Source organism: Haliotis rubra, unplaced genomic scaffold (assembly GCF_003918875.1).
Source record: "Haliotis rubra isolate DU_JTF1 unplaced genomic scaffold, ASM391887v1 Scf542, whole genome shotgun sequence".
Taxonomy (NCBI): Eukaryota; Metazoa; Mollusca; class Gastropoda; order Lepetellida; family Haliotidae; genus Haliotis; species Haliotis rubra.
In genome coordinates, this window is record NW_025767238.1 from 635883 (window position 1) to 762568 (window position 126686).

The following is a 126686-nucleotide window of genomic DNA, read 5'->3' on the forward strand; positions in this document are numbered from 1 at the left end:
TCATCAGCATAGAGATGAAATTTAAGTGAGTGCTTTCGGACATTGTCACCAATGGGAAGAATGTTCACACAAAACAGTAACGGTCCGAGGACAGATCTTTGGGGAACGCCATAGTGGAGTGGGGATGCAGTGGAAAGTACACTTTTCCACTTTGACGGACTGAGACCTATCAGATAGGTAAGAACGTATCCAGTCAAGGACAGTTCCATCAGTGCCGACTCTGACCTTCAGAGGCTGCAGAAGAAGTTGGTGATCTTGGTGATCAACAGTATCAAAAGCACTGGAGAGATCCAAAATATCAAGGAGAGTCACCTGACGCTGGTCCATGGCCGTCATCATGTCATTGTGTACTTGGACTAGCGCAGTCTCTGTACTGTGCTTTGATCTGTATGCTGATTGGTAGGGCTCCATCAAGTCATGTTGCTGAAGGTGTTCCACAATTCTGTTTGCAACTATCTTCTCGGGACATTAAGACGGACAGGAGAAATTTACTGACTACAGACAGTTTACAAAAAAACATTGGAAGATTTACAAAATTTACAAATATGACAATTTGACACTGGCCTGTAGTTTACTGAGTACAGACAGTTTACAAGAAAACATTGGAAGATTTACAAAAATGTAAATTGTGTAAAGCGTTTTTCTCTTCACAATCCTGTGATGAACAAGGAACGCATTCTATGCTTATTATATCTTTACTCAATCTGTATCCTTCTTGTTCTGATTCAAAATTGTTACCAGCTATGAGAAAAATGATGTTATATATACCATTAGGTGAAATGTATATTTTAACTGTTATCCCCTAAAGCACAACTCTGTTCAGTGTTTTGCATTCACTTTTCGTATAAATGCAAATTACGTAACGCTACGTTACGTTGATTAAATAAATGCTGTTCCCAGCTGTCTAGCTGCATCCAGCAGCTGCAGAGGAGATTTTCTTCGTGTGACAAGGTGCTGCTTCGGTCTGTGGAGACGACTGTCCAGTTCACGGTAGATTCGTGGACAGCGTCGGACTGCACTTCCATGGTCCGACTGGATACGCTTCACTCGATCAACCTTCTCGATCTTCTGGATCTAGGACACAAAACACATAAATGTTCGCATGAGCTTTCTGGATTCTGTGTTTCATTCTGCTGTGGAAACCCTATAAGTGGTTGTTGGTCCTTGGACCTTCTGTGTCATGTTGGTTCCACATCCTCATCGGGAAAAGTGCATCGTAATCAACCCAGGTGCTGGTGACGTAGTCGTTGTTGAAGTCGGATACTTTCTGGCCTTGTGGCGACTTGTCAATGATGTCCACTCATGCATCTCTCGCTTGGTCAGAGGGAAGGAGGGGCAGAGCAGCAGCTCTTAAACTGAGTCGGTCTTGCATTTTACAGCAAGTCCTTTCTCTGCAACTTGGGGCACTACTGCTTGTAAATAATAGGGAAAAAAACATCCTCTGATGTTTGCATGAGGAAACACTTCCTTGGCAGCACGGATTGCAGCAACGTCATAGTCTGTGTGGATGATGACTGGGGAGGGTTCAGCGCCGCCTCTCTGGGCTGTTACCTCCCTCAGCAAGTTTGATTCTTCCACATTCACTAAGTTGTTGTTTTGGGGCTTTGAATCAAACATAGTGCCGGTGTGTTTCAGCACCCTTGTTTTTCACTGTGTTTGACAATGTTTCATTTCACTCAAACTCAACGAATAATGAATCAGTTGCTTCACTGCATGTTCCATCTTGTCGTTTAAAGTACCCATTAAGCACACGAAAAGTTGCATTTACCTTAGGGTATAAATGACCTCACCACGTTTAAGTTTATATATGACTATCAAATTATAAGGTGTTCCCATACTTTTTATTTTTATAGTATATATAGGTGTCGGATATTTTAAATTTTGTATTACGTTGTGAATACTATGCTGTTTTGTGACTGCTACAGAATGTAGACTGTATGAACGCCCACTGGGGTGAGGTGTATTGAATAATTTTATTCCGTTGTATACTTTTGAATGTGTATTGCGATTAATGTAGTATGTATAACGAAGCTACATGTGGTGTTTATGCAATTTGATAGCTGATTACATTGTTTAAATGTTCTAATAATTAATTATAAACCATACTAGTATTGACTGATTATGTAAAATCATCCTGTGACTGGTGTAATAAACTTCTTGTTTATTTACTCAGGTGTTGTGTTGGTTGGTATGGTCATACCTCTTGCCAAGCGAGCTGATTCCCCATCGTTTCAATAAATACATAAACCACAATATATACAGTCATACAATACATTGTTAGATTTTACTTGTATCGAAGCAAACATTGAAAAAAAATATTTCAAAAGTGTTTAAAAAAAGTCCAGAATAATAATGTTAGAGTTGACAATATGTAACCACAGAACACGTAGCCTTCAGAGAAAGAACGTATCTATCATGATACGGACATAAGGGATTCTTCTGTTCCCGGGATTATTACATCGGGATAGTACTGTTATGTAACAGTACCACAAGGCTGCTCCTCCATCCCCTTCCAAGGCAAGGGTTGCGTATACTTTGCGACCGAAAGGAAGTCGGTTACCATTTTCAGGCGCTGGTTATCTGAATTAATTTGAATTATTATATTATTTTGTATTATTATGTACGTGATATAGCTGGACTTGTTTTGCGATCTTAAACATTAGCAACACAATCACGTCAGATTGGAGGGTGCAGTTCGACATAATGAGTGAGTGAGTTGAGGTTTACGCCGCTTTTAGCAATATTCCAGCAATATCGCGGCGGGGGACGCCAGAAATGGGCTTCACACATTGTACTCAGGTGGGGAATTGAACCCGGGTCATTGGCGTGACGAGACGGCGCTTTAACCACTAGGCTACCCCACCGTCCAGTTCGACATAACATAACGTAATTTGTAATATTGAAGATTAACGAATCAGGCATGAGAGTGACTTTTATGCTACTGTTAGTGAAAGATACTCCAGCAACATCACGGTAGGCCACACCGTAGATGGGCATTACTCACACGCCCAATGTCGGGCACCGTTAGAAGGTAGTGAGTGAGTGGGTACATTTCTATGTCGCTCTAACAATATTCTAGCAACATCGCCACAAATATGCTTCACGCATTGTACGCATACGTGGATTGTTTCAACCCCGGAATTCAGCGGGACGAGCGAACGCATCAACTTCTAGGCTACCTTATTTCTCAGGGACGCGGTAGAGTGATGGTAGAGCTTCAACTGTCGTAAGCCTATGTTCTAGTACTGGGGTTTGGGATCGTCTTCATGAGCGCAGTGTGGAAAGCGTTTATGCTGTAAGACTTCTGTTATAATGAAGCCTAATGGTCCATTAATCGCTTAATCATTATTTAGTTAATGGAGGCAATATAATGAGTTGTGCAAACATTAACTAATGATATTTTGAATCCAACATTTTCATTAACGTGTCAATAAGTTAAGCCATTCCACCATAATTTCCCCACAATTCCCTTTCATGAAACAATCACTTTCTACTTTGTGGCGTCGATTTGGCGTCGAAAGTTTGGTGGTAACCGCAAAACGTTTAACTCGTTTAAGAGGTTTTAATGCCAAATACGAATTATAATTAATGGTTCACCTGTACTGTATCAAGGAGTGAAGCTTGTTCGGTCTATTGACTGTTGCTACCACAAACCTTATGTCCAGGTAATACACAGATGCTGTCATTATTAGTTCCATGCACCGGAACCGTATGACACATGGAAGTCGGTTAATATACTGAGGGAAACAAATAAGGGAACATCACTTCATGGCAGTGTTCCTTTATTTATTCCCAGATTTCCTCCCACAGCACTATTCAAAGCTGGTGATGCAAACTTGAAATAGTAAAGGAACGGTTAAATCTTCCTGTGTTCCTTATTTGTTTCTCTCAGTATACATCATTAAACTCATACACAACCTGGTCCAGAAGGCGGTATTTCCGGACTGACCGAGCTGTCTGTAAATGCAGATGGCTAAACCAAAAGAATAAAACTATAGCTGTCTTGGCGTCCCTCGGGTACCCTGAAGATGACTGACGAGCGTTGGACAAAGTTAACATTTGTCATTTATATCAAGTACTCAAACGGATATATACATCAACGAAACAATACTGGATTGTATTTGTCTATGTTGATAGCAGGATTCAATACTGTACCCTGGAAAGAAGCTATGGCTTCTCAAGCTTACCCTACACATTCGGGCTGTAACGATGCATCGAACTATCGATAGATTGCAATAGTTGGTCGCAGTAGTATGTTTCAATAGACTATCACTATTGCAATAGTTGTTTCCCCCTCAGTAGTCACCCCTATTAAACATATATATGATATGAACGCCTGGATTGATGTTCAGATGTATTTATACATGAGTTTTATGTTATGAATACATGGAGGTTCATGGCAAGATGGGTGATCATAACGGAACTCATCCGCAAATTGACGGCAGATGAAGAGAAAAAGTCTTTGACAAAGTTATTAATGACATCTATAGTATGACCAGAAATTATTGAGAATTTTAGCAATATGTTTAATTGAATTTCTAGTATAAACAACCTTGACCAGCTATCAAGTGCTTGGTTTCATTCAAGAGAGACAACTCCGGTAATTCTTTTTCATTAGTTTGTGAAGAGATATCCCCCTTTGTTTACTTGCTAGCAGACGACATTTTCAGTCATCCTCAGCATGGATGATTTAGATAAGAGGAAGTTGATTTTAGAGTATTATAACAAGGACATCAGATCAGCTAAAGTGATTTCAAGTAGAACAGGCATCCCTTTGTCCACTGTTTATTGTGTTTTGAAAAATATTGCAAATGGAGATGGCATTGAGCACCAGGGAGGCGCGGGTAGGCCCAGGAAATTGACTGTCGGTGACTGGAGGCGGCTTGGTATTCATGTTTCTAAAAACAAACGAAGGAGTTTAGAAACTTAAGGCTGGATATGACTGATAGAGGAACTGTGGCTGTCTGTAAGGAGACAATTAGAACTGAGGTGCATGCAATGGGTTGGCAGAAAAGTCGAGGAATTCTATCAGCGATCATGAAACCTGAACAAAAGGAGCGAAGGTTGAACTGGTGCTTACAGCATAGACATTTTAACTGGGACAATGTGATTTTCTCAGATGAAGGTTCTGTGTGGCTATTTCTAATACACTGAAATTCTGGACCAAACAAACTGAAAAAACTTTGTATCAACGCCCAAAGTACAGTCCGAAATTTAACGTGTGGGGTGGCATATCTGTGTTAGGGGCAACGCCCCTCTGTGTATTTGAAGGGAATATGAACAGTGAGCGGTACACAGATATTCTCGAGGGACATTTACTTCCATCTGCTCACGTGTTCTATGGAAATGTTTGGATTTTCCAGCAGGACAAAGACCCAAAACATCGTTCAAAGCATTCACAGGTCTGGTTTCGGACCCAAAACATGACATTATTAGATTGGCCAAGCTATAGCCCTGACCTAAATCCAATAGAAAATGTTTGGAGACTTATGAAGGAAAGTGTCAATTAGAAAAATCTGACAAATATTGCTGAAATTAAAGAAGAGGTGGTCAGATATTGGGACAGCATGGACCACGACTTTCTAACTTCTTTGATCAGTAGTATGCCCCACCGCATTGAAGCCTGCATTGCTGCCCATGGTGACTTGAAAAAATACTAACTGTTCACATTTTTTTTAATCTGGAGCTATGTTCTGCTAATATTCACTTTCAATACGTGAGTAAAATGAGTGAAATAAAACAAAATTACAAATTTTTAAATTCTTAATAATTGCTGGTTGTACTGTATAAGAGTGAGTGGGTGAGTTAAGTTTTACGTCAGACTTAGCACTATTCCAGCTGTATGGCAGCGGTCTCTGAATAATCGAGTCTGTACCAGACAACCAAGTGATCAACAGCATGAGCATCAATCTACATTGATAAGATGACATGTCAACCAAGTCAGCAAACCTGAGCACCTGATCCTGTTAGTCGCCTCTTACGACAAGCATGGGTTACTGAAGGTTCATATAAGAGTGGATCATTGTAACAAATTAAAAATGTACTGTTTCCTTGTTGGCTCTAGATATTGCTAAATATCAACAAATGCTTCATCACACACTCTAAACAAATTACCTCTTGCAGTTAGGCCCTATATACCATCCATACATGTGCTGACTATGAACTTGTTTATAAACAGTGATGATTTGATTTACCACTAAGTTACCATCAACCAATGTTCATCCTGTGTTTTAAAAATCAGTCGAGTGCACGTTTTTGTTATTAGAAATTTACCTATGACCCCGCCTAATTCTTCTTTTTTTTGGTGTGGTGGGGGTGGGGGGTGGGGGTTGCTGCAGAACTCCTGTTTGAAATCAATGGCCATAACACATTCTTTAAATAAAACAAGTATTTGAAACAATCCAGCTTGGCCATATAACCTTGGGTACTTTGATAAGAAAGGTTACTGTCATAAATACATTAGCCCTCTCAATTACAATGAAAAGATTAAAGACTGAAGAGGGACTGGGTATGGTTTATATAAAAACATTTATTTAAGCTCTAAAATTATACACTCTTAGACATTAATTACTGTAAAAAATCATCCGACAATAATCCTCTTAATATACCTTATAATGATATCTTCAAGTATGGAGCAAATATTCACAAAATACTCAACATTGAAAACCCTTATTGGAAAGATGTTTTAAAAGCATTGAACAATTATTTCAAAAAAGGTTAATGCTAATTCTGACAATACTGATCACATTCTTGCACAACCATTATGGCTCAGTCATAAAAAACACTTACATTAGACACTGGGCGGTTTATTGACAGTAAAAGATGTATGTGATGAACATGGATTTATGCCTTTTGATAAGTTAAAGATACAATACAAAATAAGAGGGACACTATTAGACTATAACTATCTACTTCACATCAGACCTGATAGTTGGACAAATGTTATTTAAAATACAGTTATCATTCCTTCCTACAATTCATACATCAATGTTTACCAAGAATTATATTAAAGCTCTCAAAGGGTTCAAGATTACTTTATGGCTTATTTCTGAAAATGACAAACTTGAGATTTGTACTGAATGGGAAATGATATTCAATGATTTATTTTCTTTATTATACTTCTTTATTTTCAATACACATTTTTGCAAAGATTAACTGATACTAAAATAGAATTATTCAAAATGAACCTGACTGACAATGATTTGTGTACCGTTAGTTTGCAATGATGTTTCAGAGAGCATTTGGCGTGCTTATTAGGACTGACTGACTGACTGAGTTTGGTTTTACGCCGGTTTTAGCAATATTCCAGCAACATCACGGCGGGGGACACCAGAAATGGGCTTCACACATTGTACCCATGTGGGGATTCGAACCCGGGTCTTCGGCGTGACGGCTTATTAGGACTGTTGTGAAAGCATAAAATTCTGGAATGATCTAGAACTCTGGATTAATAACTATTTACCATGACAAATAAACATTACAAAATATTTGATTTGGTTTGGTACATTGCATAATGATGTATTACTTAATCAAATCATTATCTCGGCCAAGAAACATATCAATTTCTGTAATATATAAAAATCAATTCCAAAATTCATTCATTATAAAATGGCATTAAAAGAGATATTTTCTGTTCAAAACTTCATTTTAAAGGGAAACAATGAAATTCATAAATTAAGTCTTAAATGGAATTCACTCATCCACTTTGATGTTGACTTTGTAACTATGGGAACAAATAAAAATATACATAAAAAACCATGGGAATGTTAAGATACAATATGAATACACTTTGTCAAACTGCTTTTCAATCTTAGCTTTTGCTAAAAAATTAACAAGAGGGCACAGAATTCTACATCCTTTTCCCTTTTCAATGGTGCATAAAATCACCAGAAGTGTAAATATAAGAGAACATACTGTTAATCTAAAGCATATGAGCACAAGTTACATAATAATGACTACACCGGAACCTTTCACTCACTCCCTACTCTTAAAGCTTTCAATACCTTGTAATGCCATGAATTAGAAATGGTACCCTGGTACTTTTCAGTGACTGAGTTTTGCATTTTACAGCAAAGACCGAAATCATAAATTCATAATCATAATAATCATAATAATGTAGCATTCATCAGTCCTTTAATGTTTGTATGATGCTGTACCTTTCTGTTTAATTGACTCTGCATTATAATTAACATCCCAGACTACTCCAGTTGTACTATAAACTTGGTCACCAAGATTGACTACCTCCTGGTCACCTGACTCTTTCACCTATAGATCCAGCACTGTTGTTTGACATGGGATAACATATGTGCCCACTTGCCCAACCAAATGCTAAATCTATTTCTTTTTCCTGAACAGCATCCATTCCAACCTGGGGACAAAGATTCAGAAGTGTTTTCATCACTTGAGGGATTCACATGCTTCATGTCTGACAGCACTACATCAATGAACATAGTCAAAGAACTGCGACAAGAAATGTTAGTGGCCGCAAGTTGATGCAGAACCTTCTTCCCAGGATGCTCTGCTACAACACACACAAGCAGGAGCTTGTACCAAACCAGCATATGGCTTACCTGTTTACTTCCCAGACAGAAACCATCAGAGCCAGATTTGTTTGGTTGGACAAGGGACGACAACGCTTGGCAACGGTGTGGATGACACTGCCAGAAGCTTCACGGACTTGTCGAGAACTTATCAAATGTGGCTGCAAGCCTCAACCTCTATGCTCAAAGAAGTGCATTTGTAAATCTTTTGAACTTTTATGCACATCGCTCTGTAACTGCAATGGGAACTGTTAAAGGAGACTTCAGAATCACAGAGATCGTTGTTTGACAAAATGATGTCACGTGACTGATCAAAACAGTAACTTTTTCATTAATTGGATGATGAATTATATGTTACAACTAAAAATATACCTTGTTTGTTAGATTTCTTGAAAGTATTAGAAATAGCCCTTTGAACAGTGAATATATTTCACATATTGCTATAAATGAAGATTTTTTATAGTCGGCGACCATTCTGGGTGGACTTCAGCACTCTTTGATTTCTGGCGGCCGTCTTGGATTTTTTGGAAAATAGGCCAACAGAATCGGGCACATCCCAATAATATATTTTATCATGATGTTCCCTAGCACTGTACAAGGCTTTCTGCTTTAATCCAGCAGGGAAAAGTCACGTAGTGTAAGAATTGGAATCCTTGATTTTAGGTGGCCATCTTGGACGCCATCTTGAATTTTCGGAAAATGGGCCCAAACAATCGGGAAACACCCCCAATCTCTTTTATCATGATGTTCCCTAGCAATGTGCAATGTTTTCTTCTTTAATCCAGTGGGAAAAGTCACGTAGGGTTAGAACTGGAAATCCTTGAATTTTGGCGGCCATCGAGGATTTTTCGGAAATGGCCCCCACCCCCACCCCCAAAAAAAAATCGGTCCCCTCTAAAAATATGTTTTATCATGATATTCCTGAGCACTTTGCAAAGTTTCATGCTTTAGTCCGCCAAGTATCTATTTTCACCCTACGCCACTGCACTATTCAATCTCTGACCCCTCGTGTGTTGCTAATCTTGCCCCTCAGAAAACAAGTGTTTGCCACTGATGTGGCAATGTCCCCCGCCGCTAAAGAATGGAATATCTATATTTACTACTTTTTATTTTTGGGTCACATACAAGATGCCTGAAATGACTGGTGTCTGCATAATCACCCAATGTAGGCTGTCAACATACTTGAAAACATTGGGTGCAATGTTTTATGAGATATCGCCTTTAAGAAGCGGTAAAAGTATCTTGGTGACCTTGAAGATAAGGTCAAGGTCACCCAAATAAACTGGTGTCTGTGTAATACCCCAATGTAAACTGTCACCAAATTTGATGACATATACCTGAAATGACTGGTGTCTGCATAATCACCCAATTTAGGCTATCAACATACTTGAAAACGTTGGGTGCAACAGTCGATGAGATGCTGTGTTAAGAAGAGTTTATAAAGTGTTCAAAGTGTCGTGGTGACCTTGAAAATAAGGTCATGGTCACCTAAATACAGTGGTGTCTGCGTAATCCCCCAATGTAGGCTGTCACCAAATTGAAGACACTGGGTACAACAGTGCATGAGATATCACGTTAACAACAGTTTCAAAAGTGGTCAGTGTCGTGGTGACCTTGAAAATAAGGTCAAGGCCACCCAAATCCCCCAATGTAGGCTGTCACCAAATTTCAAGACATTGGGTGCAACAGTTCATGAGAAATCGCGTTAACAAGAGTTAAAAGTGTGAAAAGTGTCATGGTGACCTTGAAAATAAGGTCAAGGTCACCTAAATACAATGGTGTCTGCGTAATCCCCCCAATGTAGGCTGTCACCAAATTTGAAGACACTTGGTACAACAGTGCATGAGATATCACGTTAACAACAGTTTGAAAAGTGGTCAAAGTGTTGTGGTGACCTTGAAAATAAGGTCAAAGTCATCCAAATCGACTGGTGTCTGCGTAATCACCCAATGTAGGATGTCATTAACAAGACTTGGGACGTACGTACGGACGCCGCTGAATACATAGTCCCCCGTTCCGCGTTGCGGCGGGGGGCAAACAGATCCTGGATGGGTACCAGGTCAGATAAAACAGGTTCGCGATCCACCCCAGCTGGACTAGAATTTCTAGCACCTTGTCCATAGAGTCTAGACTAAGTTTAGAGTTAGTGCCTGCAGCACCAGTCCTTGCGACCTCGCTATTTGGGCTGTGACCAACATGAGCCTGGTGAACACCCTTGGAGCAGTGGATATGCCGAAGGGGAGCACCCAAATTGAAAAACCCCATCTTAAGAGAACCAAAGACAACTCTTGAACGACGGGTGTATCTTGGTTACAAGGAAGTAAGTGGTGTAGAGACCCAGGTGTTCCTCGCCCAACTGTATACGCCCTAAAGTGGACGTGTCCAGCAGTGCCTGGATTTCGTGCTGAAGAACTCAGGGCAGGATGGCACCGTAGTGGACCTGATCCGGAGAGTACTGGTGGGCCTTGCTTCTGTGGTAAATGACCTACCCTGAGGATTGGTTGTCGCCTTTACTTTGCAATAAACAGAGATAGGCGAACGCCCACAGGAACGTCGGTTACGTCCCAAACACAGGGCAGAGTTGACACCACCTGAGCCCTCTGCAGACCTAGGCCGATCCCCTAACCGCTGGGAAAAGGTGGCTGAGCAACACCCATATCATATCCTTTCTTCTTACCCTTGGCACGGCTCTTCCTCCTACTTTTACCCAGGGGTCAGAACCAGCTGGGAAAGTCACACATATACTAAGGAAGAACCAGCCATGGGAGAGAGACTGACTGACCGAGTTGGGTTTTACGCCGCTTTTAGCAATATTCCAGCAATATCATGGCGGGGGACACCAGAAATGGGATTCACTCATTGTACCCATGTGGGGATTCGAACCCAGGTCTTTGGCGTGACGAGCCAACGCTTTAACCACTAGACTACCGCACCGCCCGCATGGGAGAGAGAGCGAGAGCTAGCAGTGGCTGCTCCAACAAGGCCTTAGAGTTCTCCAAGGAGCCCTCCGCCTTCTCAACCTCCATTGACTAGTGCTCCGAGTCAGAGCCTGTATCAACAGGAGACTGCTTCGAGGCTGTCAGGGGAAGGAAGGGCTCCAGGAGACGCTCCTCTCCGAAGACCAAGCAGGGAACAGAACCCTGGTCCCGAGACTCAGGAGCCAGTCAAGCTGGGGATAGACAGTGACCCTCTGACTAAAACGCCGAGAGGGACTTGGCGCGAACCCTCCCCTTTCGACGGGAGCCGAAGCTACCGAACCCGTACAATGGCTGCACTCAAGGCACACTGTACACTGTGGCAGTCTGAGCCCTACCACCCTTAGAGTTTTTAGCCACGCTGGGATCACCCAGAGTATTACGGATATTAAACGCAGGTGTTTTTTTGTACATAATTTTATTTAAACATTGTTATGACTGTCAGAGGTCAGTTTTAGCTGTAGAAAATGCATAATGTACCCTAAGGAAGACCTCTTCTGAAAAAAAATGATATGAACAGGGGCGGATCCAGCATTAGGGAGAAGGGGTGTGCTGTCAACGCATAGATACGTGTCGACTGGGGAACTAGCTCATAATTAAGATGAAGCGTACGTTGATGAAGACGATCGAATACGTTGAGTTCAAACTTCTTTAATACATGACAAACAAATATACAGACATAAATGAGGTGAGCGGAGTTCCTGCTAAACCCCAGGGCATCTCCTACAAGTGGCATTATCCTGCTCGTGGTCATCCCAACACAGACAGTCGGACTACCGGATTCTTCCTCTTTCACAATGTATATGAGAGACCCCAAGCTTAAATAAATTGATCCCCATCTGATAGGAGTGAAGCTATATAAATACCAACAGTGCGAATCACTAAATAATCACTAAGGAACAATTCTTGATGTCGTTCACATCCCGTGCAGCAAATATATCTATGCAATAACGGCATGACAGTTATTATCTTCACAGTCTGACTTATCAGAAAAATAATCAAACGATCGTTGTAATGTACATTTCACATCCAGGTATTTACCACATTGGACAGATTCAATAAACATTTTAGGAAAAGATCTTCGAAATCAGGAGTCAGGCTTTGCGAAGAGACTCAGTACCAAATAATAATTAGCGTCATAAAAAGTACACATTAAACATTTCAGCAAATATTTCGCATTAAGAAATTTGAAACCAGGAGTCTAACTTTACCACGCTACTCAGACGGTACTTGTGGGTACAGCACTCAGCAACATTCGAAAAAGATGATGTCATGGACTGAGTGGTCAAGCTTGGTTACACCCGTGAAGATCCGGGTTAGAACTGATCTTCAGCAACCCATGCTTGTCTCCACCGATGAAGATCCGGGTTACAATTGGTCTTCAGCAACCCATGCTTGTCTCCACCCGTCAAGATCCGGGTTACAATTGATCTTCAGCAACCCTTGCTTGTCTCCACCCGTCAAGATCCGGGTTACAATTGGTCTTCAGCAACCCTTGCTCGTCTCAACCCGTGAAGATCCGGGTTACAATTGGTCTTCAGCAACCCATGCTTGTCTCCACCTGTGAAGATCCGGGTTAGAACTGATCTTCAGCAACCCATGCTTGTCTCCACCCGTGAAGATCCGGGTTACAATTGCTCTTCTGCAACCCATGCATGTCTCCACCCGTGAAGATCTGGGTTAGAACTGATCTTCAGCAACCCATGCTTGTCTCCACCCGTGAAGATCCGGGTTACAATTGATCTGCAGCAACCCATGCTTGTCTCCACCCGTGAAGATCCAGGTTACAATTGATCTTAAGTAACCTATGCTTGGCGTAGGCAGCGACTAACAGGATTGGGTGGTCAGGCTCGCTGACTTGTTTGCTTGTGTGCTCGTATCCTAGTTGTGTAGATCGATGCTCATGCTGTTGATCACTGCACTATCTGGTCCAGAATAATTTCCTTACAGACTGCTGTCATATAGTTGGAGTATCGCGTATATCAGCGTTAAAGCAAAACCTTACAAGCAACGCCTTTGTCCAACCTGACTCTCAATAAATACATCCTCAGTGAACTGTAAGTGTTTGCCCAAAACACAAGATGTAGCCACAACACATTCTTTCCATAACTTTACTGGAGATCTGAACAATCTGTCCCTTTAACTAAAATACCAAATGAAGTTTACAATTCATTCTTTCTTATCCCATTTACCAAACTCTTTTTAAAAATGTACTAAAAATTCAACGGTTTCATCAGATTTTTATTTGACCACAGTTTTTACTCAAGGTTTGGAGAAATGAATCTGTTAAAGATCAGAAAAAAGGAAAGACCAGATACTCTAGATAAAAACATATCTATGATCATTTTGTTATTGATTTATGTGCGCAAAAAAGTACAGCAAAAGCTTGGACATGAGTCAATTTCCAAATTCGTGCATATTTATGTTATATGTTTGTACCTGACAAACTTAAATCAAAATCAGTAATTTGTTTAAGGTAACCAATTTATCACAGTTTATTCCACACTTTACAGTAACAAACTTGGGGAAAAAAATACTTTTATATTTATTTTAAACCCCCCAAATCACCCAATTTTACTCAATTTTCATGTGTCACAACTCCAGTGGTCGCTGTGCAAATTGATTTTGGGGGGTCTTTTCCAAGTTTTTCAAAAGAAATTTTTTAACATATCATAATTAATGTTACAGCTACATGCTTGGCATGGTTTGGCCTTTTTTGTATGGAAAATTATTTTCTAAAACGATGTCAAACTTTGTCACAAGGTTTGATGTCACTACCGTAACATCCCCCCCTCAAATTGCAATAAAGATTACTCCCTGTACTGTCTTCTAATTCTACTTCATATTTGCAAGCAGTGGCAGTGAGGAAACATGTCTGTCAAACACTGACATAAAACATTCATTTTTCTGAATTTTATCGCAAAAAATGTGTGTACAAAATGATATCTGAGATTTTTGCATGTCCTAACCGTTACGGTGGTTACCCCTGAAACCAGTAAATTTTGTGGAGCCAAACAATACCAAGTACCTTAGACAGTAGTTGAAATCATTTGAAACCATGTGCTCAGTAAACTTTGGGGACCAGTTATTGTTTTAAAACTGACATTGTTAGTGGCTGTCACTACCGTTACGGTCACTGTCGTTATCATGGGTTTTGTTACGGTAAGGACAGATTTTGTGACGGCAGTGACATTTTTCTAGTTTAATGTTTTTTGTATATATATAGTGTAATGGCTGTGACATAGAAGAACACAGCTTAGATAGGGCCGTTACGGTATTGACATTATATACCGTCACAATGTCACTGCCGTAACATGCAGTCTTTACCTGTTTTTTTTACATGACAGGGACATCCATAAGTGAATCTTTTGCCTATTACATATTCTTCAAACATTCTAAAATATCTGACTGACAAATTTAATCAAAATATCATTTAAAGTAAACATACAAAACTGGCTATTAATAAAAATGTCACTACTGCCATTGTGTCACTACCGTAACAATTAATGCCAATGTCCATGCCATAACATTATCATTTTCCTTATTTAATTCAAATTGATTAAAAAAACAACTTGAGAACTGGCTACATGCTAAAGCACAAATAAACCTCAAAATTGAAAAGAAACATGTAATGCTTGGTTACCCAAATAAAAACAATGATCCAATAAATATCATCTTAATTCTCTTCAAGGAACTAATTTTTCGAAATAAGTTTAACAACATTATGCCATCTTTTCAAGTTTTTCAACATAAACTGTTTGAATATTATATGTTAACAAAGTGTTCATCAATAATTAGTTGCAATGTCAATGCTTTCTACATGTTCTGATCGTCATGTCATGATTTATTCTGCTAAAACTATTTGATTGTTCATCATGTATACTGGAATATCACTGTTATTTGTTTGTATAAAATGTTGAAAACTGCAACAAAATATAAACCTATAAAAAAAAAAAAATTGATTCATCTGTTTCTGTTTAGAACTTGTAGTGCAAGTATGTTTAGTAGTAGAACTCCCAGTAAGCATAATATAATTCATATTCTCATTTTGAATTTCTTGCTACACATTACTTGATATTTGCAAATCAGAAAAGAAAGGAATTGTTTGTCTTGTTGGCCCCTTTTAGCAATAAATATAAATTTTCAAAACTCATTAGCTATGTTATGTTGTAAAACTAGATGTTTTAATATATATGTACATTAGGGAATATCATCTTTGGATATTTTTCTTTTCAAAATGACGTTACAAATTTCATGACGGTAGTGACGCAATTTCGTGAAATTTCTAATAAAAAGGGTAAAATATCAAAAATGAAATGTTGTTAAGCTTGCATAATTTATGGTTTGTATATTCAGAATACTATGAATGTAATCAACAACATGTCAAGGTAAAACAAGAAAATAAAATTGACAATTTTTGCCTACATTAAATATGCACGAACTTTGAGAATGACTAGCATTCAAATTAGTGTTATGATGCAGTTGTTTTCGCAGACCAATAAGGAACAAAAAACGATAAGAAGGCATACTTCTTTTATTCACATCCACTCAAAATCAAACATGGTTAAATAAATAATCCCTCAAGTCCTGTTTTCTTAAACGGAGGGGTGGTGAAGACAAGTGGGTAAAGCGTTCGCTCATCATGCCGAGGACCCGCGTAATTGGTTACAATATGTGAAGCCCATTTCTTGCTAAACAGGCATAAAACTGAACTCACTCAACTGGTGGTTAGTTGAGTTTAATATAGATCCCAGGATTAGGGTGAGTGAGTGAACTGAGTTTTACCCACTTTTAGAAATATTCCAGCAATATTATGGTGAGGAACACCAGATATGGACTTCACACATTGAACCCATGTGGGGAATCGAACCTGGGTCTTCGGCGTGACACTTTAACCATTAGGCTACCCCACTGGCCCCAGGGTTAATATCCACAGCTGAGCATCCTTGTATTGTGGAGTTTTAGGCTTGTGAAACACCTTCTTTATGAGCAACTGTAAAACATTTCACGGACTTACCAAAGACATATTTATTTTAGACATATGTCATTATCAGAGCACTCTGAGTCTGAAGTACTGCGCGAGTGAATACTGTCGTCTGAAAACATATCATTCGATGATACCTCCACATTACTGCCCATCTCCCGTTGTTAGTTTCTTGCTAAAATATCCAGAGTGAGTGTATTAAAATTTACACTGCTTTTAGCAATATTCCAGCAATATCACAGCGGGGAATACTAGAAATGGGCTTCACACATTGTGCCCATGTGGGGAATCGAACCCGGGTCTTAAGCATCACAAGCGAATGTCTTAACCACGAGGCTACCCTACCATCCTAAAAATATCCAGAAAACCGATCAGGTTGGACCATAATATATTTATTACAGTCAAACACCATTGGTCATAGCTGAAGCGACCTACATAAATGATTTGAGTTGTCCAAGGTTCGACACAACTGGAAAATGATGTCCAAATCAGCATTAAGCAGGAATCAAGCTTTTACTTCGCAACAACTGTACATTTCATACATTGAAGTTTGACACAAAAGTGTTTGACTGTATCTGCTTTTTGCATCAAGGTGTTTAACTAAAATCCGACATTAGAAAGGTTCTTCTTCATCTTCATCTGTCATACTTCTTTGTTGTGTCTATGTATTCTCCGTCAACAGGGTCATAATCTTTAATTGGTGGAGTCTCCACTGGTCCTTTCATCTCGAGAGGAAGAAACATCTCATCTACCTGTGGAGCAGAGGCTACAGTCAGTGTATTCAGGGCATTATAGGGAGTGGATTATATATTCCTTGTATCCAGGGCATTATAGGGAGTGGATGATATATGCATTGTATGCAGGGCAGTATAAGGAGTGGATGGTATATTCATTGTATCCAGGGCATCATAAGGAATGGATGGTATATTCATTGTATCCAGGGCACCATAAGGAGTGGATGATATATTCATTGTATCCAGGGCACCATAAGGAGCAGATGATATATTCATTGTATCCAGGGCACCATAAGGAGCAGATGATATATTCATTGTATCCAGGGTATCATAAGGAGTGGAAGAGATAGTCATTGTATCCAGGGCACCATAAGGAGCAGATGATACATTCATTGTATCCAGGGCACCATAAGGAGCAGATGATATATTCATTGTATCCAGGGCATCATAAGGAGCAGATGATATATTCATTGTATCCAGGGCACCATAAGGAGCAGATGATATATTCATTGTATCCAGGGCACCATAAGGAGCAGATGATATATTCATTGTATCCAGGGCACCATAAGGAGCAGATGATATATTCATTGTATCCAGGGCACCATAAGGAGCAGATGATATATTCATTGTATCCAGGGTATCATAAGGAGTGGAAGAGATAGTCATTGTATCCAGGGCACCATAAGGAGCAGATGATACATTCATTGTATCCAGGGCACCATAAGGAGCAGATGATATATTCATTGTATCCAGGGAATCATAAGGAGCAGATGATATATTCATTGTATCCAGGGCATCATAAGGAGTGGATGATACATTAATCAGTTCAGGGCATCATAAGGAGCAGATGATATATTCATTGTATCCAGGGCATCATAAGGAGCAGATGATATATTCATTGTATCCAGGGCATCATAAGGAGTGGAAGAGATAGTCATTGTATCCAGGGCACCATAAAGAGCAGCTGATATATTCATTGTATCCAGGGCATCATAAGGAGCAGATGATATATTCATTGTATCCAGGGCAGTATAAGGAGTGGACGATATATTCATTGTATCCAGGGCCTCATAAGGACAGGATGACATATTCATTGTATCAAGCGAATTATAAGGAATGGATGATACATTAATCAGTTCAGGGCAGTATAAGGAGTGGATGATATATTCATTGTATTCAGGGCATTATAGGGAGTGGATGATATATTCATTGTATCCAGGGAATTATAAGTAGCAGAAAAAAGAGTGCGACACTAAAGTATACCTGGATTGCTTTCTGGTAAAGTTCCTCTGATTCCTCCCGAAGACTATCCAGGGCCCTCTGCTGGGATTTCATCGCTGCCCTGATGGCTGACAATTCATGTTGGTGTCGAGTCATGCAGTAACGGGTCCAGTCTTTTGTCAGTAATGCACGGTACTCACTGTCCTCAAAGGTCAACACTGTCTTCTCACGTTTACGTGACCTGGCGACAGAATGTATGAGTGAGTGATTGAGTGAGTCCACGTATGTGTGTAAACTTGGTTTTGTTGTTATAATATATGGGTGAAATAACGCTGTGACATTAGTGAGTGAGTGAGTGAGTAAGCTTAGTTTAACACCGCTTTTAGAAATATTCCAGCAATATCATGAGGAGGGGACACCAGAAATGGGTTTCACACATTGTAGCCATGTGGGGAATCGAACCCGGGTCTTCAGTGTGACGAGTGGACGCTTTAACCACTAGGCTACCCTAACTAAAAGTATGCACGCACTCATGAACACACACACACACACACACACACACACACACACACACACACACACACACACACACACACACACACACACACACACACACACACACACACACACACACACACACACACACACACACACACACACACACACACACACACACACACACACACACACTACTAACTCTCTCATTCAGTCTTCTGACTTTTCAACCTATCAAAACTACTTGCTGTCAATGTTCATTAATTGAACTGTTATCAATGATGTCACCTGCTACAGTTTTACAGGCTTTCATATTTAAACTTGAGTATGAATTCTTTCAAATAGTATATTAATAGTTAAGTGATAGGTCTAATCTATTTAGAGTCATCCCTCGCCATAATGCGGATATCTTGGGGTCCATGGATGACACCCCACACCGAAAATATAACATCAAAGAATTTCTATTCCATTATCAGAATAATTTATATGTCAAACAGTTATTCAAACAGAGATCTTATATATTGCTATCGTATAAGTATAATGCATGTTTTCTACGAACATATTTAACATAATAATTAGCATTGCTAAGCACTTTGGGTTACCTGGCTTGATACATTTTACGTAGGAGACAGTTTGACAAGTCACTGCTGACTTCCCGCAGTACGTGCCACTTTCATTGTAAAAGCAAAATGTTGGCAATTATTGTCAAATATGACTTCAATGAGTCAATAACGCGGGACTTGGGGTAAATGACAAGTCTGTGATTGTGAGTGATTGCTGAGGAAAATGTGAAATTGGTGCTATCGCGGTAGTCGCGAAAAAAGGAACCTCACGAATGTGGTAAGCGGGTGTTGTATGGAATGAGGTAATGCCATTTCACTCACGTTTTCTCAGTTGTTTTAGTAAACAGTTTTAATGAATGAAACTGGTATTGAATTTCATCAAATAAAATGTGTTTTCTGACATCATACATTCTCGGATGGCAGTGTTCACCCACGCAATTACGCGGTGTGTTGCAACATAGCAAACGTTGTAAGTACTCGGCTGATGACATGTCTTCATGATAAAGTTATTATGAAGTTTCGCTGTTCATCTATTATGATTGAAAAAAACCCTGCATGTTTTAAGCATCTGAAAAACCATGAATATGTATGATAAACACTGTTAATTGCAATCTACACAGAATTCCACTAGTTTACAACGTGATTAACCAGAGCTCAACAGCGGATTTGCTCAACAGCTAATCCTAATCCCTAATAGATGGGATTAATGAACATAGGGCTGGGTGAACTGGAATAACCCACAAGACCTGTGTCTCATTCCACAAAGCGATTGTAGTGCTGAGGTGCTCGCAGCTATGTTGCACCAGTAGTGAAGTAGTAAGGATTTATGGTGCTTTTAAGCAATATTCCAGCAATATCATGGCGGGGGACACCAGATATGGGCTTCAGCCATTGTACCCATATGGGAAATCTTTGGCATGACGAGCATAGATTGCTTCGAACACTTATTCCCATGTGGAATCAAAAGAGGGTCTATGTGAGACAAGAGAACACTTTTACCACTGTGCTACTAATGATTCAACCATCATTATCACAGAACGGATCCTCACTCAACATTATCCTTGATTTGGAGATCCCCGACAATTTCTTCGATTGGTTTCAGCTGCCGGCCATACTTCTCCAGCCTCTTTATCTGACGTTCAAACTTCTTCTTCCTCTTTGTTTCTCGAGCTATGATTGTTGCCGAGTCAGCTTTTTTCTTCTTCTTCATTGGAGCAGCCCTGTTAAGATCCAAGGCAATAATTTATCATTAAGAAATACTTTTACGTTAGCAGTGATTAAAATTTTCCCAAACCTGCAGAGGTTTTCAATTCTTTGAAGAGAGTCGTCCTTGGGGTACATATTATGCATTTTCCGGCTGTAAAATGTCCTGTGACAGTTGTATCAATGTTTTTTGAATAAAAAGATTGTACAATAAATAAACTCTTTTATTTATTATACGACCCCTACCTCACGGAGTTACCTCCCTTAGCGCATGCGCACCAACTGGGTAGGCTCCTAGACCCGTATCATCATTCCTTCTGCTGAATTCTTTATCAGTGAACAGAATTAGCGGGAGGCTGGGAGGCCCTACCCAAGGGCGACTCTCTTCAAAGAATTGAAAACCTCTGCAGGTTTGGGAAATTCTTTTCAGAGAGATCGTCCTTGGGGTACATATTATGCATAAACACAGACTCCCAAAGACCGGAGGCCAGGGAGGAGGAATTCTGTCCAAGCACACACAAAAATATAGCGATCATTATCATGGAAAAAAATTGAACAGACGCCATAACACTCACCTGTCACTTTCGACCCAGTTTAAGCTTCCGCGAGAGGCATTATGGGAGGGGAACTGACAGGGAGGATTTGTGCTCAAAGACGACCTCTAGCATAATGAGACATTGCACGTGGTCACGAATGTCAGTGAAATCCGACCCACTAAGTGGCTTCTTCATGAGAGCACCGTAGGGGAAAACAAAAATACCACTCACTAACGATATAGTAACTCCTTAGAGAATCGAAGGGGGTACAGGTTCTCTGAGTGCTTTCCGTAGCAGACATGTCAATAATGGAATCATTGTACAGTAAGCGTCAACACAAACCAATAAACCAAGACTCACTTGGTCAGGGTGGCAGGACACTGTCCACTGGAAAACGGTGCGACCAAAGCTCGCGACGATTGCGTGAATGTGTATCGAGCTGATAATGGCGTATAAAAGTGCTTGGCGGCTCCAAATAGCGGCAGAGCAGATCTCTTCAATGGGGAGTGCAGCTGCAAAAGCTTTTGATGCGGCTACTGCCCTGACCGAGTGAGCCTTCAACCCCTCAGGGGAGGCTTGCCCTTAGCCTGATAAAGCGGCACAAATACGAAACAAGCCAGCGAGACAAAGTTTGCTTGCTGCGGCTGGCAGACCAGCCTTCCGCCACCGTAACAACAGAACAGCTGGGTACCCGTCACGGATCCCCTGCGTTAGTTTGATATAGACTTTGAGCGTCTTCACGGACATCCAGCGGGTGAGTGCTCGTAGGAGTGGTCCCCGATGTGGAAGGCTGGGTAAGAGTAGGAAGTTCGATAGGAGCTGTCACATGGAAAGCGTGATCGACCTTCGATTCGGTAAAGTATCTGGGAGGCAAATGCTGACACGATCTGTGTGAAACACAGTCAGCGCCGGTCGGACGACATAGCATGTATATCGCCGACTCTTGACCAGATGTTACCGCCACCAGAAAAACAGCTTTCCAGGTCAACAACTGAATGGAAATAGCCGATAGGTGTGAGAAAGTGGGACCGGACAGCCAATGGAGCATGATCGACAAATCCCAAAGGTGGACTGGTTAAGCCTGAGAGCAGGTCGAATCCGTTCAGCGCCAGCCAGCTAAGCTATGCGAGAGGGTGCTGCCCCAGAAGAGCACCATCGACAGGGGTGTGAAAAGTGGAAATAGCGGGTGGAGTAGCCGCGAATGGTCGGGCCGCCAGGCCTTCTTCCAAACGAGCTTGCAAAAACTCAATACCGGACTAAATCCGCGAAAAGGGGATCTGCAATCCCCTTATCTGAACACCAGCGCCGCATAGCGGGACCACCTATCCTCGTATTGAGCGTTTGTCCGATCCCGCCCGAAGCCAGAATTGTGTCTGCAACTGCTGCAGGAATTCCAGCGTGCCTCGAGGTTAGACCTGACAGAGGCCAAGCCACCCACTGAATCCGTGGATTTGGGTGGGTCGCCCGCTCCGTTCAGTGAGAATGTCCGGTCGCCGAAGGTAATAGAACAGGAGGCTGAGCCAGAAACCTGAGAATTACCGAAAACCAGCTCTGTGGACGGCCAAAGCGGTGCCAGTAGCACAAGTAGCCGAGCTGGCTGGGTGGACAGCTGTGAAAGGACACGGGGAATGAGTGGTAACGGCGGAACGCCAGAGCACTTTGCCCGTCCAATCCAGCAGGAAGGCGTCGGCAGCCAACGCCCTCTGGTCCGGTATCCGAGAGCAGAACACGGGTGTCTGATGCGTCCCGCCGACGCAAACAGATCCACCTCGAGCGACCCGGCACAACTGGGAGATTACTGTGAATATCTGCCTGTCGAGCATCCACTTTCGTGCGGGGGCCAGGATCCGCGCGAGAGCGCATCTGCTCGCGCGTTCTCCAGCCCGGGAGATAAACAGGGAGTACCTGACAATCGTACTGAATCGCTCCAGAGGAGAAAGTCCCACGCTTCCGGAGGAGCTGGGGACACCGCCTCCCTGCTTCAGGATGTGCGACATGGCCGCCTGGTTGTCTAACTGAAGGCGGACTACCTGGCCACGGACATGCTCTCTGAAGCCGAATACCAACCGCGCTGGCTCTCAGCTCCAACACGTTGATGTGAAGGTGAGCCCGGCTTCGACCAGAGTCCGAAGCCGACAGACTGCCCAGAACGCCCCAGCCCGTGAGGGGGGCGATCTGTCTGAACTGTGAGAGCTGGCGTCGGATTTTCCAAGGGAACCCCTGGTGAGATTCCGACATTTGTCCACCACTGAAGGTGAGGTGTCAACCACTTTCGGGGGACTGTGAGACTGCGCTCCAGATCCTCCGTGTGAGTCCACAGCCGAGCCAAAGCTTGCTGTATGGGGCGCATCCTCAACAGCGCCCGCCACACTACAGAGATCGTCGCCGCCATATGGCCCAGTAGCAGACGGAGCCAAGTCCGTGCTGGTGCCTGGGGCTGGGAGAGGAATGAAGATACCATCTCCCGAACTCTGGTGACCCGGTCGGGCGACAAGGAAACGAGATCCTTGTTCGTTTGGAATCGCGCTCAAGAAAAACCAAGTCCTGGGTGGGTACCAGGTCGGATTTCTTGAGGTTGATGATCCACCCCAGTCGAAGTTAGAATGTCTATCACTGTGTGAGTAGCATCTTGACTCGCTGGCTGTGTTAGTGCTCCGAGCAACCAGTCGTCTAGGTAAGGGTAACAACGCCTTCCTTGCGAGCGAGCTAGGGTAGCTGGGACTAACATGAGCTTGGTGAACACCCTTGGGGCAGTCGATATGCCGAAGGGGAGCACCCTGAATTGGTAATACATCCCGTCGTAAGAGAACCGGAGGTACTGCTTGAACGAGGGATGTATGGGTACATGCAATCGCGATCCTTTAGGTCGATTGGCGTGAGCCAATCGCGGGCTGAACAGATGAGATCACCGGCGCAGTAGTGTCTCCATCTTGAAGGATGGTACTTCGAGCATGCGATTCAACCCCTTGAGGTTGAGAATCGGACGGAACCGCCGTCTTTCTTCGACGAGGAAGTACGTGGAGTAAAATCCGCCTGTTCCTCTCCCCGGTGGAATGCGCTTCGATTGCGGACTTGTCCAGCAGAGCCTGAACTTCGCATTCGCAATATGTCCGCCCTGGCTTGGCATGACGGCACCGAGTGCGTCGTATGCCGGTGAAGTCGGGCGGACCTCCGCTTCCACAGTGGGAGATGGCCTATGCTGACCGTGGCCAGCACCCAAGCGTTGTTGGTAGCCTTCTCCCATTCCGGCAGGAATAGAGAGGCGGCCTCCCACTGGGATATGGGGTAGGAGCGTCGCGCGGACCCTAGTAGTAGCGGAGCTGACTGGGTGTGACACACGGCTTGAGCGGCAGCCTGTTGGGTTAACGGGGAGGTCGGGCAGACCTCCCGCCAGCGCTGCAAGGCTGGGAGCTAGTCGAGGACTGCTCCTTGCCCCTACCCTTGGCGGGACCTACTCCTCCGCCTACCCCTACCAAGCGGCCGGGCCAGCCGGCAGACTTCGGTGTAGGCTGCACCCCGCGAGGAGGAAGGTGGCATCGGAGCGCCCGGGCTGAGACACCCAGGGGTGCTCCAACAAGGCCTTAGAATCCTTGAAGGAGGTAGCTGCAGCGGCAGCCTCCCCGTATGACCTGCTGTGCCCCGGGAAAGAGGGTCGCTCCCCAGACGGAAAGGGAGAGCCAGCAAGGTCTGCTGTGTTGCTGCCGAGTACCTAGACGTCGACAGCCACAGCCGGGCGATCCCCATGACTCGCGCACATCACCGTCGACGCAGCAGACCGCAAAGAGTCGCTGCAGGTGAGCCTGAACTTCCGACAGCTGACGGAGTAGCAGCGACATGCGGCGATATCGCCGCCAGCATGCCCCTCCGCCTCCAGGGCCGACCTCTGAATCGAGGAGAGGTAGGCCTCATGGACCACCACCCGCACCTGCTGCATCAGCGTTCCGTAGACCTCCTCAGAGTCCGCACGCGCGCAGCAGGGATGCTCGCCGAGGGCAAAAGGTGGAGTGAGGCGCCTTGCCGAGCAGCCGGAGCTGCTCCGAGGAAGCCGAGCCTCCCCAGGGTGACGGAAGTGAACACATTATTCGTCAACGATGGGTACATCGAACAGGGAATCCTCCCCAAGCTGGTAACGCCGCACGAGTTCAGGTAAGTCAAACCTAACTCGGGTACCAGACAAGAGGGGATCGACCACGTCCGAGACCAACGAAGGCAGAATGCGGAGCTGCGTCTGCGAGGGTTGCCTAGGGGCAAACGCCTCGCCTGGCAAGCAGAACTCAGTCGAGTCCATGCAACCAGCAGGCACCGCGGCCTGGGGTAGGCCCTCGGCAATTCTCTGCCGGACCTCCCGCAAGGCCGAAGCAAAACGGAAACCTCCGTCGTGCTCCTCTACCTCCCCAAGCTCCATTGCCTCGGCGCCCGAGCCCGAGTCAGAGGCTGGGTCTCCTCCGTAAGAGGACCCGAACCCCGACCCGGTGGACTGCCTAACGCTAGGAACCACAGGGAGGGAAGAAACGACAGACGGCTCAACGTCAGCACCAGCCGCCGCCAGCGGGACTCCGGTCCCGAGGCGCTGGAGGCAAGCCAGGCAGAACTGGTGCCTCCGCTCTCATGGGCTGAGAAGTGTGCGCAAAGGACCGGAATACCAGGAATACTCAGCGGCCCAAGCGCCAAGCTCGAGAGGGGACTGGGAGCACCTCCCTCTCCGGAGCAGCCGAGGCGTCCGGATCCGAAGCCAGAGGCAACGGATCGACAGACGCCTCAAGGCTGAGGGATCTAGCCGAGGCCGGCGATCCCACCCCCGGACTCTCCGCCCCCCGTCCGGAGTGGGCGAGGAACTCCTGGCGGAGACCTCCAACCGACTCCCGAACGAAGGACTTCATTGAGTCCATCTGCTGCTGAAACATCGACTCCATTAGTGACATGTCAAAACCACTCGAAGTGGTAGTAGAGGGGGAAGGGCCACGGGATTTTTTTCCCTTTTTGGACGCCCGTTTAGATTTTGACGGGGGAACCTGCGTCAGGTCCCCTCCCGCCTCACGCATCTCGCGGTAGCCTTCTCCCATTCCGGCAGGAATAGAGAGAGGCGGCCTCCCACTGGGATATGGGGTAGGAGCGCGTGCGTGGACCCTAGTAGCGGAGCTGACTGGGTGTGACACACGGCTTGAGCGGCAGCCTGTTGGGTTAACGGGAGGTCGGGGCAGACCTCCCGCGCCCGCGAAAAGGCTGGGAGCTAGTCGAGGACTGCTCCTTGCCCCTACCCTTGGCGGACCTACTCCTCCGCCTACCCCTACCAAGCGCCGAAGCCAGCCCGGCAGACTTCGGGTGTAGGCTGCACCCCGCCCGGAGGAAGGTGGCACGGAGCTGGGGCGCGTGAGACACCCAGCTGGGTGCTCCAACAAGGCCTTAGAATCCTTGAAGGAGGTAGCTGCAGCGGCAGCCTCCCCGTATGACCTGCTGTGCCCCGGAAAGAGGGTCGCTCCCAGGCGGAAAGGGAGAGCCAGCAAGGTCTGCTGTGTTGCTGCCGAGTACCTAGGCGTCGACAGCCACAGCCGGCGCATCCCCATGACTGCGCACATCACCGTCGGCGCAGCAGACCGCCAAAGAGTCGCTACGAGGTGAGCCTGAACTTCCGACAGCTGGCGGAGTAGCACGACATCGCGGCGATCGTCGCCAGCATGCCCCTCCGCCTCCAGGGCCGACCTCTGAATCGAGGAGAGGTAGGCCTCATGGACCACCACCGCACCTGCTGCATCGGCGTTCCGGTAGACCTCCTCGTAGGTCCGTGCAGCGTGCGCAGGGCGCCAGCGAGGGCAAAAGGTGGAGTGAGGCGCCCTTGCCGAGCAGCCGGAGCTGCTCCGGAGGAAGCCGAGCCTCCCCCCAGGGTGACGGAAGTGAACACACATTCGTCAACGATGGGTACATCGAACAGGGAATCCTCCCCAAGCTGGTAACGCCGCACGAGTTCAGGTAAGTCAAACCTAACTCGGGTACCAGACAAGAGGGGATCGACCACGTCCGAGACCAACGAAGGCAGAATGCGGAGCTGCGTCTGCGAGGGTTGCCTAGGGGCAAACGCCTCGCCTGGCAAGCGGAACTCAGTCGAGTCCATGCAACCAGCAGGCACCGCGGCCTGGGGTAGGCCCTCGGCAATTCTCTGCCGGACCTCCCGCAAGGCCGAAGCAAAACGGAAACCTCCGTCGTGCTCCTCTACCTCCCCAAGCTCCATTGCCTCGGCGCCCGAGCCCGAGTCAGAGGCTGGGTCTCCTCCGTAAGAGGACCCGAACCCCGACCCGGTGGACTGCCTAACGCTAGGAACCACAGGGAGGGAAGAAACGACAGACGGCTCAACGTCAGCACCAGCCGGCGCGCGTGGACTCCGGTCCCGAGACGCTGGAGGCAAGCCAGGCAGAACTGGTGCCTCCGCTCTCATGGGGCCAGTGTGCGCAAGGACCGGAATACCAGGAATACTCAACGGCCCAAGCGCAAGCTCCGAGAGGGGGACTGGGAGCACCTCCCTCTCCGGAGCAGCCGAGGCGTCCGGATCCGAAGCCAGAGGCAACGGATCGACAGACGCCTCAAGGCTGAGGGATCTAGCCGAGGCCGGCGATCCCACCCCCGGACTCTCCGCCCCCCGTCCGAAGTGGGCGAGGAACTCCTGGCGGAGACCTCCAACCGACTCCCGAACGAAGGACTTCATTGAGTCCATCTGCTGCTGAAACATCGACTCCATTAGTGACATGTCAAAACCACTCGAAGTGGTAGTAGAGGGGGAAGGGCCACGGGATTTTTTTCCCTTTTTGGACGCCCGTTTAGATTTTGACGGGGAACCTGGCGCCAGGTCCCCTCCCGCTCCACGATCTCGCGGTAGAACAGGGTGTCGGCCGCCCGCCTCTTCTGTGCCCGGGGGGAAAAGGCCAGACAAATTGAACATGTTTCAGCCACATGGCCCGTCTTCTCTAGACAGGCCACGCATTGGGAGTGACTGTCAGCCCGGGGGATACTTCCCCCACAGACCGAACAACAGGTAAAAGCCTGAAACAAACACGTAAACATGTTAGTTAACTGTGGCCAGCAGCAGATAAACACGTAGAAAACATTGAAAAATACGTGAAGGTTACCACGGAAAGTAATAGTTGGTTTTAAAACGCAATATTACGACCACGCGGCACGCTAAACTTCCCGCCATGGCAGAGCAAACTTTATGTAAACCACGGGAAAGTTTGCGTATTTTTTTGATAGTACTTATACAAAGTCACAATATGAAACAACCACTGTAAGGCTTTACTGTTATTGTTTTAGACAAATAAAACCAAACATACAGGTGGTGTCTCAGACATCTTAAAATACAGCGCCGTACGGCTCATGAAAGGTAATCTCAACGAACGTCTGTTCAGGGCCGTGACAGCAGAAGGAATGATGATACGGGTCTAAGAGCCTACCCAGTTGGTGCGCATGCGCTAAGGGAGGTAACTCCGTGAGGTAGGGGCCGTATAATAAATAAAAGAGTTTATTTATTGTACAATCTTTTTATTCAAAAAACATTGATACAACTGTCACAGGACATTTTACAGCCGGAAAATGCATAATATGTACCCCAAGGACGATCTCTCTGAAAAAGAATGACCATATTGTCATGACAGCCTTTCATGACCCTTAGCATGTCCTTGATGGACACTAAAGCTCGAGGAATGTGATGACATGACATATTTTATAGATAACTTCTACATTCTTTATAACAAAATTTCAGACTAAACAAAATTCAGAAAGACAGATTATCTAATATATTCTATCCTTCATTAATACTCTCTGTTCTTAATTATTGGCTTGGGATCAACACTGTTCATTCAATGGGGACTGATAACCCATCATTCCTTGTAGCTTTTTAGTTATTTATCTGTTAAACTCTGGATGATGAGTATACCCTTGAGTGGGGCATCTCAGTCTTGTGTCTCACCAGACTTGACTGGACGTCATGAAGAGCAGAGGGCAAACCTGAGTGTGGACACATCTTGATGTCTGCAGTCCACCCAAACTTAGTCTGAAATGGGAAGTTAGAGAGTAGGGTACAATTCTTTACTTCATTACTACGTTACTTGAGAATATAGGCAAGGAAGGATACACAATGACATCTAGAAAGAGGATTACACTTTCTCAGTAAAGTAGAGATTTTAGCACTTTTGGGGTTGATTCAGACCCACAACTGTCAGACTCAGGGAGGCACATAATCGCCAGCACACCAATTCATTGATCTAACCTCCTCAGCCACCAGTTTCAACAAATGGCAATGCTTCTTAACTGTATGAATCATCAAACACTCACCAGATGCAAAGTAATTGATCACAGATGCATAAAAATTTAAAACATAAACAAACCCGAGCAGAGGAACTAAACGTGTTAGCTAGGTTGTGCTGAAGGGTCTTTTAGTTATGTTTTCGTATGGATTAGCCGAGAGCGTCGTTGCGGTCCTATACAGTCTTGACTGTATAGGACCGAATCGCCACACGATCAATACTACTATAGTAGTTTACAGGTATGGGGGCTTATACCCCACTTCCGGTCTCGTTGCCAAGGTTTCCTTTGTTAAAAGTGTAGGTGTATTGACCGGTACACCTGTCAAAAGTGTAGGTGTATCAATGATACACCTACACTTTTTCACTAGGGTATACTGAAGCAATAAAGACACAACAAACGGCGAAATATAATTTTATTTCAATGGACTCACATTGAGATTTCGATTGTTTCAAAATCTTCCTTATCATCCAGGTCGAAATGTGACGCTAACTAACTGTCAATTTGAGAAAGAAAATCCTCTGTCCACTCTTCAGCATCCATGACAAACTTAACGCGTGTGATCTTCCAAATGTTTTCTATGCCACATGCGAAGTCAGAGAACGCATGCGCATTGGTCTGCCCATACAAATGTCAATTATCAGCAATATTATGGATATTTGGGGCTACTTGAAGTCATTCTCGCCCCAACTGGTGTTTAAAATTGTGTGAAATCGCGTGCAAGCCCGCATGCACGGTAATCGATTGCTTATAGTCTGTTTGCAGTGAAAACGCATCGATGAATATCACTTTAAAAAAGTAAATCAAATAAAGTGAAACTAAGATTGCAAATCCCCATAATTTGACCTTGCCAATTGAACATTTAAATCTCAGAATTATATTCAGCTTAGGATAAAAGTTGTTTCACAAACGATCATAGTTTCAAAGCGCTGTTATTGGTTTGTATTACAATGGGGTATGTGCATTAAATGAAACACCCAGAACATGCAGGTTTGGTAGAAGTTAACGCTTGTTACGTACTGCACGGGCATTTGTTTCACTGTTCCAACTACTGCTCTTACCCCCCTAAAATTGTAATACAAACCAATATTATTGATTTGAAACTATGATCATTTGTTAAACAAATTTTATTCTAAGTTGAATATAATTCTGAGATGTTCATTTGGCAAGGTCAAATTATGAGATTCGCAATCTTAATTTCACTTATTTGAGTACTTTTTTGTTTAAAGTGAAATTGATCGGTAGGTTTCACTGCAAACAGACTATAGACGCGGGACATTTGAGGGTCTTAACCAGTGGGCTAAAAATAAATGAAACAGATGGAAAAGAAATAATTTTTTTTGTCATAATAAGAACATAAAGTGTTATAATAAACTCTTAACTCGACCAGAAGTGAGGTATAATTCAGATGTACCCACACTTCCTCGGTGTGTCGCCCAATACCCCTAGTGTTTGAGTCGTGTGGTCTCCTCGGCTAACGCCTCGGAGGCCACACGACTCAAACAGTAGGGGTATTGAGCGGCACACCTCGGAAAGTGTGGGTATATCTAATACATATCCTCTACATCGATCGCCTGTGCGCATCGCGGCTCTCGGCTAGGTCAGGATAGGTTATCCCCAATCCTTTCCCCTGGATATAACATGTCGGCGAACGTACTCCATACATTTTGTTAATATTTTGCGAAATTAAGTCAAACTCGAAGAAATATATCAGGAAAACCTTGAAAATGTTGACAGAATGCCAGGCAGTGCTTTACTCATGGGCGCCGCCATGTTGGAAATACCCTATCATGGATTGCGAAACGAAATTAACAAAACCTGATGTCATATCTAATGACTGACAACACATTGCGATAATCACATCATAAATAGTAAATCCATTTGAAGATTTATGGAAATAATGATTCAAAGGAAAGTTATTGTTATATCTCAAATTGATTTAGATTCATAGTTCGCAGTATTTGCCGAATATATCTTTTACAACAGTTAGCCAATGTCAAGGACTGTGTCTATTTCCCGCCAAAGTTGAAGTAAGGAAAGTGTTACGTTCGTAATAAAAGGATATGTAATGAACGTATAGAGACCAACTATCACAAAATGGTACTACAGAACTCTGGCCGGTTCAAGAACGAGAGGGGCCAAGGTTCCGGCGAATCAACTGGGTAGGATCGCACTTTATGATGTTTGTTTATGTGGACCCTAACCCTAACTTAATGTTTGGACTTTAGTCATTTTTGTGAGTTCTCTAGTAATTGTTCTCTTAAGTTTTGTTAATAATTTTAGTATATGTTAATTTATAAGCATTATTTGGGATGGGGGAACGGGAGGAACTCTTACCCAGATAAGGTTCCAGAATCGTTTATTTACACGCCATCGTCATATAGTTGAAATATAACTAAGAGTAGCCTTTTGAGTAGACAAAGTCAAAATATTCATACTGCATGTATCATAGGAACACTATGCTTAAAAAGCCACACAAAATCTTTATTATTTGTCATCTGGAAAATATCACATTAAAGAAATATTACCTGATGTCAAAGTTGTTATGAAACAAAACATACATGTTTCTGTATGCAAAAGTACAGCCCTCTTTTCAGCGATCGATTTGGGGAAACATTACCGCCCGTAACCCCCATAATCGACAAAAAATCATTCTATATACCTACGTTTTTTATAAAACCTAACCCTAACCCTAAACCTAAACCCGCGAAATAATCCTAATAAATAGTATATACATTTCAAGCGGGGGTTGAATCTTATTTGATTTGGTTGAATATTGATTTGACATTTTATTGTCGCATAATATACATGGTTATGATGCTTCCCTGGATATACTGCCATATTTTCTTCTTGACAAATAGTGGCATTATAACCAGGGTATAGTGTACCCACAAACATTCTGACCCAGCTGTTTCATGAAACATAAAGATGAACTGATTATAATAATAATGATGATGTGTTATTACCGATGTTCTTATCAGGTCACATATTCACGATCTTATGGCACATTTGAAAGCAGGTATAACTGCGCTTCACTATGTTTTCCCCAAAGTCTGAGATGCCAACTCATACGATTTTGTCGTATTCGTTACAAAAAAAACCAACACAAAATACATGACTACAATAGCAGTAAAAATATACGAATTTAAAAAAATTACATTGAATTAAATTATGAAATACCTTACATACCATGCACAAAAAATTTCAACCACATTTTATTCAGTATCAAGCTATATGTGAATACTTACTACTGATTTAGGTGTGTACAATGTAAATAACAAGTTTTTAGAATATCTATATATATTTTATTAAATATGAAAATTCTTTAGAAAAGATAATACTAATTTTGGCCCCAAAATACTTATTTTTGCATCAGTTTTTGGCCAAAATACTAACAAGTAGGGTTGGCATCTCTGCAAACTGCATACCTAATGCATTAAATATAGGGTGTAGTGGTAAAAGCGTTCGCTCGTCACGCCAAAGACCTGAGTTCAATTCCAAACATGGGTACAATGTGTGAAGCCCATTTCTGGTGTCCCCAACTGTGATGTTGCTGGAATATTGCTAAAAGCGACATAAAATTATACTCACTCACTGAATATAATGTGTTCCAAGTTTGTTCTGAAAACCTTTAAACCGTTAAAGAAAGAAAAATACATGTTGCGAATTTTGCAAAATATTGACCTGGATGTGGGCTTTGAAAGAGGCCAATTACTGGGAATACCTCACATTTATTACTGTATTGGTTCATCTGTAGATCCAAGGATGTTCAATTAGGATGCCCAACTATGAAAACAAAAAGCAGCTGAAAACATATATCATAAAAATATAAAAAAACCCATGTAAAATAAGTTCAAAACATGAACAAGACATAAGTTTAAATATTTATGGTTAGGAAGGGATACTGGGTAGCCCAATGGTTAAAGTGTCTGCTTGTCACGCTGAAAACCCAGGTTCATTTCCCCACAGTACGCTCTTACCACAGTACAGTACATATTGCTGTACAAGGCCTTCGGTTCAGTCCGTTTCGGTTCAGTATATATATGTGAACTTACTTCCGGGAAAATAGTGGCCATCTAGCAAAGCAGTGCATAGAATTTGACAAAATGATTTGATTTCTAGACATTTATGAACAGTTTGATAAAATGAAGGTACGGAAAACTGAAAATACCGAATGTTTGGATTGCATTATGGTATAAATGAACCGAAGGCGAAATACAACGGTTCTACTAATAACGTGGTATACTCTTGCACCCCTAGTATTTTAACACGTTGACTGCCGCTGAAATTTTATTTTTTTTCGTCCCATGGCCAAACCAAAACTTCATATGCGTTTTGATTCTCTATCAATATGTAATGTTTTGAGATAGGAACAGATAAAAAAATTTCAACTTTGATGGAATAAGCAGGGCTACAGATAAGGGCCGTATTGGCGTATGTACGGATAAAAAATATGCACGATACGGTAGGAAATAATTTAGAAAACGTAGAAGATACGCACAACGGCAATGGTGTATGGTCTTAGAATCATTTACAGACGTATTTTTCTGAAACATTATTGTTTTATTGTTTTTTTACCTTTTTACTTAAGCGTAGCAATGTTGTGGTGCATATATGAAACGAAACACAAGATTACTGATACTCCATTAAATCCATTCAGTACTCTAAATGTACTCTTATTGTTTTCCAGTACTCCTGTATTGAAAGAATATGGAGTACGTACTCCTGATGTTGAAAACTTATCTGGAGACCTAATAAAAACGTCTCGTATTATCTCGTATCTGGCAAAAGGTAATAGTGAGTTGGTTCCTTTTGCCAACCTACGATTCGAAGCTTGGCAAAGTGAAATATTCTTTCTACAATGTTTGCCAACTACGAGTCGTATGAAGGCAGTGTAACAACATCGTTCAATACCCGTTGCCAGATACGAATCATGTGTATATTACATCAGCATCAATTATACTTCTAAAGTTCATTTGAGAGTAACCTCCCTTTGTTATTTCCAAAGATGGCACTTAAATGTATGTCTGCTGATGAGGTAGCTGCCAATTTGTGGTCTGTGCCAGTTCCTTTGTGGTCTGATGTTGCTCAAGACCCTCCAGAATTCCCCTTCAACGAAGTCTCCGGTCTAAAAGCTCAAGTGCATAGCGGTACCCCTGGTGCTGATTTTGATTTCTTCTTGACTCAGGAATTGATCGGGCTCATGGTCTCAGAAACCAACAGACAGGCCAACTCAGAAATAAACAAAGTAAGACCACTGCGAAAAGAGTCGTGACTCAAGGACTGGAAGGATACTGATGCCACAGAAATGAAACCGTTCATTGCCTTGAAGCTTCATATGGGTCACTACAGCCCAGATAGCATTCAGACGTTGGCCCAACATTGGCGATGGTTTTGCCAACATTGCCAATGTTGGGCCAACGTCCGAATGCTATCTGGGAGACTGCCTACCATAGAGCACTATTGGAGTGCCAATGTTATGTACAGATCGCCATTCTTCTCTGGTATCATGAGTTGAAATCGATTCCAATTATTTCTGCTTTTCTGGCACTTTGCTGACAACCACACTCCTAACACTGATCGCCTGTACAAAGTACGCTCTGTTGTCGATCATTTCAATGATGTAATGCACAACACCTATTACCCTGGAAAGGACCTCTCCATCGATGGTCCATGGTACTATGTCGAGGCAGACTGCTATTCCGCCAGTATATCAAGAACAAACGTCATAAGTATGGCATCAAACTTTATGAACTGCGCGAGTCTCAAGGTCTTTGTTAAAAGTCCGAATATACAGTGGAGTTGGTCTGACCGATGATCTTGGCCTGGGTCTGTGTGCTGTTATTGGTCTTAATCTGATGGAGGGCTATCTTGACAAGGGACATGTCTTGTATGCAGACAACTACAACAATTCTGTCAGTCTTGTGAAACAGATTTGTGGGACGCTTCGCCACGACAGAAAAGAAAATGCCAAGGATGTTGCCAAGCACAAACTGATGAAGGGGGAACATGTATGGAAACGGTCAGAATCTGTGGTTGTCTGTAAATGGATTTTTTTGTAAATGGAAAGACAAACTAACATCCTCACGATCAGCAACATGCACGGCATCGAGATGGTTGATGTCACAAATAGGAATAAGAAAGTGTCAAGGAAACCTAACACAGTTTGAGACTACAACTAAGGCATGTCTGGAATAGACAGGTCAGATCAAATGCTGTTCTATTATTCAGCTCTACGGAAGACGATGCGATGGTACAAGAAGATCGCCCTTCACGTCCTAGAGATGTCAGTTCTCAATCTTTATATCATGTACAATGCAAACCGCATGGAGCCAATGAAGTTCCTGCCATTCCGAGAACTAGTGACGATTGGTCTCCTTGGTGAAGCCTTTGAACGGGTTCATGGCCGCACTCCAAGAGTTTGTGAGGTTCAGGAATTCCATCTCCTCGCCGCCCTGCCACCCACAGAGAATAAGCAAGACCAACCAAACCTTGTCGCATATGCACAAAGGCCGGTCTGAGACGTGAGACATGCTACATTTGTGAAGTCAGTCCAGAGAAACCAGCCCTATGTGCGGATAATTGCTTCAAGAAATACCATGTCCCATAGTAAAGTCCTGAAAATGATTCCCGTCTCTCAGGGTGATGTCTGTATAATTGGTTATTAAACAGTTCCTTAACCAGAGTATTGACGTTTTGTAGTTCTTTGTTACGGCCAGGAAACGATTGCTGCTTGTGGCTCTATTGCCAACATGTGAAATTTGTGTTAAAATACCACTGATGTATCTATGAGATAACTCGTAGTGACAAATTCTGTTACATTCGATAATACGTGTATACTTGTAGTAGGTAGTCAACGGGTTAACATACCTATGTAGATGTACTTTCACATGGGAGAGTGTCTGCATTCAATCTAATGTGAACTTTGCCAGCAAGACCAAAGATTTTGAAAACGCAAGTTAATGGTATTTTCCAAAAAGGGACACATGATCCGTACTCATTGGTATTTTAAATTGTATACCAATGACCATACTGCGCATCTCTAACAGTATCAATAGTCATCATCTGTTGTTGTACTCTTACGGGCGGTGGGGTAGCTTAGAGGTTAAGGCGTTCGCTAGTCGTGCTGAAGACCTGGGTTTGATCCCCACATGGGTACAATGTGTGAAGGCCATCTCTAGTGTCCCCCGTCATGATATTGCTGGAATATTGCTAAAGGCGGAGTAAAAGTCAACTCACTCCAGGGATAGAAATATTTTTTTTCTAAGTGTGCCTTAGGGCACCAGGCAAATATTTTAGGTGTGCCTTTCAGAAATCAAATGTGCCCACATGTTTTTAGAATCAATGACTGTAGCAAGGATGATGATCTTTTGAAATTTATTGTCAGAAAACAACAAATGTAACCAGTTTTCTGTTATCACTGATATGTCTTTTGTTTAAGATGGCTTTCTTATGTTACATTTGTTCTGCTTTCCCATCACCTTTAATAGCTAAGAATCGTGTGAGAGGTTCAGTTTTTTCAATATGTCTAACATACACAATTTACTCTTCAAGTCTACAACCCGCCAGCCCCAGTGTCTGACTGTATATTTCACAATGACTTTGACTGAAGTTGTTATATGTGACATGTGACACCTGTTTGCTGTTTATAAATCTTATGTTTGTTAATAATTTCAATGTCAATTATAAGAAATGTTAAATCTGAAATGTGTGTTTAATTTTATTCTATGGGTCCTGTGAATTTTCAATGGGTCAGACAGACATCTGAAACTTACAGGACCCAATGTCCTGTTACATTGAAACACCATTCGTGAACACTGTTCACTAACCGAACTATCAGTACTCACAACACTCTCAATGGAGTGAGTGAGTATGGTTTTACACCGCTTTTAGCAATATTCCAGCAATATCACGGCGGGGGACACCAGAAATGGGCATCACACATTGTACCCATGTGGGGAATCGAAACCCGGGTCATCGGCGTGACGAGCGAACGCTTTAACCACTAGGCTACCCCACTGCCCCCACTCTCAATGGAAAAACAACCAGATTTTTTACATCATCCATCATAATTCCAGTGATTTCCTGGGCGTAAAAGTCAATAAAATTTGCTTGTTTGTCATTTGCTTAAGTGTTTTGTTTGGGGATTAAATGACTATAGGTGTGCTATGTCTCTAAAACATTAGGCGTGCCATAAGGGCACTAAGAACACTTTTTATCTGTGCCATTTTGATATTTACCGTGCCATGGCACGTTAATACATAGGGTATTTCGAACCCTGCACTCACACTGTTGGACTTTTAACAATCATTGTCCATGCTCTGAAAGTGAAGTTTTAATTATTTTTTTCCAGCCGAGAAGACAGCACTGAAAAACGATTGAGCAGAGCGACCTTGAATGATGAAATTGACGTTCGATTCGGGTTTGATAGGTACAAGGATCCCCAGGAGAAAACAGGATGGCTCATCAATATGCATCCAGTAAGTTTCTTGTTTCACATAGTTCTCAGCCTTGTGGATTGTGTAGCGTTTTAGAGCGGAGTTATGTTTAACACATTAACTAGGGAATGGAGTGATTGAAATGTTGTCGAACACATGCTACATTTAGTCCATGTTACAACTTACATAGTCGTTGCTAAGCCTTTTTGGGATTTCAGGCTGAAAAAGGTCCCCGGCAACCCGTATTGCTCGTAAGAGGTGATTAATAATCGGGTGGTCAGTCATTTGGTTGATAGCCAGTCATGGTGATTGGATCATTTGCTATCTTCTGTCATATAGCTAGAATTAGGACTGATGTAGGAGTTCCTCTGCCTGGTATTTAGGAAAAATAGCATGATATTGTCAAAAATTCTATTTTTTATATATATGCATTTATTTTCTTAAGTTCTAAAAAATTGGGAAATTTTGAATTTAGAATGGTAATTATTACACGATTTTCATGGTTATTGAAAGTAAGATGTCAGATTCAATTTTCAGTGAATGGAATCGAATCGTTGCCGCCCTATTTCCTGGGAATATTACTGATTTCGGCTTTAGACATGTCAAACAACAAAACAAACATCGCCATGGTAATCTAATGTCAACAGAGGCAATTACGTAGCCTAGTGGATAAAGCATTTGCTTGTCATGTCAAAGACCTAGGTTTGATTCCCCACAATATTCGCTATGTAAATATTCTGTAATAAGTGTATAATTCTACTCACTCAAACAGATATACAGTTTTACGTAGGGCTGCAAAAATTCACCCAGAGCTCGATTCGATTCGATTTTCAATATTAGACCCTCAGTTGGATAATTTTCGAATCGATTCTGATGTAAAAACATCAGATTTCATTTAACTCTCAGAGTTGGGTTTTTTAGCGTGAAATCCATCGTCAACTTGGGGATGTCTACTAACAACTATTCTCATTTGATAATAAGCCTGGCATCAGCCAATCACGTTTGGCCTTATTTCAGAAATTGCTCGAGTTGGAGTCAAAATTACGTTCTCGCTGTGGGGAAATGATTTAAATAGATATTCAAATATCCAATCGAAATAGTGATAATGGTTATCGAAAATCGAAACCAAGGTGTCAGATTCGATTTTCGATAAATCAAACCGAATTGTTGCAGCCCTAGTATTATGTATACAAAGTATGTTGGCAAGCCATCACCATCTATGTGACAACAACAGGGATTTACCTTGAGTGCTGTATTTGAGGGTCCCTGGGACTCATGCTTATAATTTTCAGGGGTCCCGGACAACAAAATGGGGGTCCCAGACACTTAAATATTATTACTAATACTGTTATTATATTGTGTATCGTGATCATCACATTGTTACAGTAATGAAATTGCAAATGATACCAAAACTTAGCTAGTAGCAAACTCAGTGATCACTTATTGTTACTTGATTGGAATATTTACAAAAGTATTTGGACTTTTTCTGCGTCCCTGTGGATGCGCTAATAAATTTCGTTGCATCCATTGTCAGTTTTTATGTGTATAGGACGCAGGAATTTGCGTCCTGTAAATCCCTGCAACAAACTACGCCTCCTGTCAACAACTACTTATTACTCTATTGATAAAACCTGGTGAACAAGTCTCGTGCTGTAAAGTATTAGCATGTTGGCTTGTCACGCCGAAGACCCGGGTTCGAATCCCCACATGGGTACAATGTGTGAAGCCCATTTCTGGTGTCCCCCGCCATGATGTTGCTGGAATATTGCTAAAAGTGGCGTAAAACCAAACTCAGTCAGTCAGTAAAGTATTAGCATGTAGGGCCCATAAGTAGGTCACAGAACTTTGCGAGACCTTACGTTGTCTAGTACTTCTGGTTTCGAACCATGTTTCATACCTTTTCCAATGGTCTCATGGTTGTCAGTTGACAATAAGGAACTGAAAATCCTTGCAGGAATAATAAAGTTCCAATTTAACCTTGGCCAAATCAGCCAACTGTTACAACTGTCAACAGCTGTGACAGCCAAGCATGGTTGTACACTTGGTCGGGTCTGGTAAAGTCATATTTGGCGGTAGCGCATTGGATCCAGAGCTGGTTGAATAAGCTTGTCACTGGAAGTAAGCTGGGCCCTCTCTCGCATATCTCAAGTTGGAAAGGGAGCCGGGAACCAGCTTTCATAGTACCGGAGTAGTGTCTCACAAGACTTACAGGCCTTATTTGCAGTGTTCACGAATAGCGTCTGACCCTCTGACAAATCCGGCAGATTCACCAACGGTCCCATAGAAGTCTACAACCCGCCAGCCCCAGTGTCTGGCTGTATATTTCACAATGACTTTAAATGAAAGTGTTATATGTGACATGTGACACTTGTTTGTTGTTTATAAATCTTATGTTTGTTAATAATTTCAATGCCAATTATAAGAAATGTTAAATCTGAAATCTGTTTAATTTTATTCTATGTGTCCTGTGAATTTTCAATGGGTCAGACAGACATCTGAAACTTACAGGACCCAATGTCCTGTTACTTTGAAACACCATTCGTGAACGTTGTATTTGTATCAGTAGTCTGACCCCAGTCGGAAAATTATAATTAAACATCATGTGGCCTTACAGATTACTTACCTGTAATCATGTTTTGTTTTAGACTGACGTCCTTGATGAAGATAAGCGTCTGGTCAGTGCTGTTGATTATTATTTTATTCAGGAAGATGGATCACGGTTTAAGGTATGACCCGCCATAAAGCATTGACATTGGAGATTCCTGACTTCTAACGTCAACTGTCCTCTTAGAATAATTTTCAGTACAATTTATTGTTAAATTCTTGTGAATGGAAGACTCCAGTATTTTGGCTCTCAACACTATATAAATCTTCAGCTTTTCAACAGATGTTCCTTTGTCTGTCAACCGTCCATAATAATCAGTTGTTTGTGTAATATTATCTTCCTGCCTAACCCTGAAGGTTTTATATCGTGATGGTAGCCAAAATTCCGGATTTAGGGCAATGATGTAAGTTATATGTAGCATTCGCCTAATTATTACTTACGACAATTTGCTTGATGTGTACAAAATATGCAAAATACGCTATTAAGCAATTAATTTTTAGTTGGTTAGATACAAACACACATAAAACATGCCACATACCCCGCAGAAGCCTTTTCAGTTTGCATAAAAAATTTTTCGATCTTTTTTGGCCAATAAAAGATGGCATGACATCTGTGTAAATTCTGCAGTTGTAAATAATGCACAAATGGTCACCTGAAACATGTCAAGCAATTTGAAAATTTCAATAAAATATTGGTCATTATTGATTAAAAATTCTCTTCAGACAGGAGTAGGGGTGAAATGGTATACTGCAGTATTAGTAGAACTGAGGTATTTTGCCATCAGTTCGATATACCGTATGCAATCCAAAATTTGGTGTATTTTCGGTTTACATACCATCATTTCTATTCAGTCATAAAATGACATTCTTTTTCAGAAGAAGTCCTCCTTGGGGTACATATAAGCATTTAAATGTCCATTTAAAATACCTACAACAGTTGTAACAATATTTCAATAAAATATTTTACAAAACAAAAAACTCGTTTTTGTCTTGTGAGACCCTCATTTAAATTAACTGTCAATACCCAAAGTAAATGATAACATCTGTTTGATTGGCATTTTAGAAGTTTATGAATCATAAGAAAGGCATGATACTTTGTGGGTGAAAACTTCTTGAATATACACTCTTGCTTGACAACGGTATAAAAACCTATACCTAAACGTCGCGTCATAACATTATGAAGAAGTTGTCGTCCATAAAGTATTATATGATAATATGAGTAAATATTTGATGACTCAGACGGAATTTACTGCACTGAAAAAGTTTGAACATGTTGATATTTTTTCTTGCTTTGTGACTGACATTGATTATTTGAAAAGTCCATGATTACTAATAATTCAGCCAATTGTTTGTTGTTTCCTAGGTGACGCTGCCTTTCAAGGCTTACTTCTATGTGGCCACGAAGCAAGACTGTGAGCGAGAGGTCGCCTCTTTCTTGACACGCAAGTTCTCTGGGAAAATAGCCACTATCGAAAGTGTTGTGAAAGAAGATCTTGACCTGGTAAATTGTTGTACTGTTTGTAGAGCGGAGTTGTGCCCGTTCATTGATGCCAAAGAAATACAGTGAGTGAGTTTAGTTTCACGCTGCACTCAGCAATATTCCTGCTATATGGCGGTGTTCTGTAGATAATCGAGTCTGGACCAGACAATCCACTGATCAACATCATGAGCATCGATCTACGCAATTGGGATACGATGACATGTGTCAACCAAGTCCCGAGTTTGACCACCTGATCCTGTTAGTCGCCTCTTATGACAAGCATGGGTTACTGAAGACAAATTCTAACCTGAATTTCCAAAGAAATACAGAGTACATCCACTAGCACATAGAGAATGGGTCTGCATGTTTAGGATTTAATGCTGCTTTGTCATGATTTAGTAACACTGAGGGGGCGGTGGGGTAGTCTAGTTGTTAAAGCGTTGGCTCGTCACGCCGAAGACCCGGGTTCGAATCCCCACATGGGTACAATGTGTGAAGCCCATTTCTGGTGTCCCCCGTCGTGATGTTGCTGGAATATTGCTAAAAGCGGCGTAAAACCCAAACTCAGTCAGTAACACTGAGCATGCTTAAACATAATTTCTTATATAATCATGATAATCATATAGAAAAGCAATACCCATTCTTCTACATGAGGGGGTGTAGGGTAGCCTAGTGATGAAGTGTTCGCTCACCGGGTTCACTTCCCACACGGGTACAATGTGTGAAGCCCATTTCTGGTGTCTCCTTCCCCCCTCCCCCCACCACTATGTTAATTGCTGGAATATTTCTGAAAGCACCGTAAAAGTATACTCACTCACTTCTACAGGTGATGCAGGGCTCCGGATAAGGGCCGTATCAGCGTATGTACGGAACAAATATATGCAACATACGGTCGGGAATAATTTAGAAAACGTAGCAGATACGCACCACAGCAGTGGTGTACGGTCTTAGAATCATTTTGAAAAAGTTTTGTTTTATTGTTTTGCTACCTGTTTACACAAGAGCAGCAATGTTGTGGTGCATATATGAAACGAAACACAAGACTACTGATACGCCATTAAATTCCATTCTGTACTCTAAATGTACTCTTAAGTTTTTCCAGTACTCCTATATTGAAAAAATTAGGAGTACGTACTCCTGATGTTGAAAAATTATCTGGAGCCCTGTAATGGATTCCTTTTATTTGGGGAACACCATGTCATTTCTTGACTAACAGCTCCTGAGGCTGTACAACTTTTCATCTCTTGCAGTAGAGAACCGTAGTCCATCTGTCTTGGACCCTAATTTGTTTATTTTTCCTTATCCTGACTCATGCTCTGTTGCTTGTCTCCTTCCTCTTGCGAACATAGTGGAACACTTGTATCTCCCTAATTGAAGTTCCCTTCAATGTCAAATGACTAATTAGTACACCACGAGTTACCTCCCTTCCACAAGCTCGGGAACGAGGGCGCCACCTCTACCCATGTGCCTCACTCTCTCCTTCTTCGCCCAGTGAGCTGGACGTGAGAGCGCCTGTGTCTCCCGACACACTATATCCTTTGATTATATTTAGTTAGTTACCTCGTGATAGACATCTATAGAGGTTTAGCTAGTATCTTCAACAATTATATATTGATATTTAGTCGCGTGTTTCTACTGTTTATTCACGGACGCCGTGGTTGTTTCAGTGGATTACGCTGATAAAAATTCTGTACTGTTGCACATTACGCTTTTATTCTGCTGCTGATCCGCATTTAATATGTCCTAGCTGTACTTGCGCCATGTTTCATGTTATTCACATTGCAGTTGGCGTACTAATTTATCCAATTCTGCCTTTAATAAATATTACTTTATGCTTTGAGACGCAGCAAATAGGTCGCAGATGCAGAGTCTAGCCGCGACTGATACACCTGAACCCTCGCCAGTCTACTGTTGTTGGTCGACCCTCCCCGCCTGGTGTTCCGTAGAGTGGTGGAGAGGCTTGGGGCGTGTCCGCTTCCAAGAAGCGCCCTGCTTCCCCAGACATCCCATCGCCGCAGCCGAAGACTAGAGGGTTTCTACTGCATCTCAACGCGAATTCTGAGGGGAATCAACGAAGTCTACTTGAACTTTCTCAGCCGAGATTGTTCCTGTCGCGAGATTTGGGCCTGTATGATGATCAGCCGATCATCATACCTGATGTACATCAAAAGAATGACCGATGTCCACAACAGTGATGTCAGCGCGAGATCAACATGCAGCCTGATGTACCAACGCTGATATTCTTCCTGAGGGTCCCGCCGCTACCAACACTCAACGCAGACTTCTCGCACCCCCAGGGCAGCGTGCCACCTGAGGGGAAATCAACGGTCTACTAGGACTTTCTCCGACGATTGTTCCAGCCGCTGAACTGGGCCTCTACGATGATCAGCCGATCTTCATTCCCGACGCATCGCCACAAGAAGCGACCGGAGACAGCTACAGTGACATCAGCAGAGATCGCCATGCAGCCTGAGGTCTCTACACTGACGCCAGACGACTTCCTGAGGGCCCCGCCGCTAACATCGCGAGAGAGGGCACCGACTAATTAAATCGCGAGACCATCCCAGATGAACTGTTGCGGCAAATCATGATCATGATGGAAGGCCACTACAGACTGGAGAAGCAGCCAGCCCAAGGCCTGAGCCTTCGAAGGTTCCAACGCAGACGACACCCCAGAGGCACCCCCATCAGCGCAGCAGCCACACGACGGCCACCTTCGCTAAGGAAGTCGCAGACCACCTCGACGGCGACCCAGATGTACAGCCTTCGGGCGGGATAGGATCATTACCTTCCTTGGCTTCATCCTTAGATGCGGACTCAGACCATCAGACCTCACGGAAGCCTTCGCGAAGGTCAAATCGCCGTTCCCCAGGACCGGACGCAGAGGAAGCTTCGGCAAGGACACCTGACTACACAAGAGCCAAGCGAAGCTATCAACATTCTCCTCACAGGTCTCCGAGAAGGTCAACCCATAGATCGAGATCACCAACACGATCTCCGCGCCGCTTCACCGCTACCAGATCTCCTCATTACATCACCACGCCGATCGCCTCACAGGTCACCACACAAGTCTGCACATAAGTCTACAGTCAGGTCTCCCCGGCGTCACCCGACATAGAGATAGAAATACACAGTCCACCATCAGAAGAGCATCAACCTCTCATCAGCGATGCTGGGATAGAAAATGATGGAGGCATCATTTTCAGACGCTGAGATACGATATTGAATGGTAAACAACCTAGATCTCTTCACCTTCCAAGAGTGGCAACTCGGCGCAGACATACCTGATAAAGGAAGACGGCGAAGGCAGACGCCATCACCTTACCTCCGACGACGACTGATTGCTGCGGTGCCACAGTATGTGGACACAGCCTACCATAAAGCCATAACAGTTCAAACGCCAGAGGCATATGTTCTGGCCTTAATAGATATAGAACGATCAATGAGATTCTTATCACCAGATTTCGTGACACCTACTTCTGAAGATGATAGGATGATCTACTCGGCTCTACTTATGCAGAACCAGCAAGAACCACACCCTGTATGAAGCTAACGGCCATATATTGATCGGGATTCTAGACACTTCGCTAAGGAAGTCCCAGGCCACCTCCGCGAAGGAGCTAGAGCCTCACCAGTTACAAGGGACGCCACGGAGGAGAAGCGCTTCACCGACCCCACATATTGCTGAGTGCGGTAAAACAAAACACTCACTACTCACTCCTGTTGAACACAGAGGTCGTCAAGGGCAAGCAAGCTCATATATATTATATATACTGATCGGCTCTGACTCGATACCTTCGCCGAAGATCGCGAAGGCTAAAATCAACTCCAAGTCTACCTCACACAGAAAATCTAGAATGGATACTTCGAGAGCTTCATGAAGTCTCCGGGCGCCCACCGAGGAAATCTCCTCCAAGTCTCCATATATTAGCCACTCGTCATATATAGCTACTCGCCAGTCCGTTCAAGACATCGCATAAGTTGTCTATCAACTGTATGCCATATGCCGCCTATAAGCCTAATACGCGAAGACAATTGCACAGGCTATTTACAACACAGAACGCCGCTATATTTATTAGTCAACGACGTTTCATAGATCTTCACAGAAATCAACCTTTCGTGATAGATTGCTAGAATATGCAACCCGACTACGATACGACGATTATCTACATGCGACCATTACGCAGATCTGCAGACAATTCAATATCGAAATTGAACAGCAGCCTTGTTACAGCGAGTATAACTCATAATCGCCAAAGTTTCTGAGAAGAAATATGTACAACAAGTTCAGCTTTAATTCTACAATTATGAAGATACATTCATGTATACAGCTCTACAAGCTGACAACTTGCAAGTTTATTGTACCTTTATATAAGGAAGTCGAAATTATATTCAAAACTGAAGTTACTTTCCGCGACAGCCAGGAAAATAACCTACCCAGCATTAATATTACAGAGCCGAGGTATTTCGCCGGAGGTTTCGCTTACCTTTAACCCTCAAAACACGTGGTCACTTGGGTAACTTCGGGAAGCTACGGTGAAGACCGACGATTATGCTAATATCAACGACGGCAAGATTTTATACAAGGTTTTTCCTGCTACACCGTGACATCACAGCCATGAATCAAAAATGCCTTGTTCTGATTGGACCACAGTTGGACAACGACCTCCACGAGGTCGATCTTTAGTTCACAGTTCAAGACTTACGCTTACAAGTGACAACTATATATCAGTGAATCGAGCAAGCCTCCTTTACAGTCCAGTTAATCTGAACCTTCATGATTGGGCTGCTTTTCTTCAGGTTAGAGACCTCCCTGTCAAGTTAGGGACGAGGGCTAACGGCAGTCAGGGCAATTTTACATAAAGTTCAACGAGGACAGACACACCTGGTTAAAATGGCACCTACATCGCCAAAGGACTTCGTGAAATAACCTAGACGACGGGATACAAGTGGATCTAAATCTACAGCTGAATTTCATAATCAAGCTACTAACACAACTAGATGGTTAGTAAACCTACTTAAACTTTCTGATTGGAGAATTAAAACGTAAGTTTCACCCTCCAACTTGGGGATCTGAATATAGTGCTCCAACACCTCACAAGTGAGGTTTATGAACACGCCTGGATGACATGCTTGGACTTCATGATAATGATGATTCTATCACGATGGCCAGCAAAGAGCACTGTAAATTTATCTCCACCGAACCAAACAGAAGGGAATAATGCAACAGATTATTTCCTCTATCATCAACTTACGCAGAATGAAATCTCACGTGCACTATATCTCCGCTTTGGATCAGAACTGTCATACTACGTGCATACAAGACGGATGGACTCAATCCGACCCTCCATGAGCTTTTAATACTCATGATATTAGAGCTAACTTCTACAATTGATCTACACACAATGTTATTTGAAATAATGGAGGGTTTATTTTCGAGATCCGATATGGTGGTTGCCAACCATTATCTGAGAGATATCATCACCGAGGACGCCTCGGTATCCACCAATTGATCCCATGGTCCTCGCGACAACAGTTGACAGTTCCTCGAGAAGATAAGTCAATCTTACAGATTTCTACTTATCTTATAACAGTACTAAATAGCTACATGCTATATATAATTTGCTTAAGTTCTTTTTATCATCACAGTACTATGATTATTACATCATACAATATATAAGTTAACAACTCTACAGAGTTGGTTATTATATATTTACCTTAACTTAATTATATCTTAAGCATAGTACTATACTCAGATTGTGAAAATATAAAAGCTAACAAACTCTACAGAGTTTGGGCTATTATATAGGTAGCTTAAGCTTATTCATATCTTAAGCTCAGTACTATATGTTTATATCATATAAGTATATTAGCTAACAAACTCTAAAGAGTTTTTGCTATTTGGCTTAAGTCTCATCATATCTTAAGCAATATGGTTACATTATAACATGTATTAGCTAACAAACTCTACAGAGTTTTTTGCTATTATATATGTAACTTAAGCTTATTCATATCTTAAGCGCAGTACTATGTTTATATCATATAGGTATATTAGCTATCAAAACTCTAAAAGAGTTTTTGGCTATTATATACAATGTATTTGGCTTAAGTTTCATCATAATTTAAGCTTTATGGTTACATTATAACTTGTATTAGCTAACAAACTCTACGGAGTTTTTGCTATTATATATGTAGCTTAAGTTTTCCTTCAAATCTTAAGCTCAATACTATGTTTATATCATATAAGTATATTAGCTAACAAACTCTACAGAGTTTTTGCACAGGCCCCCACTGCGGGTCAGAAAATCGATAAACTAGGCCCCGGTTTAGTATCAACACCCCCTACTATATAATACATAAAGGTTCATCACGGAAATACGGCGACATGATCGAAAACCGGACAATTACGCACACATCAATCAATATATCCTATTTTAAAGGCCTCACCGGGATCAAAGCTTTTGTCCATATTTCCTATGTGTAGGAGGCATATACACGTGTTTCTCCGTGGGGGTGCATTTGTTGGAGGTTTTTAATTGCCAAAGACCGAAAGTTGCTGTGCCGAAGTGTACAAAACTAGGTCACAGCTAATCAAATTGGTTAATAAAATGACAACAAATGCACGTATAAAATGAGAGGGAAACTCAAACGCCTATCATCCAAGATGTCACTTTCTGATGTTTTATCTTGGTAAGAATAATTTTAAAACGAAAGTACAAATATTTTAAAGAAACACATTCATTCAGTGTAATGTGTTAGCCAATCAGATCGCCGGAGGTAGTGAAGTCGAAGCTAGTTTGGTATACTTCCGCACAGCAACTCGGCTCTTTGGCAATTAAAACCTCCAACAAATGCACCCCCACGGAGAGCACGTGTATATGCCTCCTACACACATAGGAAATATGGACAAAAGCTTTTGATCCCGGTGAGGCCTTTAAAATAGGATATATTGATTGATGTGTGCGTAATTGTCCGGGTTTTCATCATGTCACAGTGATTCGATGAACCTTTATGTATTATATAGTAGGGGGTGTTGATACTAAACCGGGGCCTAGTTTATCGATTTTCTGACCCGCAGTGGGGGCCTGTGAGTTTTTGCTATTATATATGTAGCTTAAGGTTTCCTTCAAAGCTCAATACTATGTTTATATCATATAAGTATATTAGCTAACAAACTCTACGGAGTTTTTGCTATTATATATGTAGCTTAAGGTTTCCTTCATAAACTCAATACTAGGTTTATATCATATAAGTATTTTAGCTAACAAACTCTAAAGGGTTTTTTTGCTATTATACAATTAGCTTAAGTTTCATCATATCTTAAGCAGTATGGTTACATTATAAAATGTATTAGCTAACAAAACTCTACGGAGTTTTGCTATTATATATATAGCTTAAGTTTAATTATATCTTAAGCTCAGTACTATGGTTATAACATAAAAGTATATTAGTTAATAAACTCTAAGGAGTTTTTTTTGCTATATACATTTAGCTTAAGTCTAATCTTATCTTAAGCTTAGTACTATGGTTACATTATTAATCTATAGCTAATAAACTCTACAGAGTTTTTTGGCTATTATATATGTAGCTTAAGTTAATTATATCTTAAGCACAGTACTATACTCATATTGTAAAAATATATTAGCTAACAAACTCTACAGAGTTTTGCTATTATATAGGTAGCTAAAGCTTATTCATATCTTAAGCTCAGCACTATGTCTATATCATATAAGTACATTAACTAACAAACTCTAAAAGAGTTTTGCTTATTATATAATTAGCTTAAGTTTAATAATATCTTAAGCTTAGTACTGTGTTTATATTTTAAAGTAATTTAGCTAACAAACTCTAAGGAGTTTATACTAGCATATTAACAAGCTTAAGTCTATTAGTCTTAAGCATTGTATTAATGTTATATATACTTTATCATAATAGTACATTGTAATAACCTTTATATGGCAGCTGATAAGTTAGCAGCAGGAATTCATCAGTTCAGTGCCTTTATGAAGTTCCCATAGGTTATTACAATCATCACAGTTCAAATCACTAATTATTAAAATCCAAAGTATTATATATTCCCACCTCCAACTGGTAGGATTCTACAAGAAAAGAGCATGAGTCAGGATAAGGAAAATATGTAATTTTTGAGTAAAATTGATATTTTATACTCTATCCTGACTCATGAGGTCAGCCTCCTCCCATCCTCCCCAAATAACACTTTTGGATTTCCCCTGTAAATTCAAAATGTTGGGCCCAGTATATGAGGAGAGAGGAGGCACATGGGTAGAGGGTGGCGCCCTCGTTCCCCCGCTTGGAAGGGAGGTAACTCGTGGTGTACTAATTAGTCATTTGACATTGAAGGGAACTTCAATTAGGGAGATACAAGTGTTCCACTATGTTCGCAAGAGAAAGGAGACAAGCAAAAGAGCATGAGTCAGGATAAGTATAAAATATCAATTTTACTCAAAAAATTACATTATTGGGACTACATTTTGCACCCTGTGGCCGAAGAGGTAGATATCGCCTTGTGTCCCCAGGACCTCCAAAATAGATAAAGCAGACAGATCTCCCCTGAATGTATAATGGATGCTGTTTCAGCACAACCACCTGGTGGGGTTGAAGCACAAGTACCTGAAGTTGTCGTTCCTCAGTGTGGAGGATCTGATGAAGGTGAAGAGGGAGATCTTTCCTGCCGTCAGGAAAAACAAAGAGAGGGAGAAGCAGAACGAGGCCTACACAGCCATGCTGACCAGGTGAGAACTGGACGTAAGGGGCCGGCCATTTCATATTCTTTAGGATGTGGGTGTGTAGCTTAGTGGTTTAGGTGTTTGCTGGTTTGGTTTGCTTGTTATTTAACGCGGCACTCAGCAATATTCCAGCTATATGGCAGTGGTCTGTAAATAATTGAATCTGGACCAGACAATCCAGTGATTAACAGCGTGAGCATCGATCTACGCAATTGGAACCAATGACATGTGTCAACCAAGTCAGTGAGCCTGACCACCCGATCCCGTTAGTGGCCTTTTACAAGCTCCTTCTTACAAGCATGGGTGTTAACTATTGAGTCTCGTACTTACGGAAGTGACTGTCTACACATGCACGAGATCTGGTGACGCATGCACGAGAAAAACGTGCTGAGCGCAGTTGAGAAGTGACGGGATGACAGGACGGACTTCGGACTTGACTGAGTGACGTTCATTGGCAAGAGCCAGGTGAGGCCAGACATGAGGTAAATTGTGAATATATTTGAGTTTACAATGAGTTCTAACCCGGACCTTCATTGGTAAGGTGTTTGCATGTCACATCCAATGCCAGGCTTCGATTCTCCATATGGATACGATGTGTGAAGATTGTTTCTTGTGTTCTCTTCAGTGATATTGTGACAATATTGTTAAAAATGGTGTAAGACCATCTTCACTTGCAAATAGATGGACAGTTATTATTTTATTTTCTTTGGTTTAAGATTATATCCCTCTGAAGTTTGTTCACTGAGTGTGCTAAACAGAAATGTCAAATATTAAACTGGCAGGTTTTCGGTCTCCTTCCAGAGAAATCAGTCGACTGTGTTGAAGAAATGTCACAAATTTTTAACTAATCCTGCACTACTTACTTCCTGCACTTATTGCTTACGGCTCGAAAAGCGTGGCTTGCCAGACGATGTCAAAAAGACGTAGAACTGCAATCACTTCCTGGTCTCGGCTGCTTACTCGTCTGCGCATGCGTCACCGGAAGGTGACGTCAGCCACCTCAGATTATTGCTTTTCGCACGCCTCGTTAGACGTGTTGTTTGCCAGCTCAACTTGTATCCTACGGGATTATATTTTGTGAAGCATTAATAAAGACTGACTTTGTGTGTATTTTGTTTTTGTACCTCTACGAAAGTGTAGGTATTATCTTTCACTTTCTTTTGTCATTCAGTAGTTCCTGTGTAGTGATGTCGCTCGCTTATACACGGTCCCGGCCATCACACTTTCACTTCGCCATTAAAACACTTTGCCGTGATTTGATATACCGTTGTGTGTTTCATTTGGTTCAGGCTTATATACTATACCATATAATAGTGGTATATTTATTGTGCCTGTATTATGGTCTCTTTAAACTTTCAGTTATTTTGAGACTTTTGTTCTCAACTTTGCTGTTATATTCATTACTTGGTATGTGCGCTACTGGGTTTTCTGCTTCATTGCAGATCTATGTACAGCCAGTTGTATACATTGTCGGGTGGGAAGTCTCGTGAAGACCCTCATCCCCGATGTTTGAAATGTACTACTCAATGTACCTCCTGGCCATAAATGTGTAGCTGCGCTTCAAAGTGCTATCACCCAAGAGTTTCTCCGCTTATCTACAGGTTGTTAAGAAGCCTGGGACAACAGAGACGGAAGAGTATGTCTACTACTGACACCGGGTCTTGACGCACTACTACGCCTACCGCCAAGTGTTGCGGGCCAACTGTGTCAACGAATGCGCTCTGTCACCAGCATTCAGATTATGTCTTCGCCGCTATGTCGCCGGGTGTTACAGCGCTTACGCTGCGGCGCTTGCAGCTTCGCCGGCGCTTTGATCGGCGGCGCCTGGCGCCCGGGCGCTTGGCACTCCCTCACCTCCTCCGCTGTTGCCGATGTCATCTCCACAACGACCGATGGGCCAGCAGTTTGCGCCAGATCAGACACCCCAGCCAGTGTTCCGGGGCAGACGCTTTATGCGATCAACCACATACGGGTTTCCAATGCCTCAGGCGCCTATGATGCAAACGCCATACGCCACCAGCAGTTTGATGTATCCACGCCAGCACTCTCTTGACTTTACTATCAGGTCAAGCCGTACATCAGCTTCTATGCCGCTTATGCCACCAGCTACATCGGCGCCTTCTCCCCCTACGGCGCCTTTGCCACCTTTGCCACACCCGACGATTTCGGGCGCTCTGCCCTCCAGCATCGGTGCCTATCTTGTCAACTTTGTTCGCTCCTGTGCCTACGCTTAACGCCTCCCGCTAAGGCCCACGCCTTCGGGTAGGCTTAACATAGGTCGAGACCTCGTGAGTAAGGCGCCTTCTGCTAAGGCGCGCTGCTCGCACGTAGCCGCTCCCTTTGCCGCTTTCGCTCACCGGCCCTCTGAGAGGGACTTTGCCCCAGACTATGAGGAAGACACGGGCTCTAATCACCTTGGCTTTGATCACGGTTTGACTGGATTGCTGGATCGCTTAATAGCCTCAGTCCCTTCACCAGGCCCTGATGTTGCAAAGTCACTTACTATTTGGGACTCACCTTCCTTAATGTTACCAGCACATGAGGCGTCAGAGAGATTCTCTACCCTTGATGAAGATTTCAAGGAATGTCTCTCAACCCAACTATTAAAGCTTAGAGTACGCCGCGATGACTATCCTATTCATGGCTTGACTTTGCCCAGACAGTGACTAAGGTGGATGAGGAAATGAAACGCAGACAGGTTCTTCCTCTGTGTCCTCCTATAAAGTTCAGGATACAAGGGTCGCTGCTTTGGACTTAGAGCTTGCGTATGCTCCTCACCTATATCGGCATTGGCGCCAGCGACTGATGCCATCACTCAGGATCTTAAGGAAATAAACTGATCGACTGGATCATCTTACAACTATGATGCTATGGCAGGGTAAAGTGATCACTGACCTGCGCGGAACACCTTAGGTCGGCGCTACCAACGCTGGGTATGCAATTGGCCGGCAAGGCTTCCTCTCCTTTTCTTCATGGGATTCGGAATTTCAGCGAAATTATTCCACCAACCCTGGTCATCGTCGTCACTGTTTAACGATGCCATTCATGATGTTTATCGGCAGGTGTGTGGATTTTGCCAAAGGGGAGACTGCCTTGAAAGCGCTTTCAAAAGGGACAACGCCCTGCCTCCACGCCATCCAACACCTACCAGCCTCGGGCGACCGCCTGTTCGGGCGTGCCAGAAACTCAGCGCGCCTCGTGGCAGGGGACGTGGTGCCAAGCCTAGATCAGACAGGGTGGATATCAACGCCGCTGCGTTCCGCCCAGGGCCGCGACGGGCGAGGGGCAAGTGAAGTGAGGGACACGCACGACTGGACACTCCCACCTCCAGTCGCCCCAGTTTATCCTACACCGTAGGTGGGAGAATAGGGATCTTTGGGGAAAATTGGTCCATCCTAGAGGATCCATATCGCCACCGATATTGATTGCAGGTAGGTTTCGCCCCACTCCTCTCCGGATCCACCTCTGACAATGTTCCCGCCCGCACAATCACTCTCAGGTTCAACACACAACTTCTAGCGGAGAACATAGCTTATTTTGTTGGAGAAAAGAGCCATCGAACTCCTCCTGTATCCCATCATAACACCAGGGTTTTATTCTCCAATATTCTTAGTGCCGAAAGGGTCCGCGAAAAATGAGGATGATTCACAATCTGTCCTATTTCAACGAGACTTTCCTGGAACGCCCTCCGCGACTTCCTAATGACGCCCCTCAATACCTCAAATCTATGGTATGCGCCAACGACTTTCTCATCAGCCTGACCTACAGGATGCATACCTCCATGTTCTATCATTTCCAGCCACAGGAAGTACCTGGCGCTTTATTTTCAACAATCAACATTTCCAATGGGCTGTCCTCCCATTTGGAATTTCAACGGCCCCGCGTGGTTGTTCACACGTATCACAACTCCTATTTCCGGCATCTACATTTGAGGGGCATCAATTTCGACCTCGCATCTGGACGCATTGCCTTATGCACCTGTTAGACCGCCTACTTTATACAACAACGGGATTTCACCTTTCGCCTGTTGCGCCAACTAGGTGGCTGGTCAACTTGGACAAATCGGAGCTTGTTCCTACTCACACTCTGACGCTCATCGGAGGCCATTTCCAGACGGACAAGAACCTAGTTCAGATTCCCCTCGACAGGTGGGACAAGATTCAGTCTCTGATTCCACGCGCACTTCCCCAACCTCTGTCCCTCAGAGAGTGGCAGTCACTTCTGGGATTGTTGATGTCGGCGCAGGATCTTACCAGCAGAGGGCGCTCTTCAACTTCGGCCCTCTGCAGCGTTTCTTCAACCATACATTCGCCGGGCAGACGCTCATCATCAACGGTTTTGCCTTCCACCTCAGTTACATCGCTATCTTCTTTGGTGGACTCTCCCATTGAACGCCTTAGGAGGAGTCTTTGACAGAGCAGCCTCCGGATTGCCAACTGTTCGTGGGACGCCCCTGCAGGGTTGGGGCGCCACTTCATACACGCACTCAGACAGCCTCCTCGCCTGTGGTCGGGTCAACACATCAACTGGCATATAAACAGTCTGGAGTTGGAGGCCGTGGATCCTCGCTATTCATCATTGGGCACATCGACTCCACGAGGAACTTGTCTTCTAGTGGCTACAGACAACACCACGGTCGTGATGGTACATACAAAGGCAAGGGTCCACACTCACAGTTTCTCCTCGATCAGACATTTCGCTCTTTCAACTGGTCGACGATCTCCACATTCTGTTGAGAGTTCGGGCATATTCCGGGTGCCGCGAATATACTAGCAGACGCTTCTTCGAGACCCGACAGAGTTGCTCCCACTTCGGAGTGGATGCTACACAAGGAGGCCTTTCACTCTTTAAGTCACGCACTGGGTTATCCAAACATAGATCTGTTTGCCACCAGCCAAAACCATCAACTGCCAGTGTATGTGTCCCCAGTCCCAGACCCAGCTGCTTGGGCGGTGGATGCTCTCAGCCTATCATGGAGGGACTTCACGCTGAGCGCTCTCGCCACCAGTTCTATTACCCAAAGTTCTCGCGAAAAGTCAAGGAGACAACTTGCTTACTTAATCAATTTTGGTCAGCGCTCAGTGGCCAGCCAGGAACTGGTTTCCCGCTCTACAAAGTCTAGTGGTAGGAGATCCCTTCCTCTACCCACGGAGGAACGCTCTAGTGCACCTCACAGCCATCTTCCGCATCCGCTCCAGACCGATTCAATCTGCACGCATGGACCATTTGCAGAAAGCACTGAGTGCTAAGGGTTTTTCGCTAGAGCAGCCAAAAGCCATTGCGACGGTGCACAGAACTTCTACTAGACATTTGTATGACGACAAGTGGCAGTCGCTTTTGAACGTTTTGTGTTACCAAGAAGCAGGATCCGCTGACTGTGTCTCCTCAGTTCATAGCAGATTTCTTACTTTATCTCCTAACGCCCAGGCGTCTGAAGGGAGGCACCATTGCCACGTGATTTGGCGGCAATTAGCTCTGTTTTAGCGCATTCCCACTGACAGAAGGATTTCCAAAATCCCAGAATTACAGGCCATGCTTCGCCTCATTCGACTTGAAGACCAGAAGTTGAAGTTTCGGTCACGGCATGGAATCTCAACACTGTTTTAGACCATCTCCTCAGGTGGCAATCGTGATGAACTTCTTGATAACGCTTCCTCGCTGATTTATCCAGGAAGACGCATTTCTGTTGTCATTAGCGACCGCGCTAGAGTGAGTGAGGTTCACTTTGACGCGACTAGGATCAAGTTTGAACGCCGCCGCCATGGTTCTGTGCACTTAGGTATGTGTTGGGATTTCATCGCTAAAACCAACTACCAGGACAACCTGATCGCCAGTTTTCCATCCCGCCATTATCATCTATTGTTGGCTCTGAAGACGAGCGCGGAATTACTGTTATGTCCGATTCGCGGCGCCAAAACTTACATTGATCGCACTAAAGGCGCTGCTCGTGGTACAAGGAAACGCTTATTTCTTCCACTGTCCCCGGCGCCGCAGTCAGATGTCGCCAGTAAAACACTATTGCCTTGGCGGTTAAGAACAACCATTCTTCAGGCATATAAAGCGCTGGGCTGGACCTTCCCTACGCCCTCTCATCCCCACGAGATTCGAGCACTTGCTTCGACTATGGCACTTCACAGTAATTGCACTGTGTCATCCATTATGCAAGGTTGTTTTTGGCGGTCGGATATTACCAGTGTTTGCCAGTCATTACTTCATGCGGACATGGCTGTCAAGGACGCAATGATGTCCACAGCTTCGACCATTGGTGGTTGCTCAGCAACTCGCCATCTCCAAGAAAGTGACCCTCCTGCTTTGTGTGTTTTCCACGGACCACCATGTGGGGAATGAGTTGTTTTTTCTTCACAAACAACTAGGTATGTCCAGTTAAGGAGTTATCCTTGTTTTTCAAGTCCATGCTTTTGCTGCATTCCTTAAGCTTCAGCTTTAAAATTAGTGGGTTCTTTTCATTTAAGACGAAGTCTTATTTGGCGAATTACCGCTACTTGATCGCCCCTCGCTAATTCGCCTTCTGTTATAGGCGCTATTATCAACGCCTTGTTAACGCACGGATTACGGATTGAGCTGGCTGCTATTACGCAGTTTGGTATGCATCCTCAGATGACACGCCCACCTTCCAGCCTTCCGTCGGATAAAGTGCAGGAAGTAAGTAGTGCAGGATGTTAGGAAAATTCTAGGTAAAATCTAAATATTTTTTATATTTGTATAATTATCCCGCACTACTTATGATAAGGGCCCACCCTGTGCTATCAGCTACCTCCCCGCTTAGTTTTGCCATCTGTGGGATTTCTAAGCAATAATCTGAGGTGGCTGACGTCACCTTCCGGTGACGCATGCGCAGACGAGTAAGCAGCCGAGACCAGGAAGTGATTGCAGTTCTACGTCTTTTTGACATCGTCTGGCAAGCCACGCTTTTCGAGCCGTAAGCAATAAGTGCAGGAAGTAAGTAGTGCAGGATAAGTATACAAATATAAAAAATATTTAGATTTTACTAATATTGTTGAAGTCCCAATCACTTCAGTTCAGCTGTATCAACCTATACTCTCTTCTGTAACCCTTGTACATGTAGGTTTAGAGTACCTGTAGAGTGTGGTTTGTGTATTTCCAGCCACCTGACGGGGGAAGATGGAGTCTCCAAGAAGATAGCAGACCAGATGGACAACATCATTGACATCAGGTTAGTTGTATGGCAATATTGTATGACTATGCTAATTTTGCTAAATCTGTCCTTACGATAGAAGCTGTTTGAGTAACATGAGATGATCATCTACTGATTACATTTTCCTGTTAAATGCATGAAAACAGGAATATGGCAATCACTGATAATCCTTATCATTGATCATGCATACCAGTTCCTGAGCACAGATAATAATTACAGGTTATGTAGATTTGGCTTTCTGTATAATTCCCTGTGTTTTGTTTGCAGGGAGTATGATGTCCCCCTACCATGTTCGAGTCTCCATTGACCTGAAGATCTTCGTGGGTCACTGGTACTCTTTAAGGGGGAGAGGAGGTGCCCCGCCCGAGATACGGCAGCGAGAAGATCTAGTTGACAGACCGGTAATTACTGCATGCTCTTGTGAAAGATGACTGAGTTGGGTTTTACGCCACTTTTAACAACATTCCAGCAATATAACGGCGGGGGACACCAGATAGGCTTCACGCATAGTGTCCCAGTGGGGAATCGAACCCAGGCCTTTGGCACGACGAAAGTTGAAGTACCTGCTAGAAATATTAATTTTCAAGTTTTTCTGCCCTGTTGGGGTTATATTTGAACTCCGGCAAACTGTGTTTTGTTTGTTGGTTTCTTTGTTTAATGCCGCACTCAGCAATATTCCGGTTTTATAACGATGGTCCTTAAATTATCAGGTCTGGACCAGACAATCCAGTGATTGACATCATGGGTTTGTTTCTTATTTAATACCACACTCTGCAATTTTCCAGTTTTTTTGACAATGGTCCATAAATAATCAAGTCTGGACCATACAATCCAGTGATGACATCAAGGCCGTTGATTTGTATATGATGGCATGTATTAACCCAGTGCGTGAGTCTGACCACCCTTTCTCCTTAGTCGTCCTTTTCGACAGGCAGGCTATGATTATGACACTCATTGGGTTCAGTCGGCAAAGAAAACGTAAATATGAACCTGGCGTGAGAATTCTGGAGGTGAGAGAAGTGAGGCTAAATTGGAACTGATTGTTCGACATTGGGATTTGGATTCTAGAGCTGAGAGGTTCCTCCACTCAAGCTGAGAGAAGTGAGGATAAGAGGAAACTTTGGGTGGTTAAGTTCTAGGATCTGGTGGTTTCTGTATGTTATAATGTCATTATACCTGCAGTATATATTGTTTTTGCTATCGGGGCGGTGGGGTAGCCTAATGGTTAAAGCGTTGTCTCATCATGCCTAAGACCCAGGTTCGAATCCCCACATGGATACAATGTGTGAAGCCCATTTCTGGTGTCCCCTGCCGTCATGTTGCTGGAATATTGCTAAAAGCGGCGTACAACCAAACTCAGTCAGTCAGTCAGTTTCTGCTATCAACCACTTGTCTTCCTTATCCAGACTGAATTATTGAAATGTTTAGCTGTAATATTGCTGTCTACAGTGTAAGATTATTATGAATTAATCTTGGCAGTATGATTAAGGTAAGTCAGGCCTAAATAAGGATGAAGTATGTAGAGTCTGGTTAGTATAACACAGGAACCTGTGTTTGTTGCATGAGGCTTTGTTTGTTTGTTGGCTGGTTGGTTGTTTAAGGACTCACTCAGCAATATTCCAGCGATATGGCATCAGTCAGTAAATAATTGAGTCTGGACCTGACAATCCAGTGATCAATATGATCGATCTGGGCTATTGGGATACAAGGGCATGTCAGCCAGTCAGCAAGCCTGACCACACGATCCAGATACTTGCCTCTTTCACCAAGCATGGGCTGCTGAAGAGTAATTCTAACCCAGATCTTCGCGGGTTGTGGTAGGAGGTGACTTTGTGGATTGGATGGTCAGACTTGGTTCATTGTGTGTCATCATACCCCAGTTGGTAATCATAGGATTGTCTGGTCTTGATTCGACCATTTACAGGTTGCCATCATCTTAATATAATTCATGATATTATTTGAAATATATTTCAGGATCCAGTGGTGTTGGCGTACGACATTGAAACAACAAAACTACCCTTGAAATTCCCTGACGCCCAGATAGACCAGATAATGATGATATCCTACATGATAGATGGTCAGGTGTGTATGACATCCTATACTATAGTTGGTCAGGTGTGAATGACATCCTATATTACAGATGGCCAGGTGTGTATGACATCCTATATGACAGATGGCCGGGTGTGTATGACATCCTATATGACAGATGGCCAGGTGTGTATGACATCCTGTATGATAGACGGTCAGGTGTGTATAACATCCTATATGACAGATGGCCAGGTGTGTATGACATCCTATATGACAGATGGCCAGGTGTGTATGACATCCTATATGACAGATGTCCAGGTGTGTATGACATCCTATATGACAGATGTCCAGGTGTGTATGACATCCTATATGACAGATGTCCAGGTGTGTATGACATCCTATATGACAGATGTCCAGGTGTGCATGACATCCTGTTTGACAGATGGTCAGGTGTGTATAACATCCTATACTTTTGTTGGTCAGGTGTGTATGACATCCTGTACTTTTGTTGGTCAGGTGTGTATGACATCCTATACTTTTGTTGGTCAGGTGTGTATGACATCCTGTACGACAGATGGCCAGCTGTGTGTATGACATCCTATATGACAGATGGCCAGGTGTGTATGACATCCTATATGACAGATGGCCAGGTGTGTATGACATCCTATATGACAGATGGCCAGGTGTCTATGACATCCTATATGACAGATGGCCAGGTGTGTATGACATCCTGTATGATAGACGGTCAGGTGTGTATAACATCGTATATGACAGATGGCCAGGTGTGTATGACATCCTATATGACAGATGGTCAGGTGTGTATGACATCCTGTATGATAGACGGTCAGGTGTGTATAACATCCTATATGAGAGATGGCCAGGTGTGTATGACATCCTATATGACAGATGGCCAGGTGTGTATGACATTCTGTATGATAGACGGTCAGGTGTGTATAACATCCTATATGACAGATGGCCAGGTGTGTATGACATCCTATATGACAGATGGCCAGGTGTGTATGACATCCTATATGACAGATGGCCAGGTGTGTATGACATCCTATATAACAGATGTCCAGGTGTGCATGACATTCTATATGACAGATGGCCGGGTGTGTATGACATCCTATTTGATAGATGGCCAGGTGTGTATGACATCCTATGTGACACATGGCCAGGTGTGTATGACATCCTATGTGATAAATGGTCAGGTGTGTATGACATCCTATATGATAGATGGTCAGGTGTGTATGACATCCTATTTGACACATGGCCAGGTCTGTATGACATCCTATGTTATAGATGGTCAGGTGTGTATGACATCCTATGTGATAAATGGTCAGGTGTGTATTAGAGCTGTGTATCGGTGCCTAAGTGGCGAGACGATACATCATGATACCAGTTTAATGAGGCGAGACGATATATCATGAAAGTATTGGCAAGGAACCTACGAGACGATTATAATCACGATACAATGGTGGCAATACGATACGTATCCCGATACTTTACAATTCTAAAAACAGGACATATATGACAGATAAAATGACTGAATCTTTATTTGTTATACAGCAGAACATGTGTTACATTCACACACTTAAAAGGCTGTTTATGTAATAAAGTTAAACAAATTCCTATACGGTTCAGTTTGTTTTTTAAAATTTAGAAGTATTTCAAAGAGACTCCCTTCCTAATCCTAATGTAATACTCCTTACAACTTTAAGTAGTAGTATTTAAGTAGTATCGGGATATATCGTCTCTTGTGGCGATACATCGATGTATCATGGACCCTTGCGATATAAATATCCTGATATGTCGCCTGAATGTGTTTTGAATCGATGCACTCGTATCGCGTAGTTGACGATGCAAACATCGATACTATCGATGAATCGTTACACCACTAGTGTGTATGACATCCTATATGACAGATGGCCAGGTGTGTATGACATCCTATTTGATAGATGGCCAGGTGTTGATGACATCCTATTTGATAGATGGCCAGATGTTGATGATATTCTGTATGATAGATAGGCAAGTATGTTCCCAATCTGCGGACTGGCAGATAATATTTTGTGTTGTGTGGGAAGGCAATCTTATGTTGAGCAACTATGCTTGTGTTTCAGGGATATTTGATATGTAACAGGGAGATAGTTTCTCAAGATGTGGAAGACTTCGAGTACACGCCGAGACCAGAGTTTGAGGGGCCCTTCATTGTGTTCAATGAACCAGACGAGGTCAGTTTCACAACTACATGTTGTAATCTTGTATATCACAACTCCAATGATAAAACTTTCCATGTAGGTAGAAAATGTGTGCTAAACTGAAGTAAACTAAATCTGATATTGAAATATGGGTTTTATTGAATGCAAGTTAAAGTATCTGTTAAAGAAGCAGAAAACGAGGTTTAATCCTTGGCTGAGAGGGATGGTGGGGTGGCGTTGTGTTTTAAGTGTTGGCCGAGGACCCAGGTTCGATTCCCCACATGAGTACAATGTGTAAGGCCCATCTCTGGTGTCCCCAGCCGTAATATTGCTGGAATATTGCTAACAGCGGCGTAAAACCATACTCACTCACTCACTCATTCACTCACTCAATCTTTAAGTCAATCGGAAGACTGTTGCTGATCCAACGGAATATCTAAATATCAGGTTGTCGGGCTACGTGATTTGGTTGGTTGGCTGTCGTACCCTGATGATGTCATTATATCAATCACGGAGTTGTGTCCCTTTGTTGTTCCAGGATTTACTTTTGTGGATTTCATCTCAGATTTTCATTTTTACGAAGCAAGGATTGTGAGCACCAGATGATAATGATAATAAGGACATTTGTAATGCACTGAATTCCGCACCACGTAGGGGCTCACTCAAAGCGCTTATATACAATCTGATCATTATTATCCCGGATAACCCAAGCTGCCTGTGAGGCACTAGAAGGTTAATAGTCTCACGACTTATCCCACTGGGTACCCATTTTCTGCTGGGTGAACAGAGGTAATTCTGAACAAACTCACTTGCCTAAGGTGAGACCACATGTATCACATGTGCTTCATTGTGGGGCAGGACTGAAGTCCAATTCTCTCCTCTTACAATAATATGACACAAGGAGATAGAATAGAAATTTTGTTCAAAATAGTATTAACCCAAGCCATTTTATTTAAGAACTACTGTCATATGTATTTCCATGCTTTTCAGGTTTCACTAATCAGGAAATTCTTCGAGCATTTCCAGGAAGTGCGGCCCCAAATCTGTGTAACATACAACGGAGACTTCTTCGATTGGTATGTTGTCATGTTAACTAGATTATGAAAATGTAATAGTTGTACAAGATGCATTCACCATGAAATGTTTTAAGATCAAATCTATGGGGACAAAAAGTGCGACCTTGTTTGCCCAACAGGCCCTTTGTGGAGGCGCGGGCAGCAGCCCATGACATGGACATGTTTCGGGAAATCGGCTTCCAGAAGGACAATCAGGGGGAATACAAGTCCAGGCACTCTATACACATGGACTGCTTCAGGTGAGCTATGCAGTGTGTGTAGTGATGATGGTGATGATGATGATGGTGGTGATGGTGATGATGATGGTGGTGATGGGGTGATGATGATGTGATTATGTTTGGGTGGTGATGTGATGGTGATGATGATATGGTGATGATGGTGGTGGTGATGATGATGGTGGTGATGATGATGATGATGATGATGATGATGTCATCACCTTATTACATGACTCAGAAACCTAATCTCATGACTTGACATAATAATATAACTTGATATAATATTACATGGCCTTACTAAACAACATGATATTACTCATGATAAATGTTATTTCTTCAAACAATATTAGATATTAGACAGAGTGTTATTATTTGACATGTGATGTTATTCAGTAGTTCATCAGACATGCGGATCACAACAGCGTAGATCAATGCTCATGCTGTTGATCACTGGAATGTCTGGTCCAGACTCAATTATTTTAGCTGGAATATTGCGTGTGGCGTAAAACTAAACTCACTCACTCACTCACTCACTCACTCACTCATCTGGACATGATTTTGAGGAACTTAACTAAACTGCTGGTCCTCTGGACCGTGACTAGCAGAAAACATGACGTTAAGTAGTAAATCAGTCATATCTTTGCACTCAGTTCCATATATTGTTTATTACAGATGGGTGAAACGAGACAGCTACCTGCCAGTTGGAAGTCAGAATCTGAAGGCGGTTGCCAAGGTAACCAATCAGTGGATCAGCAATTTTAGAAAATTACAAATTAATTGCGATTATTTGTTTCCATAATAAATTGTTATTGTCTTGAATCTCATTTCATGATCAGCTTTTTTGTTTTAAAAATGTTTGTGATATTCTTAATAAAATAAATAACCAAATTATTTACAATATTAGAAGGAATTAAGATAGTACGAGGGTTATTTTTCATAGAATATTTCTCTAATTGCAATACTCAATCAAGTTTATTTCGTAACAAGGCCTTAGGCCCATGTACAATACAAATAAACATGTGTAATCATAAGATAGTGGCATTTGACAATCAGATTCATATGTATAAAGAACGCAATGACAATGCTTCCTTAATGTAAGAAGAACAATATGTTAGTGTTGAAAACTTGGTACAGGATAATGTGTTCAGAAAGTATTGCTGATCTATGTAATTTTAAAATATTTACAGCAAATCATGATAAACTTTACATTCAAATAGGAAAAGAAATTCATTTTCTACTCTAAAATTCCATGGATTTACAAATATTACGGTCTTTGGTCTGGGAAAAAATAAGCCTCAGAACTCCATCAAATCTACTGGTATTATTATATATTGGAAGTGCACCAATTAAAGTGAACATTGTTATTCGGACTTCGTTGACCCATCTTTAGATTTCAAACGGCGGACCTCGGCAAGTTAATATGGTTCAATGCAAAATACACTTTTGATACTGAATAGACATCAAGCTGGATGAACATTTGTGCATTTCTGAAAATACTGATTGCTTTTGACAATCACCAACTCTTATGAAAATCTTTCAAAAATGCTGTTTCCGCTGTCATGTATGCAATAAAATGCAATAAACAGGATTATCCAATTATTATTTCACTGAGCTCCGCGGCTTGCATCAGGAAAGTAAGGGAGATCAATAATTAAGACAGGGAAATTTGGCATTTCTACAAAGCATACTGGTTCCTGAAATATAGCATTTATGTTGTTAGAAAAGTCTTATTTTGTTCGATACACAACCTGTCCCTCAGCGGGGCGATTCTAAGCGATTTCCAGAAGAAGTTGCTAGCCGCCAGTTAACTAGAATTTTTATATGTTTTCAAAAGTCAGGGGAATTTTATATGTTTTCAAAAGTCAGGGAATTTCAGGGGGACTCGTAAGTCAGGGAAATTTAGGGTTTTGGTCAGGGAAAAATAAGACTCAGAATGTAAATGTGCGTTTAATCAGGTATGGTAGTAGTCAAAGATGCAGCACATGTTACAGACATTTCATGAAATTACAGTTCAGATAAGACATTGCTTTTAAGCATAACAGCATGTTTTACATAAAGCCCTAGATTACACATTACATTTTCATTTCTGGAGGATAGAATGGAAACAAATTAAAGTCACTTGAAGGATATTTTTACAGATATTTATTTGGCATGTATTGTTTTCTTAATTCAGCATAATGTGAATTTCATCTTCTACAGCCGGGTGACATAACAGACATATTCTTCTATGAAGCACAATCGGTTGGATTTGAGAATCAAAACAATATGAAACATATTTTCGAGGTTAAAATTCAAAAATTCTGGGAAACTGACATAAATTTGATAAGAGCCTTCTTATAGCATGTGATTTCAGATTTATGTAATGTTTCAGAACGGGATATAGTCAACGCCTTTGTCCGTCTGTCCGTTGACTCATCGTCCAGAATCATTTTGTTTCCAGAACATAACTCAAAAAATCGGTTCAATATTTTTCAACAAAACTTTGCAGATATATCAAACAGAACCTAAAGTGGTGCCTTTGACTGCTTTACAGATTTTAAATCTTTACCCATGTCATTTTTCTTTTCCTTGGTTGCCATGGAAACATTTTAGACTGAGTCTTAAAAGGGTGTGGTGGGCTTTGTTTCCGGAGCACAACTCGAAAACACTTTAGGGTTGGCATCTCTGCATATGAGACAGCTGAAAGGTGAAACGGTTGATGTCGTGTACTTGTCCCACAATATATGGATTGTTGATTACAGTATCAATCACTCGACGGCCCAGTCCAGTCTTGATTATTTACTAGCGGCAGTCGACCTGTGAAAATTCAGGTCAGCAACCCATGCTTGTCATAAGAAGCGACTAACTGGATCGGCGGGTCAGGTTCACTGACTTGGTTGACACATGTCATCGTATCACAATTGTGTAGATCGATGCTCATGCTGTTGATCACTGGATTGTCTGGCCCGACTCGAATATTTACACCGATTATTTACTATATGACCACTGCCATATAGCTGGAATATTGCTGAGTGTGGTGATAACAACAAACCCGTGGCAGTCATATAGGTGGAATAAATATAGCCGAGTGCACATTCATAAATTAACAACAAATAGTATAGGTTAGATGTCGCTGGTTGGTGTAAAACAATATTCAATCATATACTCACCTCATAGAAACTTGTCGACAGGCCAAGTTGTGCTACGATCCTGTGGAGCTAGATCCGGAAGAGATGTGTCGGATGGCAAGCGAGGAGCCCCAGGTATGTTGTAGCTGTTTGGCGTGCAATTTAGGGATACTGCTGATATATAGAAACCATAGTAACTTCAAACACTTCTATTACTCAAGTTTATTACTCAAAACATAACATTTCCACAACGTAAATTTGCAATGTTGTTATTACGCTTGTAACATAACGCTATAAAATGGTGTAATACTAACGCTGTGATAATGTTGTGTCATGACGCTACTAATCTACAACCCTCCCACAACGCTAAGTGAAAATGTTGTGTGTTAGCTGGGATGTCTCACACCGACGAGGGAGGAGATCAACGTGGCCGCGTCCCCTTCAAGGGTGACAGATGCAGGGGCAAATGAAGTCCAAGATATGGACAAGTGGACACTCTCCTCCAGTCGAATCTCTTTATATTATCCCCGAGAGGCCCAGATAAGCCGAATTTCCAATTCACGCATTGAAAATAATTGTTGCATCCAATTCACGCATTAAAATGTTAGATAATGCCAAAAAGTTTTAAACAACTGCGTAGGGAATATATTTATAAAAATTGCTTAAGACATCGATTGCTATCAAGTTGTACTGTTAGTATAGGACTAGTGTTGTACTGTCAGTATAGGATGAGTGATTTTTTATGAAATCATTTCCATTATATTTAAGTTGGTTTTGATTAGATATGACATAAGGCAAAACATACCTGCTAGTAAACTTACTCAATGACATAATACTTAGGTGAGTAAAATGACTGAATATGTGAAATATGTGAAATACGCACATATTTGAAAGCAGTGGGTAACGGAAAATGAAATACCCTCTCAAAATTCATAATACCCACTCCAAAAAAATACAGTGGGTACAGTACCCACATGAGCTAAATCTTATCTGGAGCTCTGTTATCCAGCACCCGTACATTGGAGAATAGGGCTCTTCTGGCTCAACTGCTTATTCCTTATCCCTCTCCTCATAGACCCGCCTCTGACTATGATGTTCCAAGGTATCCCAGCCACAGGGAGCACCTGTGCTCTTTCTTCAACTGCCCCATGGTTATTCACTCATATCAAAAGCAGCAGTTCGCTAGTCACGCTGAAGACCCGGGTTTGATTCCCCACATGGGTACAATGAGTGAAGTCCATTTCAGGTGTCCCCTGCCGTGTTATTGCTGGAATATTGCTAAAAGCGGCGTAAAACCAAACCAAGTTATTCACTCATATCAAAGCAGCAGTTTCGCTTGCCAGCACGCTGAAGACCCGGTTTGATTCCCCACATGGGTACAATGTTGTGAAGCCTATTTCTCGTGTTCTCCGTCGCGATATTGCTGGAATATTGCTAAAAGTGGCGTAAAACCATACTCACTTGTAATGATGAAGCAGCATGATGATGCTGATGATATGGAGATTTCATGTGCACTTACTGCCGTGTTGCGTAATTCTCGCACGAGCAGCAACAGGATTTCACCATACGTCTTTTATACCACTGGAAAGTCGTAGCACTAAGGGGCCAAATAAGTGGGTACAATGTTCAAGCTTCCATTATTAATTCGTGATGTTGTCTTTTGTACCCCGCGGAACATCCGGGGCAGAATTGGGAGTCTGCAAACGGTAGTGGTCAGACTGACTGATTTGGTTGGTAGATATATTATCATATCCCATAGACTGCATAGACTGGTGCTCACTGTATCAATCACTGGATTGTCTGTTCCAGACTTGAATATTTACAACCTATAGCTGAGTGTGACATTAAACAAGAAACAGAGCTCCAGATAAGATTTAGCTCATGTGGGTACTTGTACGCACTGTATTTTTGGAGTGGTATTATGAATGTATCGTGGGTATTTCATTTTCGCTACCCACAGGCTTTCAAATATGTGTGTATTTCAGTCATTTCACACATCTAAGTATTGTGTCATTGAGTAAGTCTACTAGCAGGTATGTTTTGCCTTAAGTCATATCTAATCAAAACCAACTTAAATATAATGGAAATGATTTCATAAAAAATCACTCATCCTATACTGACAGTACAACACTAGTCCTATACTAACAGTACAACTTGATAGCAATCGATGTCTTTTTCATTATGCAAGCGATTTTTATAAATATATTCCGTACGCATTCGTTTTAAACTTTTTTCGTATCTAACATTTTAAATGAGTAATTGGTACGCAACAATTATTTTTCAATGCGTAATTGGAAATTTTCCATGCATATTTTACCCGGATACGCAGCTTATCTGGGCCTCTGCAAGAAACACCATACAGTTCATGAAGCATGTGGTGAAGTTACTTACATGCTGCAGTCATGTAGCTGAAATATTGCTGAGTGCAGGGTAAGTAAATGTTTTTATTACCTACGTGGGCGTACATATCGCGGTTCATATTTTTCATACGATGCCCTTGGGCAAGATATCACTTTGTCACGTTTCTTTTGTGACTTTGCGTTCTACATTCGGTGACGGCGGGTAGCCAGCCTGTGTTTGAAAGTAGATTTGATATTATTTTCCTCAATTTCACAACTTCGGTAATGAACAGAATATTATATTCGTACTCATATCATACAATGTTTACGACACTCGTGCCTAAATATCGGACCGCCTCCGTGGTGTAGTGGTTAGAGCGTCCGCCCGGAGAGCGGAAGGTCACGGGTTCGATCCCGCCGATGGCATAACAAAAGACGTTATAATATGGTACTTGTTGGTCCCTTCCTGGCGCTCGGCATTAATGGGTACAACAAGGACTGGTCGGCTCGGATCAGTATAATGTGTCTGAGTGGGGTATTTATGCTTCACTGCGGCATGGTATCTCAGTGGGCTAGCACTATAAAACCAGCTTAAGTCTGGACTAGTACAAGCAGCCACACATACACATACACACGCATGTACGTCGTCATATGAGCGAAATATTCTCAAGCACGACGTTAAACCCAATTTCACCTCACCTCACCTAAATATTGGCTCTCGCTCGGGAAAACCAACATTTAGGCACTCGTGTCTTAAACGTAGTATGACATGGGCACTCATATAATATCCTCTATTTAATCTCCATGCCCATGTTCAATTATACAAAAGTAAACAACAGCGAAAACATTACTGTATCGGACAGCAGAAGTTTGAGCACCAGAAAAGCAGTTCGTAGAAGGGTGTCAGCTTATCTACTGGTTACACTTTCATCAAACGTTTTAAAGACTTTCTGTGCTATGTTTGTTGGGTGAGGTAGGTTTCAAAGTTTGACATTTCTTGAATCAAATACTCCATAACACCTGCATATCTGAAATTTTCACATTGACTAAGTTGTTTTATCTCCACAGGTGTTGGCGAACTACTCCGTGTCAGACGCAGTCGCGACGTACTACCTCTACGTCAAATATGTCCACCCCTTCATCTTTGCCCTGTGTACCATCATCCCCATGGAGCCGGATGAGGTATGACATTGAAGTAGACGTGTGCAGTCCAAGATAAGGGTTGGGGCTTGAAAAAGCCTGAAATTTGGACATTTTACCCTAAAAAGGCCCTAAATTCATTTTAGCCTTGAAAATGCCTTGCTCTACTTTTGCCTTTATGGCTTGAAAGCTTCATACACATAGAAAAAGAAATAATAGATGTATGAAAGTTTTGCACTTACATGATTGTTCAAAGTCTTTGGCTGGAGAATGGCATTTAGAAGTCATACATATAAAGGCAAGAGTTTATGGATGTCATCTGTATTTTGAGGAACACAACGTTTTGGAGTATATTGAAGGCGTAAGGATATACCCCAAAACGTTGTGTTCCTCAAAATACAGAAGTTACCCATAGTTTATCTAGGCCTACTCACAAGTCAATATTCAGCCCAAATTGGAATTAATAAAATTCCCCTGATTGTAAGGTCCTGTTTGACAGTGAATCACGACAACCGTATTTATAATAGAGACTCTTCATTCATTATTCTGTGTCTGGACGTCCAGGTATTGCGGAAGAGCTTTGATGCTTTGATGAATCGTGACAACCCTATTTGAAATACAGACTCTTCATTCATTATACTGTGTCTGTGGTCATCCAGGTATTGCGGAAGGGCTCCGGGACTCTGTGTGAGGCTCTCCTGATGGTGCAGGCCTACCACGCTAACATCGTCTTCCCCAACAAGCAGGAGTCGGTGCTGAACAAGCTGACAGAGGATGGACACGTGCTGGACTCGGAGACCTACGTCGGTGGCCACGTCGAGGCGTTGGAATCTGGGGTGTTCCGGTCTGACATTCCATGCAGGTTCAGAATGGTAAGTGTGTAGCTGAACACACCTTTTTGGTCTATGATGCAGCGATTTGCTGTGCAGTTTTACTTCCCTCAGGCGTGCCAGACACCCTATTGTCCTGGGTTTGAAGCCTGATGATGCGTCCTGGTTTGGTGCAGCAACACGTTTTTCTGTGTTTCACCAAAGTGGTAAACAACCACAGGGATTTACAGGACAGGACGCATAAAAATTGACAGTGGATGCAACAAAATTTAATAGCGCGTCCACAGGGACTCAGAAAAAGTCCTAATACTTTTTGTAAAAATTCCAAACAAGTGACAATAAGTTATCACTGAGTTTGTTACTAGCTGGGTTATGGTATTATTTGCAATTTAATTACTGTAACAATGTGATGATCATGCTACACAATAACAGTATTAATAATAATATTTAAGTGTCTGGGACCCCATTTTGTTGTCCTGGACCCCTGAAAATTAAGAGTATGAGTCCCAAGCCTCAAATACAAGACTCCATATCAATCCCTGCACCCCCACACAGCATCACTTCGGGTTTACTGCCTTCATTTAGCTGGACCCGTGAAGGTCCGGGTTAGAATATTGGCCTTCAGTAACTCATGCTTATCGTAAGAGGCGACTAACAGGATCGGGTGGTCAGGCTCGATGACTTGGTTGACACATGTCATCGGTTCCCAATTGCGCAGATCGATGGTCATGCTGTTGATCACTGGATTGTCTGGTCCAGACTCGATTATTTACAGACCACCGCCATATAGCTGGAATATTGCTGAGTGCGGCGTGAAACTAAACTCGCTCATTCAGCTGAAAAACTTGATGCTCATTCACTACTCACTCACTCACTCACTCACTCATATATACATACATGAGTTGTCAACCCCAACTGGCTTAATGTGAGCAGAGCACATTAGTGGTACTAACACTCACCATCTCCCTGTGATTGAATTAGGAGTTTGTTTGATTCATTTTTTAACAATAGCTTCAATTTGAAGTCATATCTATTCATGGCTGATGGAGGAATATAGAATATTCAGATCTATGGCGGCAAGATGATGTGGGATTATTTTCATGTGTTTAGGTGCCGGAAGCTTTCCAGACACTGATTGACAGCGTGGAGCGGACAATGAAGCACGCCATCGAGGTGGAGGAGAAAATACCTCTCAACACAGTCACCAACTTTGACGAGGTAGATCGAACTAGACCATTAGCCTTAAGTTAGAAGTGGTGGACTGTGAGCTATGCCGGTAAAAAAATAGGCCCTAATAGATCACTAGGTCAGGCCCGTTAATTTCTTTGAACCAATAAACCTAATGAGAATTCTAGGTTTAAACTTGTCCCTTGTAAGATGGGACTTAGTAAATCATGTGGTCCCGACTAGGTGACTGTAGAATGGTCAGTGTACCTTGACCACTTGGATTGTTGCCGACAAAACTGATAATTGGTTTGCTGACCCAGAGTTTTAAAAATACAGATAGTGCCAAAACAAGTCCCATCTTGTCTCTTTCCATCTTTTTCTAGACAGGGTAGTGTTATTATAGGGACTGTTATCAGCTGAACTGAAATGTCTGGTGGGGCGGTGGGGGTAGCCTAGTGGTTAAAGCGCTCACTTTCGTCTTGCCGAAGACTTCGAAGTTCGAATCCCTACCTGGGTAAAATGTGTGAAGCCAATTTCTGGTGTCCCCCGTCGTGATATTGCTAGAATATTGCTAAAAAGCGGCGTAAAACCAAGCTCACTCACTAAATGTTTGGACATGATGCATCAGACACTGGCTTTGACTGTTGTTTATGACTTGAAAATCCAAAAATATAAATGCGTTAAGTTAAAGCTTAAAAAAATATAAAAATTAGTTCTCAAGCACCACTGTATCATCCCAAAGTCTGCCGCATGTTTCATTATTATTTCCATTCCATGTTCAATAATGTTGTGGTGAATATTGGAAGTTTACAGTCAGTAGTTTTTATACAAGAATGGCACTCCAGGTTAAATATTTATTTTCTTGCTTTCTATTCTCGGGATTGTTCATGAGCTCTGTCACTTTCGTCCATCGCGAAGCAGTTGTACTACTTGGTATTTCCGTATCCAATGAAGGAGTTTGATTTCAGGTGTGCAGTGACATTGCTGAGAAGTTGGAGATGTTACGAGACTGCCCCAACCGTTTGGAGAACCCCATCATCTACCATCTTGATGTGGACGCCATGTACCCAAACATCATCCTCACTAACAGATTGCAGGTACACCATCTTCCTCTGCACGATATGCCTTGTTTAAGATTTAAAAACAGCACATCTAAGATTTAATTTATATACTGTATGCCTCTTCCACTGTAGGAACACCTTAGTTGAAATAAAAATACTGTACGTTATCTTTCTCCAAGTAGCACCTCACTGTAAATACTGTTCTGTCCACTATCTTTTCCTCTAGAAGACAGCTCATTCTTAATTGAAATACTGTAGACAATCTTTCTATAAAACTCCCTGTTCAGAACCGAAACTAGATGCCATCTTTAGAAGGAAAGTACAAACTAATAACTAATGTATCAATGTGTAATTGTTTTTCAATCAAGCTTGCGGCCATCATGACCACTTTCTCTATCAGAATGGCCGATATCTGTCGGCGTGAGGAAAAAACAATGGTTAATCTAGGTTACGATACTGTCCACAGTCTTTCTCATTTTAATTGAATTAATTGTACACAATCTTTCTATAATACTCCCTGTTTTAAATTGGAATACTGTACGTCATCTTTCTATACTACTCCCTATTTTTATTGAAATACTCTACACCATCTTCTAGGATCCTTCTCAGATTTAATTAGTAATACTCTACACCATTTTCCTGACCACGAAACAAAGATATGTAACCCCAAAGTACTTGCTGAAATCTCCGTGACTAAAAGTAGTGAAATAAAGTAATAATGCTACGTGCACAGATGTGTTGCCCATCAAAATGTGCTTAGTCGACTGATTAAGTGTTGATGGCAGTACATTCAGTTTAAGAAAAGACCCGTGAAGATCTGGGTTAGAATTGATCTTCAGTAACCCATGCTTGTCGTAGAGGTGACTAACTGGATCGGTGGTCAGGCTCGCTGACTTGGTTGACACATGGCATCGTATCCCCATCGCGTAGATCGATGGTCATGTCTGTTACTCACTGGATTGTCTGGTCCAGAATCAATTATTTACAGACTGTCGCCATATAGTTTGAATATTGCTGTGTACGGCGTAAAACTAAACTCAATCAATCAACAGTCAATCAGTTAGGCCTAAAAAAAAAAATGTTGTGGTTCCTTGAATTCTGGTGCCGACCCTATTTTTTTAGTGGACTGAATAAAATAAGCTTTCAGATACCATTGTATTTTCCCTAAGCTGACAGATATCGGTCATTCTGATAGAGAAAGTGGACATGATGGCGCAAGCTTGATTGAAAAAAACAATTACACATTGATACATGTGTTATTAGTTTGTACTTTCCTTCTAAAAAAATATGTAAAAAAATCCTTCCTACCTACCCTAAATTTTAAAGAGGTGTAATCGGAACCACAACATTTTTGTGTTTGGCCATAGAAGCAAATTTTTTGTCCTTGTGTTCAGCCTCCAGCCATTGTTGACCTGTGACCTGTGCTGCCTGTGACTTCAACAAACCGGAAGCCCTCTGTCAGCGGAAGATGCCGTGGATGTGGAGGGAGAGTTCAGTAAGTTCTCGCTCAATCATTTCAGTAAATACTAAACTAAGGCTTGACAAGATTACAAAGCTGTATCAAGTGTTGATGGAGGCAAAGTAAGCAGACAGTCTGTATATGGTAATGGATAGGGCGTCTGCCCCAAGCAGATGGTTGTTGGTTTGAACCCTAGCTATGCCATACCAAAAGACTTTAGTGGATGGTATTTGTTGTTACCCTGGCTTGCTCAGTATCCAAGGACTAGTCGGCTCTGAGTTGGTATGTCTGGAAAAGCATCACCACCATTTCAAACTCACCTACATGATTTTTACACCACATGAAAGCCATATGAAGACTGTGGCATGAATGTCTCTGTAAGTTAAAGGCTAAATGACTGTTGTACCCCATTTCAGGGCTGACTTACAAGATTTTTTACACCCAAACTAAACAAACAACAGTATGAGCAAAGTGAGCTAACATAAACTATGAAACCATGTGAATGTTGTTAAATAGTGAAAGATATGGCCTTCAGTGATCAAGCGAGTGATCAAGTGTAGGTTTACGCAGCTTTTAGTAGTATTCGGAGGGAAGAGGAGGGATCAACATAAATGGGTTTCAAACATTGTACCCAGGTAGGGAATCAAATCCGGTTCTTCAGAATGACAAGCGTCAGTGTCTTGAAACAGCCACTGCCCCGCTAGCCTGTGGCTAGTAAAATACAGTCGGGACCAGTTAATCTCCACAGTCACTGGCCCTACTGGCTAGAGAAATTTTCATGGGGTCAATTTGGAAATATATCACTCTCTCCGACTTGTTAAGTTATAACACACTTTTAAATCATGTAAGATTATGGCCTGGTAAAACATTCATTCATCATATTAGCAAGTTAATGATGAAACTCTGTGTCCACATTCAAATTTTGGGCTAGTGAATTATCTTGTGGGCTTGTAACTTTCAGGCATAGCTAGACCGACTGGCCAGCAAAATTTGGAAACTATTTCGCACACTGACAGAGTACACTTTTACTGCAAGGCTACCCCACGCCCTGGAGATTAAGCGTAGATTCTTAATTTCAGTGCCATCACGGAATGAGTTTCATCGCATTCAACAACAGTTGGAGAAACGAGAAGTTCCCCATACTTCCCAGGGGAACCGAGGGCGCTCCATGAACTGCCGAAAGAGGAACAAGCTGCCATAGAGAAGAAACGTTTGGCAGGTGGGTGTCACGTGACATTTGCATGATTACATGAATGTTTTTCAACTCCTATCATCTTGGATGCTAAGTGTCACCAATAATTTTATAATAAGTGTCACCAATAATTTGTAAGGAATTTCCAGTTTTAATATAAAAATAATCTTTTAAGAAGTCAAATCAAAAGACTAACTTTTCAAAGACACAGGTAAAAGCCAAGCAAACAGAAGCAAAATCTATTTGATTTTTTATTTTGAGTACTAATATAATCTTGCAACTTCCAAAATATAGAGTTTCACCACGTTATTTTTTTATGGCTGGTTTACACCATCATTTCTGAAAGACATGGCTTATCCATACAAAAGGAAGTTTGATTGAAGGAATATTGACAGTGGGAAAAATTAGTGAGGATTATTGATGTGAAAAATGTGTTATGATATCTTACATAAACTATGTGAGTCGATGAAATGTACCCAAACAGACTTATGCGAAGATTGAATGCTGCCTGCAAGTCAAATTCTACAGACTGAATGCACTCCTCTACCTTTCAATTCTCAATCAAAGTTTGTTCTCCGATATTTATGGATAAGTAATTGGTATTTAGCAAACTGTTATTGGTCTCTAATATGTGTATCAATATTTAGCCCTAAATATTTCAGAATCAAAGTTGAAAAGGATCAGAAACCAAATCTTTTATGAAGTCATTATTCGCTTATTCTCCAGAACCAATGCATCCTTTATATATGTATTATGTGGTCAAGATTCGCTCACGGACCTGTTGCGCTTGTCCATACTTCTTTGACACAGAGAGGCACTGTATTGGAGCAAATGTTGTGATTTTAATGAAATGGCACGAAAAGTGCAACAACTTTGTCAGTGAAACTTAAACACAAGTCACAAACCTATTGTCTGCTGATGTTTCCTATGCCTAATCTTCCAACCCTCTCAGCGTTCAGAGTACTGTCGAAAGTACAAGAAGACCAAAATAACCCGAATGGAAGAAAGAACAGCTACCATCTGCCAGCGAGAAAACTCCTTCTCGTGGACACCGCGTATGAAGCTTCCGTGATCGACGGTATGAGTTCAAGGGTCTGACCAAAGTTTGGAAGAAGAAGCTGAGTGAGGCTGAGGCGAAGAAAGATGCAGTAGAGGCGGTTGGAAATAGCGCATGGTGGTGCTGTAACGACTCTCTGCAACTGGCTCACAAGTGCATCCTCAACTCCTTCTATGGCTACGTTGATGAGGAAGGGGTGAGGGCTCTCCAAAATCCTAATTTTATGATAATGAACATGAAAACAAAATGGGATTTGCAGAGATGCCAACCCATACGATTTTATCGTTACAAAAAAACAACACAAAATACTGAACTACTCACGATAACAGTAAAAATATCACGATTTAAAAAAAAAATACATTAAATTAAATTATCAAATAGCATACGCATTCATACACAATAAATTTCAATCACATTTTATTCAGTATGTGGATACTTACTTCTGATTTAGTTGAGTACAACATTAATAATAACAAGGTCTTAGACTATATATATTTAAATTTTTTATTTGATATAAAAATTCTTTTGGAAAAGTTACTACTAATTTTGGCCAACAAATACCAATTTTTTACTCAGTTTTTGCCCAAAATACTAATTGGGCAAAATTAGGATTGGCATCTCTGGATTTGAAATGTTTTGTATAACTGGGGTAAATTGTCTGGGGATACAAATTGGTGGAGGATTTCAAGATTGTTCTAATTAAGGACTTAACTCATGTAAGCAGGGATGGCAATTTTCCGCATTGATCCAGCTGGATTTCCAAGAGATTTTATTTCAAATTGTTCAATTGTGAATCGTCTAAATCCATTGAGAATCCCTCAACTCGATGACACAATATTAAGTTTTCAGCTGAAAATAGATTTTCCTGTTGCCATCCCTGTGTAAGTGTTAATTGGCAGAATATATCTATACAAGATCCAAGTCAATACACAGCTCCTAAATCCCTTGAAGATCCGGGTGAGAACTGGTCTTCAGTAACCCATGCTTGTCATAAGATGCAACCAGCGGGATGGCTGACTTTGTTAACCTGAGTCATCATTATCCCTATTATGCGTGGATCGATGCTCATTGATGTCAATCACTGGATTGTCTGGTCTAGGTTTGATTATTTACAGACCTCCATACATAGATGGTGATTACTGATTGTGGTGTTAAACAACAACAAATAGACAAATCTTGGCTAAGAGCAGCACATGTTTTGCTGTTGAATTGATAGGGTTGGGTATTGCAGAGAATATTCATATGCAGATATTGAATATTCATATGCATTGCAATATATTGCATGAAGTATTTTAAACAGAAAACTACTTATATTCGAGTTACTGCTTGATTTATAGAGCAAAAACACAACCAAATCACTATGTTTGATAAGTTTTAATAACAAATTTTAATCATGATAAAATAAAAATGTGAATAATATTTGGCACAAATGAAACAAGGAAATATCCGAAGATTTCCGAGTGTTACGACGTTTTCGAATGCATGTCAAAATACCGGTTTTCGATCATGTCGTATCGACAAACAACTGGTAAACCGGGTTATATTGCAGCCCTAAGAATTGAATTTATCAAAGGGACATTGTATGTCATTTTGGACAAACAAACAAAACAATGCCTCGTAAGTTCATGGTGCATGTGGTGTTATTATCAGTTATATTGTTGTGTGTTTCCAGAGCTCGCTGGTACAGCATGGAGATGGCGGGTATTGTTTGTTTCACTGGCCAACATCATCAAAAGCCAGGAGATAGTCGAACAAATTGGGTAACAACCCTTATTGTATTTCATTTATCTCTGGCTTTGTCTGTTCATATAATGATTATTAATTATGATTAATTATCGTGACATATTTTCTTCATATCATTAGATTTTACTTTCTGTTCTTGATTCTTCGTTTATTAATACTGAGGTATTCAATACTGATATGTGCACTTTGCCAGCGACAGTGGTTTGTCTGTTGAAAGATTTTGATAAAATGTCTATGGACTTAAGTAGGGTGTTGCGATCGCGAATGTATCGATACATTTTACTGGCGATATATGATACGATACATGCTTGCGTGTATCGATTCCTATTTTAAAACTTTATCGATTCAAATTTTTATGCTATATCCATCTCCTTCAAAGTCTTGATAGTAAAATTATAATGAGACCGCTCGAATAAATAGATGTAGCTAGCTTTACTTAAAAATAGGTTGGAAACTAACAGCTTTTGTGATTGGCTAGACTATTTTGATGGACCAATCAGTGAGCGCCAGTATGTTGCCGTAAGGTAATGCTATGAAAGGGTGCGAAAATTATGTATCGCGATAACGTGATCGTATCGCGTGACCTTTAAAATCGTGATAACGTATCGTGATCGTGAGATTGGTGTATCGTGACACCCCTAGACTTAAGTAGGTTTCCTTGGATGTATTATCATGTGTGTGTTGCACTCCCATATGACAGAGATTTGCTTTTTAATAATGGCTGTACTCAAGAAAATACAGACTTCTGTTACATTGAGGTAAAAGATGTTTTAAAAAACGCTTTCCCCAACCCTCCCATACAAGTCACTTGTTACATGTTCAATCATTGATTGTGAAAGAGTTGATGATGTCTGTGGAACGTTTTCAGATCGCCCATTGGAGTTGGACACAGATGGAATCTGGTGCGTTTTGCCGGCAACGTTCCCTGAGAATTATGTTGTCAAGACAACTAATCCAAAGAAGGCCAAGGTTACTATATCTTACCCTGGCGCCATGCTCAATGTGATGGTCAAGGTAAGATATAAACAGAATTATGTATTGGTGTTACGTTGAGTTTAGATGTGCCATGATGTAACTGAAAGACACCTCAAAGCAGCTAAACTCTCTCCCTATCTCTCATGTTCCAGGACCACTAAACCCTCTCTCCCAATCTCCATATACCAGGACAACTAAAACCTGTATCCATGTTTCAGGACCACTAAACTCCTTCCTAATCTCCATGTTCCAACACCACTAAACTCCTTCCTAATCTCCATGTTCCAGCACCACTAAACTCCTTCCTAATCTCCATGTTCCAGCATCACTAAACTCCTTCCTAATCTCCCATGTTCCAGCACCACTAAACTCCTTCCTAATCTCCATGTTCCAGCTCTTCCTAAACTCCTTCCTAATCTCCTTCCTATGTTCCAGCACCACTAAACTCCTTCCTAATCTCCCATGTTCCAGCACCACTAAACTCCTTCCTAATCTCCATGTTCCAGCACCACTAAACTCCTTCCTAATCTCCATGTTCCAGCACCACTAAACTCCTTCCTAATCTCCATGTTCCAGCACCACTAAACTCCTTCCTAATCTCCATGTTCCAGCTCCACTAAACTCCTTCCTAATCTCCATGTTCCAGCTCCACTAAACTCCTTCCTAATCTCCATGTTCCAGCACCACTAAACTCCTTCTCCATTCCATCTCCACTATGTTCCAGCACCACTAAACTCCCTTCCTAATCTCCACGTTCCAGCACCACTAAACTCCTTCCTTATCTCCATGTTCCAGCACCACTAAACTCCTTCCTAATCTCCATGTTCCAGCACCACTAAACTCCTTCCTAATCTCCACGTTCCAGCATCACTAAACTCCTTCCTAATCTCCATGTTCCAGCACCACTAAACTCCTTCCTAATCTCCACGTTCCAGCACCACTAAACTCCTTCCTTATCTCCACGTTCCAGCACCACTAAACTCCTTCCTTATCTCCATGTTCCAGCACCACTAAACTCCTTCCTAATCTCCATGTTCCAGCACCACTAAACTCCTTCCTAATCTCCATGTTCCAGCACCACTAAACTCCTTCCTAATCTCCATGTTCCAGCACCACTAAACTCCTTCCTAATCTCCATGTTCCAGCACCACTAAACTCCTTCCTAATCTCCATGTTCCAGCACCACTAAACTCCTTCCTAATCTCCTAATCTCCAGCACCACTGTTCCAGCACCACTAAACTCCTTCCTAATCTCCACGTTCCAGCACCACTAAACTCCTTCCTAATCTCCATGTTCCAGCACCACTAAACTCCTTCTCTCCATGTTTCAGGACCACTCTCTCTCCATGTTTCAGGGCCACTAATCTCTTCACACTGTGTCCCCATGTTTCAGGACCACTCTCTCCATGTTTCAGGGCCACTAATCTCTTCACACTGTGTCCCCATGTTTCAGGACCACTCTCTCCATGTTTCAGGACCTCTTCACACTCTCTCCATGTTTCAGGACCACTCTCCCATGTTTCAGAGCCACTAATCTCTTCACACTGTGTACCCATGTTTCAGGACCACTCTCTCCATGTTTCAGAGCCACTAATCTCTTCACACTGTGTCTCCATGTTTCAGGACCACTCTCCTCCATGTTTCAGGTCCACTAATCTCTTCACACTGTGTCTCCATGTTTCAGGACCACTCTCTCCATGTTTCAGGGCCACTAATCTCTTCACACTGTGTCTCCATGTTTCAGGGCCACTCTCTCTGTTTCACACCACTAATCTCATGTTTCAGGACCACTCCCTCCATGTTTCAGGACCACTAATCTCTTCATACTGTGTCTCCATGTTTCAGGGCCACTAATCTCTTCACACTGTGTGTCTCCATGTTTCAGGACCACTCTCTCCATGTTTCAGGTCCACTAATCTCTTCACACTGTGTCTCCATGTTTCAGGACCACTTCTCCATGTTTCAGGTCCACTAATCTCTTCACACTGTGTCTCCATGTTTCAGGACCACTCTCTTCATGTTTCAGGTCCACTAATCTCTTCACACTGTGTCTCCATGTTTCAGGACCACTTCACCAACCACCAGTACCAGGAGTTGGAGGATCACAACTCTCTCAGCTACTCCCCAAGCAGTGAGAACTCCATCTTCTTTGAGGTGGACGGACCGCATCCTGGCCATGATCCTGCCTGCCTCCAAAGAGGAGGGCAAGAAACTGAAGAAGAGATATGCAGTGTTTAACTTTGATGGCTCTCTGGCTGAGCTGAAGGTAACATGCCTCTTCCTTAAGAGTTTACCCAGTCTCCTGAGACTCATTTGGAATCTTTGTTGTAAGTGGTCCCAAACCAACCATGCCAGGTGTATTGAACAGGTTGTCTTGTCTAAATATGTACTGCCAAGATAATCCTTGAGTGACATGTAAGGTTAAAATAAATATTGAAGGTGATTGCTTTAAAGTCTCATGCATGAAGTTTTTATAGCATTTGATTAATTGTCACAAGTAATTACAATCATATGTCAGTGGTTGGTCACTGCAAACAAAGATCTTTTAGAATTGATCATCACCAACCCATGCTTGTCAGAAAAGGCGAGTAACAGGGTCGGGTGGACAGGCTTGTTGACTTGGCTGACATGTCCCAATTATGTAGAACAATGCTCATGATGTTGACCACTGGATTTTGTGTGTGTGTGAGGTGATGATTTTAACGGGTGGGGGGTGTGTCACCGATTTTGTTCTGGGGAGGTAGGAGAGGTCATCAATTTTGTACATAAAAATGTTAAAAAAATTAGGCTTAAAAAATATGGGGAGGGGGATCATTGATTTTGTACATGACATGCAGAGGGGGGTCCCACATACTTTGTACTTAAATTTTAGGTGGGGGAGGTGGTCAGTCACATTGTACATGCTTCTCCATAAAAATCATCATCACCCCACCCCACCCCCACCCCCAATTATGACCGGTCCCTTATTTACAGACCGCAGCCATATAGCTGGAATACTACTGAGTCGCTTGTTAAACAACAAACAAACAAATTATTACAACCTACTGTCACTGATATTGAAGGTCTAACTGCAATCTCTAGGTCATACACTACAGAACTCAAGTATTTTTACTAACAGGATGATATATTTTGGAGTATAGCTGGAATGTTGAAACAGATTGAATTGAACAACTAAGAAACATATGGCTACTTGCAAATTCAATGTTGGCTCTTTAAATACTGTGACAAAAGTAATATCGGGAGGCAAATGGCTCCTGGGGTTAAGAATGAAACTTTGTTGACTGAATGTTCTCTGCCACTGCAGGGATTTGAAGTTAAACGTCGTGGAGAACTGCAGCTCATCAAGATCTTCCAGTCGTCGGTGTTCGAGGCGTTTCTGAAAGGCACTACACTTGAGGAGTGTTATGATGCTGTGGCAAAGATCGCGGACTACTGGCTGGACGTGTTGTACAGCAAGGCTGCAAACATGCCCGACTCCGAACTGTTTGAACTCATCGCTGAAAACCGTAGCATGTCCCGTAAACTGGACGACTACGGCCAGCAGAAGTCAACGTCCATTAGCACAGCTAAGAGACTAGCAGAGGTAGGGTGAATGTACAGATGGTTGGAGAACAAGGTCGCCTTCATTTATTAACATGATGTCCAAAATGTATAGACCTGTCGAGGTCTGGGTTAGAATGAACCTTCAGTAACCCATGCTTGTCATAAGAGGCGACTAATGGGATCGGGTGGTCAGGCTCGCTGACTTGGTTGACACATGTCATCGTATCCCAATTGCGCAGATCAATGCTCATGCTTTTGATCACTGGATTGTCTGGTCAAGACTATTATTTACAGACCGCTGCCATATAGCTGATTGCGGCTTAAAACTAAACTCACTCACTCATTCACTCACTCCAAAATGTATGGATTCTGACTTGTCTCTTCATCAGTTCCTGGGAGATCAGATGGTGAAGGATGCTGGACTGGCTTGTCGATTCATCATTGCCAAGAAACCCGAGGGTGCCCCAGTAACTGAGAGGTACACTATTGGATTTAATAAAATGTTACTATATGTATTATTACATCATGGCTTACAAGAAACACATACTTTAATAACTTTAAAATTGCTAGTGTACTCTGGTACAGTGTCACATGTAAAATCACTTGCCCTGATACCGGACGCTTTCTTTGTTGATTTTTAAAATAAACAGCATAATTAAGATTGGAAAGTCAACTGGACACCGTACAGTGTGATATACAAATTTGCTTGCCCGACAGAAAAAACCACTGGACTCGGACGCCAGGCAATGGGTTATTTCCACCCTGTACAAATATGTATGATGGATGCAGAAAGAATATATATTTGACAGAGGCAGAATGATATTCACTGTGCCAAATTCTTGACAAGGATGGGCAGTGGTTAGCCTATTGAGCCTAGTGGTGAAAGCGTCATTGCGTCAATCAAGACCCGGTTCGTTTCCCCACATGAGTACAATGTGTGAAGCCCATTTCTGGTGTCCACCACCGCGATATTGCTAGAATATTGCTAAAAGCGGTGTAAAACCATACTCTCTCATGCTTGACAAGAAATATACAGCTCCTGTGATCACAGTAAATATTAAAACTTACGGTTCCATACATTACACCATTTTACAGGAATCTAACATAAGGGTACTCTCTGTAAGGGTACTAGAAATTGGTAAGTAGGGGTCCCCAGTGATCTAGTTTTATTGATCAAGGTGAAGCCCCTGATCGTATATCTACTTGTACATGAGCAACTAAATATTAATTGGCAGTATATCCTGTGTAATTTGCAGTTCATCTTGAGTTCATCATTCAAACAGTAAACTGAGGTGTGTTTCTTTCCAGAGCTATTCCTTTAGCTATATTCCAAGCTGAACCTAGCGTCAAAAAACACTTCTTGAGAAAATGGTTGAAGAAAGCTGATATGTCCCACTTTGATATACGAGAGGTGAGTCCAAAAGTAAATCACTTGTCACGGGCGGATACAGCTGTTTGAGAAAGGGGGGGTGCACACTATTGAGAAAAGGGGGGGGTGCACACTTCATTTTCACCCGAGTTTCATTGGTCGTTTGATAAACTTTCAGGACAAAAGGGGGGGTGCGCATCTGTGCATCCCCCTCTGGATCTGCCTATGCTTCTTTGTTGATGGTTCATTATGTTTTGTGTGAGTGAGACCATCTGCCATCATCAAGGTGCCATGCTGTCATGGAACTGACATGCTATTCTATGCAATGTTAAACCAAACATCCATTTATTTGCTGACTGTTTAGTTATAAATGTAAAACAGGGTATGCACAGGCTTGAAAAGTCTGAAATTTGGACAGTTTACCCTAAATTTGCAACTTGCAAAGGACCTAAATTCGTTTTTGCCTTGAAAAGGGCCTCATTGTCAGTGATTTTCCGTTAAAAGACCCTGTGTTCAGCAACATTTGTCAAGTTATGATTTTACAGGAAACATATACAAAATAATAAAAACATGATCATGACTGGGGGTCTTCATTGATCTTCATCACAAACCTTTCCGACCCGTGAAGATCCGGGGTAGAATAGGTCTTCAGCAACCAATGCTTGCCACAAAAGGCTGACTGCTTGTTGTAAGAGGCTTACTAATGGGATCGGGTGGTCAGGCTTGCTGACTTGGTTGACACATGTCATCTGCCAGATTTGTCCGAGTGTCCGACATGATTCGTCCATGTGAACACTTCTATATTACAGTGAATGAGGCGTTTGGTGTAGGGTCTATGATAACGATTTTAGAACCTACACGCGGTGTAATGTCGATTTTAGCCTCACTTCTTTATATAGAAGTTGTTCATCCATATATATTGTCATCCTTCCTTAATGACATCTGGTTTCTAGTGTTGGGAATTTGTTGAAATCTCACAATTGATGATTGCTTCATTACCAACGAACAATCATCGAAAAAATTGGTTAGCGTCATTCAGATTTTCCTATCCAGGTTGTTATTGCAGAAAAGTATAACATGATGCAACTTGTTACTTGTGAAGTAAAGTGATGACTTATATATCATGAACATAAACTTCCTGGAGTCTTAGAGAAATATTCAGTCATGACTTTTCAGTTAGTGAAGTGACTTTTCTAAGAATTAAACATGTTTTCAGGACCTGACAACTTCTAAGATATGTTCCATCGTCAAGTATTTCAAACACTAAAACAGTAGTTCCAAAATTGTTTATGTTCAATTATGAGAAAATGTTATCGATTGCTTGGTCGTTTGGTCACTGCGACCGATCTTCGATTATTTCAATTAATCGGAACACCACTACTGGTTTCAGATCCTCGACTGGGAGTACTACATCGAGAGGCTGGGTGGCACCATCATGAAGATCGTCACAATCCCAGCAGCCCTTCAGCAGGTGAGTCATCTTCCTGCAGTGTCATGTCATCATGACCTAGTGGATAGAGTGACTGCCAGACTACGGAAGGTTTGGGTTTGAATCCTATGTCATACCAAAAGATTGTGAAAACAAATGATACTTGTTATCCTGTCTGGTACGGAAGGTTGGGGATCCAGGGTTTTACACGATGCACAAATGTGCGTCCAGTACTCGCAAATGTAGAGAATGGATGGAGAAAAACAATTCACTGCACCCAGAGGAACACACAGTATTATTCACTGTACCCACAACAAATCTATGTCTTTGCTGAGTATTTGGTTCTTTCGTTCCAAGCAGCTATGTGCATCATGTCATCCATCAGTCTGCATGATCAATGATCCATTCCAGTATATAAAAGAATGATTAAAACACTGTTAATGTCCAGGACACTCATATTGTCTCTAGGGACCCTTAAAACGAATGACCCGTGAAGATCCAGGTTAAAATAGGTCTTCAGCAACCCAGGCTTGCCACAAAAGGCGACTATGCTTGTCGTAAGAGGCAACTAACGGGATCGGGTGGTCAGGGTCACTGACTTGGTTGACACATGTCATCGGTTCCCAGTTGCGCAGATCGATGGTCATGCTGTTGATCACTGGATTGTCTGGTCCAGACTCAATTATTTACAGATCGCCGCCATATAGCTGGAATATTGCTGAGTGCGGCGTAAAACTCAACTCACTCACTCACTTAAAACGAATAATGTTTGTGAGTCGAGACAAAAGTCTGGGGTCGATTCCTATCTGTGTCATACCCAAAAATTAAAAAAATTATAGTTGTGACCCTCAGTGATGTTAAAGCAGCACCACCATGCTACCGATTCCATTGTCAGCTAATACTGAAACACTGTTCAGGCAGACGGTGGACTATTATTCATTAAAATATAATGAAATTAAATTAATTGGTTAGCAATAAAAATATACCAGACAAACTTGCAATTTGATTATTATTTTTTATACAACTGAAAAATATACAAATAAAAACACCCCCCTCTCTTCCCAACAATCAGTTTTGAAAACTATTTTTGAATTGCCTCTATATATTTAAATGTTTCTGATTATATGTAGGTGCCAAATCCTGTGCCTCGTATTCCTCATCCAGTCTGGCTACACAAGAAACTTCTCGAAAGGAATGATGTCTTCAAACAGAAGAAAATCAGTGAGATCTTTGCACCAATGGCAAAAAAGACAACCCAGGTTTGTTAACTTCCTGTAGGAAAAAGTCTTATGAAGGTCAGATGATTGGCCATACGAGATCAAGTTGTTTAAGCCTAATTTCTGTTCTTTTTGAGATTGAATTAGAGATAGGTATTTCATATGATATGAAAAGTTCAGATGTTGTGTTTGACGTGTGAGAAGTGTCGAGGTAACAGAGATGAGTGAAGAGCCCACTGAAAGCAACTTGACACAAACAAATTACTGCATGCCTGGTCTCATGAGGATCTGGTTCAGAATTGGTCTTCAGTAACCCATGCTTGTCGTAAAAGCATGATCAAGGTTGACACATGTTATCGTTTAATAATTGCATAGATTGATGCTTGTGATATCAATCACTGAATTGTCTGGTCTAGACTGGGTTCCTTCCAGACTGCAGTTCATTTATCATTAATATTGGTGAGTGGGTTGTTAAACCTCAAACAGAGAACATTGCCACGTCTGCTTCTAGATGGGGATGGAAGAGGACTCGGAGGACATGGTATCGTCGTCCCAGAATGGCATAGGGGACATAGAGGACATCGGAGGACGTACACCCAGGTCAGGGATGGCTGTGTCCCACAAGAGGAAGCGGGGCAACTCTGACACAGACACGCCAAACACGCAGCTGGACTCGCAGACGTCTGATCTGTCCCAGAGCTGGAGGGATGTACTTGGTGCTCCCCCTCCCATGGGTAATACAAGGGTGAGTTTGTCAGGGTTACCTACCCTTCCATTGGCAGTGTGAAGGTGAGTTTGTCAGTGTTACCTCCCCTTCCATTGGCTGTTCAAAGGTGAGTTTGTCGGGGCTACCTCCCCTCCCATGGGCAGTATAAAGGTGAGGTTGTCAGGGTCACCTCCCCTTCCATGGTAAGTGTGAAGGTGAGTTTGTAAGGGTTACCTCCCCTTCCATTGGCAGTTCAAAGGTGAGTTTTTCTGGGTTACCTCCCCTCCCATGGGCAGTTCAAAGGTGAGTTTGTCAGGGTTACCTCCCCTTCCATTGGCAGTGTGAAGGTGAGTTTGTCAGGGTTATCTCCCCTTCCAAGGGCAATACAAAGGTGAGTTTGTCAGGGTTATCTCCCCTTCCAAGGGCAATACAAAGGTGAGTTTGTCAGGGTTATCTCCCCTTCCAAGGGCAATACAAAGGTGAGTTTGTCAGGGTTATCTCTCCTCCCATCGGCAGTACAAAGGTGAGTGTTGGGGTTACCTCCTCTTCCACTAGCATAAGAGAACTCAAGATTCTTTTCAGCGCATGACAACTTTGTTACCTTAGTATCATTGCTACCCCACTGCTAAGACAAGAGTACAGAAATTCGACCTTTGAACTCTAGATTTAGTGACATGTATATTTCTATATATCCCTTTGGTAATGCCGTAATAGCGACTTAATTAAGAAAAGGTTCCCAAATGACTTCACCTTTTGTTGATTTAATCAGTTTTGTTCGATGTTGAAAACTTACAGAAAAGCGTGCAACTTCCCTTTTGCCATTCCAAAAACATGAAAGTTGAAAGTCAAATTGAAACATCCCATACAGCATACAGAGGTTGGTTTATCTGGAGCTAACACCCTTCTACACAGCATATAGTAAGTAGTTTGTCAGGAGTTAACTCCCTTCCATAGGGCTCACACAGCCTGGTTTATGTAAAGTGACTTAGTACATCGTTTCCCTTCTGTGTTATACAGGAGGAGAGGAATGTATGGCTGGAGTACCACAAGAAGAAGTGGCAGATGCAGGCTAAGGAGAAGCAGGAGAGGAAGAGGCGGAGACTGGACTTCGACACCCCAGTCACTGCTGCCCTGCCAGCTCGGGGTCTGGGTGGATTCCTGCGACGGACGGCTCGTAGTATGATGGACATGCCGTGGCAGATTGTCCAGGTCAGAGACGCACCATGTGTCCACTTCCGTACTGTAATGCAAGAGACGTCATCATTTTGTTTAGTTGTTGTCTCCTATTGTTTTAGAACAACCTCTTTGTAAAACATTAAGTCATGTTGCTCGATGAATGTCTTTACAAGGTACTGTATTTCCTCTAATAAGCCCCCGGGAGCTAAATGGCATTGTGTATTCATAGGATCTTCTTGTTCTGAAGAAATTGTTTCAAAATGTTTTGGCCATGAAAGAGTACATGTCAGATATCTTGGTAGATTTTGGAGCTAAGGGCAAACATTTTGTGACAGCATGTAAAAAACAACATTAACTTGTCCAGACACATTTGTAGAGATACATTGATGTTGTTCGTCCACAGTTAATGGAGACCAGCCTACCTGGCCAGTATAGACTGTGGGCCGTCATCGGCAACGACCTCCACTCCATCAAACTAAACATCCCACGCATCTTCTTTGTGAACCAGAAGAATCCCAAGGATGGGGAGGGACCCAGTAAGTGTGCATAATGTATCACGCTTTTGGTTGTTTTCCTTGTAGAGGTTGTTGCAGGAACTGTTGGCGCGGGAATTCCAGCTTAGAAATGATCGCTATGAATCTATAGTGATTTTGGCATTTTGTTGAAATTACTGGACAACATTGAACATTCAGGGCTCCAGATAATTTTTCAACATCAGGAGTACGTACTCCTTACTTTTTCAATACAGGAGTACTGGAAAACCTTAAGAGTACATTTAGAGTACTGAATGGAATTTAATAGAGTATCAGTAATCTTGTGTTTAGTTTCATATATGCACCACAACATTGCTACGCTTAAGTAAAAAGGTAAAAAAACAATAATGTTTCAGAAAAATACGTCTGTAAATGATTCAAAGACCGTACACCATTGCCGTGGTGCGTATCTTCTACGTTTTCGAAATTATTTCCTACCGTATCATGCATATTTTTTATCCGTACATACATACGCCGATATGGCCCTTATCTGGAGCCCTGAACATTGCTCATGTCAATCACTAGATTGTCTGGTCCAGACTGAGTCTGATCCATTTGCCTGGGATATGTACTTAGTGCGGGGCTGAACAGTCAGACAAAACTTGATCGATTATGTTATCTGTTTGTAGTGTTTCGATAAGAATGCTGTTGTTTTCAGTGTGGCGTAAGGTACAGAAGACCCTGCCGCGATCACACCCCGTGTTCCATCTGTACCAGTACTCTGTTCCAGAACACATTTACCAGGAACATACTAAGTAAGTGTTCAATGTCAGCCTATATTCCCCAGCAGAGCTGGACCAGTTGCTCATTGCACAGGCCCTATTGTCTTTGTGAGGATTAAAGATTTGAAAAAATAATAATTTTGAGATGACCCCCTGACTCGAAATGCTTCACAGTAGAATATATCATTACTAGGGCTGGGACGGGTCCAAATTTTCTACCCGGGTACCCCACCCCCTATTACCGGATACCTGTTATATTAATTCCTGACATCAAATTTGTAAGAAATGGCAATATATTCTTCAGCTGTGAGGCTACAACAACCACATCTATTCCAGGATTGACAGGAAGACCTTGTTTTATTTTTGCATTTGTTGTCAGACTTTTCATTTTCTAAATTGAACATAAAACTGTTGTTCAGAATGAACTGATCTAATCTATCATTTGGGATAACTTCAGTCAGTAGATCCCAAAATCCAACAGTGAGTGAGTTTTCAATATCTTAACCATGTATTATATTCAAAACAGGTGACTGCACAATTATGTCTAAATCTTAAAAGACAATAAAACCTTTTATCATCAAGAATAACATGTTACACTGTTTAATCTATTAGTCACATGATCACAACGGGTCTGGGTATTGAGACGGGTACACCGGGTCCAACTCATTACCCACCCGTGCCGGTTACCCGTCCCAGCCCTAATCATGACAAGGCCAGACACTTCGGTGTACCCCACCCGCATGTTTTGCCGAACGCTAAGCTACCACCACATGTAATCAATTAAAAGTTAATGTAAATATAACCTTGGATGTTTGGCCTATCGATCACCACTCATGTCACCTCCCAATTCTTTATTGTTATTTCGGCAAGTCGATTAAAACCCGATTTTGACAATTATAGGTAATGATATTCGAAATTCCCACGAATTTATAAAGAATGTGCAGATTTACAAAAGTTGACCAATCAGAGGTCTTGTTTTGGCCACATACCCGTTTTGTGTGGACCTATCGTTTCTGTGTTTATTGTTGTACACCCAATAATATCCTTGATATCCTTGCTCCAGTGATATGAACGCTGACCTGTCGTCCCCCGACATTGAAGGTGTGTACGAGACACAGGTTCCCCTTCTCTTCCGTGCCCTGGTCCGACTCGGCTGTGTTGTGACTGTCAACAGAGACTTCTCCAAGGTCATGGCTGGCAGGGTGAGTGAAACAGGAGCTACTTGAGAATGAGAGGGTGGGTGGGCTCGTTGAGCTAGAGTATTGGCATAAAGGACCATCCATTTCATGTCCTTGTTGTAACTCAGGCATTTTGGCGAATTTAGTTACAGGGTGTGCACAAGGCTTGAAAAGGCCTTGAATGTTGGAGATTATGTTGAAAATGGCCTTGGAAGTTGGATTTTGTGTTGACATAGTCATGAATGTTGGAGATTGGTTTGAAAATGGTTTTGAATATTGAAGTTTGTGTTGAAAATGCTGTGGATGTTGGATTTGGTGTTGAAATGGCCTTGAATGTTGGATTTGGTGTTGAAATGGCCTTGAATATTGGAGTTAACATGTTGAAAATGCATTGAATGTTGGATTTTGTGTTGAAATGGACTTGAATATTGGAGTTTGTGTTGAAATGGCCTTGAATGTTGGAGATTGTTGTGAAATTGCCTTGAATGTAAGAGTTTGTCTTGAAATGGTCTTGAATATTTGAGATTGAGTAAACATTGCCTTGAATGTTGGAGTTTGTCTTGAAATTGCCTTGAATGTTGGAAATGGTCTTGAAAAGATTGGCCATGGCCTTGAATGTTGGAGAAATGGCCTTGAATGTTGAATTATGTTGAAAATGGCCTTGAATGTTGGAGTTTGCCTTGAATGTTGGAGATTGTTTTGAAATTGCCTTGAATATTTGAGATTGAGTAAACATGGCCTTGAATGTTGGAGTTTGTCTTGAAATTGCCTTGAATGTTGGAGTATGTCTTGAAATGGTCTTGAATGCCCATCTAAGCCACCAAATGTGTATGACCATGTGTGTGTGATGCTGTTTGGTACCTTTAAAGATATGTATTCTATCAACAGGAAACTGACACATTTGACCTGGACAACTTGGAGTTCCGGACATTGGCCCAGTTCTCCTACCTGGATCCAGGCACCATCAAACACCTGTACATCTACCACCATGTGTGGTGAGTGAACAGCTCACCTGAGTCATCAGGAATCATTTTGATGGATAGACAGCTTCTTTATTGCAATGACCGCCTCCATGGTGAGGTGGTTAGAGCGTCCGCCTGGACGTCATACCAAAAGACATTAAAATGTGGTACTTGTTGGTCCCTGCCTGGCGCTCGGCATTAATGGGTACAAGGACTGGTCGATTCGGAGTCAGTATAATGTGTCTGAGTGGGGTATCCATGCTTAACTGTGGCATGGTATCTCAGTGAGCTAGCACTATAAAACCAGCTTCAGTCTGGGCTAGTACAAGCAGCCGCACATACACATACACACGCATGCACGTCGTCATATGAGCGAAATATTCTCAAGTACGACGTTAAACCCCATTTCACCTCACCTCTTTATTGCAGTGGACTTTTCGGTGTAGATGGTAACACTGTTATCAAGCAACTGAACTACATGAATCAAATCAAAGTAGTTTGCAGATGCTCAGCTGAGAGATACTTGTCAAGACTGAGTGAGAAAATATGTGCCTTATTATTTTTCCCATAGTTATGTCAGTTGCTGTTTTACTTTGTGCTGCTCAGAAGCTACTGAAGCTCTGGGAATGAAGTTGCCATTCTTCTATAAAAGATACTTGTCAGGAACTAGCTCATGTATGCCATCGCTTTCGGATTACCCAAGGGGTTACACACTTCTTCTCCATAATGTCAGGGGTGGAAATAACTTTAAAATTGCTAGTGTACTCCGAAAAGTGGCCCATGTAAAATCACTTGCCTTGATAAAATTTCCACTATGCCGGCCGTTTTTTGTTGATTTTTTAAATAAACAACATAATTAACATTGGAATATCAACTGGACACCGGTACAGTGTGATATACAAATTTGCTTGCCCGACAGAAAAAAACACTGGACTCGGGCGTCGGGCAATGGGTTATTTCCACCCCTGAATGTATATTCCCAACTATATGAACAAACCCATTTTTAATGTACCCTGTTCCGGGGGATAGTAATAATTCTGTTGTCTTGTGTATTTGCAATGGGTTATGTATAAAATATAGACTTATGGGCAAGGTGTCAGTATACAAATTGTGAGTGGTTTCTGTAGATCTGTGGCGTGGTATTACAGTGGGTCAGCCATATGAAACTGACACATGTCTTTTGTTGGTTGTTGCGGTCCGGAAATAACTGGGTTGACATCAACAGCATGAACATCGTTCTACGCAATTGGGATACGATGACGTGTGTCACCCAAATCAGCAAGCCCGACCACCTGATCCCGTTAGTCAGATCTTACGACAAGCATGGGCTGCTGAAAACCAGTTCTATCCCGGATCTTCACATGCTCAAGCAACATACACATACACTTTTATGCTTGTCATTATATCTGTTCAGTAATCTTGATTGCCACATTAACCACCATTTCACCTAACCCTGCTGACTTTGTCTTGTTGACAGTGGGAACAAGATGATGTTTGGCTTGTTCTTACCGGGGTCGAAGAAGGGGACGATCTTCGTGGTGGACACGGTGCGTAGTGACCAGATGCCAAACGTAGGAGCGCTCTACAACGCTGAGAGAAACACCAAGTGAGCCCATACCTTTATCAACCATGCACTGCAATTTCTTATGATCAGGCACAGGTGACCTGTCATGTAAAGCATCAAATTTTGCTCTACAGCGTTGCATCCCTTGGACTCAACAGGAACCTGTGGTCTTTGATTCAAATCCTGGATCGTCTCCTTTGTTTCTCGGCACCATACCTCAGGATTCTCAGCTCCATGCTTTACTCTACCCCTCTCCAGTCCCCCCTCACATTTCCCCTTCTCCATGCCCCTTCCCTAGTCATGCTGAAACACCCTGATATGACGGGAATATTCAGTGTTAAACCCAACTCCCTCACTCAGCCATAAAACCCATTCAATAAGAATTAAATCACTCAGACAAATTACCACCCACTCTCTCATTCATCCCACTCCTTTTTTCACTCACTCATAAACACACTCATACGTACTCTTTCACTTGGTCACTCATAAGCCCCCCCTCTCTCTCTCTCTCTCTCTCTCTCTCTCTCTCTCACACACACACACACCCTCTCTCTCTTCTCTCTAATCTAACACTTGTTTAAACAGAATTAGTCTCTCTCTCTCTCTCTCTCATTAACTCACTCAACCGTTATCTCATCTCCCTACCCAACTCGGCCACTCATCCCGTTTCAGAGTGACAAAAGGTGCTGATGAGACAGCACTACCTGAAGCTGGCTACACATTCGAGGTGAAGCTGGAGAAAGATGTCCGCCAGGCCCACAGAGCCATCCAGAGGATGTTGTCCGCATACAAGGATGAGAAAAGGGGGCCAACATTCATCGCCGTCCAGTCTCCTCAAGGTTAGTCAATCACTGAGATGGGGATAAGTTATTTTGGGGTGTTACAGACCTTACCTCCCCCATCCTAATTCACACCCAAACCCACGAAGATCCTCCCCCATCCTAATTCACACCCAAACCCACCAAGATCCTCCCCCATCCTAATTCACACCCAAACCCACGAAGATCCTCCCCCATCCTAATTCACACCCAAACCCACCAAGATCCTCCCCCATCCTAATTCACACCCAAACCCACCAAGATCCTCCCCATCCTAATTCACACCCAAACCCACCAAGATCCTCCCCATCCTAATTCACACCCAAACCCACTTAAGATCCCCCATCCTAATTCACACCCAAACCCACTTAAGATCCTCCCCATCCTAATTCACACCCAAACCCACTTAAGATCCTCCCCATCCTAATTCACACCCAAACCCACCAAGATTCTCCCCATCCTAATTCACACCCAAACCCATGAAGATCCTCCCTCCCCATCCTAATTCACACCCAAACCCACCAAGATCCTCCCCCATCCTAATTCACACCCAAACCCACCAAGATCCTCCCCCCATCCTAATTCACACCCAAACCCACCAAGATCCTCCCCCATCCTAATTCACACCCAAACCCACCAAGATCCTCCCCCATCCTAATTCACACCCAAACCCACCAAGATCCTCCCCCATCCTAATTCACACCCAAACCCACCAAGATCCTCCCCCATCCTAATTCACACCCAAACCCACGAAGATCCCCCATCCTAATTCACACCCCAAACCCAAAGATCCTCCCCCATCCTAATTCACACCCAAACCCACCAAGATCCTCCCCCATCCTAATTCACACCCAAACCCACCAAGATCCTCCCCCATCCTAATTCACACCATAACCCACTTAAGATCCCCCATCCTAATTCACACCCAAACCCACGAAGATCCTCCCCCCATCCTAATTCACACCCAAACCCACTTTAAGATCCTCCCCCATCCTAATTCACACCCAAACCCACGAAGATCCCCCCATCCTAATTCACACCCAAACCCACTGAAGATTCTCCCCCATCCTAATTCACACCCAAACCCATGAAGATCCTCCCCCATCCTAATTCACACCCAAACCCATGAAGATCCAGGCTGGAAATGAAATTCAATTACCCATGCCTGTCCTAAGAGGCAACTGATGGGATCAAGTGGTCAGTCTGGTAGACTTTGTTGATGTCATTGTATCCAAACTGCACAGATCAATGCTCATGTTGTCAATTTCTCTATTATCTGGTCAAGACTCAATTATTTACAGACACCCTTTTATGGCAAGCTTGCTGGCAGATCAACTCCGACCCAGATCTTCATGGGGCGAATCCAAATGTGTACCAATGCGTCATCACATGCTGACCTATTTCAGCTACAGAACAAGTTCCTGATAAGCTTGAATGACATACAGTGTACTCTGTCAATACCGGCATCACAGGCCGGTTGCAAGTTCGCTTATGACGCTGGCGCACACGGGAAATCAAGAAACTGATTAACACTCCCGTATCTGAATAATCTCGGGAGTAACCTCGAATTGTGTTGTTACAGCATTTGGACCTAATTGCATCAAAGGGTTGCACCGTCCTTCATGTGCTGTTTTTTACCGATTCGTTTTCATAACAACTTGTTCGTTGGGACTGAAAAACAATGCCGATATCCTTAGTAGACAGATGCCGATGTTTATAGATGTTTCTAAATGATAATTAAGTGCATTTCTGCCGGGACTGAAACTTTGTGCTGATGTAGACAGAGTGCCGGTGTTTACAGAGGCCGATATTGCCCGAGTGCATTGTACATAGAGACAGCAACCAGGTTAAAGCGTTTGTTTGTCACGCTGAAGACCCGGGTTCGTTTCCCACATGGGTGCAATGTGTGAAGCCTATTTCTGGTGCCCCGCCTAATATTGCTGAAATACTTCTAAAAGCAGCGTAAAACTCACTCACTCACTCACTCACTCACTCACTCACTCACTCACTCACTCACTCACTCACTCACTCACTCACTCACTCACTCACACTAAATAGAGCTCAAAGAAATTCTTCATATTTGGTTCAGTCAATAATGTGAAAAATCAAGGAACTTTTCTTTTCCTTCAGATTTTGCCCATTCATAAATAAAAGGCAAAATAATTCTTCTTATTTGCTTTGATTGATCATCTGATGAATCCATGATCTGTTGTTTTTCCTCCAGACTTCTCCCACCTGACCTCCGTGATGCCAGGCTTGTGTGACTTCCCCTTGGTGCCGATCCACATCACAGACAGGTCGGTCTCATGACTTCCTCCTTATTGAGGGGTGGTGGGGTAGCCTGGTGGTTTAAGTGTTTGCTCATCACACCAAAGACATGGATTTGATTCCCACATGGGGACAAAGCGTGATGCCCATTTCTGGTGTGCCCCGCCCTGATATTGCAGGAATATTGCTAAAAGCAGCTTAAAATAGTACTCGCTCACTCTTCTATGTTGACACTTACCAACCCTACAGTAATGGGTAGAAACTGAGCAATTTTTTATTCCACTGTAAGCAAACTTACATGTCTTATTAGTTATATAAAGAGATTGATAAGCAAAGTTTGTACTGTTAAACTGCATCTACATTTTTGGAAGAACAAACATACGAAGAAATCTGAAATGACATGTTTGTCTTTTTCCTATCCAGCATCGCGGATGTTTCATGAAACATGTTCTTTGGCCATGTATCTGAATGCAACCTGCATGAATACATCACACATTTTATGGATAACAACTTCTTTTATTCATATATATAACATTGTTTCAGATCAAATTCCTGCTCCTTCATGTCCTTAAAGATAACAATAAAAAGAACTTGTTATCCATAAAACATGTCAGGTATTCATATTGTCCAAATTCTAAATGCCTTTTCAGGGCTCGATTAAAGAGATGTTATACTACTTGCACCAGGTGCGACCTGAGATATAGAAACCTAATTGCACCAGCCAAATTCCAGCTGCACTGCTCTTATTGCAGTATGTAATGAAAGAAATATGATATCAGCGATAGAAATACATTTTGTTTTAAGTGTGCCTTTGGGCACCATGAAAATATTTAAAATGTGCCTTTCAGAAATCAAGTGTGCCCACATGTTTTTAGAATAAACGACTGTAGCAATGATGATGATCTCTTGAAATGTATTGTTAGTACACAACAAATGTAACCAGTTTTCTGTTATCACTGATATGTCTTCTGTCTAAGATGGCTTTCTTGTGTTACATTTGTTCTGCTTCCCCAACACTTTCAAAAGCTAAGAAGTTGTGAAAGGTTCACATGTTAAATATGTCTAACATGCTTAATTTCCTTTTCAATAACCAAACTATCAGTACTCCCAACACTCTAAATGGAAAAAGAACCAGATTTCTTTACATCATTAGTCATAATTCCAGTGATTTCCTGGGTGATAAAGTCAATAAATGTTTTGTTTGTTTGTCATTTGCACAAGTGTTTTGTTTGGGGGATTAAATGACTAAAGGTCAGTTATGTCTAAAAAATCAGGCGTGCATAAGGGCACCGGGAACATATTTACCCGTGCCATTGCAATATTTATCGTGCCATGGCACGCTTATATATGGGGTATTTCGAACCCGGGATATTGAATTATTCAACGTTTAGAAGAAAAATGAACTAACATAGTTATGCTTATAGTGTTAAATTCATTGTGGATTTATTTCTCAAAAGTTGACTTGCACCTGGTGCAAGTTAGACAAATAACTAGGTTGCACTTTGTAATATTAGGTTGCACCAGTGCAAGTAACAAAGCACTAATCGAGCCCTGCTTTTGAACTTGTTTCTCCTGTGAGAACCTGTACAATGTCTTGTTTCTCCAGTGAGAACCTGTACAATGTCTTGGACTGGCAGAGAGTTGGAAGTCGTCGGATGCTGCAGCACTACATGAATTGTGAGATCATCCTCCAGGTACAGATAGAGCTTGTCTGGTGTCTATGGTATTTCAGATATGTGATGGTGGCAGTGTTCGCGTTAACCCCAAACATGCTTGTTTCGCGCAAAAATATTTACGTTTCACGCACAATATTTTCTACCTGCGTGTTCTGCACGCATAGCATTTTGTGTTCTGGGTAGTTACATTTCTAAATACCATCCTTGATTCTCATGATACTGAAATGTAACATCGTCCGATTTGACATTGTGATGTTACCGAAACTTGGAATTCTCCATGTAATACACAGCAACCTCGCCAGATGGCGTGCAAAACTCTGAACTGTGAATGACTGTATATGACCACACTTCCTCAAATTCTTTATGAAGCTGTAAAACTCGTTGAATGTGTGAAAGTTAAGTTGATCCTACTTTAAAATAATGACGTTGACTTGTGGACATGTGAACCAATGGTTCGTGACAGGTAACTGAAAAACATATTTTCCCCAAGGAAACAACAAAATATGATAAAAATTTCTCTCAGCTAATTTGCCTTGCGAATGATGATAAAATACTCTGAAATGCAAGTAAAATTTCAAAATTTTACGGGGGGCTATGTCCCAGAAACATGTGAGACCTCACGTTGTACCTCGGGCATGCACCTGGGATGCATGCACATGAAAGATTCCAAAGGTTATGCGTTTTAGGAACGCAAAGCTTTTTTTCTTACACTGGGTGGTCTGCAGAATGTTCTGTCTGGACCAGACAATCCACTGCTTGACTCAATCAATTAGAACACCACCAGTATACATGCCCTTGCAATCTACACAGAGTTCGTGTAATCTTCCTGAACTCTGGTTAACTTGCAGCATTTTTTAACATTCCTGTTTACAGACTGTTGTCACGCAGCAGGAATATTAATGACTCTTGAGTTAAACAACAAACCAAACTAACCTAATGTATTGAAATGTATTTCCTGAACTGAACACAAATCCTTGATCACATAAGAATCATTTTCAGGCAACAGAGCATGTAAAATGGATGGCTGTCATAGTGAACAAGATCGATCTAACCATGCAGCCACTCAGTTATCCACCCAATCACCCATACGATCATCCACCCAATCACCTACCCAATCATCCACCCAATCACCCACCCAATCACCTACCCAATCACTACCCAATCATCCACCCAATCACCCACCCAATCATCCACCCAATCACCTACCCAATCATCCAACCAATCACCCACCCAATCATCCACCCAATCACCCACCCAATCACCTACCCAATCATCCACCCAATCACCCACCCAATCAGCTTCTCAGGCATGCAACTACTCCCTTGCTAGCCCACTCACCAAGATTCTCATTGCCTGTAACCACCACCCAATCATCCACCCAATCAGCTATTACATGCAATCAAACACTCACATGGAATCACCCACCCAATCACACACCTATCAAACACCTACCCACACTTTCAGAGACTTAAATGGTGATGCATCTCATAGCTTGTAAATACAGATCTAGGAAATGAGGATGTTCATATTCTTAACAGTGGAACATGATCAATTTGTAAGACCCCAGTATTGTTCACACAGGCAATGATGGAACAGTGCCGCTACCTCCATATCCCTATAGGAAACATGCCAAGGGACATAACTCTGTTTGGCTGTGATCTGTTCTTCGCCCGGCATCTCCACAAACACAATCATCTGCTGTGGTGCTCGCCGACCGAGAGGCCCGACCTTGGCGGCAAGGAAGCAGACGACAACAGGTGAACACAGAGAATCACTATTGATTTCCTTTTGAGGTCAAATATATCATCGCGATTTAAAAGAAATATTAGAATTTTGTTGCTTGAATGTTGATTTATTTGATGTTAATGGACTCAAGGATGAGATTTTATTTTTATTTTCAACTTCATTTTGAAACCAATGAGCAGTGTATAATGTGTAAAATGCTCAGTGTATTGTATTTTCTTTAGAACAATTTAAATTTTCATAGACACAGCTGTATCTATGTGGGTACATGCTATAATATTTTCTTCCACAATACACAGACATTTCCTGTTAACTTGAAACGGCAATATCATTTTATATCTGAAATGAAATTCGAAGTTTATCATGTAATACACTATCTGGTTATAGAAAGTGTTCATTTACGTTCACGAACCACATATAATCTAAATGACTGCTGCATTAGAGTAACCTCCCTTTAATTTATTTGTGTAGACTCTGTATGGAGCTTGAGGAGAGCTCTTCTGTGGAAGTTAACAACATCGGTTGCTACCCCACGGTGTGTGTGGAGCTTGACATAGCCAGTCTTGCCGTCAACACTATCATTGAGGTGAGCTTACAAAATTCAGTGCTATTTATGTTCTTAAAGAACTTAACCTGATGATACATTCTGCAACCCATGAAGATCTGATTGGTCTTCAGTAACCCATGTTTGTTGAAAAAGGCGACTAATGGGTATCGGGTGTTCAGACTCACTGACTTGGTTGACACACGTCATCGTATCCCAATTGTGCAGATTGATGCTCATGCTGTTGATCACTGGATTGTCTTGTCCAGACTTGATTATTTACAGACTGCCGCCATATAGCTGATTGCGCATGCTCAACGGGAGGTAACTCCGTGAGGTAGGGGTCGTATAATAAATAAAAGAGTTTATTTATTGTTCAATTTTTTTATTCAAAAAACATTGATACAACTGTCACAGGACATTTTTCAGCCGGAAAATGCATAATATATACCCCAAGGACGATCTCTATGAAGAAGAATAAGGATGATACAAGCATCTTAATGAGTTTTGTTGTTGACAGAAGTGCATTGATAATCATGTAACCACTAAGCAAAGCCATCTAAATATTTGAGTCAAAATGTCAAATGAGAGATAGATTATGCATGATCAAATGAATCAGAAACTAGCAGACACCACCTATGAAAGAATTAGTTACATTTACATCAACATTATTTATACTGAAACAGGCCCGTGAAGGTCTAGGTTAGAATGTTGGCCTTCAGTAATCAATGCTTGTCGTAAGAGGCGACTAATGGGATCGGGTGGTCAGGCTCGCTGACTTGGTTGACACAGGTCATCGGTTCCCAATCACACAGATCGATGCTCATGCTGTTGATTACTGGATTGTCTGGTCCAGACTTGATTATTTACAGACTGCCGCCATATAGGTGGAATATTGCTGAGTGTGGCGTTAAACAACAAACAAACACAATATTCAGTGTTCTTTACGTTCTTAGAGCTATGAACCTGATAATGCAATAAGAATAGTGGGTTGGTTGTAGAAAAAATTAAATGATAGGACAACAATTATAACAATGAAAAACTTCAGGATTATTGAATCAAGATAAACATGACAGAATGATGACTTGAATGATAGGCCAGTAACTCAATGAGAGGTCCTTATCTTTGAGAATTTCTTCACAATGAGAGGCCCTTGTCTGTGAGAGATTCTTAACAATGAGAGGTCATTGTCAGTGAGAGATTTTTCATAACATTGAAAGATTCCTATCAAGGAGATATTCCTAATGTTGAGAGATTCTTAACTTTGAAAGATCCTTATCATTGAAATAGCCTTCACAGAGAGATTCTTAAAAATGAGTGATTCTTGGCAATGAGCAATCATTAACCCTTATCCCACCAAGCTTTCTTCCTATCCATTACGACCAAGTGGGCCTGTGAGGCCCGGTCACCCCCTTTTGATTTATATCAAAGGACCTGACAGGATATTACGTTCTTCTTCACTATTAGAACAGTCACTGCTGTCTCTAACACTTTCTTCAAAGGGAGGTTCGAACTCAGAATCTGATCCACTGTCAGAAGGTTCTGCATGAGCACCACTACCATCATCTGCAGCTGCAGGTTGGAGCAAAACGTCGCAAAATTTGGTTCTCAAACTTCCTTAAGTGGTATTTAGAAGCTGGTATGATGAAGAGGAACACTTTTTGTGGATAGACAGCTTCTCTATTGCAGTGGATGCGATGTTTCGGTGTAGATCCTAACACCATTATCAAGCAAATGATACACAACATATGTACAAGGAGAAATATATACATGGCGGGTATTTGAGTTTAGAAGAGGTTGAAGAGTTACAATAGAAGAGGTTGATGTACAGTGTATTGACATGAGGCTTGTTGTGATACAGAAATGATTGAAGCCAGATAGACAAAGGGTGGGTTATTTTTTATTAACCTTGATTAGTTGATCGTAAGCTGTAGGGATGTAATAACGTTGATCTCTGTTGATTTCGGGTTGAGTCGTTTGATGTTGATCGCCTCTTAGAGTTTTCTAATCCCATGGCCTACCTATGGGATCACATCTCTCCCCCATCATCAGCGAGATCTACATGACAGAACTCGAAGACAAGGCCCTCCTCACCTCACCCGTCAACACAACTGTTGATATGAGTTCAGTAACAACATTTCCTGTTTCCAGTCTGCCCATGTCAACGACCAGGAAGGAGCAAGTGCGGTCAGTTTCGACACAATGCCGCAGACTTCTCTGGAGGACATGATGCAGGGCCAGGGTGCAGCCACCATGCTGGCTAGCTATGACGAGACAGCTCTGTGCTCCTCAACGTTCAGGTAAACACACATACTCAATTCTTTCTAGGTACAATGCGACAATGCCTTGTGATTCCCTTTGTTTTCACAGTAAATGCTGTTCAGGTATAACAATGATGAGAATATTTATAACATGCCTTTTCCAGGATAGATATCCTGTTCAAAGTGCACAATCTGATCATTATTACCCTGGATAATCCAAGCTGCCTGTTAGACACTAGAAGGTTAATAGTTTCACGACTTATTTCACCTGGTACCCATTTTCTGCTGGGTGAACAGAGGCAAGTTTGAACAAACTCACTTGCCTAAGGTGAGACCACAAACCTCCATGATACAAACTAAGGCGAGACCACACACCTCCATGATACAAACTAAGGTGAGACCACACACCTCCATGATACAAACTAAGGCGAGACCACACACCTCCATGATACACACTAAGGCGAGACCACACACCTCCATGATACACACTAAGGGGTTTGTTGACTGTTGTAGGATTCTTAAGAGCATGGTCCACAGCTGGGTGAGGGAAGTGACAGCTTATGGCAACGTGTTTGCAGACAACCAGATCATTCACTTCTACAGGTGAGTGGTTAAATAATGCGTACTTGCTGTTAGAGCCTTGAAGATCTCAATCTCACTATGGAACTGATAATTTTTGGCTGTAAGAAAAATATTTTTACTGACTGTTTTTGACTTGTTCATATTATTGGGAAAATATTATTGGTACAAATGCAAGCTCAATTCTGTTTTACCAAATATTGCTCAGTTCAGAAGTGAGTTGAGTTTGAGATATAGTATTGAAAAATGTATTTTCTTTAACAAAATCTGTAAAGTCGAATTTTATTGGAAATGGCTCTTATATAATGGCTTATTCAAAGACGACTGAATTAATTATGTTATTAATATGTTTGACAGTTAAAAATAATCTTGTACTTGTGTGAATGGTGAGTGAATGGATTGTCTTTTCTCGTAAAAAATTCCACCTGTATCCCATTAAATTACTGTATATCTTCGGAGATGTCCCCTGCCTGCTTAGTTTTGACTGTAACAGGGATTCAGAAATAGAATTTAAATTACAAAAAAAGGTCAGGGTTTGCATGTGTCCTCAGCAATCCATGTTTGTTGATGAAAGGCAACTTCCAAGATCAGATGGTAAGGCTGACAGATTTGATGTATGTCATGGGGTACCACTTGCATAAATCGATGCTCTCAATATCGATCACTTGATTGGTCATCAAGACTGCATTATATACAGGCTTCTGTAAATTGGTTGAATATTGTAAAGTGTGGTTTAAACAACAAAGAAACAGAATAATTTACTTATTAGTAGGGGTGGGTATTGCAGAGAATTTTCATATTGCGATGCGAAAGTATATATTGCGATATGTATTGCAATATATTGCATGAAGTATTTTTAAACAAAAAACTACTTATAATCGAGTTAATGCTTGATTTATAGAGAAAAACACAACAAAATCACTATGCTTGATTAAGCTTTAATACCAACTCTTAATCATGATAAAATAAAAATGGGAATAATATTTGGCACATATGAAACAAGGAAATATCCGAAGATTTCCGAGTGTTACGTGTTTTCCGATTGCAAGTCAAAATACCGGTTTTCTATCAGCGAATAGCAATACGTATCGTTTTCATGTCTGAACCGGTAAATACCGATACGCCTGTTATATTACGCAGCCCTTCTTATTAGTAGTGGTGTTCCGATTAGTTGAAATAATCAAAGATCGGTCGAAGTGACCAAACCACCAAGCAATCGATCACATTTTCTCATAATTGAACACAAACAATTTTGGAACTGCTGTTTTAGTCTTTGAAACACTTGACGATGGAACATATCTTCAAAGTTGTCAGGGCCTGAAAACTTGTTTAATTCTGAGAAAACTCGCTCACTAACTGAAAAGTCATGACTGAATATTTCTTGAAAACTCCAAGAAGTTTATGTTCATGATATATTAGTCATCACTTTAAAGTAACAAGTTGCATCATGTAATACATATCTACTATAATAACCTGGATAGGAAAATCTGAAAAATGACGCTAACCAATTTTTTCGATGATTGTGCGTTCGTAATGAAGCAATCATCAATTGTGAGATTTCAACCAATTCCCAACACTACTTATTAGTGGGATTCATTTTTGTGTTCCATGCTCGCAGTAACTTTAACTGATGACATCCTGACAGTGTGGACTGATGCCCAGAATATCAATCACTGGATTGTGTGGTTCAGATTTAACCATCTACAGGCCTTTGTCGTAAAACTGGATTGTTCTGAGTATGATGTTAAACAATATACAAACATCAGTGTTGTAACGGCAAGTTTCTTAGCGGTTGACAGTTTGATACATGGGAGTTAGCTCCCTTGTGTACGGATGCTTGAAGCAAGCGGAAAATATGAGTGCGAAATACAAATTGACTGGAATCTGGCCTCTCCTGTTGTTCTTCGATCTTGGAAACATTACAAGTGTTTTTAATATGTATCTTCCACGTAGATGGTTACGATCCCCGAACGGTTTGCTGTACGACCCTGCACTGAGACGAACGCTGCACAACATGATGAAGAAAGTCTTCATGCAGGTAATATGTCTGGCTATTTGTGTGGCTCCAATCTTTGCAATATTTCATATTTTGCCATATTACAAAACAATTATACTATCCGGCCAAAAGTATAACAACAAACGTTAGTTATGTGGGAAGTATGTTTAATTAAAGAATAACTAGACTATGCACCAAAGTATAAATCATGAAATTTGTTCATTCATATCTCAGAACTGTCGCATTTAAGAGTGTGTCATGTTATTGTCTTCTGTTCAGCTGATCGCAGAGTTCAAGCGACTGGGGTCACAGATCGTCTACGCCAACTTCAATCGCCTGCTACTATGTACAAAGAAGCGCCGCCTGGTGGATGCTTTGGCGTACGTTGAGTACATCACAAACAGCATCAAGTCTCGCGAGCTCTTCCACCTTGTTGATATCACTTATGAACAGTGTTGGGAATTTCTCATGTGGCTTGATCCGGTAAGGAGGATTACTGATCGTTTTTTTCTGTCTGCCTCTCACAGGGACAGGTAGGATAAGACTGTGCTTGCCTTTACTAAATTACTAAATTTAGTTTCAAGTGACCTTTCATGTTTTCATGGCAGTGTTTGACAATGAAAGGGATTCCTGGTGTTTTTTGGATTTTCTGGGTTCCCTGTATCTTTAACTTGTATTGTGAAAGTAGTCAAAATATGTTTATTTGTATGTAAGGCCACCGGCCCATATACAGCGGTTACAAAGAAGGTTCTCATTTAGGAGGATAACAATTGTTTTCTTAACATAATAGCATGATGGATATACAGTGATAATCTTTTTAAAATGGAGACATTGCATGAGGAAACAATTTTGTAAAATGCTGCATTATTACTTCTGATTGTAATACAGTTACGGAGATAATCAGAATGGATTTTATCATAGGCTGGACATTCAACAAGAAAATGTAATTCGTCTTCAATGCCTTTTTTACAAAATGGACATGATCTATAATTTCTATCAATGGATAGTCTTCTTCCTTCATTTACTTTTAAATCTAATAGCCCCAATCTAAACTTTACAAGTAGCAGTCTCAGATTCTTTGTAGTCACGAGGGATAAATATCTTCCGGGTTCTAAAAGGGACTTAAACTGTCTGTAACAATCAAAACGGGAGCTTTCTTCTAACCTCGAGTGCCATTCTTGTTGAAAAATACATATACAGCGATCTCTAAACTGGTTCAGGAAAACATTGACATTACCTACGCCTTGGAGAAGATCTTATATGTTTTTGGGAATTCGTGGGTTCCCTGTATCTTTAACTTGTATTGTGAAAGTAAGGAGAAGTTTTGTTTACTTTCAAACTGTTTGTGTGAGCTATGATGGGACCAACACCTATCAGGTCTGGCCCGATAAATTCTGATTTGAAGCGATGAGAACTAGCTACTATTCAGCTAGGACTATTTTCGTAGGAATTTTATTTGTCCCCAATTTTCGTGATGAGAAGTAGTTCAGAATTGTAGAGTTTGAAGGCCAGACACGGCACCTTATATTGATATTTTAGCTTCAATATGTCAAAATCGAGATGGCAACCAGTGGCAACATCACCTGGAAAAGACTCTTTATCAATTGTTAAATGTACACTTGTTGAAACTAATTAAAACTAACAAATACTTGTGAAGCATTTTGTCATTGGTTAGGTGTATCTGGCCTCAATGGTTCTAGTCAGTGAGGGCTACTTTCATAGGATTTGTACTTGTCCCTAAGTTTAGTCATGAGAACAAGCACAGAATTATAACCCTTTCATGCTTCTAGCCAGTGAGGACTTCCATCATAGGATTTCCACTTGTCCTCAGCAAATTTAGTAGTCGCAGGGCAGCAGGCTAGCGTGAATTTCAAAGGATGGTTTGTCTTGTAGGCCAATCATGGGGGAGTGCGAGGCAAGCTGCCATCCCTCCCAGGGGGCAACAAGACACAGAAGGCTGGGGGAGAGGAGCGACAGTGATGAGGACGTGGCTGTTGAGGACGACGATGGAGAGGAGCTAAACAAGTCTGACACTGAGGACGAGGTACAGATATGGGAGTATTATAATGGATACATTTACTACTCTGTTACGTTGAACTCGTCTGGCTCTGATTTCTCGAAAAAACTTAAGATTTTACTCAAATTTCAAACTGAGTTTGACAATTTGAAACAGCTGATTTTTTAACTCAACTGCATTTTTATAAATAAAAAAGTCCAAACAACTTAAGTAGCCTATCTACCCAACTCAAACTGTCAACTATGTTTGAGTGTAATATCGATTTCAGTTCATTCTGGGAAATGCATTTTCCTGCTTTTTCTCAAATTTGAGTAAAAACTCTTACTTAAGTCAAAACTCAGACTTAAGTTTGTTTCGAGAAATCGGGGCCAGGTGAATCAAACCATATCCCATCATGAATTTAGTTCATTATTCACGGTTACCAGAAGCAAATATTTATAAATATTGTTCACCTCACAGGGGATATGTTGCAGCACTATTTACTATCATAATGAAATCAGTTCGCGGTTAACTTACATGGGTTCCTTGAACAGGTTGGGCGGTGGGGTAGCCTAGTGGTTAAAGCGTTCGCTCGTCAAGCCGAAGACCCGGGTTCGATTCCCCACATGGGTACAATGTGTGAAGCCCATTTCTGGTGTCCCCCGCCGTTATATTGCTGGAATATTGCTAAACGTGGCGTAAAGCCATACTCACTCACTCACTTGAACAGGTTATTATGTAATTAAAAAAATTAAAGCCTGCCACCAACATTCACCCAACCGTAGATTTGAATGGAATTAATTTATGAACCCTGTTTTGTAAGCCATGTCCTAATATGTCAGACTTGTTGGTGGCATTGCAGGGCTCGATTTAGTGCTTTGTTACTTGCACTGGTGCAACCCAATGTTACAAAATACAACCTAGCTATGAGTCTATCTTGCACAAGGTGCAAGTGAATTGTTGAGAAATAAATCAACAATAAATCTAACATATGCATAAATATGCCAGCCCATTTTTCTTCTAAACTTTGAATAGCTATGGCAATGAAACATTGCTATTCATAAACACGTCTCGGCTATGACAGCTCTTGTACACAGGGATCAGCTGTGTCTCAGTGTTGCTATGGTTTCATGGGTACTACATCACTGATTAAGGTTTATGTGCACCGAAACATTTTAACACACTACGTTGCAACTGGAATTTGTCTGGTGCAACTAGGTCTTTATCTTAGGTTGCACCTGGTGCAAGTAGGTTAACATCTCTTAAATCGAGCCCTGCATTGGTTCTAGTCAGGTCTTTGAATGGCATTTAGAAGTGATACAGATAAGGGCGAGAGTTTTATGGTTTTCAACTTCAAGGATTTACACCGAAACGTTGTTCCTCATAATAAAGAGTGAGTGAGTGAGTTTAGTTGTATGCCGCTTGTAGCAATATTCCAGCAATGTCACGGCATTGGACCAGGGCTCCAGATAAGGGCCGTATCTGCGTATGTATGGATAAATGATATGCACGATATGGTAGGAAACAATTTATGAAACGTAGCAGATGCGCACCACAGCAATGGTGTACGGTCTTAGAATCATTTACAGACGTATTTATCTGAAAAAAGTATTGTTTTATTGTTTATTGACCTGTTTACACAAGAGTAGCGATGTTGTGGTGCATATATGAAACGAAACACAAGACTACTGATACTCCATTAAATTCCATTCAGTACCCTAAATGTACTCTTAAGATTTTCCAGTACTCCCATATTGAACAAATAAGCAGTACATACTCCTGATGTTGAAAAATTATCTGGAGCCCTGTTGGACATTGTACCCATGTGCCTCATAATGAAGAAGTTGACATCCATAAAACTCTCTTCGTTATAGGTTACGATGTTCACACAAAGGCATGAAAAAGAAGGTTGCACAAATAACTGTTTGGAAATTTAGCATCACTGGCTTGTGTGATATAAATACATATCACCTGTGTCATGGTTGTGTTTGTGGGGGCTTCTGACCTTTATAATATCGCATTGAGGTAGTGATTTCTAAAGCTCAACTGATATCAGAGGTCAGTGAAGGCGATAATATTCAGTAGTCAGACAGATTTGAGACACTCTGGACTCACACACGCACTTCGTCTTTTGAAGCACTGTACATGATGATTTATTGGATTTCAGCCAGAAATAGAGATGAACTGGAATATTGTCCACTTCCTCCCTGAAGCTGCAGCATGTCAGACAAATTTCAGCGTGAGTACTACAACCCATCCTCCAGCTTCAGCCCATGTTTGTAGGCTAGATCAACAGAAGACACAGTACCAGAAGCACATCCAGCAGTCTTTGATAACTTGTGCACACTTCCCCAGGATTTTCAACAGATTTGAATCCAATTTTCAAGATGGCCGTCATGGCAGACATATTGAGAAATTTATTGATGTTTGTTATTTTTGCAGTTGTTTTCACCATTTTGCCGTATTTTCATTTCAGAGAAAGGAAAATGCAAGTTATTATATGTAACAAAAACAGTTATTGAAGTCAATGACGCACACGACTTCATGGATAACAACTTCTTGTTTATTGCATAGAGTGACATTTCAGTGTAGGTTCTTACACCGTTGTTAAGCTAAGAACCTACACCAAAACATCACTCTATGCACTGAACAAGCTGTTGTTATCCATAGCGTCATATGCTTTATTATTGACCCACCAACTTCTAGAAAACTGATCAAACAATTAGTTATTGAAGTCTTTCTCAATACAAGCCGTGAAGATCCGGGTTAGAATATTGATCTTCAGTAACCCATGCTTATCGTAAGAGGCGACTAACGAGACCGGGTGGTCAGGCTCGCCGACTTGGTTGACACATGTCATCGGTTCCGAAATTGCGCAGATCGATGCTCATGCTGTTGATCACTGGATTTTCTGGTCCAGACTCGATTATTTACAGACCACCACCATATAGCTGGAATATTGCTGAGTGTGGCGTAAAACTAAACCCTCTTACTCACTTTCTCACTACAAGCATATTTTTAAGATGCAATACATGTCAAGCAGAGGGTCTTCGCTAAACTTCCTATTTGGATGAGACCCACGAAGATCGGGGGAAGAATTGGCCTTCAGCACTCAATGCTTGTCCTAAGAGGCAATTAACAGTTTTGGATGGTCACACCAGCTGACTTATATTTCCATTCTTGTTGTAATTTGGTATTGATTATTATCAATCATTACACATTGTTGAGACATGCTGATTTGACTAATTCATGTTGTCATATCCAAACTGTGTAGATTGATCAGAGCTCCAGATAAGATTTAGCTAATGTGGGTACTGTACCCACTGTATTTTTTTTGAGTGGGTATTATGAATGTTGAGTAGGTATTTCATTTTCCGTTAACCACTGCTTTCAAATATGTACGTATTTCAGTCATTTTACACACCTAAGTATTGTGTCATTGAGTAAGTTTACTAAGCAGGTATGTTCTGCCTTATGTCATACCTAATCAAAACCAACTTAAATAAAAGGGAAATGATTTCATAAAAAATAACTCATCCTATACTGACAGTACAACACTTGTCCTATACTAACAGTACAGCTTGATAGCAATCGATGTCTTTTTCATTACGCGAGCGATTTTTATAAATATATTCCGTACGCATTTGTTTTAAACTCTTTGCGTATCTAACATTTTAAATGTGTAATTGGTACGCAACAATTATTTTTCAATGCGTAATTGGAAATGTTCTATGCGTATTTTACCTGGATACGCAGCTTATCTGGGCCTCTGTTGATCCTCATATTGTCAATGGCTGGTTTGTCCGGTTGAGACACCATTCTTTACAGGACACTGTCAGATGCCTGTATTGTTTCTGAGTGCGGTATTAAACAAACAACCAACTCTGTTACAGATGATAGTGGCTGGCTACATCCTATCCGTGTACAACCAGATCGATGAGGAACAGCGTCGCCTCACGCCGGGAAAACACACCTGTCAGACGACGAGGCAGCAGCCAGACACAGGTATCTTCAGTTGGCCCTCGATATTGTTGTTTTCAGGAACCTTTTCAGGGATCACCCGCGACCTTCCGCTCTCCGGTGGGGGATATTGCTGACCATGTCTTCTTGTTACTATTATTAATAATATATTCATTACCTGACAGAAACACCTGGATCCTTCAGCCATGCCCTCAACTGTGTCGTTTGCTCAGGATCTTGTCCAGGGGGAACTTGCACAGCAGATGTTTGCGTACGTATATGCTCAAGGCAATACTGATTACCATTTAAAGGTTCTGTCCCTTTATATCAATTAAAAGGTACTACAAAATCATGACATTTTCAGTGTTTTTTTTTATGCCTGCATATTGACTCGATAAATGTGAATATGAGGAGACATTGATTTTTAGACTCGGAGAAATTTCAAGAACACCCAATTCTCATAACTTGCATTAAGACAATAAACAGTGTTTTGGTAGAGGTCTGAGATTTTTATTAGATTCATATAGTGTTTTTCATACTACTCAAAAGTGTTTCATGAACACCAAACTCTCATGCCATGCATGATTAGCTAGAATACTGTCGAGCACTGTTGTGTCAAACTCTGATAGCTCGATATCTCGGTTGTCTCGATATAACATCTCGGTCCCGGCAAAATCCTTCACAATTTATCATTATTCAAGCTCTTTTTAACTCGATACAGATGTCTTGATATTTCGGATATTTCGATATGATTTCATCGTCCCAAGAAGCAAAATTACCCTTTTTACTCGATATTTGCAAAGAAACTTGATGTTCACCTACCTTTCATGGGCAAGTATCCATCTGAACTGAGGTTGTTTACACATGGTGCGGCATGAATCAAAGGGATGCAGTAGTGTAAACTAATTAGGGCTAATTGAGTTGAAGGTGTCACTTGTTTGTTATTTAGTTAGGATTAATTAAGAAGGAATTAAGTAGGAAGTACTCACTGTTACGACAAAACACTACTGATAACGGATTATAGGTTTCAAATCAAAACATACTGAGAACCACTTTGTTTTCTTTCATAGTGACATGTAATGATATGCCCTGGTCAGATGTCTCGAAGTTCGGATAACTCGATATTTTTTCTTGGTCCCATGAATATCGAGACAACGGTGCTCGACTGTATTATGATAGACTAACACATTCTTTACAAGGACATCCTACATGTCAAGTATAATGCAATTAGATTATATTTGTCTACAGAATTACCCAAAAGATTCAGAAAAAGCTTGCAGGAAGTAAGAGTAACCAAGGCAACCTAGCTGCCGAGTTCCCCCAGCTGCCTGGCTCCCATCTCCCCCTCAACAACCCTTCCCTGGAATTTGTCAAGGCCGTTTGCAAGGTGAGTTGTGATCTGTTACTCTGAGGATGTCCAACAGAAGGTCACTTACGTTCGTGAACTTTCTGACGAACCAATCAGGTTTAGGATTATATTCCAGTCTTGACTGCCACTATTCTGCCATGCTGAACAGAAACTGATCTGGAAAAACTTGATGAGATATGGCTGCTTCTTGGACAAATATTTGCCCCTGAGGATAAGTCAGTGCAGATCAACTGATTTAGACTAGGTTTTTGTTATCTCCCTTTTTCCTTTCGTTTGGGCAGCATGAAGAAGATTGTTGCCTCCCTTTATTCCAAGTGTTGGCCTTTAACAAGAGCATGATGATCCTGATAACACCTGTAGAAGAGCCATCACATTCATTTTAGTTATCACCCATCTTTTTTGTATTGCCCAGATGTAGAGTTATCTCCCTTGTATTGTCATCCAGATTTAGAGTTCTCTCCCCTTGGTTTATTGTCCAGTAGTAGGGCTGCGCAATATAACCGGTTTACCGGTATGTACCGGTTCAGACATGAAAACGATACGTATTGCGATACGCTGATCGAAAACCGGTATTTTGACTTGCATTCGGAAAACTTCGTAACACTCGGAAATCTTCGGATATTTCCTTTTTTCATTTGTGCCAAATATTATTCACATTTTTATTTTTAATCATGAATAAAAGTTGTTATTAAAGCTTAATCAAGCATAGTGATTTTGCTGTGTATTTGCTCTATAAATCAAGCATTACCTCGACTATAAGTAGTTTTTTTGTGTAAAAATTCTTCACGCAATATATTGCAATACATATCGCAATACATGCTTTCGCATCGCAATATATCGCAATATGAAAATTCTCTGCAATACCCACCCCCTATCCAGTAGTAGTGTTATCTCCTCTTGCTTGTCGTCCAGATTAAGAGTGACCTCCACTTATAGAGTTATCTGCCCTTGTTTGCCATCCAGATTTAGAGTTATCTTCCCCTGTTTGTGTTTCAGGTGTTGGCCCTGGACAGCAATGTGACAATCCAGGTGACGAAGCTGAAGCGGGACCTGCTAAAGCTGATCGGGGTCGGGGAGTTTTCTCCGGCAGCTCAGTTTGCCGACCCGTGTCTCTCATACGTGCTACCAGAGGTGAGTCAGAAAATCATCGTTAGTCCGGTCTGGACCATTTTTTACATTACAGTTTTAGGAGTCTGTAAACTGCATGAGTTGTTTAGGTTTCGATTTGGGGCAGTCTGATGGTTAAAGAGTGCACTCATCACGCCGCAGACCTGGCTTTGATTCCCCTTATGTATGTAATGAGTGAAGCCTATTCTGGTGTCCCCCGCCATCATATTACTGGAATATAAAACTAAACTGACTCACTCAGTTATTTTGAGGCCAAAAAACACTCACACACTTCACTGCTTATTGTCAATGAAGTAATTATTCGTTCTTATTTTTCAGGTGATTTGTAAATCATGCAACCACATCCGTGACCTTGACCTATGTCGTGACCCATACCTCAGTCAAGATGGTTCAGGGTAGGCATTGATATTGAAAGAGAACTAACGCAAACTTTTGTTTTCAGATAAAACACGGAGTCGATTTGACATATTTCTTGTATTGGTATCCTCAAATATGTAAGGCAGACAATGTTCCACAAACAGGGAGTCCGTTGCGACAAGTGATCCGGGGTGGTGGGGTAGCCTAGTGGTTCGTCTCGCAGAAGACCCAGGTTCGATTCCCCACATGGGCATTATGTGTGAAGCCCATTTCTGGTGTTCCTGGGGCGGTGGGGTAGCCTAGTGGTTAAAGCGTTCGTTCGTCCCGCCGAAGGCACGGGTTCGATTCCCCACATGGGTACAATTTGTGAAGCCTATTTCTGGTGTCCCCCGCCGTGATATTGCTGGAATATTGCTAAAAGTGGCATAAAACAATACTCACGAACAAACGAATGACAATCATATGCTTGACTTGCTCACACCCAGAATTTAGAGATTTAATGTTGGTTGGTTCAATGATTGTATGTAACCTATGACAGATTTTGTTGGTTCAAAGCAAAAAATGCAACTGTTAAATATACACATCATATCTTTTCTCTTTATAGCGCCATTGAGCAATATCTTTTGGAAATAGGCGCTCTATAAATCAATTATTATTATTATTATTATTTAGTATGCCATTATTTGTTACCATTAGGGGGGCGGTGGGGTAGCCTAATGGTTAAAGCGTTCGCTCGTCGTCCCGAAGACTCGGATTCTCACAATGTGTGAAGCACATTTCTGGTGTCCCCCGCCGTAATATTGTTGGAATATTGCTAAAAGTGGTGCAAAACCATACTCACTCACTGTTACCATTAGGAACTGCCTGCTTAGATTCATTTTGTTGATACCTACGTATGATATGCTTGACTTGCTCACACACAGAATTTAGAGATTTCATGCTGGCTGGTTGTTAAGAAATTTGCGTAACCTCCGATGGATTTTATTGGTTTACAACTGTAAAATATAAACACATCATTTATCACCATTAGGAACTGCCTGGTTACATTCGGTTTACAGATACATATGCATGATGGACTCACACTGACAAATTGTTGGATTTTGGCAGTTTTGTTTTAACAATCTCATGAAAATGAAGTTGATAATGTATACTGGACTAAAATAGTTAGGGATATATGTAAATTTTGAAATTATGAATAATGATCTATGTACTAATATCCCTAACTTATTTTGTCCAGTATGTAAGATTTTAGCTAATTTTACCGGTGTTTGTGTGTCAGGAGTGTCTGGTCCTGTGTGCAGTGCCGGGCTGAGTACGATGTGGACGAGATTGAGCAGAGCCTAGTAGACGCGGTACATCGGAAGTCCATGGCCTATATTCTACAGGACCTCAAATGCACCAAGTGTAAAGGGGTGAGCTTGTAGGAGTACCATCATAAAACATATTGATTGATGTGGGGTTTTTATACAAACTTATGCATATTGACACTAAATTAATAATTCACAGGAATTCAGTCGTAAATATTGTGATGCTGATCAAAATGTTTCTGGTTTAATAATGCAGTGTTTTATTTGTTAAATCCTCAAAACGCTTTGCTATTGACATGTCATTGTTTAAGGAAATGACATTTGTGTTTGTGATATATCTGTTAATGTGAAGTGTGACACTCGTGTGACATCTGTGATCCGGTGACACTGTGACATGTGGTCGTGCGACACTTGTGTGGCCATGTGACATCAGTGACACTGTGACTTGTGGTCGTGCGACACTTGTGTGGCCATGTGACGTCAGTGACACTGTGACTTGGGGTCGTGCGACACTTGTGTGACCATGTGACATCAGTGACACTGTGACTTGTGGTCGTGCGACACTTGTGTGGCCATGTGACGTCAGTGACACTGTGACTTGGGGTCGTGCGACACTTGTGTGACCATGTGACATGTGGTCGTGCGACACTTGTGTGACATCAGTGATCCAGTGACACTATGACATGTGGTCGTGCGACACTTGTGTGACCATGTGACATGTGGTCGTGCGACACTTGTGTGACATCAGTGATCCAGTGACACTATGACGTGGTTGTGCGACACTTGTGTGACATCAGTGATCCAGTGACACTATGACATGTAGTCGTGCGACACTTGTGTGACCATGTGACATCTGTGATCCGGTGACATGTGTTTGTGTGACTATGTGACATCTATGATCTGGTGACATGTGTTTGTGACATTTTGTGTGACCATGTGTGACATTTGAGTTCTGTGGCATGTGTTTTGTGTGACCATGTGTGATATCAGTGGTCCAGTGACATTGTGACATGTTTTTGTGACATCTGTGATCCTTGTACTTGTGTTTGTGTGACACTGTGACGTGTTTGTGTGGCCATATGTGACATGTTTTGTGTGATACTTGTGTGTGACTATGCGACCTGTGCTCAGGTGACACTGAGACATCTGTTCATGTGACGTGTTCATGTGATACATGGTCGTGTGACTGTGTGACCGAATATCCGTGTTTGTGTGTTACTGTGACATCTGTTCATGTGACCATGTCTGACATCTGTGTTCGTGTTTTATTGCGATACCTGTTCAGGTGACAAAATGTTCATGTGATATCTGTTCATGTGACCATGTGTGACGGATGTGATATCTGTGTTCATGTGTTACTGCGACATGTGGCAGTGTGACATGTTCGTGTGACACATGTGTGACAAATATGTGACATCTGTTCAGGTGAAGGAGAACAACATGAAGCGGTACTGCTCCTGTGCTGGGGACTACACAAACACTGTGTCCCTGTCCGACTTTGGCAAACAGCTCAAGACTTTCTCAGGAATAGCCAGGTATTGCCAAACCCACAATAGTAAACATTTCATATCAACAGACCAGTAGTTCTTGTATTAAGTTATATTGAATTAATTATTTGGTATCTTATTTTCAGAACTGTGTAGTAGAGCCATTAGAATATCATGTGTTTCCTATTCTAATTTTTCAAATTTGCATGAAAGAAGATTGCTTGATAGAACTGTGCTCAAGTTAATTATTCAAACAGATGAGCACAGTACTATCAGAACAAAAGACTACCAGCTGTACTGTACACAACAATAAGTTGAGGTTTGTGGTCTTGTGCACAGAACCCATGGCTTAGATTTTTGAAACTTTTGTAGCCCTAAGAATTCTTAACATAGATGGTAGCCAATATGTTAAGAATGGGCTTAAAAAGTTTGTAAGGCTACGAACATTTCGAAAATCTAGGCCCGGTCACAAATCAGTTGAAATTTAGCAATGTTGGTCACGGAGAGTCCTTGAATGGGTGATTGTGTTTGGCCCCTTTGCTCCTGAGAGTTTCAAAGACTTCAGTCCTGCCCCACAACGAAGCACACGTGACACATGTGGCCTCACTTCAGGCAAGTGAGTTTGTTCCAACTTGTCTCTGTTCACCCAGCACAAAATGGGTACCCGGTGGGATAAGTCATATGACCATTCACCTTCTAGCGCCTCACAGGCAGCTTGGGTTACCCATGGTAATAATGTCCATTAAGCGGTATGTTCATAGAGCATGCCGTTGCGAGTTCAACGCTATATAAGTGGCCTTATTATTAATAAGTACCGTACTGTTCACTTGTAGAATCGTCCGGTCCTGGTATAATATTGCGTCATCATCATTAAAACACGTGTGTGGATTTTGGTGCCAAACTCACTCAACCGTAACTGAGACGAGGGCTGTTGCGTGCAGTGTAAGCCAAAGTCAGTTCAGAAATGGGATTATGTCTGTTTGCTACTGACTCAGTAGTTTTATGCCACTTTTAGCAATATTCCAGCAATATCACTGCGGGGGACACCAAAAATGGGCTTCACACATTGTACCCATGTGGGAAATCGAACCTGAATCTTCGGCATGACGGGCGAACGCTTTAACCACAAGGCTACCCCACCGCCTCTATGTTCAAATGAATTCTTGTCCACTCATTGACCCATCCATCATCTGTTGCAGCCACTACAAGATGACATTGCTGACCGAAACGGTGGAGTGGCTGCTGTCCATGAATCCAAAATTATCAGTCTCTCAAGTCACCAGCTAGTTGCCAGGCAACAAAACATAACCTGTGCCTTTTCAAGATGTGAATGTGATGTCTCTCAAGTCACCAGCTAGTTGCCAGGCAACAAAACATAACCTGTGCCTTTTCAAGATGTGAATGTGATGTCTCTCAAGTCACCAGCTAGTTGCCAGGCAACAAAACATAACCTGTGCCTTTTCAAGATGTGAATGTGATGTCTCTCAAGTCACCAGCTAGTTGCCAGGCAACAAAACATAACCTGTGCCTTTTTAAGATGTGAATGTAATAGCTACCGCTGATTTCAAACTTTTTCTTCAATTTGTGAAATGAAATTCAGTTATTCAACGTTCTATATCTTTGGCAGGTAACAGATGCAGGCAAACCATATTTATTGAAAATGAAAATTACAACTTTATGGATGACAATTTCATGTTTATTGCATAGAGCGACATTTCGATGTTGATTCTTATCCCGTTATCAAGCCTCCTTCATTGTTGGCCATTCAAGAAAGTCAGATAGCAGTTTGTCTATATTTGGGGCCTGACTTCACTGAAAGATTTTGTCCCAGGTTAAAATATGGGTGTTCCAAACTTCAAAATTTCCATCATTAAATAGGGCTGGCTAGATAGGGCTGATTGATTATCAGAAATATCCTTGATGGGAAGAATTATAAATAATTATGGATATGCAAATTGTGTCATCGATATTACCGTACATAAACAATTGTAATGAAATATAGTGCAAATTCACTGACACAATACCTTTGGGGTGATAATTGAGGGGGAATCAACTATTGCCATAGCGATACTATAGTCTATTGCAACATACTGGGGCGGTGGGGTAGCCTAATGGTTAAAGCGTTATTCGTCACACCGAAGACCCGGGTTCGAATCCCCACATGGGTACAATGTGTGAAGCCCATTTCTGGTGTCCCCCGCCGTGATGTTGCTGGAATATTGCTAAAAGCGGCGTAAAATCAAACTCAGTCAGTGCAACATACTCTTGCGATAGTGATAGTCTATTGAGACCAACATTTGCAATAGTTTTTTTCTCCTTGAATTGTCTCATTTGAAATCTTTTCCCAAATGAATGTATCGTTTATATGAAATGAAAACAAGAACCAAGGTTGTTTTTTCGTGTAAGCCCGATAGGTTGCAAAGCTTTACATTTAGATCGTATTGAGGATTATCCCAACCATTTTAGCATCAATCCTGTTTAAGCCCGGGCTTTCTTTCATAATGGTAGCTACACCCTTGCATACAGACATTATAATTCTGTGGCACTAATTATGAAGAATGAAAAGAGTATTTATTTCTTAACATGCAGAAGAATTTCTGCCTATCAGTGAATGGATTCTGTATTTATGTTTGCATCACACTTCAATTTGATACATATGGGTTGCAGGACAACATACATTGCTGGAGTGTTTATTCTTCTATATGTCAGAGAGAAAAGTTGATTCTGTGGTCAAAATGTCTGTGTGTTGATGAGTCAGACTTTGTATGTGCACCATCTCTTCAACATTTGTCTACTTTTAGTGAGTGAGTGAGTTTAGTTTTACACCGCACTGAGCAATATTCCAGCTATATGGCATCGGTCAGTAAATAATCCAGTCTGGACCAGACAATCCAGTGATCAACAGCATGAGCATCGATCTACGCAATTGGGACACGATGACATGTGTCCGCCAAGTTAGCGGGCCTGACCACCCGATCCCGTTAGTCGGCTTTTTTACGACAAGTAAAGGTTGCTGAAGATCAGTTCTAACCTGGATCTTCACGGGTGACAACAGGAATGTATTTCTGTGTGGTGTTCGGTCATTGAACACTGTTGTGTGAGGTCAAGAACTCAGTGCCTGTCTGGTCAGCCAGATTAACACCAGTTAATTGTCGTGCAGTATGAAATGCATGTAAAACTTAGTTGCTTATTTCAGAATTGTTTTCTGCCAGAAGTATGTTTTGGCGAAACACCTAATAACTTAATTCTGTTGTCCCTGTCAGAGCCTTCATCCAAGTTACTTTGATATTAAGTGCTACTGATATCCAACCTGTAAAGAAATTTTGTACATTATGAAATGCAATATGTCCTTATACATATGCTGTACAGTATGATGTGTAAATAAATCTTCAAAGGAATTTGGCTGATTGTGTTGTGGTTCTTATGAGGGGGACATACGCTGGTATACATAAAGCCCAGTTGATTAGGGCACTGTAATTTGTTGTGGAAAGTTAAGTTTGTTTGTTGTCTAAAGCTGCACTCAGCAATGGAGGAGTATGACAGTCTAATAATGAGTGAGTTTAGTTTTACGCCGCACTCATTAATATTCCAGCTATATGGCGCTGTCTGTAAATAATCGAGTCTGGATCAGAAAATCCAGTGATCAATATCATGAGGATCAATCTATGCAAATGGGAACCGATGACGTGTCAACCAAGTCAGCGAGCGTGACTACCTGATCCCGTTAGTCACATCTTTCGACAAGCATGGGTTGCTGAAGACCACTTCTAACCCGGATCTTCTCTGGTCGGAAACTCTTTGGCCACTCCTAAAAACTTTGGAGTTCGGATTCGATTCACTCATGATGACTCCTGGTTTGGCAATAGGGACAAAGTTGTAGACATCTATGTCCTGCATCATTCTGGTCTATAATCTCGCTCAAGGGGTCAGAGCAAACCAAAACATGACTGACTGAGTGAGTTTGGTTTTACGCCGCTTTTAGCAATATTCCAGCAACATCACGGCAGGGGACACCAGAAATGGGCTTCACACATTGTACCCATGTGGGGATTCGAACCCCGGGTCTTCGGCGTGACGAGCCAACGCTTTAACCACAAGGCTACCCCACCACCCCACCAAAACATGATGCTTAAGGAGGGTAGTAATATATAATGCATGTATTTCAGGGAGGGTTGTGGTTTAATAGGCATTTTATAATATTTGTGCAATTTGTAAACTTACTCTATCTCTCATTCCTGCGGTGGGTAGCCTAGTGGCTAGTGCCAAATACCCGGTTCGATTCCCCACATGGGTACAATGTGTGAAGCCCATTTCTGGTGTCCCCAGTCGTGATATTGCTGGATTATTGCTAAAAGCGGCGTAAAACCATACTCACTCACTCCTTCAGCACTTTCCCTTGATCTTCGACCATGGAGTGGAAATTTAACAAAAGCTTCCAGCCTCCGGTGCCGGTGAAGGGGTTGTCGCCACGGTTATGTACCCCAGTTCTCTATACAAAAAACGTACCTTAGCCAAAACCAGAGTGCAGAAAAGTAGTCCATTCCGCACCGTTTTCTTGATCGGAACAGTCATATTATTGCACTTCATTCTTTCTGTTAAGACTCAGTGGAGGGCATTTGGAAATTTGCTAGTAAGTCTTTTAAGACTTGGAGTCAAAACTGTTTAGGAGGCTTATTGAGCAGCAAGAATAGCCCTGGCTAACCAGCATGGTACGTAATGTTCCCGAATAGGAATTCATTTGACTACCACGCATGCGCATTAATCAAGCGCCAAGCACTCACTCTATCAACAAAACATGACTTGAAACGGTAACAAAACTTGAGTTAAACAAAAATCCAAAATTGAGTTACCGGGTTTGACAACGCTCAATGGACGTATCACACACGCACAGATATATATGAGATTGCATCCACCTGCCTGACGTTATCAATCAAACACCACTATTTGTACAAGAATATCATATATATAACCCAAAAACGTTCATTTAATTATTATAATGTTTCAAAGATATCATTTGTGGCACTCTTTTAGAGATCATTGGATGCCCATCACAACGTACATCGTATTTTCAATCTTAACTCCCTGGGGATCATACAACTCTTGCTGCCTACTAGGCGCACCGAGTTAATGTGGCTTTCCCATCCTTACGAGGTATTCATACAAACCGGAAGTCAGAGCGCAATACGGAATCTAACTTAGTTTGTCATATTGCATCGATGTATTGCTATCGTAAGATTAAAAGGTGAGTGAGTGAGTTTGGTTTTACGCCGGTTTTAGCAATATTCCAGCAATATCACGGCGGAGGACGCCAGAAAAAATGGTCTTCACACATTTTACCCATGTGGGTATCGAACCCGGAGCTTCGGCGTGACGAGCGAACGTTTAACCACTAGGCTACCCCACCGCCCCGTAAGATTAAATGGGTATATATATAATAACACCCAAACAAACAAAGAATGTAATTGTTATACCCTCAATATGTCGAGAGCCAGATGTTCTTCCAGAAGCCTGTTGAACCTTGCATGGCAGTCGAAACTTTAGGGATGAGATCTGTGGGTCGATTCACAAAGCACTATGGTGATCGTAAGTCAGTAAGGTAACCTTAGTGCAATGTTATAGAATGGGAGTTAACCTAAGTAAAGGTTGCTTCGAGAAGGAGCAGGACTTTACTGATGCCTTCTGAAACTAAGATGTTGTCTTCATCACGCTGCTCGTGTATGACGGTGACGTGGTCTCAAGATTGGGACACTGTGTGAGTTTAGTCTTACGCCGCTTTAAGCAATATTCCAGCAATATCACGGCGGGGGACACCAGAAATGGGCTTCACACATTGTACCCATGTGGGGAATGGAACTGGGCCTTCGGCGTGACGAGCAAACACTTTGACCACTAGGCTACTCCACCGCCTCAATGCCCCAATGCGACTGTAAGAATTCCTTGTTTTCGTAAGTACACAGTGTATGTTGATAACTACGAATGGAAATTAATGTAGAATAGTGATGTTAAAATTGCTGGTGGGCGAGCTGTCTACGACGCCAGGCTAGTGATCCAGCGAGTTTAAGGTGCCGGGATCGAACCCACCCGTGACCGGGTGTAAAAACCTTGGAGTGAACGTTGTGTGCAGACTCTTTCAGTGTTCGTGTACAGTACACAACCCTGTGCACTTTAAAAAGAACCCACGAATCCGTTGGTAAATGACCACATGGTGGCCACACGAATACGTGCTAACACCTAGTTGCAGGTACAGCAACGTGCAGTAAACTTGGACAAAGTACTGTGACTACGTGTCCCAGTCCACCCAGCTGTGAACGAGTAAGGTTGGGAAAGTCACATTAACTTGGTGTGCCTCGTGGCTGCAAGGGGGGTATAATCCCAAAGGGAGTTGATATTGAAAATACGATGTGCCGTTGAGATTGACATCCAATGATCGATGTAAAAAAACACAAATCGATTTGAGCATGCACGTGGGATGGACTATATATAGTTCTATATAAATACCCATATAAAAATAATAATTCCATTCAAAGACATATCATTCTCCTGTACCTGTTGAACTCATGGTGCACTTACACCAAAGATCGTCTTAACAGCTTTATATAGGCCCCTTATTGCAGTTGGGCTTTAAGTGCACAGACACAAACAGGAATAAAACAAGTAGATGGTCGATAACATTATACACATAGTATTGATACTTTCAACAAAAGCAGTGATCAAAAATTTTAAAACACACACACGGGATCTCCGTGTTCGTCGGGGAACGTGCAACTTGTTAAGACGCCCTATCCTTTCTTAACACATTGGCTGCGACCAAAGTTAAATTCTTATTCTCGAAACGTTTCGATAGCCCCTGGAAGCTATTCCCATTCTTAAGCCCTAACATATGGCTACGATCAAAGTTAAGAATTCTTAAGGCTACAAACGTTTCGATAATAGCTAGCTTGTCTATTCAGAGGCGACTCCACTGTACCTTGTGTTTATATTCGGCTGATGGCGTGTCATGGTCCACCGACGTTGTGGACTGTCGTTCTCAGTTCTACTGTTGCTATAGACTGGATTAGTTACATGCCAACGTCATATACGCTGGAATATTGCTGTGTGCAACATTAAATATAATTAATGTAATTCTGTATTTGAAGTTAGAACTTAGTTATTACCCAAGTATTGTTGTACAAGCCCTAACTATTATATATTTCATAGTCATTTTGCTGAAAGAAATTACACTATTATTGACAAGCTAAGTAAATATAAATGTATATATGAAAATCTTTCAAAACTCTAATGATGTTGCCTCGTTGTATTATTGTATCATTTTTCATGTATGAATGTGAGTGGTTTTGGTGAATAAATGAACTGAACTGAACTTAACACACACACACACGCGCGCGCGGGTTGTACATACACCCCTTAATCCGTGTGCAACCTGTGTGACTGTGTGCAGGCGCCATGACGACTGTTGGAGGATTGTGTTTCGAGGCAGAGATGTGTGTCAGTGTAGCGTGTTCTCATACTGTCAGCTGACTCCCCACCCAGCTAAATAGCAATGTTGACGGGTAGTATTGCAGCAACTCCCATACATCGTCCCCCAACAGACTACACTGGAGGTATGTGACCTCCACGTTATCGTCAGCTGACGCGGGTAAACACAGCCAGGCTCATAAGTCATATCACCTAATATTGTTTTGAAACAAGGTAAGAGACGTATTTTCCTCCAGTGAATTAACCAATAATTGTCATGTAACTAGTTCGCGATCACATTTCAAACATTCGCCGCACGCCACAAAATTACGACAGGAATTCAGTATTTGTGTGTGTAGCGTAATGTTTTTCGCTTATGAAAAAATTGTGACACCCGCCATCTTGGTACTTAGTGCAAGACTCATGATCAATTCCTATCGGAGCTCGGTATCGCTAAAATATGAATGTCATGTATTTCCAGATATCGGTACTTGCTAAAGAAACTCTACGCTACACACTCGTTTGAATGTGTGGTCACATGGATTCGTGTTTAATCTTAAATAGCTCACAACTCTAATATTCTCTTCCGGCGTAAACAAGCAGAATGTGGCCAGTTGAGAATTCACTTCACGGTATGAATGCAACAAACGTTTCTGATTGGTTAAAATATATCACTACAATGTTAGCACGTGGTGAAGGGAGGGAAATTCAAAACTCTCAATGACAAACCTGCATGCGTAATGTTAAATTTCAATATTCTTGGGAACATCACGATTCGGTGACTATTTTAAAGGTCTAGATGACAGTTAATCGTTATAGAATTATTGGAAGGTACAAAGAATTTAAGATTACATGGCTTTTTAAAATAGCCTGGAAGTGATAGATATTTAATCTTCGGCGGCTGACAGGCGAACGCTTTAACCACTCGGCGGCGAACAGGACGTAGAATGAGCAGGTTGAGTTTAGTTTACGCCTCACTCAGCAATATTCCAGTTCTATGGCGGCGGTCTGTTTATAATCGAGTCTGACCAGACAATCCAGTGATCAACATCACAGAGCATCGATCTACGCAATTGTTTGACGATGACATGTGTCCAACCAAGCCAGCGAGCTTGACCACCCGATCTTCTTGCGACAAGCATTCTAAACCGGATCTTCACGGCTTCACGACCGCCTCCGTGGTGTAGTGGTTTTAGAGCGTCGCGGGTTCGATCCCCGGCTGTTTCCATACCAAAAGACGTTAAAATATGGCAGGTACTTGTTGGTCCCTGCCTGGCGCTCGGCATTAATGGGTACAACAAGGACTGGTCGGCTTGGAGTCATTATAATGTGTCTGGAGTGGGGTATTCATGCTTCCACTGCGGCATGGTATCTCAGTGGGCTAGCACTATAAAAGCAGCTTAAGTCTTGGGACTAGTACAAGCAGCTCGCACCTACACATACACGCGCATGCACATCGTATATGAGCGAAATATTTCTCAAGCACGACGTTAAACCCAATTTCACCTCACCTCACCCTCACGGCTTCACGTTCTAACGAAGGGAGTTCATTGTACAAATGTCAGCAACAATATAAGTTTCCCTTGTGTCATGACGATGGAAAATCACGTCGCTAAGTTTGCGCCTCCAGGACTGAATCTGTTTTTTCAACGTTGTATGTTTTGGCTGCTTATATACACAGTGACTGGGCGAGTGAATTTAGTTTCGCGCAGCTTTGCAGCAATATTCCATCAATATCACGGCGGGGGACACGAGATGTACCCATCTGGA

General features: G+C 42.0%; 2 protein-coding genes and 1 long non-coding RNA gene across 3 annotated transcripts; 2 read left to right on the forward strand and 1 right to left on the reverse strand.

Moving 5' to 3' along the window:
• Positions 1-16031: 16031 nt before the first annotated feature.
• On the reverse strand, positions 16032-31319 carry LOC124253514 (39S ribosomal protein L40, mitochondrial-like). Its single transcript, XM_046687310.1, has 5 exons — positions 31261-31319; positions 29206-29289; positions 20562-20732; positions 18497-18695; positions 16032-17251 (listed from the first exon to the last, which is right to left on the reverse strand). Exons 1-5 carry the CDS (start codon positions 31311-31313, stop codon positions 17135-17137), a joined length of 624 nt encoding a protein of 207 aa, XP_046543266.1. The 5' UTR covers positions 31314-31319; the 3' UTR covers positions 16032-17134.
• Positions 26120-28401, forward strand: LOC124253515. The gene is made up of 3 exons (XR_006892225.1): positions 26120-26299; positions 27219-27222; positions 28120-28401. It is a non-coding gene; the product is annotated as an uncharacterized LOC124253515 (long non-coding RNA).
• A 229-nt stretch (positions 31320-31548) lies between the features above and the next one.
• On the forward strand, positions 31549-118972 carry LOC124253513 (DNA polymerase epsilon catalytic subunit A-like). The gene is given in 63 exon segments (XM_046687309.1): positions 31549-31702; positions 37894-38020; positions 40624-40704; positions 41946-42083; positions 50661-50815; positions 57936-58004; positions 58254-58266; positions 58268-58387; positions 59961-60068; positions 62135-62245; positions 63203-63288; positions 63408-63527; positions 64176-64236; positions 66674-66745; positions 70018-70131; positions 70749-70961; positions 72030-72137; positions 73055-73183; positions 74542-74557; positions 74560-74646; positions 75686-75736; positions 75739-75825; positions 76758-76840; positions 76842-77039; positions 77041-77051; positions 78528-78575; positions 78577-78615; positions 79468-79612; positions 81638-81742; positions 81744-81839; positions 82878-83156; positions 83506-83594; positions 84425-84527; positions 85876-85956; positions 87045-87173; positions 87643-87876; positions 88855-89046; positions 89417-89549; positions 90205-90301; positions 91332-91470; positions 92335-92441; positions 93886-94014; positions 94645-94811; positions 97015-97087; positions 98665-98752; positions 100316-100491; positions 100949-101063; positions 103173-103321; positions 103796-103885; positions 105815-105899; positions 106137-106340; positions 107751-107834; positions 107836-107901; positions 110021-110092; positions 111747-111818; positions 111820-111858; positions 111999-112084; positions 113062-113200; positions 114179-114313; positions 114629-114705; positions 115947-116079; positions 117400-117509; positions 118661-118972. Coding segments are annotated over 63 exon segments (6816 nt in total). The 5' UTR covers positions 31549-31637; the 3' UTR covers positions 118749-118972.
• The last annotated feature ends 7714 nt before the right edge of the window (positions 118973-126686 follow it).

What these genes read in the sequence shown, in the direction of transcription:
- LOC124253514 (XM_046687310.1), bottom strand. Translation starts at nt 31,313, where the DNA reads ATGGCGGCGCCCATGAGTAAAGCACTGCCTGGCATTCTGTCAACATTT. An exon ending in CAAATCAAGGATAATGTTGA is followed by an intron (nt 18,696 to 20,561) that starts GTGAGGATCCGT and finishes TTCTGTCGCCAG; the next exon opens with GTCACGTAAACGTGAGAAGA. An exon ending in TTTACCAGAAAGCAATCCAG is followed by an intron (nt 17,252 to 18,496) that starts GTATACTTTAGT and finishes TCTGCTCCACAG; the next exon opens with GTAGATGAGATGTTTCTTCC.